Here is a 144,179-nt window from a genome sequence, read left to right as displayed (position 1 = left end):
TATAGTCTGTTCTGGCATATTTAGACAGGTTGCATAACTCCAATTCTCATTTAAGTGTTTTTTTGGAAGCAGAATTATTGGCTCCATCTTGTTTGTATACTCAACTCAACCGCTTCCCCCTACCCATAACCCCTTAACTAACGTACATTTACACCCCAGCAGGCTGTGCCTTAATGCAGGAGGGCGTAAATGTACGCCCTGCCTGGGGGGCGCGCTGTTAAGCAAGTTCAGGAGCGGGGGCTCAAACACCGTTCAAGGGATTAATGGCGGGCAGCCGCGCGATCACGGCGGCCCGCCATTGAGGGTGAGGGCCCGGCTGCCCGCCATTGATTCCTTAAACGGTGTTTGAGCATCTCCTGTCACTTACCGATCGGGACCCCCAAGGCGTGTTGGCAATCAAATTTATGTATGTAATAGTCCCCTAGGGAAACTTAAAAAGTGTAAAAAAAAAGTTTAAATCACCCCCCCCCCCTTTTTATAAATTAAAATACATTAAAGTAATGAAATAAAAAAATATATTATATGTCGTAACGTGCATAATCGTCCACTCTATTTAAATAAACCAATATTATAACGGCACGGTGAACTGAGTGAAAAAAAATCGGTAAAAAACAGGCCAGGTTGGCTGAGTGATCAATACATCCGAACTAAACAAATATGGTACTAATAAAAACTAGAGATCATGGCGCAAAAATGACGCCCCGTAGGTGAAAAATTAAATGTGCTATAGGGGTTATAATAGGGCATTTTGGTCTCCCCTACCTCATATCTAAATGTTTACCTCTACTCACCATGAGTTCTCCCAGGGTGGAGAAGTGTGCTCTTCACCCTTTGGCAAGAGAAAACGAGTCACTGGGGTTGAACAATTGATGCCCACAAGGGAATTACATAGTTAATAAGGTAGAAAAAAGATAAGAGTCAACTTCAACCTATAACCATGAACTTTAGACTATAACCTTACTGTGTTGATCCAGAGGAAGGCAAAACCCTCATAAGGCAGATGCAAATCACAAGGAGAAAAAATCCTTGCAAACTCCAAAAGGACAATCAGAATAAATCCCTTGATCAACATCCTATTACATGATACCTAGTGCCCATAACTTGTAAGATTATGCTTTTCAAGAAAGGCCTCAAGGCCTCCCTTGTACTTGTTTAAAGTGTCGCTGTCGTTATACCTTTCAACACCTAAATCAACAGTAGATGTGATATAAAGCAATTTTGCATATTACATTGCTCATTTATTTTTTCCTTATTTATTTTTTTAATCCTTTAAAACACTGCACTTCCTGTGTTCTGACTCTTTTTTTCAAAAAGACTAAACACAGGAAGTCCAGTGTTTTCCAGGTCATCTGCGCTCACAGAGAAGGCAGTCATGTGATTGATGGACACACTGAGCCAGGACTGGCTGGACTACATGTTTTCAGGAGACTGGACCTTGATTGCTGGTAAGTATAGCTGTTATATAGCTGCCTTTAGGAGACTGGACCCGGATACAGTAAGTAAAGCTGTTATATAGCTGCCTTTAGGAGACTGGACCTGGATACAGTAAGTATAGCTGTTATATAGATGCCTTCAGGAGACTGGACCTGGATACAGTAAGTATAGCTGTTATATAGCAGTCTTCAGGAGACTGGACCTGGATACAGTAAGTATAGCTGTGATATAGAAGCATTCAGGAGACTGGGCCTGGATACAGTAAGTATAGCTGTTATATAGCTGCCTTCAGGAGACTGGACCCTGATACAGTAAGCATAGCTGTTATATAGCTGCCTTCAGGAGACTGGACCTGGATACAGTAAGTATAGCTGTTATATAGCTGCCTTCAGGAGACTGGACCTGGATACAAGTAAGTATAGCTGTTATATAGCAACCTTTAGGAGACTGGACCTGGATACAAGTATAGCTTTGTTATACAGCATGCTAACAAAAAAAATGTATATTACAAACATGCTTTATATCTACTGTTGATTTAGATTTTGAAAATTATAATGACAGGTACACTTTAATGAATCAGCCATGACAACATTGTGTGACAGGGAGTTCCATAGTCTCACTGCTCTTACACTAAAGAATCTGCATCTGTGACGTAGAGGATGCCCCTGGTCATGGTTACAGACCTAGGTGTAAAAAGACCACTACAAAGATCTCTGTACTGTCCATTCATATGTTTGTACATTCTGATCAGATCTTCTCTAAGAAGTCTTTTTTTCTAAACTAAAAAGCCCCAAGTTTGATAACCTGCCCTGGTCCTGTAACCCACCCATTCCCTTAATGACCTTGGTCGCCCTTCTCTGCACCCGCTCCAGTTCAGCTGTGTCCTTCTTATATACCGGTTCCCAGCGCTGTACACAGTATATACCATGTGTGGTCTGACCAGTGATTTATAAAGAGGCAAAACTACATCCTCATCTTTAGCATCTAGGCCTGTTTTCATGCATCCCATGATTTTTATAGCCTTGGTAGTTTGCTCTTCACCAGTACCCCCAAGTAGTTTTCGGAAGCAGTTCTACCCAGTGTTTTATTATTTAGCACATACATATTTTTTCTGTGGCCCCAGAGCATAACCTTACATTTATCCACATTGAAAGGGTGGGAAAATGAATGCTGGTGGGGAAATTCTTCTAATATATATGGGGCTTGCTTGGGGTTCAACTTTTCCGCATTGCAAATTTTTTTACACAGGATTCAACATTGTCCAAAATGCACCCAACCTGCCATTCACTTCTGGCTTGGGGTGTGGACAAGCAAAACTATTTCTGAGAGCCAAGAGACTCAACACTGAGAAAAAATAAATACTAAATGAAAATAAAAAAAATGCTAAAAGATCACACGTCTGCTTTCCCATTTCTCCATGAATCAACTCTACGATTTTCTCTGCCCCTTTCAATATACAATATCTCATATCTTGCTGTAGACCTAAAGGATTCACTGGAAGTTATGAAAGTTGACTGAATAGGGAAGGTGGGCCTCTAAGGGCCCTGGACCAATTTGGCCGATTATCGCTTAGTGTAATAGAGACAATGATCAGCCAAAGAAACGATTGGCCGATACATAATGGAGGTTGGAAGCAGCACTCAAAGTAAAACTTGACCCTTAAAGGGGAACTTTCAGCAGGTTAGACAAATCTAACCTGCTGATAGCCCCTGGTTGCACAGGAGATGCCAAGGAGGAAGTTATGTCTCTTACCTTCATCCTCGGTGCCGTTTCAGTGCAGTTAGTAGTTTGCTCCATGGTCCACCCAATAGCACCCATCCGCCCCAGCCCACCTCTTTTTAATCATAATCAATGGAGTGGACTGGTCGAGGATGGGCTGGATTGGCACTATGGTGGTTATTGCTGCTAATGAGTTACCCAGAGCCCCTAACGGTCTTACCGGACCGTGAAGCAAACTACTGGCTGCACGGGAACGGCACCAAGGATGAAGGTAAGAGACATAGCTTCCTCCTCAGCATCTCCTGTGTAACAGGGACATATCAGCAGGCTAGATTCGTCTAATCTGCTTGATAGTTCCCCTTTAATCACACCAGATGCAACGTTTCGGCATTGCTGCCTTTCTCAAGCAAGTGCTGTCTCCAACCTCAGATGGACAGATCCACTATTGTTTGACTAGTGTATCCAGTGCTGCTTAGCTGCGATATCTGCAACTTCATTCATAAATTTCTGTATTTTATTATAGGAGGGTAAAATAGAGCACACTTTTTTTTACACGTTTTATAGTTAGCAATGTCTGAAAGTTTGAAAGGAAACAATTAATCTTCTCCTGACCATAGTTTCCTGGAAGAGATATGGTCAGGAAGCAAACGGGGTGGGGAAGAAGACACTTCCAGTAATGTTTGTCAAAGATCCTCGTGTCACATTCTTCACCTCACAATCAGGCCTGGACGTGATATAAAAACAGACAACGTGCGTTATTAGGAATTGTGGGAATGACTTCATTGTTTATGTAAATAAGAAGTGATAATGATAGGTCACTTTGGTCAATTTACCAAGTATTTCCTTGGGGATTATAGGAGCGGGAAGCATTCAGTCTTCTACTGATATGATACGGATGCATAGTATGCTTATTCGTATACATTCGTATTAAATCTTAAGTAAATTAAAACAAACTACAAAAACTTACAAATCAACAATCATACCCTATATCCCACAACCAAAAAGTTGCAGCTGCAACCAAAATTTTTCATATTTGAAATCATTAAAGATGAGTGAAGCGAATCCAACGAATTCCATTTCACATTTAAGTTCACTTTGTAGCAATTCACAAATTCGCCAGATCCACTTCGGGAATTCACTAAACATGGCGTCAGCACATGTTAGGTTACAGTACTGTCTTTTGGTGGGAGCAAGGGATTATCTATAATATCCCATCCAATCATCTGCACACCCCACTGTGATGTCAGCACCTCCCCCCTCCCCCTCTATATAAGGTGATTGGCTTCCTGCAGGCGGCCAGTCGGCTGTGTATAGTGGAGAGCAGGTTGCAGCAGGGAGAGAACTGGGTGACTGTTGCTCATTATACCAAGTCACTGGGTGCTGGGTGTGTATTATACCACGTCACTGGGTGTGTATTATACCAAGTCACTGGGTGCTGGGTGTGTATTATAGGAAGTCACTGGGTGCTGGGTGTGTATTATACCACGTCACTGGGTGTGTATTATACCAAGTCACTGGGTGCTGGGTGTGTATTATAGGAAGTCACTGGGTGCTGGGTGTGCATTATAGGAAGTCACTGGGTGCTGGGTGTGTATTATACCAAGTCACTGGGTGCTGGGTGTGTATTATAGGAAGTCACTGGGTGCTGGGTGTGCATTATAGGAAGTCACTGGGTGCTGGATGTGCATTATAGGAAGTCACTGGGTGCTGGGTGTACATTATAGGAAGTCACTGGGTGCTGGGTGTACATTATAGGAAGTCACTGGGTGCTGGGTGTGCATTATAGGAAGTCACTGGGTGCTGGGTGTACATTATAGGAAGTCACTGGGTGATAGGTGTGCATTATAGGATGTCACAGTGAACACAGTGTCCATTTTAATACCTTACTGGGTGCTCATTTACCAATGTCCACTGCTGTCCTGGGAGAACATTGATATTACGCCGTTGATCCACCAACATCCACTACTGTCCATGGCGGAAACTGAATGATTGACAGGATGATTGTCATTTTACAATTTTGACACTGTCACAGCAACAGATGTTGAAAAAATCGGTACTCTGTAGTAAACCCACTATTGTAGCTGCTATACTTTGCCTGTTTTATAAAAAATTTGTTTGTATGCAATTTGCGAATATTCACAAATTCATGTGGTTATTCGCAAACTTCCCAAAAAGAATCTCTGAGTGATTCGCTCATCTCTAGAAGACATGCTATTTTTGTAGGTAGTTATCCTTTTTTGTACTGTAGATAATTTGTCTGGTCTATTTTTTATGCTGAACAGGGACACTGCCAGATGCCCGGGGCCACTGGTCTACCATAGAATGGGGCTACTAATGTTAGTGGGCCACACTATTGTAAAGTGCAGCACACAAATTTTTTCCCCTAGGTTCAGAAAACCCCTTTAAGGGCATTCCAGAGGATGCTGAGTACTTGGCTACTTGGCTGCTTTTCCTTCACTCTCTGGTCCAAATGATATTAAGCCATTATTATTGGGTTTAGGCCAGGTGACTGTGTGAAAGACAGATCATCTGATAAAGTATTCCCACGCAGAATAGACTGAGAGCATGCTTTTTCTCCAGGACTTTCTGCATTACACAGACGACCTATGAATTTAAAGGGAAAGTGTAATCAGAAAATGACCTATTATTTAAAGGGGAAGTCCGGTCATTTTAAAAATCCTGCAGAATTTGATAACTATTAGAAACTCACCTCTCCCCATGCCTCGGGAATCCTCGCTGGGCTTGGGGTCCCCGCCAGGCTTCAGGATCTCCGGCGCTGCACATGTCACAAACCGGCTGATGGACAGTCACTAATTGGCTGAGTGGCCAGTCCCTCAGCTGGGACAGTCAGTCAGTCAGTCGTGACGTCATCATAACTTGGGAAAAAAATGCCTTCCGGAAGGGGTCCCGAGGTCGGTCCCGCCTCTCCCAAGGTCATGGAAAGATGTAAGTTCTAACTGGCTATTAAATTCCTCCCTACCATTACCGGCTGCCAGATTTATAAAAATGTCCGGACTTCTCCTATAAATCACGTATTTATGTTAAACATATTTTTAAAGAATTTTTGGTGATGATTTTTTAAAATTTTCATTTTATTATCTATGTTATAAAATAATCTTAAAATCTTGTAGTTTGTAGTCATCTTATACTCAGTTTCCATTTCTCTATCTATAGTATCAAATAATCCTGATATCTTTCAGTTTCTGTTCTCACCACTGGGGCTAAAACTAAGCTTAGACTTCCTGTTGTGTCTGTAGTGATAAGAGGAGGCTGCTGTAAAGTGATGTATACAGCATTGCAGCGTCATGTGACACCAGTAGATAAAGGAGACAATAGCAGCTCTCTGTGGAATGACCTTATCAAAGGTCACAGAGCGCGCTCAGTAATGTTTCTGTCACGGCCGCGGCGGCGTCCCGTGCTCCAGGCCGCCGCCGCGACCTCCCTCCATCCCATACAGCTGCCGGGGTCCCTGTGCAGGGACCCGGCGCTGCTACATGTTCGGCCCCGGGGGGCGCCTTACCTGGTCCCGCTCCTGCCTCCGTCTGTGCCGGCCGGCGCGCGCGTCCCCACCTCCTAGGGCGCGCGCGCGCCGGCTGTCTCAGGCTTAAAGGGCCAGTCCGCTCCTATTGGACAGTTGCACCAATCACTCCCTATTTATTCCAGCCCTGCCCCACCACAGGTGTTGGAGCCTCTACATGCTTCCTTAGCGTTTGGCCCAGCTCCCTGTTGTTCCTGATTCCCGTCCGCTACCTGGTTCCTAGTCCCTGTTCCTGATTCCTATCCGCCACCTGGTCCCTAGTCCTTATTCCTGGTCCCTGTTCTCCTGCGTCACCACTGTTCCGGTGTACAGTCTGTCACCTGCGGTTACGTCCACTGACCTCTGCAGCACCATCTCCTGCCTACTGCTCCTGCCACGCCTCGCCTGCCGTCACCAGCAACCAAGCCAGGGGTAGCGACCTGGGGGTCGCCTGCCGCAGCAAGTCCATCCCGCCCCTTAGACTCCGCTCCCTGGGGAGGTTAGTGCCATCGCTGGTGACGGTCCAGTGGATCCACTACTCCAGGCGTTACAGTAGGCTCCAACCATGGATTCCGGCGAGGTGCCTGATATCCGCGAGGTAGCCCGAGTGGTCGCCCTACAGGCTCAACAGATCCAGCAACAGTCACAGCTGATCCAACAACTGACTGCAGCCGTACAGCAGCATACCACAGCTCAGCAGTCATCACCCCCGGCAACCTCTTCAAAACTACGACTGGCTCTCCCAAGTAAATATGGAGGTGACCCCAAGTTGTGCAGAGGATTCCTGACCCAGTGCACTATGTATATCGAACTTTTAAGCAGTCAGTTTGCCACCGAGCGCTCTAAAGTGGCTTTCATTATCAGCCTATTGGAAGGTCGAGCTCTGGCCTGGGCCACACCACTATGGGACCGTAAGGATCCGGTTGCTGCCAATTTCCGAATCTTCCTGGACGAGTTCCGCTCTGTCTTTGAGGAACCTGCCCGTGCGTCTTCGTCTGAGACTGCTCTTCTCAATCTATCCCAAGGTACTTCCTCCGTTGGTGACTACGCCATCCAGTTCCGCACCCTGGCTGCGGAACTAGACTGGAATGAGGCCGCTCTGATTGCCACCTTTAAAAAGGGCCTGTCCAGTCAAGTGAAGGATGTGCTCGCTGCCCGGGACCTGCCTACCTCCTTGAACGAACTTATCCTACTGGCTACCAGAGTCTACACCAGGTTCTCCGAGAGAGAGGAGGAGGTCCGGCAAGGACGGCGTCTGAGTCTGCCCCGTCGCCATCCTCGGCTGGCACCGGTGTTCCAGAATCCCGTGGCTCCTATGTCCCAGTCACCTCCAGAGGTTCCTATGCAGGTGGAACGTGCTCGCCTGACGACTGATGAGAGGAACCGTCGACTGGACCAAAATCTCTGCCTCTATTGCGGTGGCGCGGATCACTATCGGCAGAGATGTCCCCAACGCCCTCAGCGTCCGGGAAACGCCCGCACCTAGGTCCGGTAGGAGAGGCCTCCCTAGGTGTGAATGCCACCTCTCCAAGGTTGACTATGCCCGTCTCCATCCAGACACCCTCAGGGCAAGTTTTCCAGACTACTGCCCTCATCGACTCTGGCTCTGCTGGCAGTTTCATCTCTGCTTCGTTGGTCCAAAGATGGCGGCTACCCGTTATCCAGCTAGCCCAACCCCGGTCTATCTCTTCGGTTACGGGGGAGATTCTTACCGAAGCTGTGTACAGCCAGACGGCACCCCTAGTCCTCCAGGTGGGCGCCTTACATCAGGAGAAGATCTCCTTCTATGTCTTGCGCCATTCCTCTTCCAACCTCCTGCTGGGTCTTCCTTGGCTGCAATTCCATTCCCCTAAGCTGGACTGGAGAACTGGGGAGGTTCTCAGCTGGGGTCAGGACTGTCATAACCGGTGTCTGAGATCTCCTCAACCCAAGTGCTCTACAAGGTCACCTGCTTATGTCAAGCCTCTATCCGGGACTACCAAGACTTTGTCGATGTTTTCTCGGCCAAGGAGGCGGACTCACTACCACCTCATCGAGCCTATGATTGCCCCATAGACCTTCTTCCAGGGGCTTCTCCTCCACGTGGTCGAGTATACCCTCTCTCTGTGCCCGAGACTGAAGCCATGTCCTCCTACATCCAGGAGAACTTACAAAAGGGCTTCATCCGTAAATCCACGTCTCCAGCTGGCGCCGGATTTTTCTTTGTTCAGAAGAAGGACGGTTCCCTCCGCCCATGCATAGACTATCGGGGCTTAAATAAGGTGACTGTTAAGAACCGCTATCCTCTTCCGCTTATTCCTGAACTATTCGACCGTCTTCGTGGAGGTAAGATCTTCTCCAAGCTGGATCTCAGGGGAGCGTATAACTTGGTCCGTATTCGTAAAGGAGACGAATGGAAGACCGCTTTCAACACCAGAGATGGGCACTACGAATATCTGGTCATGCCATTCGGCCTATGCAATGCCCCAGCGGTCTTCCAGGAATTCGTGAACGATATCTTCCGAGACCTCCTCTATGTCTGCGTCATTGTCTATTTGGACGACATTTTGGTCTTCTCCCCGGACCAGCAGACTCATGTGGCACAAGTGCGTCAGGTCCTACGAAGACTACGGGCCAATCATCTATACGCCAAGCTTGAGAAGTGTGTTTTCCATCAGCGCAGTCTTCCATTTCTTGGCTATATCGTCTCCGATCAGGGCCTACAAATGGATCCAGCCAAGCTCGCAGCTGTCCTTTAATGGCCACGCCCTGTGGGACTTAGAGCTATCCAACGTTTCCTGGGCTTCGCCAACTATTACCGGCAATTCATCCCTCACTTCTCTACCCTGGTCGCACCCATAGTGGCTCTCACTAAAAAGAAGGCGGACCCCAGACGTTGGCCTCCAGAGGCCGAACAAGCCTTCAATAGCCTCAAGTCTGCCTTTGCCTCTGCTCCTGCTCTAGTCCGCCCGGATGTCTCCAGGCCGTTTTCTCTCGAGGTCGATGCTTCTTCTGTGGGCGCAGGAGCCGTTCTCTCGCAAAGGGACACATCAGGCAAGACCAGAACCTGCGGGTTCTTTTCTAAGACTTTCTCCCCTGCCGAGAGAAACTATACCATTGGGGACCGTGAACTCCTGGCCATTAAGTTGGCACTGGAGGAGTGGCGTCATCTATTAGCGGGGGCTAAACACCCTGTTAACATCTACACGGACCACAAGAACCTCCTCTACCTCCAATCGGCTCAACGCCTCAATCCCAGGCAGGCTCGGTGGTCCCTCTTCTTCTCTCGGTTCAACTATACCATCCACTTCCGTCCAGCCGAGAAGAATCTAAAGGCCGATGCATTATCCCGAGCATCCGATGTCATGGGGCAAGAGGAATCTCCTCGTCACATAATACCTCCCGACCGCCTAGTACCAGTTGCCACTTCTGCTCTGCAGAGACTGCCTCCCGGGAAGACTTATGTGCGCCCCGCACTCCGTAAACGCATCTTGAAGTGGGGGCATTCCTCCTTGGTAGCCGGGCATCCAGGAGCCCAAAAGACCGGGCAATTGATCTCCCGTCACTACTGGTGGCCCAATCTCCTCCAGGATGTCAAGGATTTTGTGGCTTCCTGTGCAGTTTGTGCCAGGAATAAGTCTCCCCGTCAAAGACCTGCCGGCCTACTATTGCCCTTGCCAGTCCCGGACCATCCCTGGCACCACATTGGGATGGATTTTATCACAGACCTACCTCCATCTGCGGGCAATACAGTCATTTGGGTGGTGACGGACCGCTTCTCCAAAATGGCTCACTTCGTGGCCCTTCCTGGTCTGCCCTCTGCTCCTCGTCTGGCTCAGTTGTTCTTCCGACACATCTTCCGCCTGCATGGACTTCCTCTTCACATTGTGTCCGACCGAGGCTCTCAATTTGTCTCTAAGTTTTGGCTGGACTAGCTGGACTTCTCATCGGCCTATCATCCTCAGACTAACGGGCAAGTGGAGAGAGTCAATCAGATTCTGGGTAACTATCTACGCCATTTTGTTTCCAGCCGCCAAGACAACTGGTCCGATCTACTCCCATGGGCAGAATTCTCATATAACCATCTGGACTCGACTTCCACAGGCAAGTCCCCTTTCTATGTGGTCTACGGGCATCATCCTCGTCCTCCTCTGCCTCTCTCTCCATCCTCTGAAGTCCCAGCCGTGGAGGAGTTGTTATCTGACCTGCAATCGATCTGGGAACAAACTCGACAGTCATTACTCAAAGCCTCTGAACGCATGAAGGATCAGGCTGATAAGAAGAGGAGACCTGCCACAAATTTTCTCCCAGGTGACAAAGTCTGGCTCTCGGCCAAATATGTCCGACTCAAGATTCCCAGCTACAAGTTGGGCCCTCGATTCCTCGGTCCTTTCTCGGTGCTAAGACGCATCAACCCTGTCACCTACAAGCTCCGCCTACCCCCCACTATGCGGATTCCGAACTCCTTCCATGTTTCCCTCTTAAAACCAGTGGTCCTGAACCGGTTCTCAGATAAGTCTTCGTTCTCTGCTCCTCAAGCCGTCTCTGACGACGTCTACGCTGTTAAAGACATTCTGGCCATGAAGACTGTCAGAGGGAGAAGGTTCTTCCTGGTGGACTGGAAAGGATTTGGTCCTGAGGAGAGGTCCTGGGAACCCGAGGCTAACATCCTGGACCAAGATCTCATCAAGAGGTTCCTGCAGGCTAGAAAGAGGGGGAGGTCAAAGGGGGGGGGTACTGTCACGGCCGCGGCGGCGTCCCGTGCTCCAGGCCGCCGCCGCCACCTCCCTCCATCCTATGCAGCTGCCTGGGTCCCTGTGCAGGGACCCGGCGCTGCTACATGTTCGGCCCCGGGGGGCGCCTTACCTGGTCCCGCTCCTGCCTCCGTCTGTGCCGGCCGGCGCGCGCGTCCCGGCCTCCTAGGGCGCGCGCGCGCCGGCTGTCTCAGGCTTAAAGGGCCAGTCCGCTCCTATTGGACAGTTGCACCAATCACTCCCTATTTATTCCAGCCCTGCCCCACCACAGGTGTTGGAGCCTCTACATGCTTCCTTAGCGTTTGGCCCAGCTCCCTGTTGTTCCTGATTCCCGTCCGCTACCTGGTTCCTAGTCCCTGTTCCTGATTCCTATCCGCCACCTGGTCCCTAGTCCTTATTCCTGGTCCCTGTTCTCCTGCGTCACCACTGTTCCGGTGTACAGTCTGTCACCTGCGGTTACGTCCACTGACCTCTGCAGCACCATCTCCTGCCTACTGCTCCTGCCACGCCTCGCCTGCCGTCACCAGCAACCAAGCCAGGGGTAGCGACCTGGGGGTCGCCTGCCGCAGCAAGTCCATCCCGCCTTGCGGCGGGCTCTGGTGAAAACCAGCGGCCCCTTAGACTCCGCTCCCTGGGGAGGTTAGTGCCATCGCTGGTGACGGTCCAGTGGATCCACTACTCCAGGCGTTACAGTTTCACATTCATCTCAAGAGGACAGACTCTGTCTATTGTTATTTAAGTCCATGAGTCTTGATGCAAAGCACGTCACTAAATGCTGTTAAAAACAGCCCAGGCAATATGACAGTCCCCATAACAACGTACGAATAGTGAAATAAATAAAAATTACAGTCAGAAAATAGAAACAGATTAGAATAAAAGAACAAGTTTTAGTATCTGACTCTAATCAGTAAAAGAAAATTTAGGTGACACCTTCCCTTTATCTCTGCACCTCATGTAACCAAGATTAAGAGCTATGGCGTGAAATGCGTTGGTTTTATTATCTCAGCTGCACAGAAGGAATACGAATTACGTTTTACAATTATAAATTACGTTATAACAATTATAAATGGCAACAATAGAAGATGAACTGTATCTGTTCTTACATATTGCTTTCTGATTTCCCTGCAGGAGTCTATCTTCTCATTATTCTTGTTCTGAGCCCTGGTATGAGCAGGACATCCAAAATAATCTGTGACCATCGCTTCATATTGGTCTATGTGAACCGCACCAGGACTATGGAGCGGATGGCGGTGAGGAGAAGCTTGAGGGCCAGACCTCAGTCATATGACAAAAGGGGTGGTGATCCAAGCAGTACTCTACTAGGGGTATGAGCACAGTGGCAGGAGCAGCACATACATAAAGCAATGTTCACACATTGCTGCAGCATGTTCACTTATCACATTGAATGCAACCGCAGGTATAGACAGTCTAATGAAATCTTACTAAGGAATCAAGCATGTTGTATAAATCTGTGATCTGAAGCCATAACAAAATGCATTGCTGCATGGCCTGAGCTCTGCTCTTAAAGGTGTAGTTCATAAAAAAATTTTATCTTTCAAATCAACTGGTGTCAGAAAGCGCCAGAGATTTGTAATTTTCTATGGGGATTTGCTGCTGCTCTGGACAGTTCCTGACATGGACAGAGGTGGCAGCAGAGAGCACAGTGTCAGACTGGAGAGAATACACCACTTCCTGCAGGACATACAGCAGCTGATTTGAAAGAATTTCTTTTTTTGAGAACTATCTCTTTAAATGCAGCAAAACAACTTTCTTTAATATATGTAGCTTTTGAATCCATAGTATACATATGTGGGTGACGTATTCCTGGCATGGAGAGAGGCTGAACAATCATTGCTGAAATTCATACAATATTTAAATTAGGCTATGTTCACACACAGTAAAATAAAACCAAATTACAGCGGTAATTTTGAGGTAAAAAACTACCGTATTTTTAATGTAATAATGGGCTTCTTTTAAGTCTATAGGAAATTGGGCAGCAGTGCACCCACAGTATAGAATAAAGGCCGTAACTGATTCCGACCATGAACATGCCCATTATTCACCACCTGCTTTTGCAAATAACGTACGTTCCCCCCCCCCCCCCCATTCACACAACCATATTTTGCTTTTATTTTACTGTATGTTAACATAGTGTCATACTACTATTATATTACTAAATAATATACTATTATAGCACTAAACACTATTTAGATGTTAAGATACAAAAAGATGTTCTATGAAACAAATAAGTGTGGGTTCACACTAAGTTTTGTTGGAAAAACTGATGCATTTGTGTGCATCCGTTTTGATCCATTTTTCCAATGACTTCCATCATGAAAAAAAGGGTTAAAACGCATCTTTTTTTTTTTTTTTTTTTTAACGCACACGAAAATAAGGTCAGTTACTTTTTGTGTATGTTAAAAATCGGATGCGTTTTGATCCGTTTTTTTACAATGGAAGTTAATGGAAAAATTTGTCAAAACGGATGAACACAAATGCATATTTTTTCATCTGTTTTTTCATTCGTCTTTTTGCCAAAAGGGATGAAAAAAATGGATTGCAAAAACATAGTGTGAACCCTGGCCTAAGACAGACATTTTTGCAAACATTTAGGAAAGGCACATTTACTTCCCATTTATATACTTATATTATAAAGGGTAAAACTACATGTCATGCCATGAAGGCGTACAAAATCCCATAAAGTCTCATAATAAAAGTACATTAGATCACAACACAAGTCCAAGTTGGTTTTAGGCTATGTTCACACAGCATATTTTTTTGGCTGTATTTTTGCCGTTTTTTCTGTACATCCGTCACTTTGGCACCAAAGCACGGCCATCATTTGCATACAACAGCTGCATTTTGGTGCCAAAAAGACCGTTGTCTAAAAAAATGGCAGGGAAACGGCCAAAAAAATATGTTGTGTGAACATAGCCTTAAAGAGGTTGTCCAGGGAAATTTAACTTGTCCACAGGATAGGGGACAAGTAAGAGAATGCGGGGGGTCCTACCTCCATACCCCCCCCCCCCCACGGGCCCTCAGCTTCTGTATTATGAATACAGCCGTGGGTATGGCTTGTGACCCGTCGGGGGTGGTGGTGGTCATACGGGGGTGGTTGCTGGGGGGTATGGAGGTCAGATCCCCGCAATACCTCTTTACGGACTCTATATGCAGCGTACCTGCAGATAAGGTAGGCCATTTCTATTAAGTGCTACTTCACTTAGACACAAGTTTGGAGCATGTTCAGGCACATGAAAATGTTTGAAGGTCCTTGAATGTATTTTCACAGAGCAGATACGTAGAGAGCTAAAAGTGTACAATTTATAATATTTTAAGATTAGAATTTGATGGGCTCTGTCTTAAAGGAGAAGTCCAGCGAAAATAAAAAATCACCGCCAGGCAATGGGTGCGGGAAGATTAAGAATGTATACTTACCCATCCTCGTGCTCCCGCAGCGCTGCCTTACTGATCTCTGACAGCCGCCGGCCTCCTGTAGCTCATGCTGCTGCAACGTCACATACCCAGCTGATGGACTGCCCGCTCAGCAGATCAGTGACTGGGGCGGGACGTTGTAGCAGCAGAAGAAGCTGGACTTAACAGGAAGCCGAGAGGAAATGGCATCTGGCAGCTGTCCAAGAGCGGTGAGAGTCGCACTACAGGGGCATGGGGATGGGTAAGTATACATTTTTGTTATGTTCCCGCATCCGCTGCCTGTCGGTGATTTTTTACTTTCATGGGGCATCTCCTTTACCTGAGCTGAGACAACTGTATATTTTTGTGTGATCTCATTATGGTCTCTCTCTTCAGGCACAGTGTGAAGACCCTAAAATACTAGTGACTCCCATTATTATTCCAAATGTTGCAGTTAGAGTTGCAGACTGGCAGAACATGACGGTGAGTTCCACAGAGGCAGACATGGAGTTAAAGTTTCATACTCACTGGGGCAGAACTTGCAGCGCAGTGTGAAATTGGCGTGGCCTAGAGTGTCTGTTCTCTAGGCCTGCGATGCCTCTCCGTCCCTCCTCCCCGCCCTCCTCATCATTAGGAATGCCCCTAGGCAGGATTTCTCCTAATCATCTGTGTGTCCTCTCTCTGCTCTGAGTTAGAAAAAAAGTCAGACTTAGGCTTCGTTCCCGCTGAGCAAAACTAGCGGAATTCCGCGGTGGACAATTCCGCTGCGGAATTCCGCTAGTTTTGCTTAGTGGGAACAAAGCCTAAGGGTATGTGCACACGACGGACGGACGACAGAATCCGCCTGTGCATAGAATGGTGTCTATGACACAGGCGGAGACGTGCGCGCCCCCTGCACACCGCGAGCGAGCGTAAGTGGCGGATTCCGCAATGGGTTTTCTGTCTATCTTCCGAAGTGTGCACATATCTGTGGTCTTCTCTCTGCTTTATCTCCCAATGGGTACAGGTCTGACCACTCTGACCGATCAAAATTTTTGACATGTCTCTATGACATGTCAAAAGTTTTTTTGTAACGATAGGCAGGAGCCTCTTGCTCCCTGCTCTGCCATAGGTTTTGATTGTATGTGCAGTCCAGGCATACACTCTGCACTAGTCACCTCTTTGCCTTTGTGGCCCTTGCGACTGCCCAATTTGCCCCCTCAAAATGCCAGCTAATGGAACAAGCATAATACTTTTGAACTACCTATTTCCATCTGAAATGTCAATGATTCTCAATGTTTTATCTACAATACAAAGAAGGTTCAGAAGGATATTCCTTATGTTCTGACACCTAGTGGCCAATATGGAAACTGCAACATGACAAATCTAATTTTATCTGTGTAGCTATACTCAGAAGCCAATCACAACAAACATATTGATCACCTATTTTAGATATGCCTTATGAAACTATTCCTTACAAACTCCATACCTACCTACTCCAGGGGTGGGGAGATACAAAGGCTTTTAGCAGCTACTACTACAGAAGCCAGAACTCATGCACTATGCTAAGGTGGCACTCTGTTAGCTTATGTGGGACATTGCTCATTGGTGGCACTTTGCTGTCACATGTTGTGTAGGACACTGCGAATAGCATTGAGTGGTTTACTTGCACTGTTCCGTGCAGTGTTATACTTGGAACATTAAAGGGGTAGTTCACAAAAAAAAAAATATTTCAAATCAACTGGTTCCAGGAATGTGTAATTTACTTCTATTAAAAAAATTTCCAGCCAGACAAGATTTTTTAATAGAAGTAAATTACAAATCTCTGGCACCCATTGATTTGAAAATTTAACCCCTTTAGTTCTGTACTTATACTAAAATGTTTCTGTAATCAAATTGCCAGTTTTTACTAGTTTTTCTCTTGTTTTTTCTTTGTCACATTTACTAATGTTGTGTGCCACAAAAATCTCTGAAAAATGACTCATCCGTTATTTTGCGCTTTTAGGCTATGTTCACACAACGTATCTTTACGTATAAGTACGGCTGTTGTTCCAATCGGCAACAACAGTCGTACTTTTTACGAAAAGATAGGTTGCCTTGTCTTCTATGGAATCCAGGCCGGAGCGTATACACATAGTATAAGCTCCGGCCGGGATTTCTCACGGCACCATAGAAAACTGACAGTCAGTTTTCTGTGGCCGCTATTAGGTGAATAAGCCTGTTAGTGCACACTATGGAGCGAGCAGCTTCTGCCACCTTCTCCATTGTGTGCAGTGGGTAGTTCTGATGCGGGCTGCATGAACTCTGAACTCTGCGGCTGCAAAGATCATCCGGCTGGTATGATCTTTTCAGAGACCGGCCGTTCCGTGACTTGGCCAGTCTCTTATGTAGTCTGCACATGGCCCTAGGGTCCTATTACATGTACCGTATTGCAGGGTATTTCAGACAGCAAGATTTACAATAAATGTTATTACAACCAGGCCCGCTTCTGCCATGAGGCGGAATGAGTATTCCGCCTCAGGCAGCAGATTTTGCGGTCCTGCAGGGGCTGCATAATTATGCCTGGACTGATAATCTGGCGGACCAGGCAAATGCCCGCTGGGCCGCCCGGATTATCAGTTGTAGGGCCGCCTGCCGGGCCCCTCCGGAACATACACTACCGGCCCCACCTCCCTGGAACACCCAGGGGCCGCAGCCGCCGGAGCTCTTCAAGGACGATCTGTCCCTTTAAAAGCAGGGGGCTCCGCTACCACTAGCTGTTCTAACCATTCCACTGAGCTTTCGGGACAGGTCACCTGATGCACGCTGGCCCCGTAAGCTCACAGCTCCAGCCCCGCGCGCCACATCTCTCCCGCGGTCCTGTGCGGTCAGCTGTTACATGTATGCCACCAAGCAGGAGACTAGAGAGGTAGCTGGAGCTGTGAGCTTACGGGGCCGGCGTGCATCAGGTGACCTGTCCCGGAAGCTCAGTGGACTTGTTAGAACAGCCCCTGCTTTTAACGGGGCAGATCGGCCTTGAAGAGCTCTGGCGGCCCCAGCCTATGGGTGTTCCAGGGTGGTGTGGGCGCGAGTGGGGCTGGTAGTGTATGTTGGTGTTGGGCTTGCCGCGGGCCCGTGCGCGGGGGGGGGGGGGGGGTGCCAGTGAGGGGGGCGGCGGCCGCCTGAGGTTTGCCTCAGGCGGCACAGACCCCAGAATCGGCCCTGATTACAACTGATAACTATCGATGTCTATGGTGCCATAGTCTTAAAATAGACCATAAAAACAGACCTTACCTGTCCGTGCTCCCCGGCACCGTCCTGCCTGCTTATCCGGGTTCCTGCTCAGTGACGACCCTCTCAGCCAATCAGTGCGCTGCCCTGTTGCAACCAGTGAGTGGAAGCAGCCACCACTCTATATCTTGGACAATCCAAGTTTCAAGTTGGGCAGCTAATCTCTATCTTCCTCCAGAGGCTTCCTCAAATGTCACAACCTTTTACTGGATTCAGGCACCATGACCTTCTCTTCTCCAAGATTCTCCCATGATATTCTCAGTTCTAAAACTTTTCATTATGTTTCTTTATTTTTTTGGTAGAAAATATGTGTATATTCTCCTCATACAGCCAAATGTTTGCCTCAAATTACTGAAATCGTGCACATCACTGCAAAAAAACCCCCTAATTTTGGTAATTTCCATCAGTGTACCATACACGGCATGAATAGATAACTGCCAATCAGCAGCTGGTGGGCGGAGTTTTCTGCTTCTCATGAATATCCAGGGCTACTGGGCTCATGCACATAATGTCTTATTGTTCATGTTATTCAGGAGGAGATCTCTGGATCAGCTGCACAGAACAATGTAAGTGAAACATCATTCTGTTCAGCTTCTGTCACTAGTTTATGCTACCCTGAGATAGGACACCATAAACCTACTGACAGAGTCTCTTTAAAGAGTTATTCCAGGGAAAGTGCTTAGGGTGCAGTTAAACAGAATAAATCCTATACTTACCTTCCTGCCATCGCTTCTGTTGTAGAGCTTGGTCCTGCTGCAAAGCCCCTTCGCAGTACAAGGACCTGCCCAATCAGCCAATCAGCAGAGGGCAGGTCTTTGTGCGGACACAAGGAAGTGCTTTGCAGCGAAACCAGTATCTGTGACAGTGGCAGCAGTAGGGAGCAGAAAGGTAAGTATAGGAATTCTGCATATTATACTGTGGTTTACCTAGTAAGAAAAATTGCTATTTCTTGAGTCTCCCTAAAAATAATACTTGAAATGTTAGCAATTATTACTTGTATAGAGGAAATGTGCATTTATATTGATTATTGAAGGTATTGTCAAGAAAACAATGTGCTATGTTTTATTACAGGTGGCCCAACAAGGGAACGAGGTATTTTCTCACCTAAACCTTTTTATGAATGCCACACGACATGCAAAGACCCCTGCTTGTATGTCCCAGCAACTGAAGCAGCTCACTCGCAGTATCAGAGCGGTACATGGCCTTGTCAATAAGGCATGGAGACAAGTTAATAATGACACTGACCTTGCTCAAGAAGCATCTTTTGTTCCATCAGTTGCGGCTTCCAGTAATTCTTCAGACATCCTGGACATTTTTCACAGATTCGTCAAATTGCTTCAGGGGAAAGTGACCCTTCTTTTAAATACTTTATGTGATGTCGGAGATAGATGATGGCATCAAAGCAAATCAACTGCTCACCAAGGGACCTGTGACTGCATCCTAGAAGAACGCTGGGCTGCACTCAGAATAGACACTTCACCATCATGAATATGGACTATAAACCAAATAAAATATTTTATTAATGTAAAGACTTTAATTTGTCTCAGTGGGTCTGTTATAGTAAAACAGACCATAAAGCTCACATTGGGGAGAAAAAAAAAAATAAAAAATAAATATATATATATATATATATATATATATATATATATATATATTTATATATACACACACACACACACACATTTGTCACAATTTGTTGTAAGCACATTGAAACATTTCTCTATTCATTATAAGGGTATGTTTACACTATGTAACAAGCCCAGAAATTTCAATCGGAGGCTGTACAGCGGACTCCGCTTGAAGTTCCGCCTGTCCCATTGACTCAATGATACTATCAAGCTCAATCCGCTGTCCGCCCAAAGAATTGACATTTCAAGCGGAGGCCGTGCGGCCTCCGCTTGAAATTTCCGTGCGTGTTCTCTAGTGTGAACATATCCTAAGTGAAACTGTCTCTGCAGCCCTAAAGTCACTTTCCTGTACTCCAGTAATTCAAGCATTTTAGTTATTTAAAGTGAATGTACCACCAGGTACATTGCTTTTCTGTTTTTTCTATTAATAGACCGGTGCTGGCGCAGGGATGCCGGTGCTGCTGTCCTTTTTTTAAACCACGGTCCTGTCTCCATGCATGCTGCCGGTCTATTACTGAGAAAAGGCCTGGCCTAAAGCACTGGAGGGGAGCCAGCATCATAGAGGAGAGGGAGTTTCCTCCCATTGGGGTTGGACCAACCAGCCCCCAGAGCTTCAGGCCATTGCTTGGTAATAGACTGGCCCAGTCTGAATAGGAAAAGGGCCACGGTTTAAAAACAACTACGGCACCAGCATCCCTGTGCCGGAGCCGGTCTATTCATGGTAAAAACAGAAAAGTGATGTACCGCTGGTACATTCGCTTTAAGCATGGGATTACAGGTTCAGTTCTAACCATAATATAACACAATATAACATAACATAAATTAAACTTAAACATGCAACAAAGCTTCATTAAGTTACATACTTACAAGACCAATAACAATAGCTCATATAATTATATAATTGATTAAATGACCACAATAAACATATAGAGCAATCAGATGACCGACCACAGGGAGACCAGCCAAAGAAGACACTGCCAGCTGCGCTCAATACAATGAAATCCTCGTAACTGAGATAGAACACAATAAAGGCATTCAGGACATACCATACTTATAAAAATTCTGCCAATAAATAGTGTCAAGGAGGAGGGTCTATCGTTCCCTGGGCCTTAGCACTGCTACACTGTGCCATATGCCCGGCCCTTTGCATAATCAGCAAAATGCACCAAAAATATAGTACAGTTGGTGTAGTTGTGTTAGGGCCCAGGGAATGATGGGCCCCGCCTCCTTGACACTATTCATGGCCTGTGTAAAGACATTTGTTTTTACGAAAATAACACAGACCTAGGAAATAAAGTTATATTAAAAGTATGAAAATAAAGGATGACGATCCCGTGGTAAGTATGTAATCTCATTGAAAATTATAGTGAAGGGATCTACAGCAGATTTTGCTATGAACTCGCAGCCTGAATTCGCAGCTACGGATCTGTCCTATGTGAGTCTACCCCACACGGGCGAATCTAACCTGCTGATTGCTCCCATTTGTGCAGGAGACGCATTCATGTCTGTTACCTTCATCCTCTGCGCTATTTCGGTGCAATTAGACTTTTGCTCCACAGTCCGGTGAGACCGTTAGGAGCACTGCCCCGCCCCCATAGCAATGATCCGCCCCTGGCCGGCCCGGCCCTTTCCAATGATAGTCAATGGAGCGGACCAATCATGGAAGGATCGTTAATATAGGGGTGGGCAGTGCTCCTAACAGGTCCCTAGTGCTCCTAACAATCTTACTGGACCGTGGAGCAAATGTCTTACTGCACTGGAATGGCACCAAGGAGGAAGGTAAGAGACGTAGCTTCCTCCTCTGCGTCTCCTGTGTAATAGGGACATATCAGCAGGTAAGATTTGTCTAACCTGCTGATAGTTCCTCTTTAACGCACAAGTGTTTTGATGAAGTTGAAGCATTCCTTTCTCCTCCAACCACTAGGTTCTATTCCAGGGTAAATGCCCCCCCTCTGCTACACACACCCCGGTTGCTTGAAATATGACTTCTTTCGTGACTCCGATATGCGGCTACATCAATTGCAACATATGATAGAAATGTAAATATTTCTAGATGACCGTGACAGTAACTACAGTACAAGTCATGCCAAAAATCATGTGAATACAATACTGAGATAGGAAATAGTCCAAAGGCAAGGTTATTAGGCTGTAAATGTGACATCAGCTGTATACATAAATCATAGAAATAGTTTCCTTTCATATGTCAAAGATCAATCAAGTTTATGATGCCGTTACTTTTATCGCTAAAACTTGATAACTGTAGTGAGTGAAAGTACAGTCACCTGAGTGTATGTGCTCAGGAACCCTAGTGAACCCTATGGTATAAAAGGCTGTTATACAGTTTAGGATCAAGCACAGGTAACATATGTACTGCATTGATCTCTGAGATCCGTGCTCGATTACTATAGGCTGCTGGAGCTTATAGTGAACAACTGCCGAGCCAGGATCAGTGTCATAGCGTCGCTGAGGCCCTGCCCTCTATCGCATTGTGTGGTCACTGCATCACCACAAAGGGCGTTTAAAAGCCATTAAAACACCACTGTCAGTTTTGTCGTCGTTATTTTATTAAAAAGGTGTGTTTGAGCCAAATTTGTTAACAAAACTGCTTTCTACATTATAGTAAATCAGTATTTTTACATTACTGTACGTACCACCAACTCTTTTCAGGAAAAAACAACTACAGTATTCAGAGTGGCATCACAAAAGTGGCGCATATACTCTATAAGTACGGAAAAAAAGAGAAAGAAGCTGCTGCACCTCACACCTATGGCTGACACTAATGTCTATCGGCTACATTTAAAAACCAATGCCAGGATGTTGGTATATAATTTGATCAAACCATATTGCCTCATGTACCACGTGCAGGTCCCCTGGTCTCACATGAGTCCCTGCACTCAACACTTTGTCAGTCAGCGACCTCTAACCCCGCAAAACGTGCAGAAGCAGAAAAGGAATGTCACAGGACCAAACCCCAAGGCTTCCCCCCAAACCTAGCAGGTGCCGCCGGTGGAGAAACACAAGTATAAGACCCATGTGACCCCAATTAGCAGGAAGCACCTGTGCACACATGGCAAGTACCTCCTATCCTTCCCATTCTATCTGCAGGAGCAATGTGAGTAGTAAGACCTTGTTCACACTTGTGTTACTTGGTGGCCACTTTCTCCACCGGTGGTGCCTGCTGGGTTTGGAGGTGCCCTTGGGGTTTGGTCCTGTGACATTGGGGTTGCAGGGCTATTCTATGGCCTCCCTTCCCTGCTTGTGCTCGCTTTGTGGGGTTAGCGATCACTGACTGACAGTGTTGAGTAGAGACTTATGTGAACCAGGGGACATGCACGTGGTACATGGAGCAATATGGTAACATCTTGGCGTTGGTTTTTAAATGTAGCCGAAAGGCATCAGTATCAGCCATAGGTGTGTGCTGCAGCAGCACCTCCTTTCTCTTTTTTCCATACTCTAAAAAACAGATGACAGATTTTGGCCGCCATTAGGGGACAAAAATTTTACAAATCTCCATTAGAGATTTTAAAAATTTCCACTGATATATTACTTTAAAGGGGAACTATCAGCAGGTTATACAAATCTAACCTGCTGATATGTCCCTACTGCACAGGAGACACCAAGGAGGGTGCTATGTCTATTACCTTCCTCCTCTGCCCCGTCCTGATGCAGTTAATAGTTTGCTCCATGGTCCGGTTAGACCGTTAGGAGCACTGCCCGCCCGCATAGCGCTGATCTGCCCGCCAGTTCCATTGATTATAATTAGAAAGAGGCGGATCAGCGCTATGGGGATGGGCAGCGGACCTAATGGGTCTAACCGCACCATGTAGCAAAGTACTAACTGCACCAGAATGGCGCCAAAGAGGAGGGTAAGAGACATAGCTTCCTCCTCGCCGTCTCCTGCGCAATAGGGACATATCAGCAGGTTACATTCCTCTAACCTGCTGATAGTTCCCTTTAACAGGATGAGACTAAAGACACTATAGAGTCCTGCTTAGTTATACCAGCGGTGACTTTGTTTGGGTCATTAAAAGGAATGGCGCCATAGTATACACTGCCATCCATTTCTTGCCAGAATGCCAATGGATACGTACGGCGTACACCATAACCAAGTCTTATCATTAAATAGATTGTAAAACGTCCCTTTAAACATATCTGATTATTTTTAATGGTCTAAAAAAAAGTTCAGGGGGGATTGTGTGTGTCAAAGTGTTGCCATAGCAACCAATAAGACTCTGTCTTCCCATCCCTGTGCGGCCTCTAATCTACTGCTGCACGTTTCATCATTGTTAGTTCTCATACAGGAGACAGAGACGTGATGTTACAACAAGAGCAGAGACTTCCGGAGACGTCCGAAGAGCAATGCCGTTACCTAGGCAACAAGCGCGGCTCGCAAAGCGGAAGTGACGTTAGCCGGATACGGAAGTGTCTGATAGAAGGCAGCGTGGACGAGGCGCGGAGGGAGAGCTGTTACTGTACGTTGTGTCATTCGCGTCCCCGCCGGGTGTTGTATCTGTGGGTGTTCGGGCAGAGAGCTCTTCTGCCGGGTGAGGGATCTGTGGGTGTTCGGGCAGTGGGATATGTGTGCTCGCCCTCACCTGTAATACTGAAGAGGTATCCCGTAGTGTTTTACTCCCCCCCCTTGTTTGCATCTACTTTATAAAGTTTCTGTGTTATATTTAGCACTTGTTGACCTCCAACTGTTGCAAAACTACAGTTCCCATCATGCATGGACAGCAGAAGGCTGTCCAGGCATGATGGGAGTTGTAGTTTTGCTACAGCTGGAGAGCCAAGGTTCCCTGGTCTAGACAGATGCACTTAACTTCAGTGAGGTAGAGTATACGTGTGTAATAATAAGGCTTTGTTATATAGCACCAGCAATTCAACAGGGTCTACATTTAATGGGACACAATTGATCAAACATGGTGTAAAGTGAAACTGGCTCAGTTGCCCCTAGCAACCAATCAGATTCCACCTTTCATTTTCCAAAGAGTCTGTGAGGAATGAAAGGTGGAATCTGATTGGTTGCTAGGGGCAACTGGGCCAGTTTCACTTTACACCATGTTTGATAAATCTCCCCCAATGTGTGCAAACAAGGAGCGACGGTTCTGCTTGGTAGAGCTTACAGTCCGTCAGGGACATCATCTGAGACAGTTGTGGGAGGCTCCAGTATGTCTTTAATCCTGCTGGAAGCTACTATGCCGTATGGTCCCTTGGTCTGGCTGCGCGGCTGTGTCAGTACACTAACGCAAACTTTCAAACAGTATCTAAACTCCTGACATCATAATTGATCATGGTGCGCTGAGCTCTCAGGTCCAGTTTGCAGAACACTGTCCGTTTTAGGCAAAAAATTCTACAGAAGGGCCAGTTCACACTGAGTAAACACAGTGTAATTCCGCGGCGGAGCTCCGCCGCGGAATCCCGCCGCGCTCAGGGTGCCAAGGATGAAGGTAAGGGCTAATGCACACTTCGGGCCAGTTCACACTGAGTAAACACGGCGTAATTCCGCGGCAGAGCTCTCCGCCGTGGAATCCTGCCGCGCTCAGTGTGCTGCTTTGAACGAATGGGAGAGCACACGCTCGTACGCTTCCTCACCACTCAAAGAACTTTGAGCGGAGAGAGGCAGCAGCGGACAAGCGTGCGCCCTCTCATTCACTCAAAGCAGCACACTGAGCGTGACGGGATTCCACGGCGGAGAGCTCCGCTGCGGAATTACGCCGTGTTTACTCAGTGTGAACTGGCCCGAAGTGTGCATTAGCCCTTACCTTCATCCTTGGCACTCTATGCACAATAGGGACATACCAGCAGGTTAGATTCTTCTAACCTGCTGATAGTTTCTTGCAGTGTTTAATGTGAAGCCTAATAATATAGAGCACTTTTCAGCAATCTCCTCCTTATCTTCAAAGTCAGGATTACAATATGAAGTGACATTATAGATAACACAAGATCCAACATTCACTATTGCTAGTGATCACTGCACACCTCTTCCGCCTTCCCACCTCCATATTAAGTACAGAGAACTTAGGCAGTACATTGTCTTTGGAAAAATACTCCATAATTGGTCAGGTTAACGTTTTCTATGTGAGACACTTGTCCGTAACTGATATGTCTCATTTTCTTTATTTCAGAATAATTTGAAGTATGGCTGGAATTTTGTTTGAAGATATCTTTGATGTGAAGGATATCGATCCTGAAGGGCGAAAGTTTGATAGAGGTCGGTATTATCCCTGGTAACGTTAGTTTTAAAAAAAAAATGCTTTTGTAAACGGCTAAAACCGAAAAGAGAAACATAGTTTACCTTTAATATCAGCAGGTTAGACAAATTTATATAATACGTGAGAAGGAAAGTAGGTTGCACTCACCGGATAAAAATCTTTGTCTTTATTTCTTCATATTAAAAGTAAATTATGGACATGGTGCAGGTGAACATAGGTGCAGACGCTTCTACGGACCACCCTTCCTTCACGTCATCACATTATTTAAATCCATCAAATCGTGGTGACGTCAGAATAAACACATGTGCAGACTAAATTGGTGAATACATATAAATCACCAAAATAGAAACATCTACATATAAACATTAAACACAGTGATGCGCTACACGTAATAATATGAATTATAAGAGGAGGCTGCGATCGACTCTATCATTACAACCTCCCGGACCTTCCGCTTCTGACCTTCCTGGAGTCTATTTTGTCCTCCCTTTCTGGGTATTCTTTCTATGCCAGCAAATTTTAGGATGGAAGAATCACCGTTGTGTATGTTTTTTATGTGGTCTATTAACCTTGTAGCTCCTACTCCGGTTTTTAAAGAATATATGTGTTCTCTAAACCGGGTACATAGCGCTCTTTTTGTTTGGCCAATATAAAATCGACCACATGTATAGAGGATAACGTATACAACATGAGTAGTTTTACAACAGATGAAATCTCTAACAGTTATATTTATCCCATTTATGCATAAACTGGTGCCTTTCATCATTGCTGGGCACCATTTGCATGAGCCACATCTATAATTTCCTTTTAATTAATTTTTTAGCCACATACTGCTATTTCCTTTTTTGGTAACGAATTTGCTACGGACCAGATTATCTCTTATAGTCATGCTGCGTCTAAAGCAACAAAGGGCTTGTGTTCTGCCCATTCACCCAAAGTAGAGTCTCCTTCCAAAATACCCCAATATTTATTTATTTTTTTTAGACAAATTTAACCTACTGATTTGTCCCTTTTGTGCATAAGGCACTGAGGATGAAGGTAAGTTTATAACCTTCATCCTCGGCACGGTTTCTGTGTAGTTAGTAGTTATATTCTTAGGTATCATGGAGGTTTGGAGCACTGGGGGCCGGACTACCACCCCCAGTGCTCCAAATAGCCATATTCCCCTAAGGATATAACTGCTAACTACACAGAAACAACACCGAGGATTAAGGTTAGAAACTTACCTTCATCCTCAGCGCCATGTGCACAAAAGTGACATATCAGCAGGTTATATTTGTTTAACCTGTAGATGTAGTTTCCCTTTAACCCCCAAGGATGCAGTAGATTTGGGCCCAAAAAATGTTTTCACTGGCGCTTCGGCCTAGCATTAAAGGAGAAGTCCGGCCAAAATTAATTTTTGATATGTTGTTACTTATGAAAAGTTATACAAATTTCTAATGTACATTAATTATGGGAAATGCACATATACTGCTATTTCCCTTAATTTAGTAGATCAGGAAGTGTTAGAAATATCTCTGAAGAAGTGACGTCACGACCCAGGGTGTAATTCCTATGGAGTGTCCAGCAGGGGGCGCTCTCTATATAGAAGTCTATGGGACTTTATTGTTTCTATGGGTTTCTATGTAATGTAATGTAATGTAGTGTACAGTGCTTTATTGAATGAATACATCTATGGAATACTTTGGGGAGCAAGTGTCCTTGCTCCCCAAAGTATTGCATAAATGTATTCATTCAATACATTCAATACACAGTAAGCCCGCCGAGCCGCCGCATTTCCGCCGATCCGCCACACGCTGATCCGCCGCATTCCCGCCGATCCGGACCATATACATTGAACTACAGCTCCCATCATCTGCTTCTAGTATGAACAGGTGATGGGAGCTGTAGTTGGGTAAGGGATATCACATGCCGCCGGGCGCTGGGGGGAGCCGCTCAGTACACAGGAGCGCTCCCCCCTCCTCCTCCTCCTTCCGGGATAACTTCCGCCTATACCAATGCTGAGTCCCTGCCTGGCCGCCGCTCTCCGCTCACATATACCGGCTCCCGGCATCAGCGCGGACACCAGGATGCATCGGGAGCCGGTATGTATGGGGGGGAGAGCGGCGAGCGGCGGCCAGGCAGGGACTCAGCATTGGTATAGGCGGAAGTTATCACGGAAGGAGGAGGAGGGGGGAGCGCTGCTGTGTACTGAGCGGCTCCCCCCTGCGCCCGGCGGCATGTGATATCCCTTACCCAACTACAGCTCCCATCACCTGTTCATACTAGAAGCAGATGATGGGAGCTGTAGTTCAATGTATATGGTCCGGATCGGCGGGAATGCGGCGGATCAACGTGTGGCGGATCGGCGGGAATGCGGCGGAAATGCGGCGGATCGGCGGGCTTACTGTGTATTGAATGTATTGAATGAATACATTTATGTAATACTTTGGGGAGCAAGGACACTTGCTCCCCAAAGTATTCCATATATGTATTCATTCAATAAAGCACTGTACACTACATTACATTACATTACATTACATAGAAACCCATAGAAACAATAAAGTCCCATAGACTTCTATATAGAGAGCGCCCCCTGCTGGACACTCCATAGGAATTACACCCTGGGTCGTGACGTCACTTCTTCAGAGATATTTCTAACACTTCCTGATCTACTAAATTAAGGGAAATAGCAGTATATGTGCATTTCCCATAATTAATGTACATTAGAAATTTGTATAACTTTTCATAAGTAACAACATATCAAAAATTAATTTTGGCCGGACTTCTCCTTTAAATCCTCTGCGGCCTGGTGGTTGGGGACCCCTAGTCTAGTCTACTAGAATTAGTTAGTATTACTATAAGTATCTGTGTACATTATGCAAAGATTGTGCGTCCAAATTTTAGCACATTTGGATAAAACAGCCTATTTTAAGCCCCAGGAAGCCACCATTGATTGAGTCCAGGTCAAATACCTCTATAGCAGTGAATTAAAGGGATCTTCCAGGAAAATTTCACTTTTCCACTATCCACAGGATAGGGGAAAAGTAGGAGGTTGCAGGGGGTCCGACCTCGGTTTCTCCCTAGCAGTTCTCTGTATTGGGCCCCGGCTTCTGTATTATGAATAGTACGATAGAGCGATGGAAAGAGACAAGCATGCCGGAAGAGCATTATACTGGGCTCTTTCTGTCAGCTCCAGAGGGGCCCGATACAGAGACTGGTGGGGGGTACAGAGGTCGGATCCTGCTGATAGGGGAAAAGTGAATTTTGTTGTATAATAATCTAGACACTTTAAATTTTATTTAACGTTTTTTTTCCTTGCAGTTTCAAGGCTTCATTGCGAAAGTGAGTCCTTTAAGATGGATCTGATTCTTGATGTGAATATACAGATTTATCCTGTGGATCTGGGTAAGATTGCATTGCTTAATCTATTTAAAGTAAATTGTAAAATGGATAATGGATTTACAGCAGCAATGGTATGTTCTCACTGCAGAATAGGCAAGGTATTTCAAGCGTGAACATACCCTAACAGGGTAAAATGGAAGGAGATAAATACATTCCCTCTGCTCTGTTCCCTACATGTCAACAATGGTATCTGTTTACTGGGCTTTTTAGGCTAGGTTTACATATATCTGGCGGTCCTGCATCCTCCTTTTGTGACAACTGATGGCAGAAATGCTAAAGCTTTGGCTATCCAGGCATGATGGGAATAGTAGTTTCAAAACAGCTGGAGGGCCTGAGTTTGACATCCCTGCTTTAAATTGTCCCATTGAAATGAATGGGGTCAGTTCAAGGATCTGTTTACTTCCAGTACTTTTCTCCTGCAAGGATCTGCATTCTATAATATACAAGCTGGCCTTTATAAAATACCTATCCTGTAGTTACTTTTCATAAATAGTACATTGATCTATATTTTTGGCACCTTTTTTTTTTTTTTTTAGGTGACAAATTCCGTTTGGTTATTGCCAACACCTTGTATGAGGATGGAACACTCGATGATGGTGAATACAATCCTAATGATGACCGACCTTCCAGGTAACTACATTTTGAAGATGCTGAAAAGATAATAAGGCCTTTAGCTTTAAAGGGGAAGTGCGGCACTAAACAATTATTCGCTAAATAACACACTTTACAAAGTTATACAACTTTGTAATGTATGTTGTTAGTGAATGGCCCCCTTCCCCATGTTTCCCCCCACCCACACCAGACCCGGAAGTGTAGTGCTCTATACTCACCTGATCCGTGTCGACCCCCGTCCGCCATCTTGAGACAATGATGTAATCTTCGGGCGGCCGGCTGAAACGTTCCGACCGTCCCTCTGCCGCGTCAGCTGCTCAGCCGCGATTGGCTGAGCATAACTGTGCTCAGCCAATCGCGGCTGAGCAGCTGATGACGCGGCACAGGGCGGCCGGCACGAGGGACGGTCGAAGCGGTTTCGCCAGCGGCCCGAAGATTACATCATTGTCTCAAGATGGCGTACGGGGGTCGACACGGATCAGGTGAGTATAGAGCACTACACTTCCGGGGTGGCATGGGTGGGGGGAAACACGGGGAAGGGGGCCATTCACTAACATAACATACATTACAAAGTTGTATAACTTTGTAATGTGTGTTATTTAGTGAATAATTGTTTAGCGCCACACTACCCCTTTAAGTCGGAGTCAGCTGATGCGTTTTTTGTATTCCCTAGAGCGGACCAGTTTGAATATGTTATGTATGGAAAAGTTTACCGGATAGAAGGAGATGAAACATCCACTGAAGCTGCCACTCGATTGTAAGCATTCCTTTTATGCCCCATTTTTATTACTTTAGTATTTTCCGTATTGTTTCCATCTTATTGATATGCTTATAATTTGGTATAGGATAAATTATCTATTATTTTTCCTTATAGGTCTGCCTACGTATCATATGGTGGTTTGCTTATGCGACTACAGGGAGACGCTAATAACCTGCACGGGTTTGAAGTTGATTCTCGGATATACCTCATGATGAAGAAACTCGCCTTCTGAACTAGAAGCATAAGAGACGTCTTGCTGTCATTATTGTGCTTTCAGATGAACTCTAACAATCTGAATAAGGCCCGATAAGTGATAGCATCTTCCCTGCCATGTACATTTGTATTTAATTAAAATATTATTTTTTTTAATGCTTTGCTACTTTGTGTCAAGAAAATAACAGGGATCTGTTATTTTAGTTTCAATAAAGCTATACCTTGCATTGGGACCGTGGATTCATCTCAAGTTTAGAATTGTACAGATTGTACAATTCACATGCGAATTGGGGTCAGACTCCTAAATCTTTGTGTTTCTGTAATGTACGGCTCAACAAGCATCATAGGGCTTCCTGCTTCCCTCGCATGGAAGGTGATCAGCTGCTGCTGCTTCTTTGCTGAGCAGTTAGTGTCAGGAAGCTGTATTCTCTCTGTAAGGACGTTTTCACACCGTCTGCCTACATGTTGTACATACTTGTCGCCATTTTGCCAAAATAGGATGTCAATGTGTACAGACAAGGGCCCATATTGCCGCTAGTGGCCATTTTCTATGGATATACATGTTCGGGTCTGAGTGAAAACATGTATTCACTCACAAAATGATTAGCTACTGTATGTTCATGCGACTGAATAGGGCCTGTGTCTCTCTGTGCGTGACTATGTTGGCATCCTAGAGTAGTCCAGCATTGGTCTCCTGTGCAGAATATCACAGTAGTGCAGTTGTTGCATAACAGCCGGGCCCCTGTTATTACCAGGAGCAGAGAAACCTCTGGTTCTTGTAGTTTACCCCTCTTAGTTACTGTAGTCAAGTTGTGATTGTGCCATTTAAGTCTTTTCTGGTCATCTGTCACCCCATTGGCACTGGGCAGTACACAATTGCTGAGATGCGGATGGGTTTCCATGGCAGCAGAGGGCCTAATGAAGGCATCCAGGTATTCAATATATTTGTGTCTCTGGCAAGGCCTGTCAGTTTTGTTGACAGAATAATGCGCTTCACTATAAGGCTATGTTCACACAGTGTATTAGAACAACAGCTGTTTTTGTCCAAAAAGAAAGCACTGTGTTAAATCCTATGGGGAACGGCAGCCGCTGTGCACACAATGTAGTGCACAATGACCGCTGTTCCCCTGGTTGACCACATCCATAAAAAAAACGGATGTGTTTTGATCCTTTTTTTTTATTAATGAAAAAAAAGTGTAGTGTGAACCAAGCATAAGTGAAATTTCAAAAATTTGATGCAAAACTTCTAAGCCCTATAAGCCTGCATTCACACGCCCCATGAAATTGTAGCTACTATTTAAATGAATACAGCCATTCACATGATCCATGTCCCGGGCCCCACCGCGAAAAAATAGGACATGTTTTAGTGCGGATTGCAGCACAGATTCCCCCCCCTTCCTTGTGCTGGTGAACATGTGAGCCAGCAGGCACGGGGGGAGTGGGCGAGTAGTTGTCTTCTGCGCTCCTGTCATCTCTGTGGCAGGGGGCTGCATCTTTATTGGGGGATTCGTGCCACGATCCTCCTCCAGTCATCACAGCACGGATCGTGTGGATGAGGCCTGAAAAGTAGAAGGACCTGTACCAAATAATGGCAACATATAGTAAATAATGTAATTTGTGTTGCATGACTTTCTTTGTTACAAGTGGAGAATTTCAAACCTAGAAAAATGCAAATTTTTTTTTCATTTTTTTAGTGACACTTTACAGTTTTTCACAAAGAAACGGTCAGGGTCCTATTACACGGAGCGGCTTTTACCGACTAACGATGAACGATCGCAAACGAGATTTGTTTATCGTTAACCTGAAGTCGTTCACCATATTTCACAGAACGATGGATGTCAGATACAATCGTTACTATGATCGTTTATTCCTTCTGATCGCAGGAAAACAGTGGGTAATGTTTTTCCTGAACGATTAGTGAAAAAAATGCGGAAATTGAACGAACGTGGAATTACAGCGAACGATTAACGATAATTTTAGGTTCAGGTCTAAATCAACGACATACCAATGATTTTTCGATCGTTGCCTGCATTTACACAGAACGATAATAGTTGAAATTTGAACGATATAACGATCCCCTGAAGGTGGAGAGAAGGTCTGAGGTAGACAGGAAGTGACTAAACTAACCCCAGCCAAAGCTCGACGGCTATTGGGGTTATAATGGCAGCCGGGGAAGTCACGTGACACCAAGCCAATTGCATCACCACACCATTAAATATCAGGTAAACGAATATATATAGTAAAATAGGAGAAATACCAGACTTGAACACTGAGGGGGTGACATAACATAACCAGTTTGCATACGACAGTGACTCTTTAAGTTTTTCAGTGCAATACAAAAAGGCTTCAGTAACTGCAGGTGCAGGCAAGAAGTTGTAAGAGTAGAGGGAGCATAGAGGAGAGGGAGAGTAGAGGAGCATCTTGAGGGCCCTGTTCTAAATAGCTGTGTACTGTGCCGAGATAGTGTGGTTGAAAGAAGAAGAAACTCGTACTCTTGTATCTGACTGTCTAATGCCCTACAGTGACGGGTTACCCCTCCTATAAGGGTCCCTGCACTGGGTGAAGCAGACTTACCGAATCCTTTCAGAATAGCCTTGCGTTACAACAGGATACGTAGGCAAGGGGCAGCTTTGTCCTGCTGGGGTCAGTACCATACTTGGGTCTACTGCCCTGTATCTTGCAGAGTATCCTGGGTGTGGGCAAGGTGATCCCCAGAGGACATCCTTTCCTCCTAACGGGTCTAGCACTGCATGCTAGCGGCGACGACTTGCATAAGAAAACACATTTTTGTCTCTTGGTCCCTGACAAGGGTCCTGTCTAGAGATGAGCGAACCTCGAGCATGCTCGAGTCCACCCGAACCCGATTGTTCGGCATTTGATTAGCGGTGGCTGCTGAAGTTGGATAAAGCTCTACGGTTGTCTGGAAAACATGGATACAGCCAATGACTATATCCATGTTTTCCACATAGCCTTAGGGCTTTATCTAACTTCAGCAGCCACTGCTTATCAAATGTCGAACGATCGGGTTCGGATGGACTCAAACATGCTCGAGGTTCGCTCATCTCTAGTCCTGTCCCAAGCCAGGCCCTGACTTCACTGCAGCAGGAACTGTCTCTGTGTTGCTCTCTCTAATGACTAAAACTAGAAGACCCCCACCACCACCAGGAACTAACCTCCTTTTATAGGGGCGACTAAACCTCCTAGTGATTGGTGGGGTTGTGTGTTGCAAAACAGAGAAGGAAGAGGATTGGCAGAAAAGTGAGGGAAAATATGCCTGTTCCTGTGATAGACCATAAGAACAACATTTGACAAACCGTTAAAGGGGTTGGCCACTTTATAGTAAAATAGGTCCATACAAAGTATTAGTAAATATGCTCAATGTATATACTGACAGCAGCTCCCTGTGTACCTCATAGACCTAAAATCAGACTCCCCTCATCCAGGCTGTGGTGCCTTGCACTGTTTTGTTTCTGTCCATAAAATGGCTGACATGATGGAGCATGTGACCATGCCCTGTCCCCTGTGTCCTCCATAGACATATACAGGCTCAGTGGTGGACACAGGGGGGCGGTGCCTGGTCACATGCTTCTCCATGTCGGCCATCTTATGGACCAGAACACCACAGAGCAGGACAGCCCAGCCTGGAGGAGGGGAGTCTGATTTTAGCTCTATGAGGTATACAGGGAGCTGCTGTCAGTATATACAGTGAGTATACAGGGAGCTGCTGTCAGTATATACAGTGAGTACACTTACTAATACTGTACACTGACCAATTTTACAATAAAGTGGCCAACCCCTTTAACTTGCATTCCTTCAGCTGTGCATCACACTAGGCATACAGAAAAGGTAGTAGTGACACCTAGAGGGGAAAACACAGAATACACCTTAACCATATCCCACTGTGAGAACCTGGAACAATTTACTTTGCTCAGGTGCAATAAAAACAGTGGCACACCTGTGCTGGGGCAGTACACTTTCACCATTCTCTGATGAAGGCCTGTATGCCTGCATCTTAGGATTGAATAAATTGTAGAATGGACTTGGTGAGTGCTGGGAATTCTTTCCTATTCGCACCATTTTCCTGCAATGTCACTGCATGTGAGCCTGTCCAACAGAGTTCATGATGGGACTGGTGGAAATGCTGTTTGCAAAGTACACGGCTGCCCTGTCCGTTTGTGCACTTGGACAATCAGCCAACCCAAACATTAGAGCACAATTCTAAGCCAGTTATTAGATAAGGCTCCTGGTTGAGATCTATGATGTGTGTTACAAAAACAAAAGAAGTCCAACAGCACCTTGGAGATTCTCCGATAATGGCCAGCAGTAGAATAAAGGATGCACGCAGGTATGCTCACAATCCTAGGTATGAGCACAACGAACTCCAAAAGAAAAGGTTTCCCACAGCATCCAGGATGCAAATAGTGTGTTTTCACACATCAGGGTACACATAAAATGCAACGTTTCGGCCTGCTGGCCTTTGTATGCTTGACAAAGTCCAGCAGGCCGAAACGTTGCATTTTTTGTGTACCCTGATGTGTGAAAACACACTATTTGCATCCTGGATGCTGTGGGAAACCTTTTCCTATGATGTGTGTTGTCCTCCTGCTGGATATTGACATTGGCTTAATGCCTGACTCTGCTTCTTATCTCTTGCTTGCCATGCTCGAACTTGTTTTATTATTGTTGGATCAACTGCTAGTGTCCCAGGTCCATGTCTGACCGCTGTTAGATCACCTGCCAGTTGGTGACTACTCTGCAGACTAAACCTGGGGACTCCTAGCAGTAAAGACCAGATCCATGTGTAAGGGTCCAACTTGGGAACTAGAGTTAGTACTTTCTTGTACAGGTCGTAACTTGCCATTGATAAGTGTTGAGTGTAATAAAGCATCAACAGTGCCACTTCTTTCCCAGTTGAGATTTCTGAAGTTTTGTCAGAAAATGTCAACAAAAGTCCAGTTCCACTTTCGGCAAATGTAGCTTTGTTAGTTTTTTGGGGTTTTTTCTGCACTTTTTCCGCATGATTTTAGTGTCCCTCATATAAAAATGACCAATCGATGACCAGATCCAAAGGTTAATGAACCAGGAGGCTACCATGTCAGGAACTGTCCAGAGCAGCAGCAAATCCCCATAGAAAACCTCTCCTGCTCTGGACAGTTCTTAACATGGACAGAGGTGGCAGCAGAGAGCACTGTGTCAGACTGGAGAGAATACACCACTTCCTGCAGGACATACAGCAGCTGATAAGTACTGGAACACTGGAGATGGTGAGCTGCTCCACTTTAGTGTATCGGTCTGTCTTCACTCAGTTTTGTAGCCAACATACACTTTTAACATCAGTGATCGTGGTGCCGGGCAATTTCCATGTCACTTAGTTCCAATGTTGCCATTTGTCTATCCCGTCTGGTTGGCAAAGCAGGAAGGTCCTTAAGTGATACAGACACAAGTGCATTGTGGGCACAATTTGACAGTAGAAAAACTCTGTAATACTCCTATAACATCAAATGTACTCCAAAACTGTATTATTAAAGGAGTACTCCAGCAATTTTTTCTTTAAATCAACTGGTGTCAGAAAGTTATACAGATGTGTAATTTACTTCTATTTAAAAAATCTTCCAGTACTTATTAGCTGCTGTATGTCCTGCAGGAAGGGGTGTGTTCCTTCCAGTATGACACAGTGCTCTCTGCTGCCACCTCTGTCCATGTCAGGAACTGTCCAGAGCAGGAGAGGTTTTCTATGGGGATTTGTTGCTGCTCTGGACAGTTCCTGACATGGACAGAGGTGGCACCAGAGAGCACTGTGTCAGACTGGAAAGAATACATCACTTCCTGCAGGACATACAACAGCTGATAAGTACTGGAAGACTTGAGATTTTTAAATAGACACCAGTTGATTTGAAAGAAAAACATTTTCTCCAAAGACCTTTAAAAATACATACCCTCACAAAGCTGGTGTACATGGAAAAAAATAATATATATACATGGAAAAAAATATATATACATGGAAAAAAATAATATATTATTTTATTATTATTAATAACGATAAAAATATTATAGCGCTCGGAAACAAATTTTTAAGGTCATTTAGGTCAAAGACACGTTGGCCCTGAAGGGGTTAAACACTGAGTAAACGGGTCATTTAATGTTGTACTTCACTTTAAAATACCTACTAGAAAATCTGTGTTTCATCTTAAATAAACACTGTTATCAGCTCCTTCACAGCTATACTAAACCACAGAAAATCCAAGATTTCAGATTTTGTAATGTTAATCTGTAACCAGAGCCTTTTATTTTTTATTACTGTGAAAACAGGTGGAACATGTTAAGTTTATGTGCAAGCATCAACAGTAAAGTATCACATAAAACTGGAACCAGCAAGATAACTGGTATTTCTGTACTGGCGAATAAAACTCCATTAAAATAGTCATGATCTGCATCAATTAGATTGGGAGTTATGAACTGTGACCAGAAGAGGGTGCGGTAACATTTATTGGTATACATATCCTGTGCCTTGTAATATTACGGTGAACTATAACTATGGAGCGAACAGTCTCTGTGCGGAACATAATAATAATAATTTTTATTTATATAGCGCCAGATGGGACTTAGAGGTCACAGAACGATTATCGTTCATAAACCCGCTCCAACGACCGCTCGTTAACGATCACTAAATGATTTTTTTTAGCGAATGATAACACATAACACACGTGGGAACGTAAACGATATATCTAGTGTAACGATTATTTTGCGGTCGTCACATGGCCGTTTAAAACGTTCGCCGGGGTGATCGTGACCATAAGACACACCTACTTTTTTTAAACCTTTTTACGAACGACTGAAAGATTTCTAATTTTACGGACCGATTAGCGAATTATCTTTCAAAGACCAACGATTTTTTTCCGACATGCTGAAAAACAATTTTGAACAACAATATAACGATTTCGCCTTTGTCGTTCGCTCGTTTACACCAATTCCACAAAGCGATTATCGTTAACGAACGGTCGTTGGAGCGAGTTTATGAACGATAATCGTTCCGTGGAATAGGGCCTTTAGTCTTAAGTCGTTAGAGGAGCGTAAGGCACAGGTAGGACGGTAGACGGAGATGAGGGAGGAGATATAGGGAGGTGCAGCACTGTGGAGAGCCTTGTGGGTGAGCAGGAGGACTTTGTCCCTGTGTTTAATAGGGAGCCAGTGTAGTGACTGGCACAGGGGGGAGGCATTGGTATAGCGGCTGGACATGGGGATGAGCCTGGCCGCTGTATTAAGAATGGACTGGAGAGAGGAGAGTTTAGAGGAAGGAAGGCCGATTAGTAAGGAATTGCAGTAGTCTAGACGGGAATGAATCAAAGCGACAATAAGAGTTTTAGCCGATTCAACTATAAGGAAGGGACGGATTTTAGAGATGTTTTTTAGATGAAGGTGACAGGAACGTGAAAGAGATTTAATATGAGGAGTGAAGGAGAGATCCGAGTCACACATAACCCAGAGGCAGCGGGCTTGTTGTATAGGGGTTATGGTCGCACCACAGACAGAGATGGAGATGTCAGGTGGGGGGCGGTTAGCTGAGGGAGGGAAGACAAGCAGCTCAGTCTAAGCAAGGTTTAGTTTTAGGAATAGGGAGGACATAGCGTTAGAGACGGCAGACAGTTACTGGTGTTCTGTAGAAGAGTGGGGGTGATATCACGGGAGGAGGTATACAGCTGGGTATCATCAGCATAGAGATGGCTGATGATGACATAACAAGGCCTAATGCTGGGTTTACACGGAACGATTATCCTTCGAATTTGCACGATAACGATCGAATTCGAACGATAATCGTACGTGTAAACGCAGCGAACGACGAGCGAGAAATCGTTCATTTTGATCTTTTATCTTGTTCTAATCGTCGTTCGTAAAAAAATCGCCGATTGTTCCGTGTAAACAGTCGTCACGCAAAAGTCCGGCCGCCCACCGCCCGCAGCCCAGCCCCCCGATTGCAGCCCGGCTCCCCGCTCATCCGCAGCCCCTGCACCGGCTCGATTGCCACCCCCGCCGCTGCTCCGATCGTATAATATTTCCTGATTAGGGATGTTCCGAACCGAGTTCGGTTCGGGTTCATACGAACCCGAACCCTCGGTAATGATTCCCGCTGTCTGCCCGCTCTGTGCAGCGGGCGGATCCAGCAGGAGGGCCGCCTGGAAAACTGGGATACAGCCATATGGCAAGGCTCCCCAAACCATCACTGACTGTGGAAACGTCACGTTGGACCTCACTTACTGTAGCTTAAAATAGGCTTTTTCACCCTTCCTCAAGACTTTAGGGACTTTACTTGACTTGTCTCTAAGTGGCTGGAGACAAGGAATGTGGCAGCTGTAGCCCAGATCTTGTATACATCTGTGTGTGGTGACTCTTTAAGCGCTGCTTTAAGGGGTTGTCCAGCGAGAAAAAAGAATTCTTTCAAATCAACTGGTGTCAGAAATATAAATTTTTAATTTACTTATATTTAAAAATCTTCAGCCTTCCAATACTTATCATCTGCTGTATGTCCTGCAGGAAGTGGTGTATTATTTCCAGTCTGACACAGTTCTCTCTGCTGCCACCTCTGTCCATGTCAGGAACTGTCCAGACCAGTAGCGAATCCCCATAGAAAACCTCTCTAAAGACATACCATCTGAACACATGTTGTGTTATGGTTTACTGTTTACTTTCCTTTGCTTTTCTTTACACCTTATTTATACAATGTGTTATCTATGTTGTATCATCGTTTGCAAAAATTTGCTTTTGTTTGCAAAATTCTATTGAAAAAAATTCAATAAAATATATTAAAACAGAAAACCTCTCCTGCTCTGGACAGTTCCTGTCTCGGCCAGAGATGTAAAACAACACTTCCTGCAGCTGATAAATATTGGAAGACTGGATATTTTTAAATAGAAGTAAATTACAAATCTATACAACTTTCTGACACCAGTTGATTTGAAAGATTTTTTTTTCGCTGGAGAACCCTCCTAAAGTCGCAAAAACTGATCAGTACCAGGTGAATGTGTTTGCAAATTTTTTGCGACTTTCTACTTTGAGGCATTTACTATGATGGTGCTGCTTTTTCTATAAATCACACACAATATATTGGAACCAAATAAACACCAACCCACATTAGACTAGTCGCACACATTAGACTCCTTAGTAAATGTCCCCCATTGTGTTTAGCACGATGCGTGAGGGGTTCATGTAATCCTACTGATTTGCTCTATTGCAACTAGAGATGAGCGAACCTGGAGCATGCTCGAGTCGATCCGAACCCGATCGTTCGGCATTTGATTAGCGGTGGCTGCTGAACTTGGATAAAGCCCTAAGGCTATGTGGAAAACATGGATATAGTCATTGGCTGTATCCATGTTTTCCAGACAACCTTAGGGCTTTATCCAAGTTCAGCAGCCACCGCTAATCAAATGCCGAATGTTCGGGTTCGGATCGACTCAAACCCAAACCCGGTTCACTCATCTCTAATTGTAACTATTTATATAGTATGGAGCTGTTCATGTTTCTGAGCTGTTATAAGTGTTCTGATAGGTTATGCCTTACTATTGGACTTACCCAGGAATAAGTATGAGGAATGAACTGCATCTGCTCTACTGTAGTTACATAGAGGTCAGTCTTCAGCAAATACATAGTATATACAGTGTATAGTATGTAGCTGGCTAGCAGCCAAGATTCAACATATAACCACAATCTAGGCAATAGGAGAGAGGGTAAATTAGACATAAAGGATGGAAAGCAAACTGCTTTTTTTTACATGTTACCTCTGCATTTATTACAAACAACAGCTTTTGTACATTCCTCTGTACTAAAAACCAATGGGAAATAGTTGTATAGATAAATGGCTGATAAGGTAGAGAGCATATGGAAAGTCCGACTAATCTGTGATCAATTCTTCTACACTCAAAGAGACAAGTAGGGGTTGGGGGCAGTGATTTCCCAGGTCATGGTTTCCAGGCATAAACCATGATAAATTAGGTGCGGGAGGAGGCCACACCTTCTCCCTACCTAAAGGGCCCTATTCCACGGAACGATTATCGTCTGTATTCGGCTGTTACGGACGATAATCGTCCCATGGAATAGAGGGCAACGATCATTGCATCGGCTGATCGTTGCGTCGCTTGTTTTTCAAGCATTTTGGAAAACAAGTGACTGATATAGCAGCGATCTGCTGCCGTCGCTCCGTGGAGTGGGCAGCCCCCCCCCCCCCCCCCCCCCCCCCCCCCCCCCCCCCCCCCATGCACCTCCCTGCGGCCACTCCCGTACTCACTCGCTCACTGCCGACGCGTGAAATAGCTGCGGCAGCAAGCGGGGAACGAGGAGCTGAGAGCACTCATTCGCTCCTCTGCATCGCCCCGTGGAATAGGGCCTACACTTGTGGTGGCCCTGGTATTAATCTCCAGCGCCTCCTCCTCCTCCTCACTTCCTGCTGCGTCTTATTTATAATGCTTTACGTCTGCAAACGGGGTGTGTGTGTGTGTGTTATTTAAGAGCATCGTACGAGTATCCCCCCCCAGGCCCACCACCACCACCACCATTGTGTAGTTCTTTTAGGCTCTTAGGGCCAGTTCACACAGAGTAAAATAAGCGGAATTCCAATCAGAAGCGGAGGCGCACAAGCCCTCCCATAGAGAAACGGTGCTACACTGAGCAAGGCGGAATTCCGTCAATTTTACTCTGTGTGAACTGGCCCTTAGGATTAGGGATGGTCCGAACCTGGTTTGGACAGGGTTCGTACGAACCCGAACCCTCCGCAATGATTTCCGTTGTCTGCCCGCTCCGTGCAGCGGGCGGATCCAGCTGGAGGGACGCCTGGAAAACTGGGATACAGCCATAGCCATAGGCTGTATCCCAGTTTTCCAGGCGGTCCTCCCACTGTATCCGCTCCCAGACAGCGGGAATCCGATGCTGAGTGTTCGGGTTCAGCCGAACCCGAACCTTGGCGGGTTCGGACCATCCCTACTTAGGATATACATTTGTGCAGAATTGAGAAAAAAAAAATAGTTTTTGTCTTTTGCTTTTAATCTGCATGTTTTTAGTAAAAAAAACAAACAAAAAACAGTGCACTTAAGGTACTTAATACTTTAGGATCCTGATCTGCACTTACTCATGCACCCATCTTTTGCCCTAGATAGGGTGCACTATTTTATAATACAATTTCCCTAATGAGATGTGACACCCCTAAATTGAGGTTAAAGGGGTTGTCCAGCGAAAATATTTTTCTTTCAAATCAACTGGTGCCAGAAAGTTATATAGATTTGTAATTTACTTCTATTTAAAAAATCTCAAGTCTTCCCATACTTATCAGCTGCTGTAGGAAGTGTTGTTTTCTTTTCAGTCTGACACAGTGCCCTCTCCTTCCATCTTTGTCCAGAGCTGGGGAGGTTTTCTATGGGGATTTGCTACTACTCTGGACAGTTCCTGGCATGGACAGAGGTGGCAGCAGAGAGCACTATGCAGACTAAAAAGAATCCACCATTTCTGCAGGACATACAGCAGCTGATAAGTATGGAAAGACTTCAGTTTTTTAAATAGAAGTAAATTACAAATCTATATAACTTTCTGAAACCGGTTGATTTGAAAGAAAATTATTTTCGCTGGATAACCCCTTTAACTAACAGCTCTGAGCTCTGCACAGCAACAAGGCGTCGCCTAAGAGAAGCCTCTGTACACGGAGCGCAGCTGTTCCACCATCTCCTCAGAGTACAGCCGCCTCCAGGGTACGAGCTCCAGATCACAGCACTGGGATCCCTTGTCTTCAAGATGAGACTAATAAAGTTTTCTTCCTTCAAACACACAGCCAGGCTCTGGGACTTCAGACTGCGGGGGAAAAGAGCAGCAGGGGAGAGAGAGAAGTTGTTGTCTTAACGTATGAGCTGCAGCACAATGGCAGCTTTGTGGCAGGAATAAGAGCAGTGACTGCAGCTCCTGGCTTATTGTTGGGGTCAGGGCTTATGGTTGACGCTCCATAGCCCAGGCTGCAGAAGGACGCGGTGTGTGAACAGTATCTGACACAGATTCCATGGAGCCGGGGGCAGATCCTGACAGTAAGACCAATCCTATTAGATAGTGTTGTGCAGGTGCAGTCACTGGGATCCATTATGTGCACCGTCTGAACTGGGAGAGGGGGTCATTCATATCATCTAATAATCGCGCCCATTCTTATAGGTTAATAATCTGCTTTGCTACGCAGATTACCCGTCCTATGTGTCTGACGCTGGTGTCCTGTTATCTATTGTGTTTGCTGATGCCAGGTATAGCTATGTATGTTACTATGGCACCGCCACATCAGGGATTTACATAATAAGGGTTAAGAATGGCTCAGAGGAACGCTGGTGATCACCCCGGAGCTAGAACGGTCCCATCTGTGGCTAACAGGCTGGGCACATGGCCAGATGTCAGGTCATCTTGCCCCTGGTGCCAGCGTAGCCTCCCCTCCTGATGTCACAGTGATGCCAGACACACTCTCCTTAGGACCCTACTACACGGGACGATTATTGTGCGAAAAATCGTTATATCATTTAAATTTAAGCAATAATCATTCTGTGTAATTGCAGGCAACGATCGAAAAATCCTTCGTATGTCGTTGATTAAGGCCGATGGGGGCCCGATAATACCTGTAAACGAGCGCCGATCTGCTAGATCAGCACTCGTTTACTGGACTTATTACACGGCCCGATAATCATTTAACAAGGGCTGCAAGGACATCGTTACCGACATCCTTGTAGCCCTTGCTTAAACTGTATACTTTACCTATCCACGCTCCAGGGCTGCTCCTGCGGTCCGCTTCTCCCCGGTTCCCGCACGCTGTAGCTCAGCCAATCACAGGCCGGGACCGCCACGCAGCCCTGGAGCGTGGATGGGTAATGTATATCGTCAGTCGCCGGCTAAGCACCGCTATTACACGTAGCCATGAGCGGCCGGCGCCCGACAAATATAGGTTCTAATCTATATCAACGATCAGCCTATGATCGTCGTCATCGGCTGATCGTTGTATTTATTACACGGATCGATAATCGTCCGAATCGGGGCCAATTCGGCTGATTATCGTTCTGTGTAATAGTACTCTTAGATTGGAACCTAAAATCCTCGTTAATCATTCGCTGTAATTCCACATTCGTTCGCTCAAGTTCCGCATTTTTTCACTAATCGTTCAGTGTAATCGCACATTGTTCATTGTTTTGCTGAGATCAGAAGGAAAAGCCATCATAGTAACAATCGTAATAACGATCATATCTAACGACCATTGTTCTGTGTAATATAGTGATCAATTCCAGGTTAACGATAAACAATCTCGTTTGCGATCGTTTATTGTTATTTGTTAATCGTTTAAAATCGCTCTGTGTAATAGTACCCTTAGACCTTATTCACACGTCCCGTAAAGTCCGTAATTGCGGATCCATCATCACTGTTCCTATTCCACGGAGCGATTACCGGCCGATAATCATCCCGTCGAATAGAGGGCAACGATCAGCTGACATCATTCATGTCGGCTGATCGTTGCGTGGCTTGTTTTTCAAACATGTTGAAAAACAAGCGACTATAGCAGCGATCTGCTGCTGTCGCTACGTCGAATAGGCGCGGGGGCAGAAGACCGCCGCTATCCCCTATGGCCCTCCTGGATGATCTAGCGATCTAGCTGTGGCACGGATTACCAATAGAATTCTATGTGATCTGAATTTTCTACAGACGTCATGGATCGTCCGTAAAAAACACGGATCAAATCTATGCGAACTAGTACTGTTTGCGTTTTACGGAAACTGATTCAATTACGGATGCAAATATGGATGATTTTCCATGGATCTGTACCCAGGTGTACCACAACACATTGCTATCACAGTACATGGTAAAATGAAGAACACTGTTCAAAAGGACAACTGATTGTGGGGAAAAACAAGCCCCACTGGTTTTATCAGAGGTTTCTGTGGGGTTTTGCTGCTGCTCTGGACAGTTCCCGAGATCAACAGAGGTGGCAGCAGAGAGCACTGTGTCAGAATGGAGAGAACTCACCACTTCCTGCAGGACATACAGCAGCTGATAAGTATAGGGAGACTGGAGATTTTTATTCAATAGGAGTAAATTACAAATTTCTGGCATTTATGACACCAGTTGATTTGAAAGATTTTTTTTGCTGGAATACCTTTTTAATAGAGATGAGCGAACCCATGCTCGAGTCCATCCGAACCCGATCGCTCTGCATTTGATTAGCGGTGGCTGCTGAAGTTGGATAAAGCCCTAAGGCTATGTGGAAAACATGGATATAGTCATTGGCTGTATCCATGTTTTCCAGACAACCTTAGAGCTTTATCCAAGTTCAACAGCCCCCGCTAATCAAATGCCGAACGATCGAGTTCGGATGGACTGGAGCATGCTTAAGGGTCGCTCATCTCTACCTTTTAACCCCTTTGCTAACCTTGACAATGCAGTACCGCACAAGCATTACATAGTAAGTGCACTGTTCCCATTCTATCAGTGACGGTAACAGCATGTGTATGAAAACTGAGGTATCAGGTAATATTTTTATGTACAGTACTGTGGAATGGGCCTCAAACCCAATTCCACTGGTGGGCCCTCAGTCTGAGGGGGTGGGGAGGTAATACCGTTGTGTCCTGAACTACTTTACAGTAGTGCTTCAGATTTATCAGTGTGAGACAGAACGCGGACAAATGGTAACCAATCACAGCTCAGCTTTTATGTCTCAAAATGAACTTTGAAAGTTTCTGACTGATGTCTCGGGCAGCATGATAAATCTTGGCCAGTGTCTGTGAGTACCTTGTGTCCTCCTTATAGAAGAGGGTATAATCCCCTGCCAGATAATCCCATCACTTCTGTCTAAGGGTACTAACACACGGGCTGATGACGGCCCGAGCAATGTTGCATGACGATGGGTCACAAGCCCTCCTTCTGATGACGCCCATGAGTGGGTCCTTAGATAGCTAGCACCATATTGAGTTAGTCAGGAGTCTGCAGCTACCTGTACTACGTAAGTGACTGTACCACCAGGCCCAGGCTGAAGCACTGGAGGCGGGCCGACCCACCCTTAGTGGGAAGAAACTCCAGCCCCTCCATGATGTGACTCCATTAAAACCAATGGAACGCTGTCATAGAGGGGCGGGGGTTTTCTCCCACTAAGGGTGGGTCGGCCCGCCTACAGTGCTTCAGCCTGGGCCTGGTGGTACAGGCCCTTTTAAGATGATAATTTACATGGACGGCGATGGAGTGTGTTTTTAACTTAGTTATATACACATGTATAGATGTGATTATTGGGATTATAGATTGGGAACTGGATAGGTGTGTTTTGGCTTTGTGCCCTTTTTTTTTCGGTTTGGGTCTCCGGGTTGCAGCACTACAGCCCCAATCATGTACTGCTGGCAGTTTATGATGGGAGTTGTGGTTTTTCAGGTGGAGAGGCAAAGATTGGGAAACATCAGGCCCGTATCTGCCATGAGGCGAGGTGAAGTGTTCGCCACAGGCGGCAGATAACACAGCCCTTGAGGGGGGCGGCATCAGCGTCCTGTGTCCTTATCATTACAACTAGTTACGGCTCAGTGCCCAGGCGTGTTTCCTGTCAGTTGCCTCATGAGAAGCGCTGAGGAGGCACTGGAAGCCTCGTATTCACAGGTAGTCACATCACATAAGACATAGATATAGTGTCTCCTGCTGTTAACCCCTTCAATAATGCAGAGTTATTATACTCTGCATCACTTACACACTGTAGAAAAGAAAAAGTTCTCGCCTCAGGCAGCAAAAAAGCTAGAATCGGCCCTGGGAAACCTTGCTTAGAAAATGGCACAGTACAGTCCATTAATTATAGGGGACAGTGGCACAGTACTAGATGGGGAGATGGTGGCCCAGTACATGAGGGGCATAGTAACAATATAAAAGAGGGGGCTGTGGCACAGTACATGAGGGGGACAGTGGTAGTTCATTAGGACATGGTGGCACATTAAGGGCATCACCTGAGAGTCATTGAATATAACTCCTTAGTTGACCTCTGACTACACCTGATTGGGTAAGATGGGGGGCCCGAGCTAAAATTTTGCACCAGGGCCCACAAGCCTTTAGCTATGCCCCTGGGAAGGGGTATGCCGCAGCGGCTTATCTTTCTGAACAAAGAGGTCGTCTGTCATTTTTCTTAACGCCCGACTGGTTCTAGACCAGTCATGTTAAACTCTGGCCCGCAGGCCAATTCTGGTCCGTAGTGCCATTATTTTTGGCCCGCTGAGCTTTTCCATTGCTGTATTAAATCTGGCCCGCCTGGCGTTGCAGCAGATTATGGCCATTATTAGCCATAAAATGGCAGCCATCCACTCAGTTTGAGCAGTGTGTGAACATAGCCTTTCTGTGTTTCCACTCCACTCCTGGTTTTGGTTGCAAAATACTTGGCAAAAATACTGTGTGGGAAAATAGCCTAAGAGTATTTGCACACTACGGAAAATCGGTGGAGAACTTCAAGCGGATTCCGCTGCGCGCCCCAACTTGAAGTTCCATCCATCCCATAGGCTCAATTCTATGTCAATTCTTTGGGCGGATGATGTAATTTGCCTGATACTATAATGGAACCTATGGGATGGGCGGAGCTTCAAGCTGGGGTGGCTGGTGGAATCCACTTGAAGTTTCCGCCTCTTTTCCGTAGTGTGCACATACCCTTAGGCTACGCTGACATACAGTAGGTATAAAACGCAGCCTTATATAGAAATCTAAAGAAAACAGCCACCTATACTAACATTGTAATAAGAAAAGATATATAATCTTTTTTTACTACAATTTTTATACAGCCTCAAATTTTTCTATAGACTTTATTGTAGAACATTATTATATTCAAAATACAGCCGCATTTTACACTGATTTTTTGACGTATTGTGGTGTCAGTGACATGTTCAGTTTTTTAAAAAGTGCTTAACGTAAAAAAAAAAAGTTAAAAGCATATTTTTGTTTATTTTACAAATATTCTATTAATGCATATTTTTGTTTCTATCATTATGTTGCCCTTACCTGTACTGTAATAGTATATATTTCTTTTTTTTTTTTTCTTTGTAGTTTTGCTACTGAGGAAGCGAAAATTGACAAACGCTGCAATAGGATTCATCTTTTTGCTCAGTGGCATTGAATATGGTTTGTATCTGAGGATAACCCCTGACCCCCCGGTCAATAAGTATATAATCCTCATTGTATTAACATTGTTTCCCTATGAAATATATGATCTATACATACATTATAAATGTCAGGTCAGTTTAAAGGGGATCCCTCCCTCTTTGACACCCTGTTGCCAGAATAAAATATTTTTTTTACCTTAATACCAGCACTAAGAGACAAGGCAGGACCAGGACTAGACATGGATTAAGAAAAGCTAATAAATGGTACCGGAGGATTTGGGGAGGTACCAGACAATACAGATTTGCTTTAATCGAAAAAAGCTGAAAACTCTTGACCACTAGGTGTCCCACTTCTCTGCAATCTGATATTCACTGCATGTCTAGTAACAGACAGACCAGAACAAATGACCGGAAATAGGGGTGGGGCTTAGCATGTGCTCAGTGCAAAAGCGAGGGAGACAGTTTTGGTTGTGTACCTTCAAGCTGAACCATTCTGATTGGTGGACATGGCGGCAGGTGGTGGTCTTCATGTCCTGCATGCAGCTGCTCTGCAACAGTTGGTAAAGGTAGGGGACATCGGCGGCGGGCTAAAAAGAATCCCAGCTGCATGCTCTGGTGTTCTGTTCGGCTTCCAAACAAAAACTTAGCTAGGTTTTACTTATATTTAGCAATTCAGCTAGGTTTTATTTTCAGGGGAAACGGTATATGCTTTTATTTATGATTGCCTTATAGCATGGTACAACTATGTTGTCAGTAATACATAATATTCCATTTTCCCTTGCAGTAAAGCAATAATGTGCTATACGTACCTCATGTATACCTTGTTTTTTTATTTCCTTCCTAGCTGTGATCCTGCCTACAGTCTGGTTGTATCTTCAGTCACTTAATGCTCAGCCATTCTTCCTGGGTCTGGTTCTGTCTGCATTCAGCCTTACAGAACTCTTGTCTGGCCCAGTGTTTGGTTATTGGTCAGACAGTACGGGAAGAACCAAGCATGTCATCCTACTGAGCAACTGCTTTGAGATTGCAGGTAGGAAAATACACCATTTAAAGGGAATGTGTTACCTGAATTCTCTTTTACTGATTAGAGTCAGATACTAAAACTTGTTCCCTTATTCTAATCTGTTTCTATTTTCTGACTGTAATTTTACTTTATTTCACTCTTTGTACATTGGTATAGAGGCTGCCATACTGCCTGGGGTGTTGTTAACAGCATTAAGTCACATGCTTTACAGCTAGACTCATAGACATAGACGACAGTAGACCGACTCTGTCTCCTTGAGATGAATGTGAAACATCATTGAGCGCGCTCTGTGACCTTTGAAAAAAGGTCATTCCACAGGGAGCTGATGCGATCTACCTACTGGTGTAACTTTAAGTGAAAAAAAACAAAAAACGTGACTTTAATTCACAACCTCTTGTGTGATGTTTCAGCTCGATCTCGGCCTTTCTCACGCTTGGGATTGAACTAAAACATTGCGCAAGAGGGACTGAATTAAAGTCACGGTTTCTTCTCTATAAGTGCTGTCTCCGTTATTTTCTGAATTCATTCTGGAGGGGCCCCTAGCAACCAATCATTTTCCACCTTTCATTCCTCACAGACTCTTTGGAAAATGAAAGGTAGAATCTGATTGGTTGCTAGGGGCAACTGAGCCAGTTTCACTTTACACCATGTTTGATAAATCTCCCCCATTCTGTACCTCACCTCGCCTCACCTCTCATTAGAAAAGCAGGAGATTACTTTTCACCAAAGAAATGTTTCCCAATGTTGTCACTTCTGTTATCAGGAAAAATTATTGTAATATCTACCGAAGCTTTATGGCTTATGTAATATGGCGTACACTGCAAATGTATGTTTTATTGGTACTACATACACCGATGCAAATATAAAGGTATTGTGCTGGATAGGGTAAGGAAAAAGCATGACAATAAACATGTCAGGAAGGACCCTATTACAGCTGAATCAGGCCGATTATCGCTCCCTGTAATAGAGACAACGATTATCGGCTGATCGTGTCTTTAGGTCCGACACCAAAATCATGGTCCGCTAACTACGCATCATTACGTGTAATAGTGATGCGTGACCTACAGTTAATGATTGAATACATCACCTCTCCCGGTCTTCTCCTGCCCTCTGCTTGCTTCCCAGCACTGCGGCTGCAGCTTCAGAGCAGTCTCTGAGCGGACAGACCGCTCAGCCAATCACTGGTTGCAGTGGTCCCGGCCAGTGATTGGCTGAACAGCCTGTCAGTTCAAAGACTGCTCTGAAGCTGCAGCCGCGGTGCTGGGAAGCAAGCAGAGGACAGGAGAAGACCGGGAGCCTGGAGAGGTGATGTATAACAGTTTAGGGCAAGGGCTGCACGGACATCGCTAACAACATATACAGGGGCAGATAAACTTTACCATAGGCCCCGGGCTGTTCACCAAGCCTGGGCCTCCTGACCCCACTGTAACTTTCGCAGCACTACCGTGGTGTTCATAGTAGAGGATAGATAATATCATGATGCCCTGATTTGTGCAAATTGGTGGTAAAAAAGCAGCATTTTTTTTTCAAATCATGACAGAAATATAGCCAGAAGACAATACACCAATGAAAGTAAAACTCTTTTTGGGTGGCCATGGGCCCCCCAGGAGCTTTGGGCCCCAGGCTACCGCCCGAAACGGACCTATTATAATCTGTTACTGAACATATATATACATACAGCCTTTACTAAATGATCATTGAGCCGTGTAATAGGCTCAGTATCTAGGAGATCGGCACTCGTTTACATTATTGATTGAGCCCCGATCGGCTCGTCTAATAAGGCCCTAACTTTGGTACTAAGAAAAAGGGAACCTGTGATTGGTTTCATACTGCCAGGTCAATGGGCAGCATGGATCCTAGAGACAGGCTCTCTTACTAGAAACATCCATGATATACTTTGCAATGCTGCAGAGAATTCACGCTTAAAAAAAAAAAAAAGACAGCTGGTAACAAGATTAAAAGTCAGTGGCGCAGTCCCACGCGGCTTCCCATTACCCTGCCCCAGACATCTATCCATCAAGTCCAGGTCTATTGTTCTGATTGGTCAGCATACTAGCAGTTAAATAATAATTGTATCTTTCTTTTTATTAGGTAATTTCATGTACTTTGTTGGAATGTCCAAGTGGTTTCTGCTGGGCAGTCGTCTAGTAGCAGGTAACTGCAGTCGATACGAAATACATCTTGAAAGACGATCTGTGCCTACGTTGTATAGCAAAAATATTAATGTTTTTAAAAGAATTAAAATAAAAAGCTAATTTCACCTTGCTTGGGCTGTATAATAATGATGTACAGTAGGGGTGTCAAATTGTGATCCACTAAGGGCCCTATCCACTGGACGATTATCGTTCGCATAATCGTTAACGATCTCAAACGATCTCTATTGCGAAAGACCTGAAAACGTTCACTCGTTTCCATGGAACGATGATCGTTACTTATGATTGTATTTGCGATTGTTTTTTCTTCGCTATTGCGTTCGTATCTACTGCGAACGACGTCTTATTCAATGCGAACGATTTGCAAACGTTTTGCGAATGAGCAACGATAAAAATAGGTCCAGGTCTTATAAAGCGATAAACGATTTCTCGTTCGGTCGTTATTCGTTAACTGCATTTTAACCGAACGATTATCGTTTAGATTCTAACGATTTAACGATAATCTGAACGATAATCGCCTGGTGGAATAGGGCCCTAACTGTTGCAAAACTACAATTCCCATCATGCCTGGACCAACTAAAGCTTTGGCTGTCCAGGCATGATGGGAATTGTAGTTTTGCAACAGCTGGAGGGTCACGAGTTTGAAACCTGTGATGTACCCTATACTCTCCTTGCCTGATCCAGCCCTATCACTCTGATGCTCCCCATCACCTGTGTTCAGCCGATAACACGCTCTCCCAGCTCTGCTAATAATTTTCCGACCCCAATGCAGTGAATCACTGAAGCTGTAGTGAGTCCAGAACAGTGGCAGAGCAGGGAGAGCACATTATTATGGGAATTAGACACAAGTACCTGGGCATACCAGAGCACTGGACTTGACAAGGCGAGTATATAGTGCTATTTTATAGTCCTAGCAAGGTGTATTTTTTTTTTTAATATAAACTAGAAAAAAGCCTTTATGCTTTATTGCATTGATTTGTGACCACTGCAGGTGTTTACTACAATGTAACAATGTCAGAAAATGAAAGGGGTAGGTCAGCAAAACTTCCTGGTGCCAGAAAGTGACAGAGATTTGTAATTTACTTGTATTAAAAAATCTCCAGTCTTCTGGTACTTATCATCTGCTGTATGTCCTGCGGGAAATGGTGTATTCCTTTCCAGGAGAGCAGGAGAGGTTTTCTATGGGGATTTGCTACTGCTCTGGACAGTTCCTGACATGGACAGAGGTGGCAGCAGAGAGCACTGGGTCAGACTGGAGAAAAAACACCACTTCCTGGAGGACATACAGCAGCTGATAAGTACTGGAAGACTGGAGATTTTTTTTTTTACTAGAAGTAAATCACAAATCTCTGGTATTTTTTGGCACCAGTTGATTTGAAATAAAGTTTTTGCTGAACTGCCCCTTAAATTTTAATTTTTTATTCATGTATGTTCTATACATTTCAGGTGTTGGCGCAGGAGCTGGTGCTTCAATATTTGGGTATTTAACGCGATGCTCTAGTTCCAAAGATCGTATACCAGTGTTTGCTATGGCCATGGCTTGCCGTCAAGCAGGGCTTCTAATAGGTAAGGTTGTTTGCTGCCAGCTGCGGAATGATTGCAAGTTAGAAAGAAGCCATAAAGTTAGGAGGACGTCTCCTTAGATTAAAGGGTTTCTCTAGTTTTAGAAAAGAACTTTTTAATTCATTCAATTGAAGAATTTATTAGAGGTGTGACTCCTGCTCAGTCATTGCCTAGCCAGTATCATGTCCTGCACAGACAGCCTATTGTTGTGAATATATGAGGTGTAATATTATATATCATTATCCTCACAGCAACACAGGAAAAATAACACTTAGGCCTCATTCACATGTTTAATGTTATTCAAGGACCATGAGTCCGCCCTGTGACCCGTGAAAAAGAGTGTTACATAGTTACATGGTTTATACGGTTGAAAAAAAGACACATGTTCATCAAGTTCAACAGAGGAGGGGATAGATACAGGAAGGAGGGATTGCATCCATTTGGATGTGCTGGGTTCGGGATCAGGAGGTGCTGACTTGTCTGGGGGTGGAGTCGGGGGGTGACAGGAGCGGGGGGGGGCTGGGACATACGAGTAGGTGACGGGAGCAGGGGAGATGGTAGCGAGGAGAGACAGGAGGGGGGGGGAGATACAAGCAGGTGATGGGAGCAGGGGAGAGACAGAAGCAGTGACAGGAGCGGGCAGAGACAGAAGCGGTGACGGGAGCGGGGGAGATGGTAGCAGGGAGAGACAGAAGCGGTGACGGGAGCGGGGGAGATGGTAGCGGGGAGAGACAGAATCGGTGACAGGATCGGGCAGAGACAGGAGCGGTGACAGGAGCGAGGGAGATGGGAGCCGGGAGAGACAGGAGCGGTGACAGGAGCGGGCAGAGACAGGAGTGGTGAAGGGAGCGGGGAGATGGTAGCAGGGAGAGACAGAAGCGGTGACGGGAGCGGGGAGAGACAGGAGTGGTGACAGGAGCATGGAGAAACAGGAGCAGGGAAGATGGGAGTGGGGAGAGACAGGAGTCATGACAAGAGCAGGGGAAGATGAAAGCAGTGACAGGAGCGTTGATAGGAGCGGGGAAGATGGGAGCGGATGACAGGAGCGGGGAGAGACATCCGTGCCGCATTCCGCACTATGACCTATCCTAATTTTTTGCGACAAGGATCACGGCACGGATGACGGAACGGATAGTATGAAGGCACACACAGGCTTTAATGGGCCCTAATATTGTCTGTGGTCGTGGATCTGCGACCTTGGACAATATTATGGGATGTGTGAATAAGGTCTTATGGCTAGGTTTTCCCTTAGATCAGGGGGGCACACCTTGTGGCATCATGTGACACCAGTAGATAGAGGAGACAATAGCAGCTCCCTGTGGAATGACCTCTTCACAGGTCACAGAGCGTGCTCAGTAATGTCTCCCATTTATCCCAAGGAGCAGACTCCGTCTATTGTCCTCTATGTCCATGAGGTTTGCTTTAAAGCATGTCACTAAAATGCTGTTAAAAACAGCCCAGGCAATATGGTCGCCCCCCCCCATAACAATGTACAAAAAGTGAAGTAAAAAATATTACCGTCAGAAAATGGAAACAGATTAGAATAAAAAAACAAGTTTTAGTATCTGACTCTAATCAGTAAAAGAAAATCTAGGTGACACATTCCCTTGAACATGACAAAACCCCTGAGGATACCTGTCTTTGTCCATATTGATTGCAGGCACTTTAAGGCTATACAAATAAAAACACTATTATTATTATTATTTATTTATTATTATTATTATTATTATTATTATTATTATTATTATTATTATTCCTATGGCCAGCCCTGCCAATATTAGTGGGTTCCGTCAACTTTTTTGTGATGCGTAGCAGGGCTTTAAGACTTATTAAAGTAAATAAAATATTGTGTAATTTTAAAGGGGTATTCCGCTCAAACATTTATTTTGATATGTTGCCGCCCATGGTGAGTCTAACATGCCCTTGAGTGGCTTTATCTGCAACATTGTAGCTTCTTTGTAATGCAGGGAGAGTTATTGTGAGGTCAAGTTACTAATGAACTCACCGTGATTAACCCTCCCAGCATTACAAAGAAGCTACAATGTTGCAGATAAAGCCTGCCAGGGACTTTTTTACATCAGCTGTCTCAGAAGGGAGGGGGAAGGAGGGGGAGACAAAAAGAAAAGTGCACACACAGATTTTTATATTTAAATGTTTTTATTGATTTTATAAAAGCATAGAAACATTCAACAACATTCGAACAAGGTTCATATTTGATACATGCAGGTGAGAGAGATATGGTTGACATATTAGGCGTCATCCAGAACAAAAAAGTTACCTGCCATTATACAAGTAGTTAGAAGAAGAGAAAAAAAACAACAAGATGCGCATTTAAACATATGCACAAACCTAACAAACCAAACAACTGAAGCTCTCGCAGGGAGTCTGCTTCTGGACTCCAGAGTAGGTGCGTGGGACACTCCGGCTCACCCCAGGTCAATAGGAGGGTCCTCCGCCAACAATCTTTTCTGATACCATGTGGTTAGACAGAAGCATTTTTTAATGGAGCGTTGTATCGGCAGGGGTAGCAGGGCAATATAGCTCTCCCAGCAATCAAAGAAGCGTTCCACATGGGATTCCTTCCTCTGCGAGGCCTCCACCCAATCCATTTTCATGATGAATGAAAGTTTCTCCAAAAACAATTTGAAGGCGGGGGCCCGTCGGGTGATTCCAGGTGTGTAATATAGTTTTCACCCCAGCCGCAGAGATCATATACAGGAGCTTACGGCCACCTGCAGTGCAAGGAATACCACGGGTGTCTATGCTACCAAATATTGCCCACATTGGGTCCAGTGGGATATAGTTAACCAGGTGTGTAGTGGCGAATGAGTGGACTCGGTTCCAGAAAGAGCGAATCACTCGGCAGTCCCACAAGCAGTGATATATGCCGGCCCTTCCCTCTTTACATCTAAAGCAGTCGTCCGATTGGTAGATGCCCATTTTGTGTCCCCTGAGAGGCGACAGGTAGGATCTATGGAGTAGTTGCAGTTGCATTTCCAAGTACCGGCTGGAGGGTAGATACTTAATGTCCCTACCGTGTGCTTTAAGAAGGGCTGAGGCCGTCAACTCCGGTATATCGTGTGACCATTTGTTCAGAGCCGCAGGGGACTGAGCATAGTCTAAGGGGGCGTGTATAAATTTGTAGTAGAAGGAGGTGTGACCTCGCATAGTGGGGGGGGTGCATTATAGCTTTTTTAACGTGCGGGGACCATTCTGTGGGGCGAATCTCTGCCAGCACTTAAGAAATGTAGCTATGAGCTTGTAAGTAAGGGAAGAAAGTTATGGTTATATGTGGGAACTTGTTTGTTAATTCCGACAAGGAAAGGATATCGTGTGTGTCAGTGTTTAAGAATTGCGCTATATGACTAAGTCCAGCCCTGTGCCAACATAGAAAGTCTCCGTGAGGCGAGCTATTTTGGAAGTCAGGATTATGTATGAGAGAAAGAAACGGTGAATGTCGCGGGTGTAATCCCTTGACCTGTCTCATTTTTTGCCATGGCCTCCATGTTGCCATTATCAGGGGTTTGAGCCTACAGGGTCCGGGTATGTTGCAATAGGGTTGGGGAAGAAAGTTGGCTAGTGAGAGGCGTGGAAGAAACTGCTGGTCTCTCCTTGGGTCGGTGAACTGATTAGTCTTATTTAGCCAGTCTATAGCTATACGCATGAGGGTCGCTACATTGTATGCCCGAACATCTGGGAAGCCTAGGCCCCCGTTAAGTTTTGGTTGTTTTAGGTGAAACGGGATTCTAGATCTCCCACCCTTCCAAATGAAGGTGCGATATAGGTAGTTTACCGTACGCTCGTCCTTAGGACGCAAATATATAGGAAGGCAGTGCAAGATATAGAGGAGGCGAGGGAACTCGACCTTTTTTAGAAGGTGTGCTCTACCAACGTAAGAAAGCGGTAAGTTGCGCCAGTTGGAAACAGTTTTTTCCAGGGAGGAGATGTATGGCCTAATGTTGGCTTTATACAGAAGAGCAGGATTTTTGGGCAAGGTGATTCCCAGATAAGTAATTTCTGAGGAACACCAGCGAAATGGGTAGACGTAGGACCAACGTAGGCGTGTAGGCCCTCGAAGCAGTAGGGCTTCTAATTTTTCCAGGTTTATGTGGTAGCCTGAAAGTGTGCCTAAGGTCTGGAGGTCGTCAAGCAGTGGGGAGAGCATATGTGTAGGGTTCCTAATGACGAGAAGGATGTCATCAGCAAAGGCGGTCATGGTGAGGTCCTGACAGTAGAGTGGGGATTCTACAGTAGGGGCTACAGGGGAAATGTGGTATAGAAGAGGGTCAAGAGAGAGGTTGAAAAGGAGGGGGGAGAGAGGACAGCCCTGTCTAGTGCCCGTGAAGATGTCAAAGGGCATAGTGTTGAGTCCGTTAATTGTCATTTTGGAATTAGCGTCAGTTTGCGTGTAAGAGATGAAGTTGGAAAAGGTCGAGCCGAACTGTCTACGATGGAGTGAAGGAAAGGCCAGGAGACCTTATCAAAGGCCTTTTCCGCATCCAAACTAAAGGCCCTATTCCACGGAACGATTATCGTCCGAAATCGGCCTGATATAGCAGCGATCTGCTGCCGTCGCTCCGTTGAATAGGAGCATCGGCAGCAGACGCTACTATATCCTATGGGCTGCCCGGACGATCAGTGATCACCCGGGCAGCCCCCCCCGCAGCTCCCCGCCGCCCCCTTCCCGCACTCCGCGCTGAATAGCGGCGGCAGCGAGCGGGGAACGAGCACTGAGAGCGCTCGTTTGCTCATCTAAACGACCCGTGTAATAGGCCCTTAAGTATCATTGTCAGGGGAAAAGATGGGTCGCGGGCCTCCACGAGAAAGGAGATAGCAGTTCTAATATTGCGGGTAGCCTGTCTGTTACGTATGAAGCCACGTTGGAAGGGGTGTATAAGAGTAGGGAGAATTTGCTGTAGGCGAGTGGCCAGGATTTTTGCTAAGAATTTGTAATCACTATTTAATAGTGTGATGGGTCGGTAGGATTGTGGAAGCTGAGGGTCTCTACCCGGCTTCGGCTACAGGATAGTTCTGGAATCTAAGAAGAGGTCTACTGGGGCGTTGCGAATGAATACGTCATTATATAAACGGGTAAGAGTCGGTGTTATATCAGGCTGAAGTGTTTTGTAGTACTCATTGCCGAAGCCGTCAGGGCCCGGTGTTTTGCTACAGGGAAAAGATTTAATGGCAGCTATTACTTCCGCTTCAGTGATGTTTGCGTTAAGCATGGCTTGTTGGTCATCCGTCAGGGTGGGTAAGGCTAGGCTGTCCAGGAACGAGTCACTTTTTACTATGTCTGTAGGGCTTGCTCTATGAAGGTCCTCAAAGTAGTCATATAGGACAGCACTGATGTCCTTGGTTTTGGTCAGGATGGCGTCAGTGTAGGGGTCGCGCAGCGATGTGATTGAAGAGAACTTATGTTTAGGGGAAGCCAGTCGGGCCAACAAGCGCCCTGATTTGTTTGCCTGTCTGAAATATTTATTTTGTTCAGTCCTAAGCAACCAAAACCGCTTGGCCCTGAACAGAGGCATCCAGATTTTGTCGTGCTTCAGTGAGTGTTTGTTTAGAGAGTGTGGAGGGGCGGTGTGTGTATGACCGTTGGGCCTGTAATAAAGCTTGGTATACAGTTTGGAATTTCTGATGAGCTTGTTTGCGTTTTAGGGAAATGTAGTTCATGACGTGTCCCCTGATCACGGCCTTGGAGGTGGCCCACAGCAAAGGGGTGTCATCCACATGGTCTATGTTGTCATCAATAAAGTTTGCCCATGACATTTTCAGATAATCCTAAAAGTCGCTTGAGTTTATGAGATAAGTGGGGAACCTCCAAAGCCTCGACCTAGTGTGGGGTGTAAGTCCCCGTAGGGTGAATGCGACCGGGGAGTGGTCAGAGATAGCGATGGCATGGATTGTACTTGTGGAGATGGAGTCCATAAGGGAGAAGGATGTGAGAAAGTAATCGATCCGGGAAAAACTGTCATGGGTGGGGGAATAGTATGTATATTCACGGGAATTAGGATTGGATAGACGCCATGGATCATATGACCGGTTTGATTCAATGAGATGCAGGAGGTCTCTGGTGGATGGGGATATATTGTGTCGTCCCATTGTTTTGTCTAATGAGGGGCACAGTACTGTGTTGAAGTCACCCCCTACTATAAGGTTAGTGTACTGAGCCTGAAGTAGAAAGGAATTCAGTTTGGAGAAAAAAAAAAAGTGTTAGGTTGGTTAGGGCCGTATATATTTAGAAATGTATATTGCGTATCCTCTAGTCTTACCACCAATAACAGATATCTACCCCCCTCATCCATGATCTTTTCCACCTCGAAATGAAGGCCTTTGCGAAAGATTATCGCTACTCCTCGTGATTTGAAGGAATAATTGGCCATGTAGCAAGAATCTATCCATGCCGCCTGTAGGGCAGAAGGAGAGTTCTTTTTCCAGTGTGTTTTTTGAAGAAACATAATGTCAGGTTTCAGGCGTTTCAGGTGGCTAAGTACTTTCTTGCGTTTGATGGGCGTATTGAGGCCCGCTACGTTCCAACTCAGGAGTCGCAGGGTCGGGGGGGTAGTATATGTGTCTGTCACCGTATGGGTGTGAGGTGTCATGTGTCTGTCAGTGGTAGGTGGTAGAGCAAGTCGCATAACATACATTTTTGTAAGCAGAATTTGTGCAGTTATGTCCGTCAGATAGAAACCATCTACAGAACGGCACCCTAACTGGTAAACATATGTAGGCCCAATGGGCGAGCGTATATCACAGGTAATGGAGAAGCTGCACAAGTTGTTGTACGCAATATTCGTGCAATTATGTCCGACACATGAAAGTCACACACAGCACAGCATCCCAGCAGGGAAAGGTATGCGAGCACAGTGGATGAGTATATGTCACAGGTTATGGAAAAGCTGCACAGGTTGTTGTATGTACTATCCATGCGTTTATGTCAGTCAGATGAAAGTCACACATAGCACGGCACTCCAGCAATGAAAGGTATACGAGCACAGTAGATGGGTATGTATCACAAGTTATAGAGAAGCTGCACAGGTTGGTGTATGCAGTATACGTGCAGTTACGTCGGTCAGATGAAAGTCACACACAGCACGGCACAGCACAGTAAATGATTTAAACAATGTTCGGGATATCTGAACTGAACAGGGTGAGGTTCAGTACATATGCCCGGGAGAGGTACTGCAAAGTGGTGTTATGTCCTGATGCCGTGTATGGGGCAAGTTGGCGGCGAGGCAGCAGCAGCATGAAATCTCAGTGGCAGGCTGTAGCAGTGTGCGAGGGCCTCACTATTATTCAACCCAGGGGGGGGGGAGGGGGGGCCGCAGCTGCAGCGGCGTGTCCCACACAGATTGTCTCCAGTGAGGGACCGCAGCCGCGCCACGTGGGGTGACAATGGCGTCGGGCCGTTTGTCGGCCTTATGTAATCTTTCCCCCACAGTACCTTCTGATGCCGAGGGGGTCGCAAATTCTCAGATGTCTGCCTCGGCTACCCCGGCTGTGTCCAAGAGACGGCCCCTCGCAAAGCGTCTCCCTGGGGGAGCGCCGCCGCGCCACGTGGTATGGGAATGGCGTCGGGGCCGGTTGTCTGCTTTGTGGGTCCTCTCCCCCGCTGTCCCTCTTGGTTTGGGAGGGTCCCAGGGGGGTTGCCGGGTGTCAGCCGCTCACTCCCGAGCGGAGTCAGGCAGCGGTGCGGCAGAGCGGGTTGTCCCGCCGGCTGAGGGGCAAGATGGCGCTGCCTCCTTCCCTGGCGTCCGCCGCTCTCCTCCTGAAGCGGCCCTGCTGTGACCCGGTGCGGGTTGGACCCGGTGGTGAGGTGTCGCTCACAGGCTGCTCGTCCACTCCGGTTTTCAAGGTGAGGGAATCTGGTGTGCTGTTTTAAGGAGCGGGCAGCCGGAGCTCAGTTAAAACGCGCCCACTCTGGGTGTCCCGCCCACCGGAAGTCACACACACATTTTTATGTCTTCAGCAGAAAGCAGCAGCTGAGAACTGGGGGAAGGAATACTGAATTGGTAATAATTCTGAAAGAATACTGAATTAATAATAACATGTCGAATTTCTGCCATAAACCTGTCTAGTGTGAATATGCCTGTACCGAATGAATATGAATACGTGTTACTTTCATTAGAAGTCCATCAGCCATTCTCTCTCTCTTTATTTTTCTCTTCATCTCTCTTCCTCTCTTGCCCTGTCTGAATCTGGACTGAATATATAGGCCATAAAATATGACTTTTCTGTAAAAAAACTCTCGTTCAGCGTAACTTCCAGATCCAGAGCACTTCCAGATGACTGAGGTTTCGTAACCAGTTACACTAGTTATATTACATAAGCTGCCGTAAGTGGGTGGTTTATTATTGCCACCCAGTGACTGCAGACTGGGATGAAGCAATATGCTGGTGGGGGCTTGTAAAAAATTAACTGCGATAACCAGGAATTTTACCATCATTAAAGGAAAATGTGAGACAAGCTGGAGCAAAGGAAGAGTGTTCCTACTGCTGCCAAGTCACTACACGTATTATGTAAATTCATCTTTAGGCCATGTTCACACAAAACGGCCAGTGTTTGAGAAGATCATCCCTTCTGATGAATTGGGACACGGGTGCATTCGTGCATGCCCGAATCCCAATTCACCGCTGCACACAATGGAGCGTGCGGCTCTATACTGTATAGTTCTAACTTGGCAAGCTTGTGTGCTAAAGAGCATTTTATAGAGAAAGATAACTAATAGAGATGAGCGATTCGATTCGATCAAGTAGGTATTCGATCGAATATTGCAGTATTCGAAAGATTTGAATTCAATCGAGTGAGGCGAATATTCGAAGGAAACATTCAAAAGCCCTCCCATCGCAGTTGGCGCTTTTTTTAATCCAATCACCATGCAGGGAGGCCGTGAGGGACCCTGGGAGTACGCACGCAGTGTGAAAACAGCGCCTACACTCATTGGATAGCGGAACCACATGACCTTGTATCTTAAATACTTGGCTCCCGCCTCTCAACCGCAGATGCACTTTCAACCTAGCCAGGGAGAGTTCTTGCAGCAGGGAGAGATAGGTTTTAGTAGCGTTTTGGTTAGGCAGGATTACTACAGCACCCAAAAGTCCTTTTCAGGGCAAAGATCAAGCGAAAAAGTCATCTCTGAATCCAAAGCTCTTCTCAGTGCTAAGAAATAGATGATATAACAGCAGCATCAGCAGGTGTATTCATTCCAGTACCCTGTGTGTACAAGTGACTTATAGTGTCCCTGTTTAACACCACTAAGGGCACCTGATATATACTGTATTAGTAGCCCAGTAAAAGGCACATGATACATATTGTTCCAGTAGCCCAGAAAAAGGCACGTGATACATACTGTTCCAGTAATGTTCGTACAGCATTACGCGTGATACGCGCAAATAACATGACGCTCTGCGGACGCACATTGGAATCATGTATGTAACACTGCGCAAGAAATACGAACAAAATGTGTGAAAATTGCCATAAATGTTCCTAAAGCGTTCACAAATATTTTCCCTTTGCAACTGCGGAGAGTGGCATTATACTGTGATTTTGGGGTGTTGGGTGCACTCAGGCCTGCTCCCCCTAATATCCCAGTGTCACTCCAGAGGTGTTGGCATCGTTTAGGGAGGTTTTATGGGGGACTTGGTGACCTCCAAGTAGTCGAATTTTGATTTCCAAGTGCAATTTTTCCCCCCATAGACTATAATGGGATTGAATAGTCGACTCTCGGTGCCTATTCGATTCGAATTCTCGAAAGTCGAATATTTCATTACTCGCTCATCACTAATAACTAAACCCAGATGCCCTTAGGTTTTTAGTAAAGCCAAAATGTGAGTAACATTAAAGGGGTCTTCCACTTAAACATAACTTTTGATATGTTACTGCCCTTGGTGAGAGCGGAGCGCACTTCATAGGAGGTGGGGGCCGGCTGCAGTGCGCAGCCTGGCCCTAACCGTTAATGACAGGCTGCAGCGATCACTCTGCAGCGTGTCATTAACCCATTAAACTAAACTGTTCAACCGCTGCGTTTGAGTGTAAGTGACAGGGGCAGTCCCCTGTCACTTACCGATCGGGACCCCCGCAGTGTGACTGTGAGGGTCCCGATTGTTTTAACGGACTGCCGGAGGTCTCTTACCTTCCTCTGTGCGGTCTGATCGGCGCTCTGATGATTAAGTCTGCCACAGGCCATTTCTGGATCCTATTTGTACCTGATGTAATAAACTACTTTTATCTATACTTATTTTTGTGTGCTAATTGGCCTGTATGGAATATCTTCTCTGTTCATTTGTGCTATAGTTTCTTGTATGCTGGCTATTAAGCACCCTATCACACATTGGAGCTGTGCATGTCCTGTACATATGTTCGTTTTTACATTTCATCGCAAGGGGACAGAGTCTGTCTATTGTAGTCTATGTCCATGAGTCTTGCTATAAAGCATATCAATAAATGTTGTTGAAAACAGCCCAGGCAATATGGCCGCCCCCCATAACAATGTACAAATATTGAAATAAATAAAAATTAAGGTCAGAAAATAGAAACAGATTAGAATAAAGATCAAGTTTTAGTATCTGACTCTAATCAGTAAAAGAAAATTAAGGTGACACATTCCCTTTAAGCCAGTACTTTATTGGCAGACCAGGAGACTGCAATTGAATTGAAGATGTGTGACCCCCACCTTTGCAATCAAGAGCATAAATTTTAGTAAAACAAAGCATGGGGGATTAGTAAGTATATACCTCCCAAACAGTACATTTCCAGAAATGCTTGTAAATTTGAAATATGTTTTATTCTTCAATTTTGACCTATTCAGCTCTGTGAGACAATTCCTTTTAATTAGGGACTATGGGGGAGATTTATCAAACATGGTGTAAAGTGACACTGGCTCAGTTGCCCCTAGCAACCAATCAGATTCCACCTTTCATTTTCCAAAGAGTCTGTGAGGGATGAAAGGTGGAATCTGATTGGTTGCTAGGGGCAACTGAGCCAGTTTCACTTTACACCATGTTTGATAAATCTCCCCCTATATATCTACAGCCAAAGGCAATATGTAGTCCTGTCCTGTGAGATTAGGAAAGCTTTGTTGAAGCCTTCTAAGGGTACTATTACAAGAAGCAATTTTTCAACAATTAACGATAAACGATCTCAAACGACCGCTATTGCGAATGACCTGAAATCGTCTGCCACAGTGCTCTCTGCTGACTTCTCTGGCCTAGACAGGAACTCTCTAGAGTAGGAGATGTTTTCTATAGGAATCCCAAAAGAAAACCTCTCCCTTTCTGGACAGTTTCTGTCTCGGCCAGAGATGGCAGCAGAGAGCACTGTGTCAGACTGAAAAGAAAACAACATGACATACAGCAGGTGGTAAGTATGGGAAATCTTGAGATTTTTTTTAATAGAAGTAAATTACAAATCTATATAACTTTCTGACACCAGTTGATTTTCGCTGGATAACCCCTTTACTCTTAATGCCATATACATTTATGCCATCACTTCTGATCTCCGTGTGACGTTATGTGGTGATCGGGTGAAGACGGCTGCTGCTTTCAACAGCAGGCAGTCTACCCTTACCATGTAGGGGGTTGTTTAACACCCCCTTCCCCCCCGTTTCTACGATTGCTGTGATTGGCTGGTCATTTCAGACCAGCCAATCGTAGCAATCTATGTGGATTCCGGGCCCGGTGAACGCGGTAACCTGAAATTGCATGGTGATTGGTGCTGTACGAGACAGCACCAATCACCGTGGTACATTGGTGGGAGGTGGCTGCCTAGTCGGCTGCCCGATTGTCTGCTCTCCACCAAACAGCCAATCAAGGAGTAGGTGATTAAAACCCCTTGTGAACATGAAAAACTCAAGGATAAACCAATGTTTTAGTGTCAAAAATGTAATTTTTTTATTTTTACGGCGCCTTGTTCCACATTTGTTCCCGTCACCAATGGGGTTCATATGCTCATTACATTCTTTTTTACATTCCTTTAACGGTTTAGTTTCCATAATGGGGTCATATGTGGGTATTTCCACTGTTTTGTCAGCGCGGGGGCTTTGTAAATGCAACATGGCCTTCGTCATCCATCCTGGCCAAATCCAGCTTCCAAAATCCAAATGGCGCTCCTTCCCTTTTGGAGGCTTTCCGTGCTTCTGCTTGGCACTGTGTCTCCACATGTGGGGTATTTGTGTACTCCTACCTACACCTCCACACCTACCTAAAATGTTTAATTTTTCATTTTCACGACACATTGTGCCTGTCACCAGTGGGGTCCATCTGCTCACTATACCCTTTATTACCTTCCTCGAGGGGTGTATTTCCATAATGGGGTCACTTGTGGGGGTTTTCCACCATTTTGTCAGCTCTGTAAATGCATTGTAAGTGCGACATGGCCTTTGTTATCCATTTCGGCCAAATCCAACTTCCAAAATCCAAATAGCGCTCCATTTGATCCCTTTGGAGGCTTTCCCTGCGCCTTGTTAGCACTTTATATCTACATGTGGGGTATTACCGTACTTGAGGAAAATTGCTCTACACGTTCAGTGTTTTTTTTTTTTTTTTTTTAACCCCTAGTGAATGTGAAAAATTTAAGGCTAAACTAACATTTTATTGTAAAAAATGCCTTTTTTTTCACGGCACACTGTTTTATATTTGTGCCTATTACTAGTGGGGTCCATATGCTCACTGCACCCCTTGTTACATTCCTTGAGGGGTGTAGTTTCCTAAATGGTGTCCCTTTAGGGATCTTTTTTAATGTTTTGGCACCCCAGAGCCTCTGTCAGCCTGAAGGGGTACTGTGAAAATTGACCAAATGTAATGGAGGCTTCAAAATTCACTTGGAACTCCTTTTATATTTCTGGCTTGTAGTTGAGTCAAATAGGGCCACATATGGGATATTTTTTATAAACTGCAAAAATGAGGAAACACATTTTGTGGTGCATTTCTCTGTTAATAGGTTTAATTTTATGAAAGAGATTGGATTACAATATAATTTTGGCAAAGTAAATTGACATTTTAAATTTTCTCACAAACTTTTATGTCTGTGACTCGCCTAAAGGGTTAAAAAAAATCTTTCTGGAATAGATTTTGAGTAGATTGAGGGGTGCAGTTTCTGAAATGGGGTGCTTTGTGGGGCTTTCTAACATATTGTCCCCTTAAATACACTTCAAACCTGAACTGGTCCCTAAAAAAAAAAAAAAAAGTCAGATTTTGAAATTTTAGTGAAAATTTGAAAAATTGTTGCCAAACTTTTAAACTTTCTATTGTCTTAAAAAAAAAAAAAAATGAAAAACAAGATTAAAAATGCTGCTATCATAAAGTAGACATATTGTTAATGTTGTTTGGTATTACCCTTATAGGCAGAACATCTCAAAGTTAGAAAAATGAAATTTTTTCCAATTTTTTTGTTTTGTTATTTTTTCCCCCCACAAATAAGAGCTATAAGTATCAACTCAAATTTAACAGCAATATAGACTACTGTATGTCACGAGAATAAATTCATACACTCATAAAATTTGGCTCAGTCATGTGGGCCACTTTAGGCTCTGTCATGGGGGCTGCGTTCACACTACGTATATTTCAGTCAGTATTGTGGTCCTCATATTGCAACCAAAACCAGGAGTGAATTAAAAACACAGAAAGGATCTGTTCACACACTGTTGAAATTGAGTGGATGGCCGCCATATAACAGTAAATAACGGCCATTATTTCAATATAACAGCCGTTGTTCTAAAATAACAGCAAATATTTGCCAATAAATGGCGGCCATCCACTCAACTTCAACATTGTGTGAACAGATCCTTTCTGTGTTTTTAATCCACTCCTGGTTTTGGTTGCAATACTGACTGAAATATACGTAGTGTGAACGCAGTCTAAAGGTGCATAATACTGTAATAATATAATTTGGAATATTCAACAATGGAATAATGAGCAATTAAGACATCCTTAATTAAAAGCACCAGCTGAAAGCTGTCACAGCTGCTCCAGTGTATACTTTTTAATTGTATATACTCTCACTAGAACTAATTGGTAAGAGCTCTAAGAGCCCTTTTACACAGAAAGATTATCTGACAGATTATCTGCCAAAGATTTGAAGCCAAAACCAGGAATGGAATTGAAAAGAGGAGAAATCTCAGGCTTTCCTTTATGACCTGATCTCTGTTTATAGTCTGTTCCTGGTTTTGGCTTCAAATCTTTGGCAGATAATCTGTCAGATAATCTTTCTGTGTAAAAGGGCCCTAAAAGGCCAGTACTCTGTAATAATCCTTCTTGACCTATACTAAAGCTTGTATCTACTGAGTTATCCTGTATATCTTTATGTGAACAATATAAAACTTGTAATCTTTGCTTCCAAAGCAGCAAAATATGATTTGTGATTTCAATTGTAAAGATATTTCCCCTTTTTCTTGTTCTGGCTCATGACAGGGCCTGCATTCAATGTCTTCTTAAGGTATTGCACCTTTCAGATTGGACCATTCCATGTGGACAAGTTCTCTGCTCCTGGTGTAAGTAATTTATTCTTTACAAAGGACCTATTTCATTAAGGGTGCCTTCACACCTACCGGATCCACAGCGGATCTCACTTCTGCGGATTGGAAGCGAGAACCGTTGCGGATCCGGTATCAATTCACCCCTATGATAGCACATATTCGCAGCTGGATTGACATCCCGCTGTGAATATGTGCTTTAACTCCCTGGTGCCCGCAGCCCCGCCGTCGCATCCCCCATCCCCGGCGGCGGCACATTCCCCCCCATCCCGGCCACATCCCCCCCATCAGCCCATCTCCGGCCCGCCACCGCCGCGAGCATACATTACCTGCTCGGCGGCGCGGCTGCAGTGAGGCTCCCGGCCCGCTCAGCTGATCTGGGGATGTGGCTGGGATGGGGGGGATGCGCCGGGGATGCAACGGCAGGGCTGCGGGCACCAGGGAGTTAAAGCACATATTCACAGCGGGATGTCAATCCCGCTGCGAATATGTGCTATCATAGTGGTGAATTGATACCGGATCCGCAGCGGTTCTCGCTTCGAATCCGCAGAAGTGAGATCCGCTGTGGATCCGGTAAGTGTGAAGGCACCCTTAAGGGGTATTCCGCTCAAACATAACTTTTGATATGTTGCTGCCCATGGTGAGACTAACAATTCCTTTCATACTTGTTATTATCTATTCAGTCTCCTTCCCCCAGTTCTCAGCTGCTGCCAGTGTCTGACTGGGGTATCTGGAGCCCACCAGAGTAAATGATCTTGGGGGCCCACCAATGAAGAACCAGTGAGAAACAACATGTCAGTCAGTGTTTGTGCAGGTTCTAAAGCTGGGGGCTCACCGGAAGATCCTCTGGTGGGCCAGTCCAACACTGGCTGCTGCTTTCTGCTGAAAACACAAAATTCTGTGTGTGAGCTTTTCTCTCTGTTTCCCCTCCCGTCTGAGACAGCTGATGTAAACAAGTCCCTGGCAGGCTTTATCTGTAACATTATAGCTTCTTTGTAATGCTGGGATGGTTTATCACAATGAGTCCATTAGCAACTTGACCTAAAATTAACCCTCTTGGCATTACAAAGAAGCTACAATGTTGCAGATACAGCCAGTCAGAGACTTATTTACATCAGCCATCTCAGGGGGGGGGGGGAGGGGGAAACAGAGAGAAAAGCTCACACACAGATTTTTGTGTTTTCAGAAGAAAGCAGCAGCTCAGAACAGGGGGAAGGAGACTGAATAGATAAAAACAAGGAATTGTTAGTCTCACCATGGGCAGCAACAAATCAAAAGTTATATTTGAGTGGAATACCCCTTTTGACACATACTGTAAGTCTACAGTATTATGTAATCCCAGATTTTGCAGATTTTAGTGATTTACCGCTGTGGATAAGGGTGCAGATATTGTAAGTGTTAAAAAAAGAAAATTTAGTTAGCATATGCACCACAGGTCTATTTCCATGTAGATTTTTCCATAGTCTGTAAAACTGATTTCTGCATGCAAATCCAATGTGTACAATCGGCAACAGACCCATCCCTTGTAAAAACAGCCTAAAGCTATCAGTGGGTTACAGAGACAGAAACCCATTGCACAGATTGATGAGTAAGCGCACGGCTAGCTTCAAGCAGCGGCATATTCAGATTCCCTGTATTTAAATATAGGTTTTGCATTACAATTTAAGAAGATTAATGGTTGTAGATGGTTTGCACTTAGGTTGACATTTTTTGACTTGTAAATAAAGTTTACTTTTTTTTTGTCTGCTCAATAAAAACAAAGTAATAGAGCTCTATTCAGCACATATAGAATAGCCGAGCTTAGGTTGGATTCACACTGCAATCCATTTTTTCATCAGTTTTTTGCAAAATATGGAAGGAAAAAAGGATTTGTGCGCATTCATTTTGATCCATGATGGATCGATCCGGATGGATTTTTGATCCATTTTTTTTTTTATAATGGGAAAACGAATGCACACAAATGCATCCATTTTTTCATTAATTTTTTGGCAAAAAATAGATTTAGGTTACAAACCCACTTGCCGGATCTGCAGCGAGTCTCCTTGCTGCGTTTTTGCAGCGAGACTCGCTGCAGATCCTGGCCCTATACTTTCAATAGCAGAGAAACTCGCAGCAGGGATGTATATCCCTGCTGCGATTTTGTCTGCAGCCCGCCCCATTAACCCCCCGGCCGCCGGACATTATACATTACCGGGTCCCCGTTCCTGCTTGCTTCGGGGCTCCCGGTGTCTTCACGGCCCGCCCGGCCAATCAGTGCGCTGGGGCGGGGCAGCGCACTGATTGGCCGGGCGGAACGTGCCGGGAGCCGCTGAAGCAAGCAGGAGCCGGGATCAGGTAATGTATATCGCCCCCGGCCGCACGATCGCCCCCGACCTCACGATCGCCCCCAGCATCGCAGCCCCCGGCCGCACGATCGCCCCCAGCCCTGCAGCCCCCGACCTCACGATCGCCCCCAGCATCGCAGCCCCCGGCCGCACGATCGCCCCCAGCGGGCGGTCGTGCAGCCGGGGGCTGCGGGGCTGCGGGCGATCATGCGGCCGGGGGCTGCGGAGCTGCGGGCGATCGTGCGGCCGGGGGCTGCAGGCGATCGTGCGGCCGGGGGCTGAAGGCGATCGTGCGGCCGGGGGCTGCGGGGCTGGGGGCGATCGTGCAGCCGGGGACTGCGGGGCGATCGGGGCTGCAGGGGGGCGGGCAGGATATACATTACCAGGCCCCCGCTCCTGCTTGCTTCGGCGGCTCCCGGCACGTTCCGCCCGGCCAATCAGGGCGCTGCCCCGCCGCAGCGCACTGATTGGCCGGGCGGGCCGTGAAGACACCGGGAGCCCCGAAGCAAGCAGGAACGGGGACCCGGTAATGTATAATGTCCGGCGGCCGGGGGGTTAATGGGGCGGGCTGCAGACAAAATCGCAGCAGGGATGTACATCCCTGCTGCGAGTTTCTCTGCTGTTGAAAGTATAGGGCCAGGATCTGCAGCGAGTCTCGCTGCAAAAACGCAGCAAGGAGACTCGCTGCAGATCCGGCAAGTGGGTTTGTAACCTTAAAAAACGCAAAAAAATATTTGTGCCAATTCCACACTAAATTGTGTGTATAATGTTGTACCTTTACCCATGAATGACCAAGGGAGCATCGCAATGACACTAGGAGATTGGCAAAGTGCAGATAGTGGGGGGTTTCATTTAACCACTGATATGCATATGTGGATTTTGCTGTGTTAGGCTATATTCACATAACATATAAACAACGGCCATTATTTGGCACTCAAAACAGTTGCCGTTGTTTTAAATGAAAATTGGATTAAAGGGGTACTCCCTTTGTCTTTCAAATCAACTGGTTTCATATAGATTTGTAATTAACTTCTATTTAAAAGTCTCAAGCCTTCCCATACTTATCATCTCCTGTATGTCCTGCAGGAAATTGTTTATTCTTTTCAGTATGACACAGTGTTCTCTGCTGTCCAGAGCAGTAGCAAATTCCCATAGAAAACCTCTCCTGCTCTAGACAGTTCCTGACATTGACAGAGGTGGCAGCAGAGAGCACTGTGTCAGACTGAAAATAATACATACAGGACATACAGCAGCTGATAAGAACTGGAAGACTTGAGATTTTGAAATAGAAGTAAATTACAAATCTATATAACTTTTTGAAACCGGTTTATTTAAAAGAAAAAGATTTTAGCCGAAGTGCCCCTTTATGGTCTATGGACAAGGGCCAGAAATAATTGACGCAATCATTATTTGGACGGCCATAGCAAACAACGGCCGTCGTTCAACACATTGTGTGAAACAACGGCTGTTTTTTGCATTGTCCTCAATGCAAATCGTTGCATTATGACAAGAACGTTGTGTGAACATAGCCTTATGGTGCGTTCACACCTACAGGATCCGCAGCAGATCCGCAGCAGATTTGATGGTGCAGATTCGATGCTGTGTTCAGTTAATTAAATGAAATCTGCTGCGGATCTGCTGCGGATCCGCAGCAGAAAATCAGCTGCGGTTCCGGTAAGTGTGAACGTACCCTAAATCTGCAAAAAACTCTGTCCACTTGTGGATTTGAATGCTACATGTTACAGTCTCACTACTGCACCACTACAGTTGGTTAGAGCGTCTAACAAATCTATCTCCACCCAGTTTTAGAGTGGTTGTAAATAGGTTACTGTTGTAGAGTTTAATATTTTCTCTTCTATCACCCTTGCAGATCTTTATGTGTGCTCTTTGGACTTTGATGCAGTTTGTGGTGATTTTTATGTTTTACGATCTTCCACCATCGCATGGCGAGCACGAACCGCTCCTGAAGCAAACAGACATTCCCAGTCCCTTGTATGGAGCTATTAACTCTGTCCATGATCCATCCTCCAACCAGGATGATTTCTCAAGCATGGAGAATCCAAACGCTTCATTGGTTGCTCCAGTAACAAATAATAATGTTTGTTATCAAGGTTCAGAGTCAAATGGAACCAGTAAAAAACCAGTGATGGGTAAGAGCAGCCAGTAATGCCAGTACCTACCATATAGAAGACGGCAGCATTAACCAATGTACTGATTCCTCCACCAATACAACAAGCGTTCCAGTTGTTATAGTTCAATATACAGTGGTGCCTTGGATTACGAGCATAATTTGTTCCGGGACCCCGCTTGTAATCCAAATTCACTCTTAAACCAATGCAAATTTTCTCATAAGAAATCATTGAACTGCAGACAATTGGTTCCACATCCCAGAAGTAATGATTTTTTATTCTGAATAACATGTAGAACAGATGGAACAATGAGAAACAGCAGAATATGTGATATTATAAGTTACTGTACAGTATAGCAGCATGTGGAGTATAATGTATAGTAAGTGAATAAACCTGAAAAAACAGCAGCAGTCTGTACATACAGGATGGAGCTGCTGATCCCCATAATGCAGTAGCGTAGTACAACAGGCTAGAATAGAGAAGCAGGGCTGCTGTCAGAGGTCTGTATGGTCACATGACTGCAATGGGGAAGGGGTTGTTCAGCAATGACCAGTCAGGAAGTGAGAATAACAGTGCTGTGCAGGAGGACAGTGGCAGAAACCTTTCTATACAGCAGCAGTGTGAATGGCTAAGTGTAAGTGCAGGCACATTATAGCAGCAGTGTGTATAGCTGAGTGTGAGTGCGGGCACATTATAGCAGCAGTGTGTACAGCTGAGTGTGAGTGCAGGCACATTATAGCAGCAGTGTGTACAGCTGAGTGTAAGTGCAGGTAGCACTGTACTGTAACACATGCATGGATAGTTGTCATTATATGTTCATATGAGTTGAAACATGTTATATGCAGATGAAATTATGCCAGAAATTGCGGTAGATTTCAAAGTCTGGTACATGGAGAGTGAGAAAGATGCAGGGGAGTTACTACAGCAAATCCATTTTATTGCAAAATGTTAAAAGATTTGTTAAAGGAGTTGTGCCAGGAAGTGCCATAGGGCCCTATTCCACCGGACGATTATCGTTAAATTGTTCGAATCTAAACGATAATCGTTCGGTTGAAATGCAGTTAACGATTAACGACCGAATGAGAAATCGTTCATCGCTTTATAAGACCTGGACCTATTTTTATCGCTGCTCGTTCGCAAAAACGTTCGCAAATCGTTTGCATTGAATAAGACGTCGTTCGGTCGTTTGCAATAGATACGAAGAAATAGCGAAGAAAAAACAATCGCAAATACGATCATAAGTAACGATTATCGTTCCATGGAAATGAATGAACGTTTTCAGGTCTTTCGTAATAGCGGTCGTTTGAGATCGTTAATCGTTAACGATTATGCAAACGATAATCATCCGGTGGAATAGGGCCCATAGAGTTGTAATTAACCTCAAGTCTTCCAGTACTTATCAGCTGCTGTATTCCCTGCAGGGAGTGGTGTATTCTTTCCATAACTGTCCATAGAAAACCTCAGGACATACAGCAGCTGATAAGTACTGCAAGGACATACAGCAGCTGATAAGTACTGGAACTTTAAACTTTTTAATAGAAGTAAATTACAAATCTCTCTGACACTTTCTGCTACCAGTTGATTTGAATGAAACTTTTTTTTGGTGAACTACCCCTTTTAAGGGATTATCCAGTGCTACAAAAACATGGCCACTTTCTTCCAGAGACAGCACCGCTCTTGTCTCCATTTCAGATGTGTTTCGCAGTTAAGCTCTATTCACTTCAATTTACAAAACCTGCACCTAACTGGAGACAAGAGCAGTGCTGTCTCTGGAAGAAAGTGGCCATATTTTTGTAACGATTGATAACCCCTTTAAGAATCCCATTTATCTTGATGGGAATTCTTTGGTAAAACCCTAAATGAACTTTTTTGACTACAACCTTTAAAGTATGTAGAGCACTCCGGCTCACCTGGTTCACGTCCATGACAAACACGCAGCCAGAAATACATGCCGTTTACTGTATATTTGAACGTACAATTCAGTGTAGGTTGTTTTTCGATATTCATCTTTTCTATGTATCTCCGATCCTTGGGATTTCTTTTATTCACAGTCTTTTAATCTCACGTTGTAGGGCTGATAAGGGAGGAGGTTGTGGTGCTTTTGGCCGCTCAGTTTGTTACGTTCTTTAATCAGACGGCACTGGAGGTGAGTATGAAACCAATGTACCGGTAACCAAACTGGGACCAGTATAATCTCATCCACCTCCATGTTCTTGCTTAGACCTTAGTGACTCCTCTTGCTCAGACGTATCTTGGATTTGAGGATCTGGAAAACTCACTGCTGTACTTTCTCTGTGGGATTGAGGTATGTACTCTGGATGTATGTTTTGGGGTTTTTATTGTTGGTAAATTGGTATGGGCAATAGAAATGGAGTTTCTGGATTATGTAGGCATTTTGGGGTAGATTTATCAAACATGGAGTAAAGTGAAACTGGCTCAGTTGCCCCTAGCAACCAATCAGATTCCACTTTTCGTTCCTCACAAACTCTTTGGAAAATGAAAGGTGGAATCTGATTGGTTGCTAGGGGCAACTGAGCCAGTTTCACTTTACACCATGTTTGGTAAATCCTCCCCACTCAGGGCATTATGGGCCCCTGGGCAGAGCAATGAACTGTCACCCCCCCCCCCCCCATCCTCCAAATTACAAAAAAGTAGCTCAATGACCAGCAACCCAAGACTGTGCTATTTTGGCTATTAGGCCTTACCCAAAGCCCCTCGCACCCGCTGAGACCCTCTAATGATGACAGTAGGCTAAATGCTACATTGCTACAGTGACCGCCCCACCGCCATCAATTTAAATCTCTATTTTATTTTTTGGCTAATGATGATGTGGGTAGTAGTAGAGGTAAAGGGGGGGATTTATCAAACATGGTGTAAAGTTAAATTGGCTCAGTTGCCCCTAGCAACCAATCAGATTCCACCTTTCATTCCTCATAGATTCTTTGGGAGTGGAATCTGATTGGTTGCTAGGGGCAACTGCGCCAGTTTTACTTTACACCAGGTTTGATAAATCTCCCCCATAGTACATATGGGCGTAGTAGTAGTAGATAAGAGGAGTATCAATAGTAAGAGTAGTAGTAGCAATAATAGTGGCAGTATTTGAAGTAGTGGTCGCTGGAGTAGTATTGGGTATAGTAGTAGCAGTAGTGGGAGTAGTATTGGTGGGAGTAGTAGCAGCAGTAGTAGCATCCGCCTACCCTGCCCAATGGGAAAGACTGCTCGGAGGCAACGTTTGCAGCAGCTGACCAGAATGTGTGTTTTTGAACCTTTTTCTGCATCAAAGAAGTTTGCACGTAGCCAAGGACAAAGTCCGGCTGTTTGGCCCATTACTCTTTGTTATCATGCAGCTCACATGACGGCCATAATGTATAGCGACCTTTTTAGTGTCTGTAGAAGTTAGGGCAAGGCTGTAAGGGATGGGCACATGATAGCACATCTTCCAGTATGTTATGGAACCACGTATACTTATTGCTAATGGTTTATGAGATGGGGCTGTAAATTACTTGTCTCTTTACTGCTCAGTGACCATTGTATAATGTGGGGTATTTTTTATTTTTTTTGTATCAGGTCGAAAGTATAAAATTAACTAGAATTTTTTAAGTACCCATGCAATATTTTTTATATTTAAAGCCTCCATAATTGAAGCCACTTAAAATAGCAAATGTAATATTTTAAATTATGAAGAATATTCTGTATAATTTACAATAGGAGATAAGTTATCAATAGGAGACAATACAACATAACTCCAAGTAAATCAAACTTCTGTGAAATGAAACTTTCCACTTGTGATCCCTCAACTTACAGTGGAATTGACAGTGGAAATTATTGGCAATTAGCAAGATACACTCAGTAAAGGAGTAGTTCTGCAGATGGGGACCACAGATCACTTCTCAGTACCTATGCTTTCTGGCAGATGTTGTGGTCACTTTTGAATGTTGGTGGTGCTTTCACACTCGTGGTAGCATGAGATGGACTCTACAACCCACACAAGTGGCTCAGGTAGTGCAGCTCATCCAGGATGGCACATGAATCAAGCTGTACCTGTGCAGTGTCCAGAGGCTGGAGGCACTACCAGGAGACAGGCCAGTACACCAGGAGATGTATAGGAGGCCGTAGGAGGGCAGCAACCCAGTGTCAGGACCGCTACCTCCACCTTCGTGCAGGGAGTAATAGGAGGAGCACTGCCAGAGCCCTGCAAAATGACCTCCAGCAGGCCATAAATGTGCATGAGTCTGCACAAACGGTTAGAAACCGACTCCATGAGGATGGTATGAGGGCCCGTCGTCCACAGATAGGGGTTGTGCTCATAGCGCAACACCGTGCAGGACTTTGAGCATTTGCCAGAGAACACCAGGATTGGCAGATGCCCTGGAGATGCCGTGGAGAGCAATCTGCTGCCTGCAACATCCTTCAGCATAACCGGTTTGGCAGTGGGTCAGTAATGGTGTGGGGGTGACATTTATTTGGAGGGCCGCACAGCCCTCCATGTGCTGCCAGAGGTAGGCTGACAGCCATAAGGTGCCGAGATAAGATCCTTAGACCCCTTGTGAGACCATATGCTGGTGCGGTTGGGGTTCCTCCTAATGCAGGACAATGCTGGACCTCATGTGGCTGGAGTGTGTCAGCAGTTCCTGCAAGATGAAAGCAGTGAGGCTATGGACTTGCCCTCCCGTTCCCTAGACCTGAAACCCATTGAGGACATCTGGGACATCATGTCTCGCTCCATCCACCAACATCACATTGCGGCACAGTCTGTCCAGGAGTTGGTGGATGCTTTAGTCCAGGTCTGGGAGGAGATCCCTCAAGAGACCATCCGCCACCTCATTAGGAGCATGCCCAGGCCTTGTAGGGAGGTCATACAGGCACGTGGAGGCCACACACAATACAATACAATTTTTTAAGGACATTAAGCAAGGTTGGATCAGCTTGTAGTGTGTTTTCCACTTTAATTTTGTGTGTGACTCCAAATCCAGGCCTCCATTGGTTAATAAATGTGATTTCCATTAATGATGTTTGTGTCATTTTATTATCAGCACAACAAAGTATTCAATAAGAATATGGCTTTGTATGTTGAATCTGGTCTCAATTGTCCAGAAAATAACATTATATATTAAAAATATTGTAACCAGAGGCTACTGTGAGTTGAGGGATCACTGTATTACAGTAATATACCTTTATTAATGCAGTGTCTCCAAAGTAACCCTTTTAAGTCTTCCCTGATATGTTTTATGCCTGACATCATCCACCATTTTTGGACTCTCTTTGCACCTGTTCTAGTCTATCAATATCCTTTCTGTAGGTGAGGTCTCCAGAACTAGACACAGTATTCCAGATATGATGTCACTAGAGCTCTATACAGCGGGAAATAGTGTGCTTAAAGTGACACTGTCCCCCCCTTTTTGCATTCTGACTTCTCTACACAGGTGGAATGGGTAAATTTAGCAGTTTTCATGCCTTATTTTATATCATACGTCATGGTGGTTGTTCAAGTAAAAAGTGACCTTTTATCGACTGCAGATTGTTAGTGGGCGGGGCTTCTAGGCAACAGCGCCACCATCCATGACGTCATAGGCACATCGCCCCCCCCCCCCACGACCATTGGAACACGCTGGCCTAAAGGTCCAGGCCCCACCGCCTCTAGGTTGGCCCATACCAATGGGCGTCAAGGGGACAGGGCCTATGTGGCGATGATGTCATGGAGGGGCGGGGCCAACTGTGATTCCATGGGCAGGGCTAAGTGGAGCTGTTGCCGTGAAGCCCGCCCACTTAGCACAATCTGCAGTTGATACAAGATCACTTTTTACTGGAACAAGCACCATTACGTATGATATAAAATAAGGTGTGAAAACTGCCAAATTTACCCCTTACACCTGTGTAGTAAAGTCATAATGCAAAAAAAAAAAAAAAAAAGCCTTATACCACTTTTCCTAGTTGTACTTTCATATAAAAATAATAACCAAGACTAACAAAAGTCTATATATTTGTATGTTATTCTCTCTATAAATAACCTTTATACAGTCCTGATTATAGAACCATAAGTTTTTGTAATGTTAACTGAGTATCTCTGTGTCTGCAGATGTTGATTGGTTTCCTTGTGGTGCGCACCCTTAGTCGCTGTTGTTCAGATCGCATCATCCTGGTATTTGGACTTTTTATCTGTAACATATCCTGCATTTGGTGCCTCCTGTTCTTGGCAAAACCCAAAGGTTAACTTGTCACATTTAATACTGAATTATTTATCAAAGTATGCACGACTTTTGCAGAACACTTATACTTATATTCTTTTAAATCAACTTGTTTCAGAAAGTTATATAGATTTGTAATTTACTTCTATTTAAACATCTCCAGTCTTCCATTACTTATCAGCTGCTGTATGCCCTGCTGTGTTTTCTTTTCAGTCTGACACTGTGCTCTCTGCTGCCACCTCTGTCCATGTCAGGAACTGTGCAGAACAGTAGCAAATCCCTATAGAAATCCTCTCCTGCTCTGGACAGTTCCTGACATGGACAGAGGTGGCAGCAGAGAGCACTGTGTCAGACTGGGAAGACCAATAAACAGTAATATGGAAAGTCACCTAATAAAAAAACAGCACAGTGACCAGGGTATAAGTAGTAAGTGTATACCATGTACACAATCTATACAAAAAAGTCAGACCAGCAATCAATTGCAACAAAATAAATAATGTTTAGTAATTAAACAGAATAAAAAGACAGAAGTAGATTCCAGGCATCCAGGAAGTAAAGATATGGAGACAATGACATGTATTGAATCCAACACTCTGTCACACATCAAAATCAGAGTAATACTATGAAGGGGTGTATGGAATGTAATATAGTGCCAAGTGCAAACCATAAATAAGCGCATAAACAGACATACAAAAAATCCTCTGAATACATTACCTAAATACAATTACAGCAATGTGCCCTGAATGGTCCCGACGCAAGTTTCAGCTTTTGCCTTTGTCAATGGGTCCAAAGGCAGAGCATAGAGACTGGTTTCTTTGCTAATGAAAGATCCTAGAGCTCAGTTCTCAGTTCTAACCACTAAGTAGTAGTGTGATGCATTAATGTTCTTAAAGAGGTACTCCAGACAAGGGACATTTTTTAATATAAGCCCTGGGATATGTTGTTTTAAAATAATCAGTCATACTTGCCTCCCTGGCTCAAGCCCTGCTGCCATGTACTGTTCTTTGGCAGCTCCAGTGCTCAGTGACGTTTCAGGCCCACCCAGCCAATCAGCGATTGAGACGGGATGCCACTGATTTGCTGGGCAGGCCTACAACATCACAGCCGCAGAACCCGGAAGAGGACGAACAGCAGGAGGAAGCGGCAGAATAGGAGTGGCGTTTTAGCCAGGGAGGTAAGTTTAATTTATTATTTTAAAACAAGACATCCCCAGGCATATATTAAAAAAATGTCCCTTGTCTGGAGTACCTCTTTAAGTGTAGACTGTACTGTTAATAATTTAATGTAGCCTCAGTTTGAGTGTTTTTTTCCTCTAATCTTTTTTCGTACCCCTCACATCTATTCCGTTACTATGTATTGCAGGGAGTTACGGCTTTCTGCTGGCAGAGTTTGTGATTGGTGTTTTTCTACAAGTACTTGGCCTTCCCTTTGTGTCCGTCTCACAGGTGTCTTTATTCTCAAAAGTAACTGCAGAAAAAAGTCAAGGTAAGTTCGCCCTGAAGTCTCCCAAAGAAGTAAAAACCAAGCTTCATACACAGGGTTGCATTGGCTTCTTTAGGCTATGTTCACACAACGTACAACTACGGCCGTAGTTCTCGACGCAGAACCACGGCCGTAGTTTTGCGGGGTGGAACAATGCCTATTGATGAATAGAATCCCGGCCGGAGCGTACACACATCGCTCCGGCCGGGAGCCCATGAGGGGCCGCAAAAAACTGACAGGTCAGTTTTCTGCATCCGGAATTCAATGAATTACAGCCACAGAAAGACCTGTCAGGCTCTGGCCGCTCGCTTCACTGTGGGCTATGGGAAGCTCTGATGCGTGCGCGCACTGATGTGCCCGCATCAGAGCTCTGCGGCCGGAAAGATCATCCGGCCGGTACTTAAGTACCGGCCAAGATGATCCGGCCAGAGACCGGACGTTCCGTGACCCGGCCGGTCTCATACTTAATGTGAACATAGCCTTAAGGTACAGATTTATTGCAACAGAGTCATAGGGAAAAAAATTTCACAAATATGTTCATGCCAGGTACTGTGTTTATTTTCTCAAATTTAGAAAAATCTGAAAGTGACCTTAAAGGGGTACTCTGTTGAAAATATTTTTCTTTCAAATCAACTGGTTTCAGAAAGTTCTATAGATTTTTAATTTACTTCTATTTTAAAATCTCAAGTCTTCTCTCCAGTCTGACACTGCTGTCTGCTGATATCTCTGTCCGAGACAGGAACTGTCAAGAGCAGGAGATGGGGATTTGCTGCTGCTCTGGACAGTTCCTGCTGCTTCTGCTCTGGACAGAGGTGGCAGCAGAGAGCACTGTCAGACTGGGTCCTTCCCGGAGGGATATCTGGCTAGTCCTGTGTTTTGAGACTCTTCTATGAGGCTCCACGGGCTCTTCTTTTGCATATTCTTGTTTCCCAGGGGGCAATGCCCCTTGGACTTCACTGCATTGAGCGCTTTTATTAGCAGCCAGCAGTGTTGTCGTTTGGCTGGTCTCCCTGAGTTCAGCAATCTGTTTCTCTTAAGACTGGAAAGAAAAAAACACTTCCTGCAGGACATACAGCAGCTGATATGTACTGGGAGACTGGAGATTTTTAAATAGAAGTAAATTAAAAAATCTATATAACTTTCTGAGACCAGTTGATTTGAAAGAAAAAAATTTTCCCCAGAGTACCCCTTCAAAGTACAGTATCTGTTGGAGACAAGGCTTAGTTTTACATGTATAAATTACTGCATATGAGGAGGGATTGTCCCTTAAAATTGGGCAAAAATAAAGAACTTTTAGATCGAATGACCCACAGTGACTGGTGATTGGGCCATTTTAAACTGGTCAGTTCCTTAATGTGAGCGCCATATGCCTCTTAAAGGAATTATCCGCATACTCAAAAAACTTTATATGCTGCTGAAAATATAAAGAAAACATATAATCTCCTACCTTGGTTCCTTGGGGCTCCTGCTGTGATGTCATTCCATCCACTGAAGCTTAATCTACTTTCTGCTTAAAGGGGTACTCCGGGCTGGGGTTATTTTCAGTGTACGGCCGGGGAGGGGGTGTACATAGAAGCCGCCGGTCACTTACCTCCACAGTCCCCGTTCTCCCGTCCGGCTACCGCTTCCTGATCTGAGCTGAAGCTTGAGACGTGATGTTTAAAGGCAGCTCAGCCATTCAGCGGCCGAGGAGGGACTCCGCTACGACCACTGAATGGCTGAGCTGCTTAACACATCACTTCTCCAGCCTTAGCTCAGACCAGGAAGCGTCAGCCGAACGGGAGAACGGAACGGCGCAATTCGGGAGCCGGCCGTACAATAAAAATTACCCCAGCCCGGAGTACCCCTTTAATAGAAGTGCTCTTCACTGCAGTGATGTCCTGCTCGACCAATCGCTGACTGCAACTGTTTGTGTCTCGTCTCACTCAGTGATTGGCTGAGCGAGCCGTCACTGCACTGAAGAGCTCATCCTGGAAGAAGATGGAGCTGTGGGGAAACAGACCAGAAATCCTGGAGGACAGTAGGTAAGCAGGTTTTTTTGTTGTTTGTTTGTTTTGTTTTATGCAGCCCCAGGTAACATTAAAAAAATTTTTTTGAGCGTATGCATAACCCCTTTAATTGCCACCTTAAGCTTTCTCTTATATTTATATCTTCTGATAGAACAGCTCTTCTTCCCTGATGAGTAAGTGTCAGTAATCTTTGCTCTGTATTGACTTCATGGTCACGAGGGAGATTAGTTTTTTGATATTTAAGCTGAACAAACTAAAGCCATATTAGGAGACTCGCTATCTGTATAACACAGGATGTGAGGGGGGCATGAAAAACATTAACATTTTATGGAGGGATGGCTGTAAATCATTAAGTATTACATAATGTAAATGGTGTCAATGTGAGAGAGTACTCAAGGAGTGCGTAGAGATTAGTGATACGTGAATAGCAGTCACGACTTTAAAACCTAATCTGTTGATAAAGATCAATTGTTCCTACTTAGATACAGAATCTTTCATCTGTGTCCCATTCATTTATTACACCATTGCTTATCTCTATTTTTTTTTTTTATTCATGCAATCATTATTTTAAAAAAATAAAATTAATATATATATATATACTAGAAAATGTACCCGGCGCTGCCCGGGTATAAAGTGTCAGTGTGTATAGAGGGTCCTGTATACCTGTAGTATAGAGTTGGTGGAGGTGCTGTATACCTGTAGTATAGAGTTGGTGGAGGTCTTGTATACCTGAAGTATATAGTTCGGGGGTCCTGTATACCTGTAGTGTATAGTTTGGGGTTCTGTATACCTGTAGTATAGAGTTGGTGGAGGTGCTGTGACAGTGTTATCCAGTCACAGTATGGTGGTATTGGTCAGGTCTGGTATGGCAGTGTTATCCAGTCACAGTATGGTGGTATTGGTCAGGTCTGGTGTTGCAGTGTTATCCAGTCACAGTATGGTGGTATTGGTCAGGTCTGGTATGACAGTGTTATCCAGTCACAGTATGGCGGTATTGGTCAGGTGTGGTATGGCAGTGTTATCCAGTCACAATGTGGCGGTATTGGTCAGGTCTGGTGTGGCAGTCTTATTTGGTATGGTATGACAGTGTTATCCAGTCACAGCGTGGCGGTATTGGTCAGGTCTGGTGTGGCAGTGTTATCCAGTCACAGTATGGCGGTATTGGTCAGGTCTGGTGTGGCAGTGTTATCCAGTCACAGTATGGCGGTATTGGTCAGGTCTGGTATGGAGTTGTTATCCAGTCACAGTATGGCGGTATTGGTCAGGTGTGGTATGACAGTGTTATCCAGTCACATTATGGCGGTATTGGTCAGGTCTGGTATGGAGTTGTTATCCAGTCACAGTATGGCGGTATTGGTCAGGTGTGGTATGACAGTGTTATCCAGTCACAGTATGGCGGTATTGGTCAGGTCTGGTGTGGCGGTGTTATCCAGTCCCCCCGGCGTATAAGACGACCCCTGACTTCTAAGAAGATTTTTCGGGGGTTAAAAAGTCGTTTTATACGCCGGAAAATACATTATTTTTTTATTTATTTTAGAGAATATCCTTAGAGTACATCACATACCTTATGGACCCACCAGCTCACTTCACATGACTTTCTTCATGACCTACATGATGTCAACGCTAAAAATAGGAAGTGGTTATAATAATGTGACCCGGATGTGTATATCTTATATAAAGACAGAACACAGCTGGATCTTCTGCAACATTTATCATACATATGTAGTTTGCACCTAAGATAATGCATAGAATTGAAATTAACATATATGTATTTTTTATTTGTCATATTTTTGTAGGGTTCAATCATGGGCTGCGGCGATCAGTCGGTGGTTTGGCCACAATCCTGGGACCTTTGTGGGCAGCAGGTTTAACCCAAAATCTGTATATTATGCTGGGAACTATGATGGGTCTGCTGCTTCTCATAAGTGTAAGAAACTGAAGTATTCCCTTACTCTAGTCACATGTTTTTCCTTTCATTTTTTCGTAATTCACAATTTTATAGGGTTACACAAGTGTTTGTATGCAGAAACATGGCCACTTTCTTCCAGAGAAAGCACCACTCTTGTCTCCAGTTTGGGTGCAGGTTTTCTAACTCGGTTCCATTGAAGTGAATGGAGCTTAATTGCAAACCACACCTGAACTGGAGACAAGAGGGGTGCTGTCTCTGAAAGAAAGCGGCCATGTTTTTGTAGCTGACAGGAGCAACAGTAGTGTTCAAAAATAGAGTTAAAAAACAAAACAAATTTCGCACAAATTGATAATAACTTTTATTTGTCTAAATGCAAATGTGCTGGAAATACTACAAATTCAATTCCAAATCACAAAAATAACAAAATGTGCTGAGTTTTTGTTAATCCTTAAAGTGTTACTGTCGTTTACTTTTCTTTTTTTTTTTTTGCAGAAATCAATAGTACAGGTGATTTTAGGAAACATTGTCATTGGGTTTATTAATGCATAAAAAAATGCATTTTTAATCATGAAAAAGCAGTTTGAAGCTCTCCCCCTGTCTTCATTGTTCTCTATGGAGAGGGGAGGAGTGGAGGGAGATGAGGCATCAAAACAGGACAACAAAGAGTTAATTTATAGCTACATCACGGGCTATCTCCTCTGTAGTCAGCACTGACCTCTCTGACCTCTGAATACCGGCTTTCATACAGCTCCCACTGTGTAATCCTTTGTTCTCTGCTCTCTGCTGCAGACTAATCTCCCCCCTACCCTCTCCATAGGTTACACAGGGCCCGACTGATGTAAAAGAGTCGAGATTTCCTGATAATGAGCAGTGAATGAGAGTGGGGGGTGGGGGGTGGTGGGTGTGCTGAGGAAAGTCTTTTTGAATGCAGATAATGGCATATTTAAACCCAATTACAAAGTTTCTTAAAATGGCCTGTTCTATTGATTTCTGCTAAACAAAGCAAAAACAAAAAAAAGACAGTGAGACTTTAAGAAATTAGAGAGAAAAAGGAATATAATGCTGTCAAACAAATAGCAGTGTTAGCATTTTTCTTGAAAAACACAAAAATGTAATGTATAACATGAAAAAAAAAATTGTTTGTGAACAGCTTGACAGCTGTGTTGGTTGAAGGTATCCAGGAAGATTCCACAGGTTTTTTTCAGCATTTTCCAGTCTTATCTTATACCAAAATTGTTTTATGAGGTTAAAGAGGACTCCAGCGAAAATCTTTTTCATTCAGATCAACTGGTTTCAGAAAGTTATATTTGTACTTTACTTCTATTTAAAAATCTCAAGTCTTCCAGTACTTATCAGCTGCTGCATGTCCTGCAGGAAGTGGTGTATTCTTTCCAGTGTGACACAGTGCTCTCTGCTGCCACCTCTGTCCATGTCAGGAACTGTCCAGAGCAGAAGAGGTTTTCTATGGAGATTTGCTGCTGCACTGGACAGTTCCTGACATGGACAGAGGTGGCAGCAGAGAGCACTGTGTCAGTCTGGAGAGAATAGACCACTTCCTGCAGGACATATGCAGTGTCCCGGAATAGAGTTCCTTCTCTTATTGTTTCCTTCAAAGTGTATCCTTATATCTGAGTCAGTCAGTATTTTATTGCCTCTGTTCTGGAAAGCTATGGTCCACTGCAAACTGCAGTGTTCAGGTCTGCTATTCCATTCATTTCTTGTATGCATATTCAGTTATCAGTGCCTAAGGGTATTATGTCGCCCCCCAGTGTTCAAGTATGGTACTTCTCATGTATATTTCACTGTATATGCCTAATGGTGTGATGATGCAATGGCTGGATGTCACGTGACTGCCCCTGCTTTCATGGTAACTCCAATGGCCATCGAGCTTTGGCTGGGGAATACCATGTGACTTCCTGTTCTAGCTCAGTCTTGTCTTCCACCATCAGGGAGACAAGTGTGTGTCCTCTCTCCCCTGTCAGGAGAGATACGTGTGCTCTGCTGCTCCAGTTCCACTAGAAGTGTTCCTGGCTGGGTTCTATTCTCAAGTCCTCAAGATTCTCATCTATTCTCCAGATATGGGTGCCGTTCTTCAGTCATTCCTCTCATCATCTTCTCTAATCATCAACAGCAAGTATTCATCTCAGTCTCATTCCACCCAGCATCTTATCCTCAGTATCACTACTTCTACTCCCATCATCCAGCACGCTATTAGCACAGCCTATTGCAGCATCACCCATTACTCCCCCTTATCCAAGTCTGCCTTATTCCCGGTTGCATCCGGAGAGACTGTTGCTACTAGTTACCACCGTTACAATAAATACACAACTACTGTTGTTTCTGAACCTTGGCATTGGTGTGATAATTGGTGCCCTGACTAAGGACAACAAAGAATCGCATGCCCAGTATCCCCGCATGGTCAGGAGCCCGGTTCTCAGCTGTGTTGCCCTCGTGCCAAAAGCGTGACAATCCTCTGCTCAACAGCTGCTCCGGCTCCTGCCAGTAACTACACCTATCAGCGGAGTGGCCCCTAGGGCCTTGGGCATCGCACATACAGAAGCTGAAAAGTACTGGAAGTAGTGTTTTATTTTCAGTCTGACACAGTGCTCTCTGCTTCCACCTCTGTCTGAAACAGGAACTATCCAGACAGGTGGCAGCATAGAGCACTGTGTCAGACTGAAAATAAAACACCATTTCCAGTACTTATCAGCTGCTGTATATTCTACAGGAAGACTGGAGATTTTTAAATAGAAGTAAATTACAAATCTATATAACTTTCTGAAACCAGTTGATTTAAAAGAAAAAGATTTTCGCCGCAGTACCCCTTTAATGATGTTGGACTTCTATTTTATTAACACTTCTGTATTTCCTTTAAAACTGCAATATAATGTAGAATTTTTCTATACCATAAGCGGAAGACAGAGCAGAAATAACCATTTATCAGTTTCCTCTGAGAAAATAAATAAAGCGTATGTTTTTCTCCCCCAGGTAATGGTGATGCTGTCATACAAGTACCTGGTAGATCCTGCTGCATCAGAGGCGGAATCATCTTGAAGAATAGACTGTTCCTCTGAATAGTTAGAATTGCACCCAGAGTAACTATAGGCTGGTCTCTTATGGAGTTGGCTGGAAATTGTGTAAAAAGAGACGGATTTTTTTCCTATGGAAAAAAAAGTTACAAATTACGCGTGCGCTTGTTTGCGATTGATGCAGGGCTGCTGGCGTGCAACTTTTTTTTTGGGGGGGGGATGTGTATCCTACAGTTTTAGCAGGAGTGACGCCATGGAGCCTTTCTAAGATGGAGCATATGTGAGAATGGAGTTCTGTAGTAATTAAAACCTTAGGATTTCTAATTCTAGTTACCTTCCGTTAAGATATCGGAATGAATATTTTTTGTTAATCTGTTGTGATTGTTACAATAATCCCATAAAAATACCAAAACCAACATAAAGATGTGTAAATCTTAAAGGGGTTGGCCACTTTATAGTAAAATTTTATCGTTTACAGTATAGTATAAAATCATTCAGTATACAGCAGCTCCCTGTGTACCTCATAGAGCTAAAATCAGACTCCTCTCCTCCAGGCTGGGCTGTCCTGCTCTGTGGTGAGTCTGTCCATCTGTTGGTCGACATGCAGGAGCCTGAGCCTGTATATGCCTATAGAGGACACAGGGGGCGGGGTATGGTCACATGCTCCTCCATGTCGGCCATCTTATGGACAGGATACCAACAGAGCAGGGCAGCACAGCCTGGAGGAGGGTTGTCCGATATTAGCTCTACGAGATACATAGGAAGCTGCTGTCAGTATATAGTATATACAGTGAGTACACTTACTAATACTATACACTTAACTATTTTACTATAAAGTGGCCAACCCCTTTAAATTTCCTAATTGTTGTTTAGCCCATATGTTGGTGCTTACACTTGCAGTTATGTTGCACTGATGAGTAATTAATCCACAATATTTCACATTTACCAAATGTCTTCTTTATGTTGGCATATTTTTAAAGGGAAACTATGAGCAGGTTAGACGAATCTAACGTGCTGATATGTCCCTATTGCACAGGAGACGCAGAGGGGGAAGGTATGTCTTTTACCTTCTTCCTCAGCATCGTTCCTGTCCTCTTGGTCGTTTCTTGGTCTGCCCCTCTCCCCTAGCTACAATCCAGCTGGGGGCGGATCAGCGTATAGGGGTGGGACAGTGCTCCAAATGGTCTTACTGGACCTTGCACTGAACGACTAAGTGCACAAAAATGGCACCTAGGAGGAAGGTAAGAGACATACTTAACTCCTCTGCGTCTCCTGTGCAATAGTAGGGACATATCAGCACGTTAGATTCATCTAACCTGCTGATGGTTCCACTTTAAAGGGGTTCTCTCACTGAAAATAATTGATCACATATCCACAGAATTACATGCATGGTAGTATTTTGACTTTACACCACGTAATCACAGTGATCACTGATGCTGCCGGGGGCAATTAATACAGATAACCCCCTGTCGGCTACTGTAGCCAACGTTACCTGTCACCATGTCACTGCACACAAAGAAATATATGAATATATTGTACGTGTATTTTTCTTGTCATTTAAATAAACATTTCACATGTTGCACAGATCATGTGCCGAGGCCCCTTTGATTATTACATATAAGTAAAGCACCAGGGGGCCCCATAGCAAAAAAATAAATAAATAAATAAATAATAATATATATATATATATATATATATATATATACTTGGTAATGTGGCCAGAAAATTAAATCTCTTGTGACCAGAGGCAGATTTCTGCCTGCAGCTACAAAAGTTACTTGCAGAGCAAAGAGCCAGTGGCTGCTTGTTCTGGCAGTCCACTGTATTTAAACTATAGGGGCCCATTAGAAGCCCTTATGGTTAAAGGGGTTGTCCAGAGATATTTTTTTCTTTCAAATCAACTGGTGTCAGAAAGTTAAATAGATTTGTAATTTACTTCTATTTAAACATCTCAAGTCTTCCCATACTTATACACTGTTGTATGTCCTGCAGGAAGTGTTGTTTATTTACATTCAGACACAGTGCTCTCTACTGACATCTCTGGCCCAGTCAGGAACTGTCCTGAGCAGCAGCAGCAGATCTCCATAGAAAACCTCTCCTGCTCAGGACAGTTCCTGACTCCGCCAGAGATGTCAGTAGAGAGCACTGTTTCTGAATGTAAATAAACAACACTTCCTGCAGGATGTATAGTAGCTTATAAGTATGGGAAGACTTGAGATTTTTAAATAGAAGTAAATTACAAATCTATTTAACTTTCTGACACCAGTTGATTTGAAAGAAAAAAAGTTTTCGCTGGACAACCCCTTTAAATACATACTGTAGGAGCAGGAGCAGACTACCTTCTGCTTAACCCCTCATGTACTGCAGTGTGTGAGTGACCCAGTGTTCTCTTACGTACTGCTACACAAAAAAAGTTAAAAAGGAAGACAAGGAGACCTCTGTTTCACTGCTTCTGCACTGATAAACCCTGAGCTTTGGATAGAGCTCTGCACATTTACCTACTTGATTGCAGCAGCTAGAGAACAGAGGTCAGGGGTTATCAGAGCAGTGAAGCAGAGATCTCCTTGTCTTCTGCCTATTAAGCTTTTTTGTGTGTGGCAGAGTGTAAGTGAACACTGGGTCACCTATACACTGCAGTACATAAGGGGTTAAGCAGAAAGACACAGGACAGCTCTTATTTTTCCTGTGCATCCCTGGGCCCCCCTCCCCGACGGGCCCCATAGCAGCTGCCTACCTTGCCTCTATGGTAGCTACGCCACTGGTTTAAAGTTATTTTTAGAGATGGAGCTTTGGGAGCAGCCAACCTATATTGCATCCCCATTCCATCCCCAGATACTGCCTTCTCACAGCTTGGTACAGCCAGTAAAAAAGCTACTTGGACAAGGAGAGCACCACAAACAGCTTAAAGACCGTATTACATGTTCTGGTCACTAATGTAAATGAGCGCCAATCTGCTGGATAAGTGCTCGCTTACTGAGTCTATTACACAGCTCGACGCTATGAGTGATGTCCGTGCAGCCCTTGCCCTAGTGTAAATAAACGTTGTACATACCTCTCTACACTCCTTGGTGTCCTTCTCGCTTCTGCCCTCTGTCTGCAGTTGCAGCTGGAACTTCTGAAGTGACAGGCCAATCACTGGCTGAGATGAGACAGTGCCACGGCCAGTGATTGGCTGAGCGGACTGTCACTTCAGAGACCCGGTCTAAAGTTCCAGTGGTGGCTGCAGGCAGAGGGCAGAAGAGAGGACACCAGGGAGCACAAAGAGGTATGTATAAGGTTTTATTATTTTTTTTTTCTTTTTTTACACAGTCCTGAGCAAAAATGCTGTGTGGGAATATAGCCTAAAATGAAATCCCCAAAATGTTGCAGAACAGTTTTTTTCCCCCCTCTTCTATTTCAGACCACAAATATAAAGACATGTAATAGGGATGTTTTGGATTATACCAAGGGAATGAAGCTTACACATCATATGAAAAAAAAAAACCAGAAATCTGTGGGCGATACACTTGGCGAAAACTCCGAAACCTATCCGGAAAAAGCAGAGGACATAAATCCAACCATGTTATGTACCAACCAAGAGCAAAATCAGTTTACGCATAGTTTGAACCCCCTCTAAAAATGACAGGGACAACAACCTCCCCAAAAAAATGGGTGGGTAGAAAAAAATAAAAAATAAAAATAGTAGTACACTCTAAGAAAGCGGAAACAGAATCTGAATAAAGTCCCACCCCTGCTCAGGTCCATTATAGTGGACTTGGAGAGGTGGCACAGGGGCAGGTTTACTTGGTTTGGATCTTTAAGGTGAACATACAATACTTTATGGCTTCCATTAAACGACTCCTGTTCTTCTTTCATAAACTTTTTTTCCCTCCTCCCTCCCAAAATTCATTGGGTCAAACAAGCCTGCCGCCCAGCAAAATCTATACTCAATCGCCACAAATCTACAGGTTACGTCGGCTACTCTAACCTCCACCTGTGTTATGTTGTAGCTAGAGATGAGTGATGCAAACCCTGAGAAGCAAGAATCACAGCGAATTGTGCAAAATTTGCTTCTCCTTGAGGAAGCAAAATTTGTTTCCAAATCCCTCCCCCCCCCCCAAAAAAAAAACCCAACAACATATTTTCATTTCAGTTTTGCTTTATTTAACAAAAAATAGCACAATTAAAATGAAAATATGGTATATTAAGTAAATATAAACTAACAGGACTTTCAGCTTTAGGCTATGTTTACACTATGTAAAACAACGGCCGTAGTCTTCGCCGCAAAACTGCGGCCGTTGTTTTGAGGTTACCTATTAAGAATGCAATGCAATGTAACTACGGCCGTTGAATGCACACTACATATCAGATACCCTGTGAAAAATGAACATGTCAATTATTTCTGGTCAGTAATACTGCAACAACGCCCCTGGATTTCAATGCGGCCGCGAACGTAAAACTTATATCTGCCGAATTAAACTTGATTTTCATGTAAAAAAATTTCTGAGTGGTTTCTCGGGTTGTGCGCAGTATTTAAAGAGGACCTGTCACCCCCCCCCCCCTCCCCGTGCCGGCCCCCAGCTAGATCCCCTTATACAGACCTCATCTGGCCGAGTCCCGCTCCCGGGACGGAGATACTGTATCCCAGTCAGAAGCCGTCACGCGCGCTGTGGAGATAGGTCCAGCGTCCATAGAGAATGAATGGAGCCGTGCTCCATTCATTCTCTATGGACACCGGACCTATCTCCACAGCGCGCGTGCCGGCTTCTGACTGGAATACAGTATCTCCGTCCCGGGAGCGGGACTCGGCCAGATGAGGTCAGTATAGGAGGATCTAGCTGGGGGCCGGGAGCCTGTCACCCCGGAACGGCCTGGTACTTAACGCACCAGGGCGTAAATTTACGCCCGATGTTTACCCGACCGCTGCGTGTAAACACGCGGCGATCGGGTAATGATGGCTGCTGTTACTAACAGCAGACCACCGTAGCTTGCCGGCACGGGGGGGTGATTAACCCCTCCGTGCCGACGATCGCTGTAATTGGCTGATTTATCCAAATCAGCCAACTACAGTGATTTTCCGGTTCCCGGGTCATCGGTGACCCGGGGACCCGGAATTTAATGATGATTGGTGCTGTCCGAGACAGCACCAATCATCATTAGTGTGTATACTAGAGGGGGCCATGGTGCCACCCCCCAGATCGCTGCTATTGGCCGGCCAAGCCCGGCCGGCCAATAGCGGCGATCAAAGTAAAAATAAATATTTTTACTTTGATCTGCACGCCTCAGTCGGTTACCTGAGGTGAGCAGAGCAGGTGTGTGTGGTGTGTAGTGCACCATACTCACCTGATCGTAGCGTCCGGTGCGGCGAATCCGTGGCGTCCGCGTCTTCGTTCGGCGTCAGCTTCTTTCCACGTCATCGTTCGGCTTCTTCGTTCGGGTCTTGTTGCGTTTTTTCCGGAGATCTTCGGCTATTTCCGTCAGGTACGTAGTACTGCCCCCTAGCGGCTGGTTAGTGTATATCATACACTAATCAGTGGCTTTGGGGTGAAGAAATAGCATTTTTTTTTTTTTTTTCCCCCTCAATTTTATTTTATTTTTTTTTTTTTTGCGTCCTTTCGCCGCTGAGTGCCGATCAGCATCGCACGTAAGTGCGCCGCTGATCAGCAACTCCGCTTTTTTGGCGTAGGGGTTTTTTTCCCCCCTTTTCACCCTTTTTTTTTCTATATCCTACCGCCACTGTTTGCTGAAAAGTACCGCACATAAGTGCGGCATTTATCAGCAACTCTTTTTTTGGCGTAGGTTCCCCCCCCCCCCTTACTGTGAAAAACACGTAAAACACAAAACACTACACTACACTACACTACCACACATTACATTACAATACATCTAATAAAGCTTTACACTACACCACTACACCACATTACATTTACATACCCCCCTACCCCAATCCCCGTATAAAAATGTCACAGAAACGATTTTCGGTGGAAGAGGCGTACGCACTTATCGCCTCTGACACCGAAACAGCCAGTGAGGATGAATGGGGGGATCCTTCATTTCTCCATTCATCCTCATCATCATCATCCAGTGATGATGATTATCCACCACGGCGTCCAAGGAGAACGCCTCGGGCTGCCCCCCGTCAATCCATCCCATCCCCTGCCCCCCAGACAAGTCATCCCATCCCGCCCCCTGCCCCCCAGACACGTCATCCTATCCCACCCCCCGTCCCCCAGACAGGTGACCCCATCCCGCCCACTGTCCCCCAGACAGGTGACCCCATCTGGACCCCAGACCCCCAAAATCATCAGCCCTGGATTCCTGGCTTTACGGCAACGGCGGGAATCCAGGTTAACCCCACAGGTCTCAGAGAAATAGACTTTTTCAAACTCTATTTCTCTGGTGACCTTGTAAATTTGATGGTGGCGCAAACAAACCTGTACGCGCACCAATTCCTGGCCCAGAACCCCTCCTCTTCTTTTGCTAGGCCCATGGCGTGGACCCCTACTGATGCAGCCGAAATGACTAAATTTTGGGGGCTCCTGCTGCACATGGGCCTAGTAAAAAAAACCACAATGCGGCAATACTGGAGTGGGGATATTATATATAATACCCCACTTTACAGAATGGCCATGGGACGGGTACGATTCGAAACCCTCCTAAAATTCTTGCATTACAATGACAATGCAAGGTGCCCCCCACGAGATGACCCCTCATATGACCGACTGTACAAAGTACGGCCGGTCATAGAGCACTTCTCAGCCAAATTTACTGAGATGTATATCCCAGAGAAATACATCTCAGTAGATGAGTCCCTCCTGAGCTTCAAAGGAAGACTCCATTTCCGCCAGTACCTTCCCAATAAAAGATCGCGGTATGGCGTGAAATTCTACAAACTCTGTGAGAGTACCTCAGGGTACACTTACAGATTTAGAGTGTATGAGGGTAGGGACACCCAAATCCAGCCCCCAGAATGCCCCCCCATCCTCGGAGTTAGTGGGAAGATCGTTTGGGAGCTGATCTTCCCACTGCTGGATAAAGGTTATCACCTGTACGTTGATAACTTTTATACCAGCATCCCCCTGTTTCGGTCACTCGCTGCCCGAGCTACTGTAGCTTGCGGCACGATCCGAAAAAATCAAAGAGGCCTCCCAAGTCACCCTGTTAGAGAAACGATGAGAAGGGGTGCGTGCAAGGCCTATTCCTGTGAAAACATGTTGTTGGTCAGATATAAGGACAAGCGCGATGTCCTTATTCTGACCACAATTCACAGGAATAGCACCACCCCTGTCACTGTACGTGGTACCACAAACGTGGTGAACAAACCTGATTGTATTCTAGAGTACAATCAGTATATGGGAGGAGTTGATCTCTCAGATCAAGTCCTCAAGCCATATAACGCCACGCGAAAAACCAGAACGTGGTAGAAAAAGGTGGCCGTACATCTGGTACAAACAGCGATGTACAACGCTTTTGTGTTGTACCGATGTGCCGGCCACCAGGGGAAATTCCTTGATTTCCAGGAAGCAGTAATCAAAGCCCTGATATTCTGCAGCCACGGAGCGGGCCCCAGCGCTTCTGGATATGAAGGACCCCGTATCGTAGAGGGACAACATTTTCCAGGTGAAGTCCCCCACACTGGAAAAAAGGGGAGATCCCAAAAGAAGTGCAGAGTGTGCCACAAAAGGGGGATCAGGAAGGACAGCATTTACCAGTGTGACACCTGTCCTGATCACCCCGGCCTCTGCATAAAGGATTGCTTCAAGGCGTACCACACGTCATTGGAGTTCTAATTTTTCAATATTCTGTCCCTTATTCTTATTTCAGGGGTCACGTTGATCCAGGGATTAGTCTGATTGCCATTATGGAGTCGGGAAGGAATTTTTCCCCTGTGATGAGGCTACTGTTTTCTGCCTCACTAGGGTTTTTTGCCTTCCTCTGGATCAACACAGGTTGAATTTGATGGACTCCTGTCCTTTTCAACCTTATAAACTTCTAATTGGCCCAATACCCCCAAATTAATTAAAATTGTTCCTTTTCCCCAACTAAATAGGCATGGCCCCCATTCCCATTAGAGGATGCCATGATGCAATTAGAAAGCCCCTGTGCGGCCAGGACAGTATAAACCCCCCACAAGTGACCCCATTCTGGAAACTACACCCCATAAGGAATCTAACAAGGGGGGCAGCGGGGATATGGCCCCCTGGTGAGGGGCACATTTGTGCTGTGAAAGTGAAAAAAATAGTATTTTTCATCTTCACAGCACATGTTCTACATATGTGCTCGTCACCAGTGGGGTCCATATGCCCACTGCCCCCCTTGTTAGATTCCTTATGGGGTGTAGTTTCCAGAATGGGGTCACTTGTGGGGGGTTTCTACTGTCTTGGCAGCACAGGAGCTTTGTAAATGCAACATGGCCTCCGTCCTCCATTCCAGCCTCTAAATGGCGCTCTGTCCCTTTGGTGGCTTGCCCTGTGCCCATATGGCACATTATGTCCACATGTGGGGTATTTTCGTACTCAGGGGAAATTACCCTACACGTTTTGCATTTATTTTCTCTTTTAACCCCTTTTGGAAATGAAAAATATCAAGGCTGGACCAACATTTAGTGTAAAAAAAATATATATTTTTACACTAAATCATTGATCTAGTCTTTATTTTTTCATTTTCACAAAGGGTTAAAAGATAAAATAAACACTAAATGTGTAGCGCAATTTACCCCAAGTATGGAAATACCCCACATGTGGACATAAAGCATCATGCGGGTGCAGGGTAAGCCTCCAAAGGGAAGGAGCGCCATTTGGCTAGAATGGATGGTGAATGCCATCTCGCATTTACAAAGGCCCTGTGTTGCCAAGATAGTGGAAAACCCCCAAAATTGACCCCATTCTGGAAACTACACCCCTCAAGGAATCTAACAAGGGGTGCAGTGAGGATATTGACCCCTTGATGACGGGCACATTTGAGCCGTGAAAGTGAAAAAATGAAATTTTTTACTTTCACGTCACATTGTTCCACATTTGTGCCCGTCACCAGTGGGGTCCATATGCTCACTACACCCCTTGTTAGATTCCTTGAGGGGTGTAGTTTCCAGAATGGGGTCACTTGTGGGGGTTTACCACTGTCTTGGCAGCATAGGGTCTTTGTAAATGAAACATGGCCCTTGAAATCCATTCCAGCCAAATCCAGCCTCCAAAAGCCAAATGGCGCTCCTTCCCTTTGGAGGCCCGTCTTGCGGCCGCAATGCGCTTTATGTCCACATGTTGGGTGTTTCCGTACTCGAAACAAACTGCTCTACACGCTTTGAGCTTTTTTTCTCTTTTAAACCCTTGTGAAAAGGGAAAAAATCAAGTATAGACCAACATGTAGTGTAAAAATGTTTTCATTTTTACACTAAATCATTGACCTAGACTTGGTTTTTTCATTTTCACAAGGGGTTAAAAGAGAAGAAACAAAACAAAACGCGTAGAGAAATTTCCCCCGTGTACGGAAATACCCCACATGTGGACTTAAGGCACTATGCAGCCGCAAGACGGGCCTTCAAAGGGAAGGAGCGCCATTTAGCTTTTTGGGGCTGGATTTCGGTAGAATGGATTTCAAAGGCCATGTTGCATTTAAAAAGTCCCTGTTCTGCCAAGCCAGTGAAAACCCCCCACAAGTGAATCCCATTATGGAAACTACACCCCTCAGGGAATGTAACAAGGGGTGTAGTGAGCATATGGACCCCACTGGTGACGGGTACAAATGTGGAACAATGTGGCTTGAAAATGAAATATTACATTTTTTACACTATAATGTTGGTCTAGCCTTGAATTTTTCATTTTCACAAGGGGTTAAAAGAGAAAAAAAGCCACAAAATGTGTAGAGCAATTTCCCCTGAGTCCGTAAATACCCCACATGTGGACATAAAGCGCCATGTGGGTGCAGGGCAAGCCTCCGAAGGGAAGGAGCGCCATTTGGATTTTGGAGGTTGGATTTGGCTAGAACAGATGATGAACGCCATGTCGCATTTACAGAGCCGTCGTGCTGCCAAAACACTGGAAACCCCCCACAAATGACCCCATTCTGGAAACTACACCCCTCAAGGAATCTAACAAGGGGTGCAGTGAGGATATGTACCGCTGGATGACGGGCACATATGTGTCGTGAAAGTGAAAAAATGAAAATTTTCAATTTCACGTCACATTTTTCTACATTTGTGCCCGTCACCAGTGGGGTCCATATGCTCACTGCCCCCCTTGTTAGATTCCTTGAGGGGTGTAGTTTCCAGAATGGGGTCACTTGTGGGGGGTTTCCAGTGTTTTGGCAGCACGAGGGCTCTGTAAATGCGACATGGCCCTTGAAATCCATTCCAGTGAAATCTTCCAAAAGCCAATTGGCGCTCCTTCCCTTTGGAGGCTCGTCCTGCGCCCCCTTGGCACTTTATCGCCACATGTGGGGTATTTCCGTACTCGGGAGAAACTGCACTACATGTTTTGTGTCTTTTTTTTCCTCTTATCCCTTTGTGAAAATGAAAAATTGAAGGCTAGAACAACATTTTAGTGTAAAAAATTAATTTTTCTTTTTTCACGCCATATTGTTCGGAAAATCTGTGAAGCACCTGTGGGGTCCAAATGCTCACCGCACCCCTTGTTACATTCCTTGAGGGGTGTAGTTTTCTAAATGGTGTCCCTTTAGGGGTGTTTTTTAGGTTTTGGCACCCCAGAGCCTCTGCCAACCTGAAGTGGTACAGTCAGAAATGACCAAATATAACGGAGCCATTGAAATGCACTAGGCGCTCCCTTATATCTGAGGCTTGTGGTTGCGTCAAATAGCGCAATAGGGCCACATATGGAGTATTTCTATAAACTGCAGAAACGGGGCAATCAATATTGGGGTGCATTTCTCTGGTAATAGGTTTATAAATATGAAAAATATTGGATTACAATAAAATCTCTGCACGGAAAATTAAAATTTTCAAATTTCTTACACACTTAGCTTTTATTTCTGTGACTCCCCTAAAGGGTTAAAACACTTTCTGGATATGCTTTTGCAGAGTGTGGGGGGTGCAGTTTCTGAAATGGGGTGCTTTGTGGGGCTTTCTAACATACAGGCCCCTCAAATACACTTTAAACCTGAACAGGTCCCTAAAAATATCTGATTTTGAAATTTTACTGAAAATTTGGAAATTTGCTGCTTATGTTTTAAGCTTTCTATTGTCTAAAAAAAATGAAAGATCGTTTAATAAATGCCGCCAACATAATGTAGACATGTTGCTAATGCTATTTAATATATAATTTATGTGGTATAACCACTTTCTGTATACGCAAAAAAGTTTCAAAGTTGGAAAAATGAATTTTTTTACAATTTTTCACGTTATTTGGGTTTTTTTCATAAAGATTTGTTATAAGTATCGACTCCAATTTACCAGAAATGTAAAGTACAATATGTCACGAGAAAACAATCTCAGAATCAGCCGGATAGGTAAAAGCATCCCGAAGTTATTAATGAATAAAGTGACACTGGTCATATTCATAAAATTTGTCTCTGTCATTAAGGCCATTTCAGGCTCTGTCCTTAAGGGGTTAAAGACAAGCTAGGAAGCAAAATTAAACAACGGCTGTAGTATTACGACTAGCCCGTACGCTCGTAATTCCACGCCCGTAGTTTTGGTCTCAAAAGTCAGGCTGGTGAAAACAATGGCCATTATTTTACGAAGTGTGAACATAGCCTTATTGTAAGGGGATCCTGTCTCATGCAATGCTAAAGGGCTCCTCCTTTTATTATATATTTACTTAAAGTGACTCTGTACCCACAATCTGACCCCCCCCCAAACCGCTTGTACCTTCGGATTGCTGCTTTTAATCCAAGATCTGTCCTAGTGTCCATTCGGCAGGTGATGCAGTTATTGTCCTAAAAAACAACCTTTAAACTTGCAGCCCTGTGCCCAACGGCCGTGGCCTAGATTGTGTATGCATTAGGCTGGAACAACCCTTCTGTCCCTCCTCCCCGCCCTCCTCATCATTAGGAATGCTCCAGGCAGATTTTCTCCTATTCCTCACCTGTGTCAGCACGGCACATGGGCTGGATCGTTAAGGCACCTGTGCAATGTTCAGACAGGAGAAAATGTTCTAGGTATTCCTAATGATAAAGAGGGTGGGGAGAAGGGACGGAGGGGTGGTGCAAAGTTAGAACACAGATATTCTAGTTCATGGCCGTTTGACACAGGGCTGTAAGTTTAAAAGTTGTTTTTTAGGACAATAACTGCATCACCTGCCGAACAGAATCCAGGACAGATCTTGGATTAACCCCTAAAGGACCGGGCTAATTTTCGTTTTTGTGTTTTCGTTTTTTCCTCCTTGTGTATATAAGGCCATAGCACTTGCATTTTTCCACCTAGAGACCCACATGAACCCTTATTTTTTGCGTCAATAATTGTACTTTGCAATGACAGGCTGAATTTTTGCATAAAATATGCTGCGAAACCAGAAAAAAATGATATGCGCAGTGAAATTGAAAAAAAAAACTGAATTATTTTTCTTTGGGAGGGCTTTGTTCTTACGCTGTTTGTCCTATGGAAAAACTGACATGTTATATATATTCCTCAAGTCATTACGATTAAAACGATATGTAACATGTATAACTTTTATATTAATTGATGGCTCGTAAAAAATTAAAACCTTTTACCTTGAGTGCGCATATGCGACTTTTTGATCGCTTTTTATTACAATTTTTCTGAATTTGTTGCGACCAAAAATGCGCAATTTTGCACTTTTGAATTTTTTTGTGCTTACGCCGTTTACCGTGAGGGATCATGAATTAAATAAATTAATATTTCGGGCGACTACGCACGCGGCGATACCAAACATTTTTATTTATTTATTTTTATTTCTAACATGGGAAAAGGGGGGTGATATGGACTTTTATTAGGGGAGGGGGTAATTTATTAATAAAATTACTTTATTATTTTTTTACATACAGTAATAAGAAGCCCCCCGGGGGACTTCTACAGTATATACACAACACTGATCCCCATTGAGATCAATGCTGTGTATATAACAGAGCACCGATCCATCAGATCGGTGCTCTATTATATTGGTCTGCTGCAGACCATCTGAATAGATTGCCGAGCCGGGATCAGCGTCATTCCGACACTGAGCACTGGGCCGGCACATTACAACGGATCTCCACTCCGCGATTGCATCAACTGTTGACTGTACTGTTGACACTACTTTTTTGACCATTAAAAAAAACGGATCCGTTAAATGGATTGCAAAAACGCAGTGTGAACCCACCCTAAGGGTATATTCACACGGATGGGCTCGCAGCGAGATTCTCGCTGCGAGCCCGGCAGGTCCTGGCAGTTCCCATACACTACATACTTGCTGCGGTCTAAACGACCGCAGCGAGTATGTAATTATACCGCCCTTAACCCCTTCTGCTCCCCCGCTGTAAGCATACTTTACCTGTCCTTGCTGCACGGGTCCGGCGTCCTGCTCTCCCGCCCGGCCAATCAGTGGCTGCGGCTGGGCAACACACTGATTGGCCGGACAGGAGAGCAGGACGCCGGACCCGTGCAGCAAGGACAGGTAAAGTATGCTTACAGCGGGGGAGCAGAAGGGGTTAAGGGCGGTATAATTACATACTCGCTGCGGTCGTTTAGACCGCAGCAAGTATGTAGTGTATGGGAACTGCCAGGACCTGGAGAATCTCGCTGCGAGCCCGCCCGTGTGAATATACCCTAAGTCTGTTTATAGACACTATGAGGGAGATTTATCAAACATGGTGTAAAGTGGAACAGGCTCAGTTGCCCCTAGCAACCAATCAGATTCCACTTTTCATTCCTCACAGACTCTTTGGAAAATGAAAGATGGAATCTGATTGGTTGCTAGGGGCAACTGAGCCAGTTTCACTTTACACCATGTTTGATACATCTCCCCCATAATGTAGCTGGAAATGCTGTACATGCGGGGCAGGTGATGGAAATACAGAGGAATGGCAAATATGTACTATTGCATATGCATATATCAGCAATAAGGAATACTACAGGTACCAGCGACTCTAGTACATATTGGCCGTTCCTTCCTTCTATAGTCCGGAGTGTGGAATAGCGTTTCTGTGTGTATCACATGTGGTTAGCATGTTGCTGGGTGTAGTAGTTCTACATTCAGGGATCCTGTGTGCTGAGATTCTGAGCTCCTACACACCTACACATCCATCCTGGAGTTTCATTCACATAGTTGTAGCTTGTGGCTTTGTAACTGTGGCCAAATATAATAACTATAATTACCGCATAGTGATTGATCAGTGATTATAAGATGACTTTGTAGTGGTTCTCCAGCTCTCACCACTGTCCTGGTTGTAGGTTCAGTGTATCCCCGCGGCCTCGCTGTTCTCCTACATGTGATCTGAGTGCTCGCTGGATGACCTGCATGGCTCGCAGTGATAGGCGCGCTAACTGTATGTGCGGGGAATATAAAAAGGCTGCTGTTCTGGTCAGAATCTGTTGATTTGCAGCAAGTGGAATATCTTTATTTGTGATATTGCCCATCTTTCCGAAGCTTTAGCTCCTACTGTCCAGACATGATGGGAGTTGTAGTTTTGCAACAGCTGGAGGGCCGAAGGTTCCCCATCCCTGGTCTAGCGGAACACCAATAATTTGTAACATACATTAGTTTGTTCTGTGTCTGATATTGGAATATCTACTACTAGATTCTGTTGACCTTCCACCTTGGTAGTTTAGGCTATGTGCACACACCATACTAGCCCGGCTGGGTCACGAAACGGCCGGTCTCTGAGAAGATCTTTCCGGCCGGTAGTGCAGTACCGGCCGGATGATCTTTCGGGCCACAGTGTTCAGATGCAGGCACATCCGTGCGCGCCCGCATCAGAACTCTCCACTGCACGCTGCACAGTGTGCACTGACATGGTTTTCTATGGCCACTATTCACTGAATAGCGCATGCAGAAAACTGACATGTCGCTAGGGATCCGCTAGGGATCCTGTCCGGAGCGTATACTGTGTGTATACGCTCTGGCTAGGATCCCATTAAAGCGACTCTGTACCCACAATTTGACCCCAAGGGCCGTGATTTTACGAAAATATGCATTGTGTGAACATAGCCTTAATCTGTAAAGCCCCGATTTGCGTGAGATTGTTGCTTCATAAGTAAGCAATAAATGAGCTGACCTGCCGATGTGGCATGTCCATAAACTAGAATAAATGATCTGTGTAAAGAGTAAGAGACCTGGCTTCATGGGGTGCTATTGTTACTCTATGGAAAAACCAACAGAGAACATATATCTGTACATTCACACACAGTGATTGTTAGTACAGGCACAAACATAGTGTGTGTATATACAGACTGTAAGTTTACATATACAAAGTATACATTAAGGGGAATGAATCCACAAAAACAACCTTTCTTTCCCCAGTACCAATTAAAACGTAACAAAACACAATGTATCAATGACTATTAATACGTGCATGGTATTTATGTACATTTTATATTTGTAATTGACCTCCCTGTTTAGCATAAAGTCATACCCATAGAGCCTAATATTACATATACTGTACACCCTAACATTGATTATGTGACTATGGCTCCTGTCAAGGGATGGGATATATTAATAATATAATAAGCAGCAAAAGAGCAATTAAAGGGGTTAGGCTGGGATCACACTTCGTTTTTGCAATCCGTTATTTTTTTTAACCATTTGTTTTAAAAACATGTATGAAAAAACTGATGCATTTGTCTCCCTCCGTTCTGATCCGTTTTTTCATTGACTTCCATTATTTGAAAGAAAAAGAGCAAAGCACATCTGTTGTTTTATGCTGGAGGCAGGGGGATGCAGAAAAATAATAAACAAATTATACTTACCCTTCTACGTGCCCTGTAGCACCGTTCTCAGTTCCGGATCACAGCCCCCAGCCTCCTGCAGATCTTCCAGCCATAGTGTCACGTATCTGGCTGAGTGACTGCCTGCTCAGCCAATCAGTGATTGGGGCAGGCAACCACTCAGCCAGGCTGTGATGTTGCAGCTGGAAGAGCTGAGTATGTGACCAACAAAACACACCAATCGCTGAACTCAAGGAGAACAGTGAAAAAAATCCAATGGAGTACTCATTTAAGAGTCTCCACTGATTGCCCCCTACAAAATTTGAATATGCAAAAAAGGGGTCAGTGGAGCCTCAGTTGGGAGTCTCAGAACACGGGAATAGCCAGATATCCCTCTCTCCAGAGAAGGAAATCTGTTGCCAAGGGGTGCCTCCTAGTGAGGAGAGCACCAAACCACCCTGATACGTAGTCCCTTAGGTCCTCGCTCTTTTGCGAGCATTAGGACCTAAATAGGGAAACACCAGGGTGGCCCCTATAAGTCAAAATCTGACTCTGTTGCGAGTGTAACAATATAAGACAAGGGTTACCAAGGCTAGGCATCCATCCATCCATCCATCCATCCACAGACTGCAGTTTCAGGGTATTTGCCCCTCGTCAGTGCGGAGCAGGATTCTGCCTATTAGGGGCAATGAAAAATAGACCAACAAAACACAACAATCACTGAACTCAAGGAGAACAGTGAAAAAAATCCAGCGGAGTACTCATTTAAGAGTCTCTATTGATTGCCCCCTACAAAATTTGAATATGCAAAGAAGGGGTCCGTGGAGCCTCAGTTGGGAGTCTCAGAACACAGGAATAGCCAGATATCCCTCTCTCCAGAGAAGAAAGCCTGAGTATGTGACATACCAGGATTTCAGAGCTAATTGACATCTGTCGGCTGACTTCGGAATCCGGAAGCGCCGCTACAGAGACATGGGGACACGTAAGTATACTCATTAATTCTATTCCCACCCACCTGCCTGCCTTCCTAGAATTTCACAGGACTTCCCTTTTAAAGCAGATGTACAGGAAGCGGGGAAAAAAATGGGCAAGTGTGAGGATCTGAGCAATGCCGACAAGCAGCAAATTGTGATGGCTGGATAACTGGGTCAGAGCTAGAGATGATCGAAACTGCCTATTACCTAGGCTGTATCCCTGTTTTCCAGGTGGTACTCGGGCTGTCTCCACCTTCCCCATGGAACGGGAAGGCAGCGGGAGCCAAATGCAGATGGTTCGAGTTCGAACGAACCTGAAAAATATTGTCGGTGCTCCCTCTATGCAGTGGTTCGTACCTACCAAAAGTGGTCCATGGATTCTGATCAAAGCCTCCAGTGTATAATGCACCTAGGACCCAACTACAACAGCTGCAGGCACTACAACTCCCAGCATGTACTGACAGTCTGCAGCCCTCAGGATATGCTGGGAGTTGTAGTGCCTGCAGCTCTTGTAGTTGGGTCTTAGTTTAAAAGTTTGCGCTAGTGTACTGTAGTGACCACAGGGCTGTGTCAGTACACTACCGCAAACAATACACTGACCCAATGGTACACAGGCTCTGCACACTATAGAAGTGATTACAGTACAGTTAGTAATGACTCACAGGTGACGTCTTCTCGAATTGCCGTCGTTAACTTTTTGCTTTCTTCTCCATCTGGCGCAGCATCATGAAGACTTCTCCGACCGCAACTCGTCTGCAGTGTGGGCAGCTGGGGGTGACTGGGGAAGGGAGGCAGCTGGGGGTGACTGGGGAAGGGAGGCAGCTGGGGGTGACTGGGGAAGGGAGGCAGCTGGGGGTGACTGGGGAAGGGAGGCAGCTGGGGAAGGGAGGCAGCTGGGGGTGACTGGGGAAGGGAGGCAGCCTGGGGGTGACTGGGGGAGTAGCTGGGGGAAAGGGAGAGCAGCTGGGGGGCAGGGGAGCAGCAGGGAGGGGCAGCTAGGGTGGCAGGGGAGAAGCTGGGGTTCAGGGGGAGAGGCTGGGGGGCAGGGGGAGCAGTAGGGGGGGCAGGGGAGAAGCTGGGATTCAGGAGGAGAGGCTGGGGGTCAGAGGGAGAGGCTGGGGGTCAGAGGGAGAGGCTGGGGGTCAGGGGGAGAGGCTGCGGGTCAGGGGGAGAGGCTGGGGGTCAGGGGGAGACGCTGGGGGGGGCAGGGGGAGCAGCTGGGGGAGCCAGGGAGAGCAGCTGGGGGAAAGGGAGAGCAGCTGGGGGGCAGGAGAGCAGCTGGGGGGCAGGGGAGCAGCAGGGAGGGGCAGCTAGGGTGGCAGGGGAGAAGCTGGGGTTCAGGGGGGGGCTGGGGGTCAGGGGAGAAGCTGGGGATCAGCGTTTAGACGGAACGATATGTCGCCCTCTGTACAATACCATATAGTAGTTTGCCAACTGTGCCCCCGAATTGCTGGCGTGCACGGCTGCATCTGTGTACACTGACTCCTCTTCTGGCCTGTGGAAGAAGTCTCCCATATAGAAGGCCCACCAGCTCTGAAAACTGAAAATCAATGCATCAGAACTTTGGACAAAAAGCGCGGCTGGCACAGTGAAAGGTAAAAATCAGAGCAGACATGTGGAAACAATATACTACCGACTGGCAGTATATTTACAAATATTTCACCTGATGACGGGAAGACTTTAAAGTCTGTCAGGGGAACGAGGGGGGCAGGGTAAATTTGGGTAGGTGGGTATGTTTACCTGACCTTGTGCCCGTGTTACGCCACATCTCCGGCTCCCGTCCCCCGGCTGTCCCATAGCTGTGAGCTATGTCATGACCAGGCCGCCACATCACTGAAGGGTGGGATTTAGCCCACTCAGCCAATCAGTGACTGCACTGTTATCCTGCCCCAGTCACTGACTGGCTGAGCGGGGCATCCCTCAGCTGGGTCGTGATGTAGGAGAAGGGTCCAGGAGTGGGACGTAAGAAGGTAAATATACCTTCTTTATTGTGTCCCCACCCCCAGACCAAAATAATTTTGTCGACCCCCCCTGCGTCGGAATTCTCCTTTAAGTCTTTCTTGATATGTTTAAGACCATCCACCATTTTTGGAGCCCATACTTGGACCGATTCTATTTCACTGGTAAATTTTTGTGTTCTTCTCCAGAACTGGAAACACAGTGACACAAGGAAGAGCAGGGAAAAAGAGCACAAGCACTGCAGACTATTAAGTGTTAATTGGCAGTGCTGGAAGTCCCTCAGAATATGCTATCAGTTCTATGAGGGTAGGTTCACACTACAGAACCCAAGCAGAGAATTTCCAAAGGATTCCATAGCTCCTACCCGTCCGCGGCCACGCGTCTCTCTGTCCGTGCCATAGACACCATTCTATGCACGGGCGGATTCCACATTCCGCCGAAAGAATTGTTATGTCAATTCTTTCGGCGGATAGCGGAGTTGGGCCGGCCATAGAATGGTGTCTATGGAGGCGGTGTAGAGGTGTGCCCCCGGGAACGGGTACGAGCTATGGAATCCGTTGGAAATTCTCTGCTTGGGTTCCGGAGTATGAACTAAGGCTACACCCCCCCCCCCCCCCCCCCCCTGCTAAGGCCATACACACAATGAAAAATGTTGCTGGGTCACAAGACCCAAGAACAACTTCTTTTTTTTTTTTTTTTTTTAAACTAAAGAGTGTCTATTTTTTTAACTACAAATATTGTAAATGTGGCTTAGGAGTAATGATGAAATCTAATGACTTCACAATGAGAGAACCATGTGTGCAAACATCCAGTATGTGTTCTCAGTTTAGTATTAACTCTGTTGTCATGGAGTATCGTTACATGTGGATACGTAGAAGCGCCATTCCCATTATATACAGAAATGGTATTTACACAGGCAGAAAATATATTTGCTTTAGGGACATTTGCTATCGAGATACTGACTTTTTACAGTTACAAGTCGAGATACTGACTTTTTACAGTTACAAGTCGAGATACTGACTTTTTTACAGTTAACATTTTACAGTTAGAAACATATGGGATTGTCCACGCCCAGCTGGGCGTACTTATTACATTATTTCCTTTATTATTATCTTAGGATAGGTATATGTATATAACAGGCAGGTTTAAAGGACAACTCCGGCGGGACCCCCCCCCCAAAAAAAAAACAGACACACACAGACACCATACTCACCATCCCTCCGGTGACGATCGCCACTCCATTCGCCCGCCGTCCGCCTCACCGTCACCTGCCTCCGCCGTCCAGCGATGTCTCTTGCTTCAGGGTCCATGAGAGAGAAAAGGCTGCCAGTGCGCTTGCGCACCGTTAGCCTTTTCATTGGCTGGAGCGCATCACATGGCTTCCAGCAAGCTCAGCCAATCAGGGCTGAGCAAGCTGGAAGCCATGTGATGCGCTCCAGCCAATGAAAAGGCTGCTGGTGCGCATGTGCACCAGCAGCCTTTTCTCTCCCATTCACTCTCAATGAAGACGCCGAGGAGGAAGAAGACCCGGACCGCCCCCAGCTCTGACATCACCCGACACCAGAGAAGAGGACCGTGACGACCGTAATAGGTAATGTATATATTCTTTAACTTCCGGGGTGGGGGGTCGGGGGTCGGAAAGTGGGGGAAGGGGGCCAGACCGGGTATTTAACCACATTACAAAGTTATATAACTTTGTAACGTGTGAAATATAAGCCCCAAAAAATTTTCGCCGGAGTTGTCCTTTAAGGTTACTGTAGATTTACCAACCACATCTGCTGAAAGGTTGTTCCAAACATCTACTACTCATTAAGTAAAGTAATATATTCATGTATCTTCTGATCTTTTCCCCAACAAACCTCAGATTATGTCTTCTTGTTATTGCGTTTAGTTTTTTTTTTTTATTAAAAATACTTAACTGTTGAACCTTATTGAAAGGGGTAGTTTGCCAATTTTTTTATCCTTTCATATCAGCTGGTGCCAGAAAGTGCCAGAGATTTGTAATTTACTTCAAGTTAATAAGCTCAAGTCTATTAGTACTTAGCAGTAGAGATGATCGAGCAGATGCCGATGGTTCGAGTTCGAACAAACCTTAAAATTCGCACTGTTCAATCATCTCTACTTAGCAGCTGCTGTATGTCCTGCAGGAAGTGGTGTTTTTTTCCAGTTTGGAGAACAGGAGAGGTTTTCTATAGGGATTTGCTACTGCTCGGGACAGTTCCTGACATGGACAGAGGTGGCAGCAGAGAGCACTGTGTCAGACTGGAGAGAATACACCGCTTCCTGCAGGACATACAGCAGCTGATAAGTACTGGAAGATTTTTTATTAAATGTAAATTACAAATCTCTGGCACTTTCTGACACCAGTTGATTTGAAAGAAAAAAATTTTGGTGACCAATCCTTTTAAGCTTTTAACATATTTAAATACCCTTACCTTCTTTTCTCCAGATTCCAGATTTAGTCCCTTAAAGGCAGGCATGTCCAAAGTCCGGCCCGCGGGCCATTTGCGGCCCGCGTTCCGAACTTTTACGGCCCCCCAGGTATCCAGCAGCAGCTAGCGGAATTCCGCAATGGAATTGTCCGTCGCGGAATTCCGCTAGCCTCCCGCTCATAATGGGAGTGTATGGGAGGCGCGCGCTGCGCGTACAGAGCGGCAGCACGCGCCTCTCATAGACTCCCATTATGAGCGGGAGGCTAGCGGAATTCCGCGACGGACAATTCCGTCGCGGAATTCCGCTAGCTTTGCTCAGTGGGACGGGGGGCCGTACTGAGTACTGACATCTCGGAAATCGCGAGATTTCGGCTTTCCGAGATTTCAGTACTGAGTATTGACAGCCAGCTGGAGATCTCGGACGGGGGCCGTACTGAGTACTGACATCTCGGAAATCGCGAGATTTCGGCTTTCCGAGATTTCAGTACTGAGTATTGACAGCCAGCTGGAGATCTCGGACGGGGGCCGTACTGAGTACTGACATCTCGGAAATCGCGAGATTTCGGCTTTCCGAGATTTCAGTACTGAGTATTGACAGCCAGCTGGAGATCTCGGATGGGGGCCGTACTGAGTACTGACATCTCGGAAATCGCGAGATTTCGGCTTTCCGAGATTTCAGTACTGAGTATTGACAGCCAGCTGGAGATCTCGGACGGGGGCCGTACTGAGTACTGACATCTCGGAAATCGCGAGATTTCGGCTTTCCGAGATTTCAGTACTGAGTATTGACAGCCAGCTGGAGATCTCGGACGGGGGCCGTACTGAGTACTGACATCTCGGAAATCGCGAGATTTCGGCTTTCCGAGATTTCAGTACTGAGTATTGACAGCCAGCTGGAGATCTCGGATGGGGGCCGTACTGAGTACTGACATCTCGGAAATCGCGAGATTTCGGCTTTCCGAGATTTCAGTACTGAGTACTGACAGCCAGCTGGAGATCTCGGACGGGGGCCCTACTGAGAACTGACATCTCGGAAATCGCGAGATTTCGGCTTTCCGAGATTTCAGTACTGAGTACTGACAGCCAGCTGGAGATCTCGGACGGGGGCCGTACTGAGAACTGACATCTCGGAAATCGCGAGATTTCGGCTTTCCGAGATTTCAGTACTGAGTACTGACAGCCAGCTGGAGATCTCGCATGTTCCACCCTCTGCACCTTTCTAATCTCTCCCCTTTTGGCCAATTTTTATAATGGCAACTATGAATAAAAAACGAAAAGTTGACAGCGAGGGACGCCGCTTCCAGGACAAGTGGAAAGTGGAATATTTTTTCACTGAAATAAAGAATCACTGTGTTTGTCTGATATGCCAAGAGACCGTGGCTGTTTATAAGGAATTTAATGTCAAGCGACACTATCAGCCAAAACATAGCACATACGACAAGCTAACAGGGCGTGACCGAAGTGAAAAGTTGAAGCAACTTGAAGCTGTTTTATTGTCACAACAGCGATTTTTTACAAGAGCCCGTGAGTCAACTGAAAATGCCACAAAGGCTAGCTATGAGGTGGCAGCGTTAATTGCTAAAAATTGCAAATCTTTTGCAGAGGGTGACTTTATCAAAGAATGTGTTATGAAAATGGTACAGAATATCTGTCCCGAGAAGAAGCAAGAGTTTTCCAACATTTGCCTGGCTCGTAACACTGTAGCACGGAGAATTGAAGATATCTCATCGGATATTAAGAGACAATTGATGTCAAAAGGAGCTGATTTTGACTTCTTTTCAATAGCCTGTGATGAAAGCACGGACCTCTCTGACACAGCTCAGTTGCTGATTTTTTTTAAGAGGTGAGGATGATGAAATGAATGTGACTGAAGAGCTACTTGACCTCCAGAGCCTCAAGGATCAAACAAGAGGGAAAGATTTATTTCATCCCGTTAGTTCTGCCGTAGACGACATGAATCTGCCTTGGAACAAAGTTACTGGAATTATTACTGATGGGGCACCTGGCATGACTGGTGAACGAAGTGGATTATCAACCCTAATCTGTAACAAGGTGAGCGAAGAAGGAGGCAAAGCTATTAAACTTCATTGCATCATTCATCAACAAGTTCTCTGTGCTAAACATCTCCAATATGATTATGTTATGAAACCGGTGGTAAAGACCATTTCCTCTGCGCAATTTAGTGCAGGACTTAACCCCTTAAGGACAGAGCCTGAAATGGCCTTAATGACAGAGACAAATTCACCGGTGAAACCGGTGGTAAAGACCATTTCCTCTGCGCAATTTAGTGCAGGACTTAACCCCTTAAGGACAGAGCCTGAAATGGCCTTAATGACAGAGACAAATTTTATGAATATGACCAGTGTCACTTTATTCATTAATAACTTCGGGATGCTTTTACCTATCCGGCTGATTCTGAGATTGTTTTCTCGTGACATATTGTACTTTACATTTCTGGTAAATTGGAGTCGATACTCATAACAAATCTTTATGAAAAAAACCCAAATAAGGTGAAAAAATGTGAAAAAATGCATTTTTCCAACTTTGAAACTTCTTTGCGTATACAGAAAGCGGTTATACCACATAAATTATATATTAAATAGCATTAGCAACATGTCTACTTTATGTTGGCGGCATTTATTAAACTATCTTTCATTTTTTTTAGACGATAGGAAGCTTAAAACATTAGCAGCAAATTTCCAAATTTTCAGTAAAATTTCAAAATCAGATATTTTTAGGGACCTGTTCAGGTTTAAAGTGTATTTGAGGGGCCTGTATGTTAGAAAGCCCCACAAAGCACCCCATTTCAGAAACTGCACCCCCCAGACTCTGCAAAAGCACATCCAGAAAGTGTTTAAACCCTTTAGGGGAGTCACAGAAATAAAAGCCAAGTGTGTAAGGAATTTGAAAATTTTAATTTTCTGTGCAGAGATTTTATTGTAATCCAATATTTTTCATAATTATAAACCTATTACCAGAGAAATGCACCCCAATAATTATTGCCCCGTTTCTGCAGTTTATAGAAATACCCCATATGTGGCCCTATTGCGCTATTTGACGCAACCACTAGCCTCAGATATAAGGGAGCGCCTAGTGAATTTCAACGCCTCCGTTATATTTGGTCATTTTTGACTGTACCACTTCAGGTTGGCAGAGGCTCTGGGGTGCCAAAACCTAAAAAACACCCCTAAAGGGACACCATTTAGAAAACTACACCCCTCAAGGAATGTAACAAGGGGTGCGGTGAGCATCTGGACCCCACAGGTGCTTCACAGATTTTCCGAACAATATGGCGTGAAAAAAGAAAAATTTATTTTTTACACTAAAACGTTGTTCTAGCCTTCAATTTTTCATTTTCTTAAAGGGATAAGAGGCAAAAAAAGACAAAAAATGTGTAGCGCAGTTTCTCCCGAGTACAGAAATACCCCACATGTGGCGATAGAGTGCCAAGGGGGCGCAGGACGAGCCTCCAAAGGGAAGGAGCTTTTGGAAGCTGAATTTCACTGAAAAGGATTTCAAGGGCCATGTCGCATTTACAGAGCCCTCGTGCTGCCAAAACACTGGAAACCCCCCACAAGTGATTCCATTCTGGAAACTACACCCCTCAAGGAATCTAACAAGGGGTGCAGTGAGCATATGGACCCCACTGGTGACGGGCACAAATGTGGAACAATGTGACGTGAAAGGGAAAAATTTCATTTTTTCACTTTCATGGCACAAATGTGCCCGTCATCAAGGGGTCCATATCCTCACTGCACCCCTTGTTAGATTCCTTGAGGGGTGCAGTTTCCAGAATGGGGTCACTTGTGGGGGGTTTCCAGTGTTTTGGCAGCAGGAGGGCTCTGTAAATGTGACATGGCGTTCATCATCCATTCTAGCCAAATCCAACCTCCAAAATCCAAATGGCGCTCCTTCCCTTCGGAGGCTTGCCCTGCGCCCACATGGCGCTTTATGTCCACATGTGGGGTATTTACGGACTCGGGGGAAATTGCTCTACACATATTGTGTGTTTTTTTCTCTTTTAACCCCTTGTGAAAATGATAAATTCAAGGCTAAACCAACATTATAGTGTAAAAAATGTAATATTTCATTTTCACGCCACATTGTTCCACATTTGTGCCCGTCACCAGTGGGGTCAATATGCTCACTACACCCCTTGTTACATTCCCTGAGGGGTGTAGTTTCCATAATGGGGTCACTTGTGGGGGGTTTCAACTGTCTTGGCAACACAGAGGCCTTTTGAATGCAACATGGCCCCTCAAAATCCATTCCATCCAAATCCAGCCTTCAAAAACGAAATGGTGCTCGTTCCCTTCGGAGGCTTGCCCTGCACCCGCATGGCGCTTTATGTCCACATGTGGGGTATTTACGGACTCGGGGGAAATTGCGCTACACATTTAGTTTTTTTTCTCCTCTTTTAACCCCTTGTGAAAATGATATATTCAAGGCTAAACCAACATTATAGTGTAAAAAATGTAATACTTCATTTTCACGCCACATTGTTCCACATTTGTGTCCGTCACCCGTGGGGTCCATATGCTCACTACACCCCTTGTTACATTCCTTGAGGGGTGCAGTTTCCATAATGGGGTCACTTGTGGGGGGTTTCAACTGTCTTGGCAACACAGGGGCCTTTTGAATGCAACATGGCCCCTCGAAATCCATTCCATCCAAATCCAGCCTTCAAAAACCAAATGGCGCTTCTTCCCTTCGGAGGCTTACCCTGCACCCGCATGGCGCTTTATGTCCACATGTGGGGTATTTCCAAACTCAGGGGAAATTGCTCTACACATTAAATGTTTTTTTTATCTTTTAACCCCTTGTGAAAATGAAAAAACATGACAAGATTAATGATTTAGAGTAAAAATTTTACAAAAATTACACTAAATGTTGGTCTAGCCTTGATTTTTTTCCATTTCCACAAGGGGTTAAAAAAGAAAATGAACACAAAACGTGTAGGGTAATTTCCCCTGAGTACGAAAATACCCCACATGTGGACATAATGTGCCATATGGGCACAGGGCAAGTCACCAAAGGGACAGAGCGCCATTTAGAGGCTGGAATGGAGGATGGAGGCCATGTCGCAATTACAAAGCTCCTGTGCTGCCAGGACAGTAGAAACCCCCGACAAGTGACCCCATTCTGGAAACTACACCCCATAAGGAATCCAACAAGGGGTGCAGTGAGCATATGGACCCCACTGGTGACGGGCACTTACGTAGAACATGTGCCGAGAAAATAAAAAATACAATTTTTTTCATTTTCACGTCCCAAATGTGGCCGTCACCAGGGGGCCATATCCCCGCTGCCCCCCTTCTTAGATTCCTTATGGGGTGTAGTTTCCAGAATGGGGTCACTTGTGGGGGGTTTCTACTGTCCTGGCCGCACAGAGGCTTTGTCATTGCATCATGGCATCCTCTAATGGGAATGGCGGCCATACCTACTTAGCTGGGGAAAAGGGACAATTCTAATTTATTTTGGGGGTATTAGGCCAATTATTAGTTTATAAGGTTGAAAATGACAGGTGTCCATCAAATTCAACCTGTGTTGATCCAGAGGAAGGCAAAAAAAAACCCTCGTAAGGCAGACGACAGTAGCCTCATCACAGGGGAAAAATTCCTTCCCGACTCCATAATGGCGATCAGAATAATCCCTGGATCAACGTGACCCCTGAAATAGGAATAAGGGACAGAATTTAGATAATGTAGAACCCCAATGACGTGTGGTGCGCCTTGAAGCGATCCAGTATGCAGAGGCCGGGGTGATCAGGACAGGCGTCACACTGGAAAATGTTGTCCTTCCTGATCCCCCTGTTACACCACACTCTGCACTTCTTCTGGGGTCTCCTGTTCTCCAGTGTGGGGGACGTCACCTGGAAAATGTTGTCCTGGTGCGATACGGGGTCCCACATATCCAGAAGCGCTGGGTCCGCTCCATGGCTGCTAAATATTAGGGCGCTATTACTACTTCTGATATGTTCGGATCGTGCCGCAAGCTACAGGGCAGCGAGAGACCAGAGGAGGGGGGTGCTGGTATAAACGTTATCCCCGTACAGGTGGTGACCTTTATCCAGCAGTGGGAAGATCAGTTCCCGGACGATCTTCCCACTTGTTCCGAGGATGGGGGGGGAGGGGGCATCTGGGGCTGGATTCGGGTGTTCCTTCCTACATACACTCTAAGGGTACGTGCACACTGCGGAATCGCGACAGATAACCCTTCGTGCATTCCACAGCTGGCACCCACCGGCGGACTGATGCAGGCGCGCGTCTCCACACGTGTCATAGACTCCATTCTATGCACGGGCGGATTCCGCTCTCCGTCCAACGTGTTCATTCTTTGGATGGACGATGGAATCCGCCCGTGCATAGAATGGATTCTATGACACGGGTGGAGACACATGCCTGCATCAGTCCGCCGGCGGGTGCCAGCTGTGGAATGCACGAAGGGTTATCCTTCGCCATTCCGCAGTGTGCACGTACCCGAAATCTGTAAGTGTACCCTAAGGTACGCTCACAGAGTTTGTAGAATTTCACTCCATACCGCCATCTCTTATTGGGACGGTACTGGCGGAAAAGATGTGTCTGGGGGGCAGCGTACGCTACACTACCCCCAGACACGTCACTGGAGGATGAGGATGATGAGGATGAATGGAGGAAGGAAGGACCCCCCATTCATCCTCACTGGCTGTTTCGGTGTCGGAGGTAATAATAACGTATCCCTCTGACGCCGAAAACACCCAGGGGGCCATCTTTATACGGGGATTAGTATATGGGGTATGTAGTGGTGTAGTGTCAAACTTTATTCAATGTAGTGTGGTGTAATGTAGTGTTTTTTACGTGTTTTTTTACAGTAAGTATAAAAAAAAAACCTACGCCAACAAAGGAGTTGCTGATAAATGCCGCACTTATGTGCGGCACTTATAAGCAGACCGTGGCAGTAGAATATAGAAAAAAAACACCCTACGCCAAAAAGGAGGAGTTGCTGATTAGCAGCGCACTTTCGTGCGATGCTGATCAACACTCAGCGGCGATAGGGTGCGGAAAATAGAAAAAAAAAAATTTGAAAAAAAAAAAAAAAATTCTGAACATCCCTGTAGCTGCTGATAAGTGTATTACACATATCAGCCGCTAGAGGGCAGCAGAGCGCAAAATACGGAAAGAGCCGACGCTGGAGCCGAAAATAGCCGAGAGAAGCCGAACGTGACGTCACGGAAGAAGCCGAAGACCCGAACGAAGACGAGGATGCCGCGAACCCGGAAGACGCCGATCAGGAGCCCGGGACAGGTGAGTAATGTACAAATACCTGCTCTGGACCCCTCGGCTGCCTAGCTGAGGGGTCCAGGGCAGGTATTTACTATATTGTGGGACTCTGATCGCCGTGCCACCGGCCCGATCGCCGTGAATGGCCGGCCGGTACCGGCCGGCCGTTCACGGCGATCGGGCCGGTGGCACGGCGATCACCATTACTTTTTACAGTAATGACGGTCGGTGCCGTCCTCGGACAGCACCGACCGCCATTTTTTTCCGGGTCATCGGGTCGCCGATGACCCGGAAAGGTTCCGATCGCCGCTATTGGCTGATCTGAATTGATCAGCCTATAGCGGCGATCGTAAGCACGGGGGGTGTTAACCACCCCCCGTGCCGTGAAGCTAAGATGGCCTGCTATGATTTATAGCAGGCCATCTTCCCCGACCGCTGTGTGTGAACACGCAGCGATCGGGGAAACATCGGGCGTAAATTTACGCCCTGATGCGCCAAGTACCAGGGCGCGAGGGCGTAAGTTTACGCCCGATGTCGTTAAGGGGTTAAGTAGGGCATTGTAGCATAAACTGCTTCGATGCTCATGTCAGGAAGGGGCTTCCTGGGTGAGAATGGGGGTATATCTGGGTTAACCCCTTTAAGGCAGATTGTAAGGCAAAGTATAGCACATAAAGTTTAGTCAGGAGAGTTATCGTAGCCCGGGTTGCCCGCCCCTCGTCCCCCGATCGCTGCCGCTGCTATTGCACGCGTTGGCAGTGAGCGGGTAAGTGTGTGTGTGTGGGGGGGGGGTTTGTTGGTGATCGCTAGATCATTCGGGCAGCCCATTGAAGATAGTGGAGTGACAGCAGCAGATCATTGCTATCTTAGTCGTTTGCCTTGCAACATGTTGATCGTTGTCTTCTATTACACAAGACGATTAGCAGCTGCATTCGGCCGATATATTGGCCGTTACAGCTGCTAATCATCTTTTGTCATAGGGCCTTAAGACACACTAGTGAACAAAATGATTCATTAAATTCAATGATTTTCTGGTATTTGGTCCCATTTTTTGCCTATTTATTTAACAATACAGTGGCACCTCGGTTCTCAAACTGCTTGGAATTCAAACTGTATTTTCAAGGAAAGTTTTCTTTGGTTCTCAAACACTTTTTGAGCAGCCAATCTTGAAGTACTTGGTATCATCTCCCATCTCGTACTGTATAAGATTGCAGCAGTGCATATACAGTACAGTAGTAGTACAGTCAGTGCAGCGCCATCTCCCATCCTGTACAGTACTGTATAAGACTGCTGGAGTGCATATACAGTACAGTAGTAGTACAGTCAGTGCACCACCATCTCCCATCCTGTACAGTACTGTATAAGATTGCAGCAGTGCATATACAGTACAGTAGTAGTACAGTAAGTACACCACCATCTCCCATCTCATACTGTATAAGATTGCAGCAGTGCATATACAGTACAGTAGTAGTACAGTCAGTGCACCGCCATCTCCCATCCTGTACAGTACTGTATAAGACTGCTGGAGTGCATATACAGTACAGTAGTAGTACAGTCAGTGCACCACCATCTCCCATCCTGTGCTGTATAAGATTGCTGGAGTGCATATACACTACAGTAGTAGTACAGTCAGTACACCACCATCTCCCATCTGTTACAGTGCTGGGGTGGGGGGACTCTATTCAGTAAAGGACGAGTGAGGAGTTGGTGACTACTGTACTATAATTGCTGGTTCTGTTGAATGTTTCTTGTGTATAATGTCCTGTACAGTATATAGTGCTGCTCTGTAATGTCCTGTACAGAGTAAACTGGGCACTATACAATGTAATATATGGGTACTGTAGGTAATTATTGGTGGCTTCTGGAACCAATTAAACACAATTACATTATTTCCTATGGGAAGACACTGCTCGGTTCTCAGACTGCCTTCCGGAACCAATTAAATTCGAGAACCGAGGTACCACTGTATTTATTTTTGCCTTTTATATTTGAGATGTAAATCTTCTCCTAGAATCCGCGGGTAAAGCTGTTTCAGCCGCATGAGCTGTTATTAGTCTTCTTATTGCACCTATCTCAAGCTTCCTTTTCCGAACCTGTTTTTTTTTCCTTTCCAGATTTAATGTCAACAGTTAAGCTGCTATTTCTCTGTCTCTATCACACACCCTTGGGATGTCAAGTCATTGTGACAGCATTTGTACCACCTCGCAGGGTGTGTCCACATGAAGACAGGTGCCTATAAGCCGGAGGTTCTGCTAATTGCTGTCATGAGAGGCAGTGCTTCTAGTAATTCTACTTCTATGTATTACTATGTGCTGACAAAATCATATGGGCACTTTAGTGCACTAGGGTCATATCCCTAGGAGGCTGCTGTGCACACCACCTGCTTACAATATACTCTATCCAAGACGGAAGATTGCTTCATAAACATCTACCTAAGAGGGATTACTGAAAGATTGCTGGACCACGGAGAGATTGCTAACAAACAGCCATCACGTAAAGACAGATCAGAAGCAAGAGTTGTGTGTCACCGGGACGTGGATGCCAGTAGAGAAGTGGCTGATGCCAGGTTGGTTTTGGACTTTCCATTGATCGTTCTGTCTGCTAACTCTCATCCCAATCTTTGCTCTGTGATGAGTTCATAACCTTCAAACTCCAGTGACTTCTGACTCGCAGATTTACATTCTTTCTCTGTCTATCCCGTATCTCGCTTCTGTAACCTAACACTGCACTAACTTTTCAGTGAAGCACTTGAGGAACTCGAGAAACTTCTGACCCATTTTGGACAAACTGTTGATCTAGCCTTTGCATTTTCACGATGGGAACTTTTATCGGACACATTTCTCCCGGGCTAGCTTTTTTATCTTTTGGTTTGCTGTACGCATTTCGTTACTCTTGGATGGTGCTGAATGGATGTCGGGTTCAATACGGTCCTCTTATCAAAACTAAGCAAAAATTCTGGAAGACGTTGTCCGTAGAGGCAGTGATGAAGTTGGTTTACGGCTTCATGGCCGTCTTAGCCGAGTTTTTCTTTCCTCCGGGAGTGCAGAAATTACGGTTCTTCCGATGGGATGATCCTGATTATCGCTTTCAAAATCCCAATGAATGGCAACACGCTACCATGTACGGCTACTTCTGTCTGAGTGGGGTATTAGATATCGTGAGTCAATCGTGTCTCAAGAAACGTTGCCCATTGCTTGAACACGTTGGAGTGACTGCTGGTTTTTTCATTACAACTTTCCTTCTCAAGTTCCATACTCATGGTAAAGAGGCAGTGGAGGTACAAGTCCACTATCTGCTGCTGCTCACTACTGCTTCAACCTGCCTCATAATGATTGTGGAAATCTGGCAGCCAAACCACCGGGAACTCTGGTTTGCTAAAGCTTGGCTGGTGACGGTGCAAGGGACATGGTTGCTTCACGCCGCCTTTATTTTATATCGTCCACCAACAGGCCATGCTTGGAACTCGGAGGACCCTGCTAACCACATGTTTCTCACCACCTTTTACTGTTGGCACCTGGCATTGGATGCAGCACTAATGGGTGTATTGTTCTGGATAACTCTCATTGTGCACAGGCGCTGGGGTAACAAATTAGGAAGAGAGGGTTACCAGCTAGCTGGGGATAAAGCAGAAATGGCCAAGCTAACAGGAGAGGAGGGAGATGAAGAATTGTAATTTGATAACTACAATGTTCAATATGTAGGGTCGGACTGGCCCACGGGAGGACCGGAGAATCCTCCGGTGGGCCCCCAGCTTTAGAACCTGCACAAACACTGACTGACATGTTGTTTCTTACTGGTTCTTCAATGGTGGGATCATTTCCTCTGGTGGGCCACAGATATCCCAGTCTAACACTGTCAATATGTCACACTGCAATTTTAATATATCTGTTCGTGTCATAATAAATATTTTGATAAAGTGATTTACAATCTTGTTGTCGATAGTAGGAAGCAGAGTAATAAGGGCAGTGGTACACACACACATACTTCCCTACATCAGAAACCACACCTCTGGTCTTATCGCAGATGTGGACATGAACCTTGACATGAATTGTTGGGATATGGAAACAGATGAGATAACATGTGCAAACAGGTGCCAGCAACGTGCAACACACCTCCTCCATCCAGCCTAATGTAACTGTGGGGTATTATACTGTGCATCAGTGAATGCGTTTGATAGCAGATATGTTTTGTGATGGTGTTGTGACGACATCAGAGGCATGAATGGTTAAAATGAGCAGTAAAACATGTAAGATTTGTTATAACAATATAATAATAGTTTAGTAAATGGTGGTAACAAAACTAAGAGAGAGAAAAAGGCATAAAAACGTAATAATAGTAAAGATATCAAACACAAAGGGGGAGATTTATCAGACATGGTGTAAAGTGAAACTGGCCCAGTTGCCCCTAGCAACCAATCAGATTCCACCTTTCATTCCTCACAGACTCTTTGGAAAATGAAAGGTGGAATCTGATTGGTTGCTAGGGGCAACTGAGCTAATTCTACTTTACACCATGTTTGATAAATCTCCCCATGGTATATTGGAAAGGCGTAGCATTTTTTAAATACATAAATCAGCTTTATTACATGAAGCTGAAAAAAAAAACCTTTAAAATGTTTGTTCACCAATTTATATTTCTTCCAAGTCAACTGGTGCCAAAAAATGCCAGAGAATTGTAATTTACTTCTATTAAAGAATCTCAAGTCATCCAGCTGCTGCATGTCCTGCAGGAAGTGGTATTATTTCCAGTCTGGAGAGGTTTTCTATGGGAATTTGCTACTGCTCTGGACAGTTCCTGACATAGACAGAGGTGGCAGCAGAGAGCAGTGTGTCAGAATAGAAAGAATACACCACCTCCTGCAGGACATACAGCAGCTGATAAGTACTGGAAGACTTTTTAATTACAAATCTGGCACTTTCTGACACCAGTTGATTTGAAAGAAATAGTTCTCCTGTGCTTCTATTTATATTTTGGATGACAAGTTCAGTGAGCGCTCTAGTACGAAGAGCAGGTTTTTTACACACCCTCAAGGTCTTTTGTATTCAGCCAGTGTAGAGATATCTTGAAAAGCTGGGTGGAAATCACGGTTCTTGCCATTACAGCTCTCTTAGGGCTTATTGTACAAATTTCCCTGCAGAACATCTTTGTATAGTTCTATAGCGTGCCACAAAGCTGAAGGGTTACTGCTGGATGACTTGGCATCCTGGACCATTCTTGGTGGTATATTTTCTGAAGAACAGCCATATTTGTTATTATTACCCAGTTTTTACAGAAACAGATATAACTACAAAGTGGATAGAATATAAACAGAAATAGGAGTCCCACCAAATTAAAAAAAGTTCAGGAAGCTGGGGGGGTCCTGGAAAATAATAAACAAACTAAAGCCCCTATTCCACAGGGCGACTATGAGGGGCAAACGAGTGCTGTCAGCGCTCACTGCCGCCGCTATTTTACACGCGGCACCGAGCAGGGGGGGGGGGGGGGGTTGTCGCAGGGCACCCCCCTGCCCCCTACCTTTTTCAAATTTGGTGGGACTCCTCCATTAACTGCCCCTCGCCCAAGGCCAGAACCTTGCCCACCCTTATAAGAGCCTTAGACACCTCAAAATTCAAACACTTTTAGACTCCTTAGTGCAACTCTTGAATATATGTTCTCTCCATTGCACAGAAGCAACTGCTAACTTTTTTAAGTCCACAGTGATCACACCTCTCTCATGCAAGAGAAGTCTACGAATTAGCAGACAGCTCTGGCTCACCAAGCTAACAAAAGAACAAGCATCCACAATTGAATTCCATAATTTAAAAAAAACAGATCCAAATGGATCCGGGTTTTTTTAACGGACACAAAAATTAGTTCGACTGCGTTTTGTGTACGTTAAAAAAAACTGATCCGTTTTGATCCGTTTTTTTTATAATGGAATTCAAAACAGATGCACACAACTGCATCTGTTTTTTTCCATCCGTTTTTCATCCGTTGTTTGCAAAAAACAGATTGCAAAAATGTAGTGTGAACCCAGACTAATACTCACAAGCCAAAAAGACAGAAATGGCTGCACATCGCACCCATGGTTGACACGAAAGCTTGTTCAGCTATATTTAAAAACCAACATCAGAAGTTAGTATATAATTTGATCAAACCATATTGTCTCATGTACCAACGTTCAGGTCTCTGATACACATGAGTCCCTAACCAAAAAACATCACTGTGCCGGTCAGTGAACGCAATCCCCGCAAAGCGTGCGCAAGCAGAGAAGGGGGGCCACGGAATGGCCCTGAAACCCCAATGTCACAGGACCAAATCCCTAAGGGGCCCCCCAGCCCCGCCGCCACTGCCGGCAGAGATAGTCAACGCCAAGCGGCACAAGTGTAAACAAGCTCTTACCTCTCTCCATTGCTCCTGCAGGTAGAATGGGAGAAAACTAGGAGTTCCTCCCCATTTGTACCCAGGTGCTTCCTGCTAATTTGAATTACATGGGTCTTACAAAGCATGCTTTGCGGGGATTGTGTTCACTGACCGACACAGTGATATTTTTTTGGTTAGGGACTTATGTGTATCAGAAGACCTGCACGTTGGTATATGAGGCAATATGGTTTGATCAAATTATATACTAACTTCTGATGTTGGTTTTTAAAAGTAGCTGAACAAGCTTTCGTGTCAACCATGGGTGCGAGGTGCAGCCATATCTGTCTTTTTAGTTTGTGCATATTTTATGTATTCTGTCCCTTTTTTTCATTTTTTCACTCGTGCTTTGTAAGACCCATGGGATCCAAATTAGCAGGAAGCACCTGTGTACATATGGGGAGCAACTCCTAGTGTTCTCCTATTCTACCTGCAGGAGCAATGGAGAGAGGTAAGAGTTTGTTCACACTTCTGTCGCTTGGCGTCCACTATCTCCACTGGCGGTGCCAGCGGGGTTCGGGGGGGCCCCTTAGGGGTTTGGTCCTGTGACATTGGGGTTGCAGGACCATTCCATGGCCCCCCTTCTCTGCTTGTGCATGCTTTGTGGGTATTGTGTTCACTGACCGGAACAGTGATGTTTTTTTGGTTAAGGACTGATGTGTATCAAAGACCTGCACGTTGGTACATGAGACAATATGGTTTGATCAAAATATATATTAACTTCTGATGTTGGTTTTTAAATGTAGCTGAGCAAGTTTTCGTGTCAACCATGGGTGCGATGTGCAGCCATTTCTGTCTTTTTGGCTCCAGCCAAATACTGATTTGTGGCAAACAGCTGATGATTTTCCTGGTGCTTCTGCCCGCTGCTTCCTGTCTTCTGCCTGGTCCCAGAGCAGCCTGTTACTTTAGAGCCCAGCTTTGCAGTTCCACCGTGGAATAGCGATGCGTGGCGGCGACCGACGATTTAAGCAGCATCATACATTACCTGTCCGGGCTACAGGTCTTCTCCTTCTTCCTCCCGGTCCCGCACTGCAGCAGCTTTGGAGCGGGGTTGTTAGAACTGACAGACCGTTTAGCCAATCACTGTCCGGAACCGCAGCAGCCAGTGATTGGCTGAGCGGTCTGTCAGTTCAGACAGGCCGCTCCGAAGCTGTTGTGGCGCGGGACCGGGAGGAAGAAGGAGAAGACCTGCAGCCCAGACAGGTAATGTATAAAACAAGGGCTGCAAGGACATTGGTAACGATGTTGCTGCAGCCCTCGCTTAACAATCATCGGGGCCGTAGAATAGGCCCAGATCTAGCAGATCGGCGCTTGTTTACATCATTGATTGGGCCCTGCTCGGCCCGTCGAATAGGATCCTTACATTACAAGGTATGCTTCTGAGTTGTGGAATCACAGGGAGTGAGCACACGGAGCAAACGGCTTCAGATGTCTCTTCTGTCTCTGCTTCTCGGACAACCCCTTTAACTGCCAAAGCCTCACCCCCAATACTTTTTGTTTTACTTGACCTATCCTCTGACACATTTGACTATTCCCTCATTCTACAAACTCTTTTATTCCTTGGCGTCACAGGCTTTGCCTTCCCATGGATCTTTTCATACCTCACCAACTGCACATTCAGCCTCTCACCTTACCCCCTCACTGTTGGCACTCGCCAAGGCTCCTCTACAAGATATATACTTTTGCAAATACATTCATTTACCAAACTTGTCTCCTTCTCCTACTATGCTGCTCTTTCCTTCCCATTTTTGACAGCTTGCTATCTAGGGTACCAACCACCATTCTGCTCTAAAACAGTGGTCTGGCCGGTAGCTATAGCTAACACAAGGAGGCAAGTTTGCTAAATTGATGTATTTTCAAAAATATTGACCTTGACAAGTGCTACAATTTTAAACGAATTAATTAAGATAGGTATATCCCTTTAAGTGCATTTATCTTCAGATCATTGCAAACCAAAGTTAGGGTCGTATCACACGGTCCAATATTCCAGATAAGCAAGCGCTGATCTGTTAGATCAGTGCTCACTTACTGAGCTTATTACAAAGCTCAATAATTATGCAGCAAGGGCTACATGAACATCGTTACCAATGTCCGTGCAGCCCTTGCTGTATATTGTATATAATAAAGTTTATACGTTACCTCTCTGTGCTCCCCTTGGTCTTCTCACTTCTGCCCACTCCCCGCAGCTACCGCTGGAACTTCAGAGACGGTCTCAGACTAATCACTGGCCAAGATGGGACAGCGATGTGGCCAGTGACTGGCTGAGAGGCTGGTCACTTTAAAGACCGATGTAGAAGCTTTAGCAGCGGCAGTAGAGAGTGGGCAGAAGCAAGGACACCTAGAAGTGTGTACAGGTATGTATAAAGTTTATTATTTTTTCTTACCCGTCATCAGCCATCGGTCGCGCATCACTATTACACATAGCAATGATATTTAGGCAGGACCAAAAGACACCATCAGCCACTGATCGTTGTCATCAGCTGATCATTGTCTTTATTACAGAGAGTGATGATCTGTTGAATCGGCAGATTATTGCTCCATGTAATAGGTTCTGTTAGTCCTATATGTATGACTGTTATAGACATCAGATATTCAGCAGAGCTCACCACCTTTAGCTGGATCTGCCAATGTTCTCTAGATAGATATCTCCTATATGGCTGCCTAAATGGCTGCCACTACTGTACACTGGCAGGCTTTTTCAGCCGGTGGCCACTGCATTCATTTGGAAAGAATCTTTTCTTGTCTGTGTATATTACACCAGGGCATCCTGTGCCTCAACTTAGGGTCTTATTAGATGGGCTGATAGCGGCCTGATCAATAATGTAAACTATTAGATTGCCGCTCGTTTACTGAGCCTCTTACGCCGTCTGATGATCGTTTAGCAAGGGCTGCACAGACATCGTTAGTGATGTCCGTGCAGCCCTTTTCCTAAACTGTTATATATTACCCCTCCCTGCTCCCAGTCTTCTCCTGCCCTCTGCTCCCTTCCTGGCTCCGCAGCTGCAGCTTCAGAGCAGTTTCTGAACTGACAGGGCCAATCACTGATTTTGGTGTCGGACCTAAAGATATGATCAGTTTATGATCTCAATCTTGTTGTCTCTAGTACATTGAGCGATAATTTGGCCGACTATCACTCCATGTAATAGGGCCCTAAGTCATTATGTTAACCGTGACCTTTTTGAGGCCTACACCGGAACCCTTCCCTGCCACTTAGCCACCATTGATCTACTGTAGAATGATTGCTGTAAAAGAATTGTTATTTTCTTGACCGACTTCTTATGTGTGCCGTCTAGTTTTGTTTTTCTTTGGTTACATTCCATGTGGTCGGATTTTTGTATACTGTAAGGAAACTGACAGAAAATACAATACTTCTAGACAATAATGGGAAATGCTAAGCCACCTTGTAACCTTTGTACAGAAAAAACATTTGTTATTTTTATAACTTTTACAATATGTCAACACTTGTATTTTTAAGGGTTTGTCAGAACTGGTTAGGGCGGACATGTTTCTGTACTTAGTGTCAATACTGTGTGCCTAAGCCCGACAAAATGGTATATATGGTAATGGTATCTTTAGGCATCAAGTAAACTGACAGGGGAAAAGATTATCATTTCGGCCTTTGTCGTGCTGGTGAGCGTCGGCGAACCTGATTTTCATTTGGAATGTGCAGTGCGTGTAATACATTTTTTTAGGTAGAGGAGAGAAGACAAGAGAAGTCTGGCATTCAGGAGAAGAGCTAAAAGGGAGGAGAAGTAAGTCATTAAAGGGGTCTGAATATCAGGAGATGGTATGAAAATATTTGAATCTGTATTTTGGGATCTGGTCTGCATTAAAGAATTCCTGTCTTAACACCGTAATCCCCTCATTCATTACCGACCTCATTCTAAGGCTATGTTCCCACTCCCACTATGTGCGCAGTACTGCATAGCAACGGACGCTGTTATACTGCCAGATGCTGGGCGGCATCCATCACGTTCCTGCAGCTGATACCGCTGTATCGGCTGCAGGAACATCATCTTTTTACAATTGAATTGCGGGCACCGTTGGGTGTGTCCGCAATTCAATTAACCATTCACCACAATGTAAAGTACGACCGCCCATCTTACTTTACATTGTGTGAACAGCTATTGTTTCCAGACGCTCTTCGCCGAACAGCGTCCAGAAAACATAGGCATGTTTGCTATTGTAACGTCTGTTCTAAAGCATGGATGTTAAAATAACAAAGTGGGAACACAGCGGCAGGCACTGCATTGAATTCAATGCAATGTGGCCGCTGCAGAAAAGAATGGACGCTGATTTCATTGCAATCAGCGTCCGTTCTTTTCTTTAAAAAAACAACAACAAGGTAGCGAGAACGTAGCCTTAGGCAGCATTCACATGATCTGTGCACAGTCCGTATATATACACAATGTGCTAAGGAACGCAGTTGGGAACTCACTTCATCATGAGTCATGATGCCATAAGCTCTGAAATCTGACACAGCGCCAATGCATGCTAGATTGGCAACCATGACCCAGATTTATCAATCTGCATGAAACAAAATCAGTCAATTTTGCCTATAGCAACCAACCACAGCTCAGGTTTCATTTCTCAGATCTCTGGTAAAATAAAAGCTGAGCTCTGTTTGGCTGTTTTGGGCAAAATGGGCAGACTTTTGTCTCATGTGGATTGATAAACCTGGGCCTATAGCCATGCTTAATCTTAAGTATTGTAATAGATGGGCGCCACTTACTGTAAGGTTGAGGACCTGATCATGTGATCAGGTCCTTTCCCCATTGGGGCTCTGAGGTGGGATTGCACAGCCCCCATGGTTACTGTGACATCAGGAGGCTCCCTAAGTCCTCCTGTGTCACAGCTACGGAAGCCTAAGGCTGAGCCTGATCAGCTTTGCCTATTACAGCCATATTGCATTGCAGTGAGGATCAGCACTGCAACGTAATATACCTGTGATCAGACAATGACACAGTAAAGTCCCCATGGTGGGACAGTAAAACAAAGTAAAAAACAAAAAAAAACACAGACAAAAAAATTAAATGTGCTCATAATCCCCATAGCCCCAATACAATAATAAATGTGAATAAAAACACTGGCAAAAAATATTACATGATTGCATCTGCACAGTGCAAATCAGAAAAAAATGTAATTTTGTAATTTTTTTTCCATGAAAATGAAGCATTTTTCGCAATTTTTTTTTTACCACTTACCTAAAGTATGATATGTCACGTAGAATCAGGAAGAGAAGTTATAGCATCACAGAGCTATGACCGTATAAAGTGGGACAGGTCGGATTTAAAAAAATGGGCTCTGCTCCTGAAGGGGTTAATCAGCAGCACATGAGCAGTATTTCTTTCAATTTTGTAATGTCAGTTAAATTATACAAAAAAATGATAGAATTGTCAGTTATATATTTAATATTTTTTTTTATAATAAACATACAATGATTAGTTTATATTCTTAGTCAGGTCATCCACAAAAATGTACACTTTCAGCAGGATATGCTGCCATCTTGTGGTCATCCAAATGTTTGCGCTGAAGCAGCACATCAAATACTTGTCCAGCAGGATACAGAATTGTTATGTAACACAGCTAGACAAAGAAAAAGCACAGATACAGTGTACCCCACAAGATGTATATAAAAAATTTCACTTTATTAAATAAATTAACATCAGCATGACCAAAAGCATTTAAAAACCCTAAAAGGTATCAATCAGTATCATGGAAAAAACTGGGAGCTGCATTAACAATATATTCATACTGTCATCAGAAATGCATAAATGGTAGCAGATAAACACAATCTGGCCCTGATTGGTAATCTTGCAACTCTGGCAAATGCCCCAATCGCCAGCCCTGTGAACCACTGGGATGTATATTTAAATTTTGTATTAACATAAACTTTTAGGGCAGCGGCTGGCCGCCACCACCGCCACCACCGCCACTGCACTGCTTATTAATCTCCTGAAGAGAGGGTTGCTGCCAGACACCTGACAATCGCAATGTCAACAAACATTCATATTGTCATGTGATGTCATGGAGGCCTGCACACATGCTGCTGGCAAACGCACTGCCAGACCATCAATCCTCTATCTCAGTGATTTTCAACCTTTTTTGAGCCACGGCACACTTTTTATACTTAAAAAATCCCAGGGCACACCACCAACCAAAATGGCACAAAATGACACTAAAAAACAGTACATATTATACATATAGTTCACGGAGTTCACTCTTGGGGGTTTTAAATCAGCTTCTTATCACCACAAGAGCTGCTTTTTAATCCCTCAAGAGTGAAATATGCCTGGCAGAGGTCCTTTCAATAAATTATTTATTTTAAAAAAGTGAAATAAAAAAGTATAACCCCCTCATATATACAATCCCATGTAACCTCATACATACAGTCCCATGTATTCCCATATATATATATATATATATATATATATATATACAGTCCCATGTAAACTCATACATACAGTCCCACGTATATGAGCACATAATTATCAGCACCATATACTGTGGTAATGTGCACTGTATAGCGCCACAGTATATGGTGCTGATAATTATGTGGCTCATATACTACAATATAAAGGGGTACAATGAGAAGTACTATGGCCATGAGGCCAGAGTACAAGTGCCCCCTGCTTTGCCCTCATACATTAATAATGCCACTTGCAGTATGCCCCCATATACTAATAATGCCCCCTGCAGTATGCCCCCATATATTAATAATGCCCCCTGCAGTATGCCCCCATATAATAATAATGCCCCCTGCAGTATGCCCCCATATATTAATGCCCCCTGCAATATGCCCCCATATAATAATAATGCCCCCTGCAGTATGCCCCCATATAATAATAATAATGCCACCTACAGTATGCCCCCATATAATAATAATGCCCCCATATTTTAATGCCCCCTGCAGTATGTCCCCATATAATAATATTGCCCCCTGCAGTATGCCCCCATATAATAATATTAATGCCCCCTGCAGTATGCCACCATATAATAATAATGCCTCCTGCAATATGCCCCCATATATTAATAATGCCCCCTGCAGTATGCCCCCATATAATAATAATAATAATAATAATAATAATAATAATAATAATAATAATGCCACCTGCAGTATGCCCCCATATAATAATAATAATAATAATAATAATAATAATAATAATGCCACCTGCAGTATGCCCCCATATAATAATAATGCCCCCTGCAGTATGCCCCCATATAATAATAATAATAATGCCACCTGCAGTATGCCCCCATATAATAATAATGCCCCCTGCAGTATGCCCCCATTTAATAATAATAATGCCCCTGCAGTATGCCCCCATATAATAATGCCCCCTGCAGTATGCCCCCATATAATAATAATGCCCCCTGCAGTATGCCCCCATATATTAATAATGCCCCCTGCAGTATGCCCCCATATAAAAAATAATAATGCCCCCTGCAGTATGCCCCCATATATAAAAAATTGCCCCCTGCAGTATGCCCCCATATAATAATGCCCCCTGCTGTATGCCCCCATATATTAATAATGCCCCCTGCAGTATGCCCCCATATAATAATAATGCCACCTGCAGTATGCCCCCATATAATAATAATGCCCCCTGCAGTATGCCCCATATAATAATGCCCCCTGCAGTATGCCCCCATATAATAATAATGCCACCTGCAGTATGCCCCCATATAATAATAATGCCCCCTGCAGTATGCCCCATATAATAATGCCCCCTGCAGTATGCCCCCATATATTAATAATGACCCCTGCAGTATGCCCCATATAATAATAATGCCCCCTACAGAATGCCCCCATATAATAATAATGCCCCCTGCAGTATGCCCCCATATATTAATAATGCCCCCTGCAGTATGCCCCCATATAATAATAATGCCCCCTGCAGTATGCCCCATATAATAATAATGCCCCCTGCAGTATGCCCCCATATAATAATAATGCCCCCTGCAGTATGCCCCATATATTAATGCCCCCTGCAGTATGCCCCCATATATTAATAATGCCCCCTGCAGTATGCCCCCATATATTAATAATGACCCCTGCAGTATGCCCCCATATATTAATAATGACCCCTGCAGTATGCCCCCATATAATAATAATGCCCCCTGCAGTATGCCCCATATAATAATAATGCCCCCTACAGTATGCCCCCATATAATAATAATGCCCCCTGCAGTATGCCCCATATAATAATGCCCCCTGCAGTATGCCCCCATATATTATTAATGCCCCCTGCAGTATGCCCCCATATAATAATAATGCCACCTGCAGTATGCCCCCATATAATAATAATGCCCCCTGCAGTATGCCCCCATATAATAATAATGCCACCTGCAGTATGCCCCCATATAATAATAATGCCCCCTGCAGTATGCCCCATATAATAATAATGCCACCTGCAGTATGCCCCCATATAATAATAATGCCCCCTGCAGTATGCCCCCATATATTAATAATACCCCCTGCAGTATACCCCCATATATTAATAATGCCCCCTGCAGTATGCCCCCATATATTAATAATGACCCCTGCAGTATGCCCCCATATAATAATAATGCCCCCTGCAGTATGCCCCCATATAATAATAATGCCCCCTGCAGTATGCCCCCATATATTAATAATACCCCCTGCAGTATACCCCCATATATTAATAATGCCCCCTGCAGTATGCCCCCATATATTAATAATGCCCCCTGCAGTATGCCCCCATATATTAATAATGCCTCCTGCAGTATGCCCCCATATATTAATAATGCTTCCTGCAGTATGCCCCCATATATTAATAATGCTTCCTGCAGTATACCAATATGCACCAATAGTTTAAAAAAACAAAACAAAAACATCATACTCACCTAATCGGTGCTGTGTGGCTGCAGTCAGCAGCTCTCCCTCCTCTTCAGGCTCCATCCTGTGAGCCGCGGGGACTGAACCTCCAGCAGACGCGATGACGTCACTTCATCACGCCTGCCGGAGAGGTCACATCCCGGCGTCCCAAAGGCTGCTGGTATGAAGTGCCACGGCCTATGGGAGTGAATGTCAGAGCAGGACGCTGACAGGTCCTGCTCCAACATTCTGCTCGATTGAATGTGAGCGGGCGGAACATCAAACCGATCGGCATATCCCTAGAAGCTGCGCGGCCGCAGCTTCTAGGGATATTAAAGGGACAGTGTCGCAGTGGATATTAAAGGGACTGTGACACCGGTGTGCCGCGGCACCCCGGTTGGGAAACGCTGCTCTATCTGAGTATCACATCGGCAGTACTGTGTTGGAAAAGACCTCAGAAGAGGAGGATTTAGGGGTAGTGATTTCTGACAGCCTTAAAATGAGTCACCAGTGCAACCAGGCGGTGGGGAAAGCAAATCGTATACTGGGCTGCACATATTATATATATATATATATATATATATATATATATATATATACAAACAAAACACAACAATCACTGAACTCAGGGAGAACAGTGAAAAATTCCAATGGAGTACTCATTTACGAGTCTCCATTGATTGTCCCATACAAAATTTAAATATGCAAAAAAGGGGTCCGTGGAGCCTCAGTTACGAGTCTCAAAACACGGGAATAGCCAGATATCCCTCTCTCCAGAGAAGGAAGCCCATTGCCAAGGGGTGCCTCCTAGTGGGGAGAGCACCAAACCACCCTGATACGTAGTCCCTCAGGTCCTCACTCTGTTGCGAGCTTTGGGACTTAAATAGGGAAACACCAGGGTGGCCCCTGTAAGTCAAAGTCTAACTCTTTGGCGAGTATAACGACATAAGACAAGGGTTACCAAGGCTAGGCATCCATCCACAGACTGCAGTTTCGGGGTATTTGCCCCTCGTCAGTGTGGAGCAGGATTCTGGCTACTGGGGCAATGATAAATAGACCAACAAAACACAACAATCACTGAACTCAGGGAGAACAGCGAAAAATTCCAATGGAGTACTCATTTACGAGTCTCCATTGATTGTCCCATATAAAATTTAAATATGCAAAAAAGGGGTCCGTGGAGCCTCAGTTACGAGTCTCAAAACACGGGAATAGCCAGATATCCCTCTCTACAGAGAAGGAAGCCCATTGCCAAGGGGTGCCTCCTAGTAGGGAGATCACCAAACCACCCATATATTGTTATACTGGGCTGTATATATATTGGTATGCTGGGCTGTATATATATTGGTATGCTGGGCTGTATATATATAATGGTATGCTGGGCTGTATATATATAATGGTATGCTGGGCTTTATAGCTAGAGGAATAACCAGTAGGAAGAGGGAGATTGTGATCCTGCTGTATAGAGCTCTGGTGAGACCACATTTTGGAGACCTCACCTAAGAAAGGTTATTGATAAAATAGAACGGGTCTAAAGACGGGCTACAAAAATGGTGGAGGGTGTGAGGCATAATATATATCAGGAAAGACTAAAGGATATGAATCTGTATAGTCTGGAGGAAAGAAGAGAAAGGGGGGACATGATGGAAACCTTTATATATATTACAGGACTATATAAGGTTCAGGAGGGAAGTGATTATAGAAAAAACTGAACTCAAGAACAAGAAGACACAGTGAGAGGTTACTGGGGGAAAGATCAGAAGCAACGTGAGAAAATATTACTTTACTGAAAGAGTAGTAGATGCTTGGAACAAACTTCCAGCAGAAGTGGTTGGTAAATGTACAATAACAGAATATAAACCTTCCTGGTATATACATATATCTATCCTAAGGTAATAATAAGGGGAATACTAACAGGGCAGACTAGATGGGCCGGGGGGCTTTTTATGCCAATAATAATAATCTATGTTTCCATGATCTAATGGATTACACTTATCTATATGAGAGATCAGTGCAGTGTATATAGAAGTCCCCCAGGGGGAACTTCTAATTACTGTGTGTACAAAAAATAAATAAATGTTTTTTATTAATAAATAATCCCCTCCCCTAATAAAAGTTTAAATCACCCCCTTTTCCATTTTAAAAATAAAAATAAATAAATAAAAAAAGTAACATATTTGAAATCGCCGCGTGCGTAATCACCAGAACTATTAAATTATCACATTCCTGATCTTGCATGGTAAATGGCGTAAGCGCCAAAATCCTCCAAAGTGCAAAATTGCATTTTTGTTTACATCAAATCCAGAAAAAAATTAATAAATAGTTATCAAAAAGTCGCATATAAGCAAACAAGGTACCTATAGAAAGTACAAAAAAATGACACCTCACACAGCCCCATAGACCAAACAATAAGAGCGTTATAAGGCTGGGAATAGAGCAATTTTAAACACATTTAGTTTTTTTTTAAAAAAAGGTTTTAATTTTTTTTTTTAAGCCATTAAAGTTATACAAGTTACATATTGTTGTAATCGTACTGACTTGAGGAACAAAGATAACATGTCAGTTTTATCACATGCCAAACTGCGTAAACACAAAACCCCTCCAAATAAAAAGAATTGTACCATTTTTCTTTCAATTTCACTGCACAAATATTTTTTTTTCTGGTTTCGCAGCATATTTTATGGAAAAATTAAGTACGTCATAGCAAAGTATAATTGGTGTCTCAAAAATAAGGGATCATGTAGGGCTGTTGGTGAAAATATGCAGTGGACTTTTAAACAAGAGGAGGATAAAACAAAAGAGCAAAAATGAAAATTGGCTCAGTCCTTAAAGGGTTAAACACACAAAACAATCGGGTGTTTGCAGCCGGTTCGCACCTGCTAGGAAGCGAGCTCAGCTCCGGAGCTCTCTCTACAGCACGGCCCCCCCCGGAAGGGTGTACATTTATGCCCTCTTGCGTTAAGGCCCAGCCTGTGGGGACATAAATGTGCACCCCTGGTCGTTAAGGGGTTAAAGGTACAGGACCAAGTATTAACATGCAGTTTGCAATTATTACAAAAAAAATATATATATTACGAAACACTTATCATAAATTGAACAATGTTACAAATGAACTGTAAAATATTGCAATGCCTTAATGAATAAGTAACAAGTCTTATGATTGAGACCATCTGGAAACGGTCCCCAAACGGAGTATCCAGTATCTTTGCCTCAGGAGATCCTATTCTCTCCACGAGACTTTCTCAATAGCATGCACTTTAAGGCTAGAGAGGTCCCCCTGGTGGACGTCAATAAAATGACGGGGAAAACCTGACACTCTAAGGCTAGAGAGGTCCCCCTGGTGGACGTCAATAAAATGACGGGGAAAACCTGACACTCTAAGGCTAGAGAGGTCCCCCTGGTGGACGTCAACAAAATGATGGGGAAAACCTGACATAGCTTTACTGTGTGAACGAGTAGATACTGAAAAAATATCAGAAAGGTGCTCCGAAATTCTAGTTTTTAATTTTCGTTTGGTGGAACCAACATACTGTAAGTGACAGCTACTACGATCAGCCACATAAATGACATACACCAAGTTGCAATTTCGAAAGGACTTTATAGGGAAAACATTCCAATGACAAGATAAAAGGAAGATTTTTTTTTTGTCACAAATTTACACATGGGACATCTACATTGAGCACATTTATGGAAGCCCTGAACGTGCAACCACGTATCTGAGCTTTTCTTCTCTTCTTTAGGAACACTCGGAGAAAGGATGTTACCAAGGGTGACACCCCTACAGGCTACACACCTGACACCAGCAGTAAGGATCTTGAAACTATATAGGAATATAAGTGCATTGAATGTTATTGAATTGGGTGCTATAAGGTGTGGAAAATAACAGTGGGGATGCACCACAAATACACTTTACAGGGGTAGCAGAAGTTGGTTTACTCCATGTAACACTGATATCAAGCAGTTCTCAGAAACAACAGTTATGTCACTAAATATAAGTTTAATAATTCAAAGTGAAGGGAAATCTAAAACATCAAAAATCTAAAACATCAAAAATGTCACTGTTTTTTTTTTGTTATTAACAGCATGATATTCCCTCTTCTTTACTTTTTTTTTTGTAAAGGATTGATTTAGAATTGAATATGTGGAATTTCCAGTAAATTTGCATTTAGGGGCATAAAAATTAATTTAACGGCTTTGTTCTTTCTTTATTTATTTTTTACCTCTGTGGATGTCAACTCTTTGCTATCCAGGATCCCAGAGTGTCTATCAGCTATATCTTACTTCTTCTCCTCCCACTTTCTAAAACTCCATTGATTCTACCCTGTCACTTAAACCGCACATTCAAACCTTAATACCTGCTTAACTCTGCTGTCCGACTGATCCACTTCTGCCCTCGCTCTGCCTCTTCAATCTACAAGTCCTTTCACTGGCTCCCATTGCCCCACAAATTAGTTTTGAATTGTTGACCATGACAAACAAGGCCATCCACAACCTGATCCCTTCATATATCTCTGACTTGATATCCCACTACTGTCCCTAGCGCAACCTCTGATCCTTACCTACTGTCTCCTTCCCCACACCTTGTAAATTGTCAACCCTCACAGGCAAGGTCCTCTATCCTTATGTATGAGTCTGTCATTTACCCTTAGGGCCCTATTCCACCGGACAATTATCGTTTGCAAAATTGTTAACGATTACCGATCTCAAACGACCGCTATTGCGAAAGACCTGAAAACGTTCACTCATTTCCATGGAACAATAATCGTTACTTATGATCGTAATTGCGATTGTTTTTCTTCGCTATTTAAGGGCCTATTACACGGGTCGTTTAGAGGAGCAAACGAGTGCTCTCAGCGCTTGTTTGCTCCTCGTTCCCCGCTCGCTGCCACCGCTATTCAACGCGGCAGCAGCGAGCGGGTGAGTGCGGGAGGGGCGGCGGGGAGCTGCGGGGGGGGGGGCTGCTCGGAGGATCGCTGATCGTCCGGGCAGCCCATAGGATACAGCAGCGTCTGCTGCCGATGCTCCTATTCAACATGTTGAAAAACAAGCGACTGCAATGATCAGTTGCTGATCGTTGCACTCTATTCCACGGGACGATTATCGTCCGTAGCGGCCGACATCGTTCCGTGGAATAGGGCCTTTATTCGCTATTGCGTTCGTATCTATTGCAAACGGCCGATCGATGTCTAAAGGCCCTATTCCACAGAACGAATGTCGTTCGTATTCGGACGATATTGGCCGCTACGAATGATAATCGTCACGTGGATTAGAGTGCAACGATCAGCCGACATCATTCATGTTGAAAAACAAGCGACTGATACAGCAACGATCTGCTGCTGTCGCTCCGTTGAATAGGAGCATTGGCAGCAGACGCTGCTATATTCTATGGGCTGCCCGGACGATCAGCGATCCTCCGAGCAGCCCCCCCCCCTGCAGCTCCCCGCCGCCCTCCCGCACTCACCCGCTCGCTGCAGCCGCGCTGAATAGCGGCGGCAGCGAGCGGGGAACGAGGAGCAAACGAGCGCTGAGAACGCTCGTTTGCTCCTCTTAACGACCGGTGGAATAGGGGCATTATTCAATGCGAACGATTTGCGAACGTTTTGCGAACGAGCAACGATAAAAATAGGTCCAGGTCTTATAAAGCGATCAACGATTTCTCGTTTGGTCGTTAATCGTTAACTACATTTCAACTGAACGATTATTGTTTAGATTCGAACAATTTAATGATAATCTGAACGATAAACATCTGGTGGAATAGGGCCCTTAAGGGCCTATTACACAGGTCGTTTAGAGGAGCAAACGAGCACTCTCAGCGCTCGTTTGCTCTTCGTTCCCCGCTCGCTGCTGCCGCTATTCAACGCGGCTGCAGCAAGCAGGTGAGTGCGGGAGGGGTGGTGGGGAGCTGCGGGGGGGGGGGGGGATGTTCGGAGGATCGCTGATCCGGGCAGCCCATAGGATACAGCAGCAACTGCTGCTGATGCTCCTATTCAACGGAGCGACGGCAGCAGATCGCTGCTATATCAGTCGCTTGTTTGTCAACATGTTGAAAAACAAGCGACTGCAACGATCAGCCGACATGAACGATGTCGGCTGATCGTTGCACTCTATTCCACGGGCCGATTATCGTCCGTAGCGGCCGATATCAGCCAAATACGGGCGATAATCGTTCCATGGAATAGGGCCTTTAGTGCTCTGGAATGAAGGGCGAAACATCGAAGATTGTCAGCAGAAAAAGCCCCTCGGTCCATCTAGTCTGCCCTTTTAGTATTCCCCTTATTATTATCTTAGCATAGATATATGTATATACCAGGAAGGTTTATATTCTGTTATTGTAGATTTACCAACCACATCTGCTGGAAGTTTGTTTCAAGTATCTACTACTCTTTCAGTAGAGTAAAATTTTCCCTCATTGCTTCAGATTTCCCCCCCAGTAACCTCTCACTGTGTCCTCTTGTTCTTGAGTTCATTTTTTTTCTAAAAACTCTTCCCTCCTGAACCTTATTTAGTCCTGTATTATATATAAAGGTTTTGATTATATTTTCCCTTTCTCTTCTTTCCTCCAGACTATACAGATTCAAATCCTTAAAGGAGAAGTCCAGCAAAATTTTTTATTAAGGTATTGTATTGCCCCCCAAAAGTTATACAAATCCCCAATATACACTTATTACAGGAAATGCTTATAAAGTGCTTTTTTCCTGCACTTACTACATCAAGGCTTCACTTCCTGGATAACATGGTGAGGTCACTTCCTGGATAACATGGTGATGTCACTTCCTGGATAAGGATGAGGAGAGGATGATGGCAGGGGGATGCTCAGTGTCCCCCTGCCATCATCCTCTCCAGCAGCCACAGCCCGCACAGCTCTGGGAGTCGGGTCATGACATCACCATGTTACCCAGGAAGTGACATCACCATGTTATCCAGGAAGTGACATCACCATGTTATCCAGGAAGTGACATCACCATGTTATCCAGGAAGTGACATCACCATGTTATCCAGGAAGTGAAGCCTTGATGCAGTGGTACAGGGAAAAAAGCACTTTATAAGCATTTTCCCGTAATAAGTGTATATTGGGGATTTGTATAACTTTTGGGGGGCAATACAATACTTAAATAAATTTTTTTGCCAGACTTCTCTTTTAAGTCTTTCCTGATATTATGCCTGACACCCTCCACCATTTTTGTAGCCATCTTTGCACTCCTTCTATTTTATCAATATCGCTTTGTAGGTGAGGTCTCCAGAACTGGACACAGTATTCCAGATGTGATGTCACTAGATATACAGCGGGATCACAATCTCCCTCTTCCTACTGGATACCTTTAGCTACTGTATACAGCCCAACATACTATTATATATATACAGCCCAGCATACCATTATATATATACAGCCCAGCATACCATTATATATATATATACAGCCCAGCATACCATTATATATATATATATATATACAGCGCAGCATACCATTATATATATACAGCCCAGCATACCATTATATATATATATACAGCCCAGCATACCATTATATATATACAGCCTAGCATACCATTATATATATACAGCCCAGCATACAATTTGCTTTCCCTACCACCTGGTTGCACTGGTGACTCATTTTAAGGCTATGTTAGCACAACGTCAGTGCTTTAAAAATAAATAATAATTATAACACTACTGTGCGTATGAATAAATCCATAGCCTACAAAAGCAGCATTTCCACATAGATGAAAATAGCACAGCAGTGGCCAAACAAATTTAGATGGTAAATTTTTAAAAGACCTGCAGGCAAAGGAAGACGAAGCTATGAAGCTATTTAACCGTAAATCGCCACAAACACTAAAGCCTCTAATCTTTTGGCAGAAGTATTTGGGTGGATCTAGAAACACCTGCTACAAGATATGCAATAATAGTGAGGATTATGACAGGTAGATAATCCTGGGTAAACCATAAGATATTGAGGCCGGTACAGACCTGCAAAAGAAAGGAAATATCACAGTCGGTCCATCCACCTGTCCTACCACTAGCAGGACAGGGAAAAAACACAAAGAGGGGGAGTTTGAGTCACTTGATAGACAATGTTCCCCCTAAGCTTAAGCCACAGCTGAGTGGAATGGCAAGGGAGCTGGGCAATGGTCAGGCAACGTTGGGCAAATCAAAAACTTGACACAGGAACAAGCTACCTTAGTCTAAAAGTGAATGTAGCATAGCATAAGAAATCCATTCATTCACTCATCGTTATAGCAATGCAGTGAATGGTGAATGTGTGGTACTCGGCCAGTGAGGTTGTTGTTGTTTGTCATGATGCCAGTGCTGTAACAGTACACAAGTGGGATGTTGGTACTGTACCTTTTTTGGCCAGTTTATGTCCCCAAATGGCTGGGAAAGGGAAAAATAACCCAAGGTAGATAGTGGTGTGTGCGTGGGTGCAGGTTTGGGAAGACAAGACAGAATCCTGTGCGTCTAGTATAAAAAATAGAACACTTTACTGGATAACGTTGCAGGTGAACAGTACACTCAATACAGGTAGTGCAAATCATGATAAACTTGGTTGCTGACAACAGAGTAAGACCAGTGCTCTTAGAAGTAGGTGCTTGTAGAAGTAAGTGCTTTTACTAGAGAAGAAAGAGGAAGTGTAGATAAGGAGAAGATAAGTGATACTCATACTCACGTATAGACTATAGTCTGACGGCCTTCTGCCCCCTAGTTGTGTAGAACCCCTCCTAAGTGGGTAGCATGAGCCTCAGTTGTGGGTCATCTGGGTGTAGCAGATTACCTGGTCGTCTATCACTACGCAGTAGTATACGTAGACCTATTCTGGTAGCTTTGCCCTCCTGGGGTCGGTTTCTCTTGTTTCAGGAGACCGCCCTGCATGTTTTTGAGAGGTTCCTGGCATTAACTAGGATGATCCTAGGTGGCTTCTTTCGCCCTAACTGGAGCTTAGCACTGCATAACTGTAGTGGTTGCTTGTATACAGAATAAAGTATTTTGCTGCATCTGTCTCTGGTCCCTGTCAGGGGTTTTGGCCAGAGCCAGGCACTGGCTTTACTTCTGCAGGAAATTGGTCTCTGCGTGTCCTCTCTCACTGAATACTTGAATAGGACTGACTCACTTCCTCCACCAGGTCAACTCCTCCTACAGGGGCTATATCTAAATCCTCCTGTGAGTGATGGGGGTGAGTGTGTGTGAGAGAGAGAATAGACAGGATAGGACAGAAAAAAAGAGCACCTATAACTGGTCAGCACACAACACATGACATGAAACAGTTAACCCATTACTCTTCAGCTGCGTGCACAAAACACAAAGACAGTAGTGACACCTAGTGGGGAAAACAAGGCACTTCATCTCCCACTTGTTCAACCTTGTTCCCACATAAAGTATAATCATGGGCCCACTCTGTATAGCCTTGCTCCCTCCTATATAGTATAGTCCCTTCCCCCATATAGTAAAGGCCTCTCTGTATATGGTATTGCCCCATGACTAAACAGTAGGAAAGCTGGGTTATTATGAATATGCAAAAAAAAAAAAAAGCCAGTGGAGCCGCATTTAAGAGTCTCGAAATACAAGACTAGCCAAGTATACCTCCAGGTAGGGCCAAGCCAAGCAGTGGCTCCTGTAGGGAAATCACCAAAACCACCATATTAAGTGGCCCTATAAGTCATGTAATTACAAAGGAAAAACCAAGGCCGGGTATCCATCCACAGACAGCTGTTTCGGGGTGTTGCCCCTCATCAGTGTAGAGCAGGATTCTGGCTTTTATGAAGTAGGTGTCCTATGTCAGTGAGCCGCAATCACCCACTGTTAAGGTGGTAGTCTGAGAAACTGGGAACCAGTTGTAACAAAGATGGCCACAGCAGCAATGGCCCCTCTGTTAATCTACTCCACGTGGAGTTGTGCAGCCGTTATTGTAGTTTTCTGTCATTCACCCCCTCTGTTAAGGTGGCAGTCTGCCTCCCTGCTGCAACAAAGATAGCCACTGTTGCAATGGCCCCTCTGTTTAATCCACAATTAGCTGCTCAGCTGGTGTTTGAGAATTCTGTCACTCATTGTGAGACAGAACGCTGAAACACCGGGTGGATCCCGGTTGGGACGGCTTTCCTCCCTTCCGTATGCCCTTTCTCTTGTTTCCCACTCCCATAATGACAGCCTTACAGGAGCAGCCAGTAACAGTAGGATATTGTGTGCCGCGCACTGCTCTCCCATCCGCCGGCTGCTGGTCATGCCCCCTCCACATTCAGTCTTCTGATGGACAGGGGTTCTTGCAGTCTATGAGAAGGAATGGTGGAGCAGGTACAAGCAGTGCCTGCCTCGCCTTTCTAGCTGTATCTGTGTCCAGAGGAGGATGCAGATACAGTGTTCTTTGCCAGCCATCGCCCAGAGATATCAGACTGAGCGGGTGGCTGGCAGCAGTGAGCGGGGCTTCCGTTTTGGCCGTGTAGCTTAAAGGGACTACTTAAAGGGACTATTTAAAAGGAATTCTGATGAAGCGCACATGCGTGTGAAACAGCTGTAACCTTGTTTCATTAGGTGTCTGGCGCTTGCCGATCTGCCAAGCATGTCCTATGGATTTTAAACACGTTTCCTTAAAAGAAGATCAAACTATTCGGTGAGTGCCCTTTCCATTTTTAAATATTTGGAAAATATTATTTTTGAATGATCTAGTATAATCTGATCACACACTTTATTAACTAATGTTATTTTATTCTAAGGAAACTATTCTCCCTAACTGGAAGCATCCTCACCAATTGATGTATGAAGCGGTCCTAGAACATTTAATAAAGAGTGTGGGTAGCCAACCCATGTACTGTGGGATAGCTCTTGTGTTAAGGGTCGATTATTGTACAGGAGCGATGTAAGAAATGCTCCTTCGGCCGATACTTGGCCCCTTTAAAAGTGACAGCGATCAGCTGAGGACGGGCAAAAAGCCTGATTCTCGGTCGTTCATCTGTTTAAAGCAGGCTTTAAAATTTATTGTCATCGGCCACACATCTTCCTGTGTAAACAGGGAGAGTGAGGCTGATGACCATAAAGGAAAAAAGACAGTCAAGATATACATCTATATATATAGCTGTCAATCATTCTGAAGGAGGTGGAGCCTGAAGACAAAAAAAATGGTTGGGAGAGCGAACAGGAGGAACGCTGGGTGCTGGATCACAGCAGCAGTGGTAAGTATGTACTGCTGGGTGATATGGAAACTGAGAGCACGAATATATGTGTATCAGATTCCATGGCTGCACCAACAATACAAGGATCGTTTGTGCAGCCCAGCAGCTAGAGTTCTCATGCCATGTAAAGGCATTGCAAAAGAGCGCCGATCTAGCTGATCAGTGCTCGTTTGCAACCCACACAGCCGCGAAATCTAAAAGAATCCCTACTCAACATTTGATTGCTTCTTTTTCCAGGTCCTTTACTTTAGTTGGCCTGGTCTGTTTTGTTCTTTCCATGGGTCTTTTTACTTTTCTCCTTCTCTCGGCTTCTCCTTTTGTTCCTCTGCTAATTGACATTCTTTACTCCCACGATTTATGGTAGACATTTTTTTCTTTTATATCTGTGTCCCTCATCTGTTTCTGACTTTGTTTATTTTCACAATGTTTTATGACTCTTGCTCTTAGAAGCTGTCACTGCCATATCTGTATGCAGATAAGCATAACTCTCTCTTACATTTTATGTACCTTAAATTATTTTATGCCAAACCTTTACTACATTTGCACTGTATGCTGTTCGATTACAATAAAAAAAGTTACATTTAAAAAGAGAATTTGAGTGAACCTGACTTTGAGTGAATCTGACTTTGAGTGAACCTAGACTGTGCACAGATCTTCAATGATGGCATCCAACTCTGGGTTTTCAGAATGTGAAGTAGAAACAGAAAACAATGGGGATAAAACCTTAATAACAAAAAAAGTAGAATCATTAGTAGAACTATTGTCCCTGTTATTGATGCCATATTTTGTCAGTGCCAGATAAGACTCCCCGTCAGACTGACAACAGGGCCAGCGTTAGGTTTGGGCAACCTGGGCAACTAACCAGGGCCTACACAAGAGGGCCTACCGGTTAGCCAGAGTGTTGAATTTTAGGACTGGTGTCCTGGACCCTGGGACGGGAGGGGAGGCTTATTCCTAGGGGTCTTCTTGAAGGAGAGATATTAAAGTTACTCATCTCCGGTGCTCAGGCCCTAAAAAGTGGGGTCTGAAATGAAAATAAAGTTTTCGATCCTCTGAGAATGTAACAAAAGCCCTTCTATTTCCAGAAAAAAACAGTTGGGGAGTTAAACCCCTATTACAAGGGACAATCTCCTGGGGGCTCCCAGGACTATCTTTATTTTAAAGACATTAAAAGACAACGATCAACCAACATCGTGCATCTCGGCTGATCGTTGTCTTCTATTACATGAAATGATTATCGGCTGTAATGGTCGATAATATGCTAAATACGGCTGATAGTCGCTTCGTGGCCTTTAGTGAGGTGGTCTCATGGGAGAAGTTGCTCGTGATTCAGGCTGTGTAGTCTGTTGGTGCCGTAACCTTTGGCCAAAGTCCTGAGTAAATCCATGTATCTGATTCACCAGAGCACTCAGGGGAATGTTAGTGAATGTTTAGTTTGGACCAATCACAGGTATAGGTGACATGCAACTGCTGGCGTGGAGTGCGAGGATAGTGGCAATGAGGGGGATCAGCCTGGCAGACCTGCACTCAACTTGGGCAGCCTGACCTTCATCCTGCTCTGAGTTCCCATCCTATACACATTAGAGAGGGTTACGGAAGAGAGGTGATGCTGCACAGAAGATGGTGTCGTTGTGGGTCAGGGGAGTTCATGTGAAATCAGGGTTCATAATAATGTTTTTTTCATTCATGAGAAGGAAATCTATGTAACGGCAGGAGTCGTGGATGGGCTGGACCGCCGCCAGAAATGCCTAAGGCCGTACCAGGGAGCGGCGTCAAAGAAGCCACTGGTTTTCACCATAGCCTGCCGCAAGGTGAGACGAACTTGCTACGGCAGGTGACCCCTAGGTCATTACCCTTGGCTTGGCTTGCTAGCGGAGGCAGACAAGGTGCAGCTGGAGACACGTAGGCAGATAGGACTGCAGCAGGACTCACAGATGGAACCAGGGCTTGGACCAGAGGCAGCAGTCTCGGGCAGGAACCATGGGCAGAAATAATGGGCAGGAATCATGGGCAGGAAAGCTGGGACTGCAATGCTAAGGACAACCAATGCAGAGGCTTCAACAGGGAGGGTCAGGACAGGTGTTACATTTATAGGGGAGTACTAACAGTTCAAGAAGAGACAAAAGTAGAGGGGGCACTAACTGTCTAATGCAAGCTTCTTCAGTCTGAAGAAGCGCGCGCATGCGCGAGAAACAGCTGTAACTGCTTACTGTGTGTGGCATCCCCCCACCTGCTCCTGCATGCTATGTTTTAGCCTATGTGTCGTATGAAATAAAGAAGGTTGCATTAGATGGTCATTCCCTTCTCTACTTTCGTCTCTTCTTGAACTGTTAGTACTCACTGCATTGCTTAAGAGGGTAAAAAGCACCCGTCACAAACCGCTATTCCACTCTCAACACACCAAGTGTAAATCCCCCCACGGACCTCCACCCGCTGCAGGATAGGCAGTGCCGGCCACTGTATCTAAACCTAGTATCGTATTTATAGGGGAGTGCTTCACATGTAGCAACCAATTAAAGATGTACAGCCCCTTTAAATATGTGAAATCCGGCACACGCACAAGGAGGCTGGGATGCATGCGTTGGCCGGGGAGAGACGGAGCAAAAATGAGGAGGAAAGAGGAGGCAGCGCTGGGCCCAGGCGTGAGGGCTCTGGTGTCCACCTGGACAGAGAAGCCCAGGGAGCGAGTGCGGCAGCGGCCTGGAGCATGGGGGGCTGTCACGCTCTATAAAGGAATCTTGTTGAGCATTGCTGGTTTGATCCATCTTGTATTGCTCTGCAGTTAGGTTCGTATATATGGAAGACATACTATAAGAGATATAGGGAAAAAGAATAAGCAAACAATATAAGCTATGTTCACACTACGTATATTTCACTCAGTATTGTGGTCCTCATATTGCAACCAAAACCAGGAGTGGCTTAAAAACACAGAAAGGATCTGTTCACATAATGTTGTAATTGAGTGGATGGCCGCCATTTAATGGCAAATATTTGCTGTTATTTTAAAACAACGGCTGTTATATTGAAATAATGGCCGTTATTTACTGCTATATGGCGGCCATCCACTCAATTTCAACATTGTGTGAACAGATCCTTTCTATGTTTTTAATCCAC

General features: G+C 44.9%; 4 protein-coding genes across 5 annotated transcripts; all 4 read left to right on the top strand.

Moving 5' to 3' along the window:
- The first annotated feature begins 3,342 nt into the window (after window positions 1–3,342).
- Window positions 3,343–19,592, top strand: LOC138795176 (uncharacterized). The gene is made up of 4 exons (XM_069974168.1): window positions 3,343–3,424; window positions 12,532–12,728; window positions 15,211–15,297; window positions 19,135–19,592. Exons 1-4 carry the CDS (start codon window positions 3,343–3,345, stop codon window positions 19,453–19,455), a joined length of 687 nt encoding a protein of 228 aa, XP_069830269.1. The 3' UTR covers window positions 19,456–19,592.
- A 4,470-nt stretch (window positions 19,593–24,062) lies between these two features.
- Window positions 24,063–31,028, top strand: POLR2H (RNA polymerase II, I and III subunit H). 2 transcript variants are annotated; one of them, XM_069973455.1, is made up of 6 exons: window positions 24,063–24,163; window positions 25,817–25,902; window positions 29,207–29,290; window positions 29,824–29,917; window positions 30,573–30,656; window positions 30,774–31,028. In XM_069973455.1, exons 2-6 carry the CDS (start codon window positions 25,830–25,832, stop codon window positions 30,889–30,891), a joined length of 453 nt encoding a protein of 150 aa, XP_069829556.1. In that variant the 5' UTR covers window positions 24,063–24,163; window positions 25,817–25,829; the 3' UTR covers window positions 30,892–31,028. The 2 variants fall into 2 exon arrangements, with proteins under 2 accessions (XP_069829556.1, XP_069829557.1); XM_069973456.1 differs by lacking the exon at window positions 24,063–24,163 and adding an exon at window positions 24,201–24,302.
- Window positions 31,029–42,696: 11,668 nt separating this feature from the next.
- LOC138794663 (major facilitator superfamily domain-containing protein 8-like) lies at window positions 42,697–87,491 on the top strand. Its single transcript, XM_069973454.1, has 13 exons — window positions 42,697–42,928; window positions 47,922–47,996; window positions 48,822–49,007; window positions 51,093–51,155; window positions 52,601–52,720; window positions 67,126–67,205; window positions 71,382–71,661; window positions 73,713–73,786; window positions 73,862–73,945; window positions 77,717–77,846; window positions 79,188–79,310; window positions 83,113–83,243; window positions 86,214–87,491. The coding sequence occupies exons 1-13, from the start codon at window positions 42,904–42,906 to the stop codon at window positions 86,277–86,279; spliced, it is 1,437 nt and encodes a 478-aa protein (XP_069829555.1). The 5' UTR covers window positions 42,697–42,903; the 3' UTR covers window positions 86,280–87,491.
- Window positions 87,492–116,872: 29,381 nt separating this feature from the next.
- On the top strand, window positions 116,873–118,588 carry LOC138794662 (transmembrane epididymal protein 1A-like). The gene is made up of 2 exons (XM_069973453.1): window positions 116,873–117,234; window positions 117,409–118,588. Exon 2 carries the CDS (start codon window positions 117,484–117,486, stop codon window positions 118,339–118,341), a length of 858 nt encoding a protein of 285 aa, XP_069829554.1. The 5' UTR covers window positions 116,873–117,234; window positions 117,409–117,483; the 3' UTR covers window positions 118,342–118,588.
- Window positions 118,589–144,179: the final 25,591 nt, after the last annotated feature.

The sequence above is a fragment of the Dendropsophus ebraccatus genome, chromosome 6, assembly GCF_027789765.1.
Source record: "Dendropsophus ebraccatus isolate aDenEbr1 chromosome 6, aDenEbr1.pat, whole genome shotgun sequence".
Taxonomy (NCBI): Eukaryota; Metazoa; Chordata; class Amphibia; order Anura; family Hylidae; genus Dendropsophus; species Dendropsophus ebraccatus.
This window is presented reverse-complemented; position numbering and strand designations above follow the sequence as displayed.

Bases quoted from the DNA above. Each gene is read 5' to 3' on its own strand.
- POLR2H (XM_069973455.1), top strand. From the start codon at position 25,830: ATGGCTGGAATTTTGTTTGAAGATATCTTTGATGTGAAGGATATCGAT. The intron at 25,903-29,206 runs GTCGGTATTATC...TTTTCCTTGCAG, and splicing joins AGGGCGAAAGTTTGATAGAG to TTTCAAGGCTTCATTGCGAA. The intron at 29,291-29,823 runs GTAAGATTGCAT...TTTTTTTTTTAG, and splicing joins GATTTATCCTGTGGATCTGG to GTGACAAATTCCGTTTGGTT.
- LOC138794663 (XM_069973454.1), top strand. From the start codon at position 42,904: ATGGAGCCGGGGGCAGATCCTGACA. The intron at 71,662-73,712 runs GTAAGAGCAGCC...CTCACGTTGTAG, and splicing joins CAGTAAAAAACCAGTGATGG to GGCTGATAAGGGAGGAGGTT. The intron at 83,244-86,213 runs GTAAGAAACTGA...TTTCTCCCCCAG, and splicing joins GTCTGCTGCTTCTCATAAGT to GTAATGGTGATGCTGTCATA.
- LOC138795176 (XM_069974168.1), top strand. From the start codon at position 3,343: ATGAGTTACCCAGAGCCCCTAACGGTCTTACCGGACCGTGAAGCAAAC. The intron at 12,729-15,210 runs GTATGAGCACAG...CTCTCTCTTCAG, and splicing joins CAAGCAGTACTCTACTAGGG to GCACAGTGTGAAGACCCTAA. The intron at 15,298-19,134 runs GTGAGTTCCACA...GTTTTATTACAG, and splicing joins CAGACTGGCAGAACATGACG to GTGGCCCAACAAGGGAACGA.
- LOC138794662 (XM_069973453.1), top strand. From the start codon at position 117,484: ATGGGAACTTTTATCGGACACATTTCTCCCGGGCTAGCTTTTTTATCT.